Source organism: Cyprinus carpio, chromosome A14 (assembly GCF_018340385.1).
Source record: "Cyprinus carpio isolate SPL01 chromosome A14, ASM1834038v1, whole genome shotgun sequence".
In the NCBI taxonomy this organism is placed as follows: domain Eukaryota; kingdom Metazoa; phylum Chordata; class Actinopteri; order Cypriniformes; family Cyprinidae; genus Cyprinus; species Cyprinus carpio.
Window position 1 is genome coordinate 19,107,698 of NC_056585.1, and position 122,885 is coordinate 19,230,582.

The window sequence follows — 122,885 nt, forward strand, 5'->3', positions numbered from 1 at the left end:
AACTGTCATTAATGTTTTGGTTGACATAATTAAGAGGTTGTTGCATAGAAAATGTGTTTATAAACAGCAAAAAAAAAAACATTGTTTAGAGATCAATTAGCATTGAGCTAAAGGCAGAGCATACTTATTCATCATACTGTCACAGGTATGGATCACGGGTCAGAGTTCCTCCTCTCTCTTCCGAACCTCATCACCTCAACTCCCTTGGGAGACACTCTCCTCCATTCCTCTGTAATGAGATTGAGAACAAGGGCCAAGGGACACTCTCCCCAGTAATCCTGTATCATATGTTTGCCTGTACTCTGGAGCCAGGATATAAACACTTTTCTAGTCATGGCATAGAAAGGTGCGCAGATTTGAGGAAGTCCAAGAGAATATGATCAGATTAAGAATATGCAACATACAGTACAATATTATGTTATGCTAAATGCATAATTTTTTAAAATTGGTATGAATTTATAGCATTTTATGATCTACTACGAGGGTCTTGGGAAACAAGATATGGGGGGGGGGGTTCATCCAAAATGAGAATTCTGTCATCATTTTAGGCTTTTTGTTAATTGGATCCAAAACAGCCTTTTTCTCAATATAAATAATTTAAATAAAATTGGACCCGATTTACTTTAGAAAAAAAAATATATATATTTTGTGTTCTACATAAGAACGAAAGTCATTCAGGTTAGGAACGCCAGGAACGTCATTTTAAGCTGAACTATCCCTTATAGGGAAAATAGAAAGTATTTTAACATCAAAATATAAATTAAAAAATAATCAGACACTAACAAAAATACCTAAATCACTTTTAAGTAAAGAAAAAAAAGTGATTTATACAGTATATTATAGTCACTTAGAAACATACTGTACTTATCTATAATAAAGCTTAAAACAAGCCATCAAACCAGCAACGTAAAAGGGTCTTTTGCAGCTCTGTGCAACTGTGCAGCTCTGAGGAAATGCCTAATTAGGAAGTGCAAAACATTTCCAACACTCAGGAAAGCAAACAAAGCTGCCATAGAGATTTTCAAGAGAAGCAACACAAACACAGAGCTGATGATTAAAACATTCCAAACGATCCAAACGAGGGCCCCACTGGGCCCTCTATGAAAAATATACCGAAGTGAGATGTCAAACAGCTTCAAACAGGCAGGGACAACTGAGCTTTTAATGTCTGATTAATTTGTTTAGATGATGGAAACAGTGAGTTTTCGCAACAATTACGGCACTCTTGCTCAGCATCTTCTGGCCTCAGACAAACCAATCAAACACCTTCCGTTCCCTGACCTACTATGCTCTTAGTCCTACAGCTGACAGTAGTTTGTGCTTCTAAAGCAGACAGTTGGCAGGGGACCAAGATACAATTAAACGTAATTATTGTCAGCCTCTTTGCTCTTCGGTTTTTGTTAGTGACTTTATTACCAGGAGCACACAAGGAAGAACTCAGTTAGTGGCACTAATGACAGAAACAGGCCAAATGTGGAAGCATTCTACTTTTTGTTAACATCACTGCCCACAAAAAGAATCTGTCACAGTATTAGCTGTAAAAATGTGTTGCCCTGTCCTCATAGATGGTAAAATACCAACAAGCCATTATACAAGTAACAAAAAATTTCATCCACACCAAACCAATGACTTTGCGTTGCTACAAATGTTGTTTTCTTAATTATTATGTTTCCAGTTAAAATATGAAAACCTCCTTAAAACAAGACTGCATAAGAACATTGCATAAGATTTGTTTTAAAAGAATACATCTTGAATTATATTTATTTTATTACCCTGTTCCAAATCGATTTTAAGCGTAATTTTCACAAAATTATGCAGAAAAACATACTAACAGAAAACAGAGTTTCTCTGAAAAGATAAAAACAGAAAACAACAGAAAAACAATTTCCCGTTTTACAGGGATAGTTCACCCAAACATGAACATTCCTAAATGTCATCATTTACTCACCCCCATGTCATTTCAAACTGATTTTCTTTCTTCTGTGAAAAACAGAGATTTTTTGAAGAACTGTAATTTGAATCAGCTGATTCAAGCAGTCACGATCATCCTACAAAGTTATTGTGGTTTCATAAGACTTGGAACACAGTGCACAAGATGCATGATACTTAGGGTGTTTTTTCCTAAATCCTTAAAGTTTCAGCGTAATTGCGTTGAAAAAACACATAATTCTTCAAAACTTTCCCCTTTTGTGCTTCAAAAAACTAATGCAGGTTACAAACAGCGTGAGGTTGAGTAAATGATGACAGAATCCTAATTTTTCTGTTAACTACAAAGATAAAGATAATCAAGAAAATCAAGATAAAAATACAGATTAAGAGCAATGTGGTGATTGCTGCATTATGTAATCCTCTACACATTTTCCATCAGATCCATCTTTACAATGTGCTCTCCTTCGATTACTTCTCCCTTTTTCTTGTCTTCAGTTTTTATGTCCTTCATTGCTGACAAGCAGTCTGTGCTGGAAAACTTTGGTCTTCTGTTGCTATGATAGCATGATGTCACAAACTTGCATATTTCAATCATCCCTCTTGAACGTGCAAAGCCTCTGACGTTTAGAGCAATAAACAAACATCCTGCATGGCATATACTGTAGCTGCAACCTGCCTCACCATTCATCTAGAGACGGTGCACAGCATCCTAAGCAAGAAGACATAGAATATTTATAATCACATCTAAAACTGACCCCTCCAGATTTGGTTTCCTCAAAAATGTGATTCACTCCACAGAATATTAAACACATGGACTAGTATTACATTTGCAGCAGACCACAATCCCAGGACTCAGAGACAGTAAAGACAGTGATGTCTGCACTAATTCACACTATATTAATCATGTGCTGCCTCCTGGTACATTTGACACCTCCTCGGTATATGTGAAGGTGTCTTTTTGAAAGTCACGACGACTAATGGATTTGACAGCAGAACACATTGCATGTCACTGAAGTTAGGCTTTCTCTGCATAAGGTGAGACCTTGAAAAAAAGCTTTATTTAACTGGATCGGAAATGAATCTATGTTATACACATATCGATTACAGCAGGTTACTTTTTTCTCAAGACCTTAGAAGAAATGGAGTAGCAGAGACAAAGTAAGAATGAAACAGGAAGTTGGAGCTTTCTACAGTATGCTATAGATCTTCCGTGGATATTAGTGCTGTGCTAATTAAAGGGACATGCTCTCAAACCGCTCAAAATAAGCCTCATGGGAAATCAAGCGCTCTAACTTAGACTGAGAAAGTATTGGAGGGATTTGAGTGTTTACATGCCTGCAGTGATTTGTAGAATGCAACAATTACAGATGACCAAACTAACAAAGCAAAAGCTATGATGAAGGATGGATGATATATCTTCAACATACTGGATAAAGGCCAATACTGGAGATTTGTTTGTATTCACTTATCATTATCAGACAATATTAATTACATCTTGATCATTTAATACTAAGTTTCTTTTTGTTCTTTTTTGATTAAACTTAACTTTTCCAAAGTAAAGTTATCTGCTGTATACCGATTCTCTTTACTGTTAAGCATTTCTATTACAACAGTAATTATATTGGTCTGCTTCACTTCAGAGGAATACTCAGCCTGCATACAGTAATAACAGGATACATTTCGACCTATTTCCTGTCGACCATTTCAGCTTCAGAGATAATAACCAAAACAGCAAAATGATTTTCTCAGAAATACGGCTTGTAATAAATTGGTTACATAAAGTGATACATAACTCGTTGTTCTTACTGCATGTCTGGCAAAGAAATAGCACATCTTTCTCCACAAGACAGGAAAATCAATGTTTGCCCTTCAGAGCAAGATGAAATTCAAACAAATAATCTATCAATCTATCAATCTATCTTAGTTGTCTGAAAGGCTTATGAACCTTCAAACTTGAAAGCTTTTTGAACTTTTGTCTGTCTATCTAGTTAAAATCAGTGGCTTTTCTCAGAGAAAGAGACTGAGTGAATGAAGTGAAGTGACGTGTAGCCAAGTATGGTGACCCATACCCGGATTTGTGCTCTGCATTTAAGTGCACACACACACACCGTGAACACACACATGGAGAAGTGGGCAGTCAATGCTGTGGTGCCTGGGGTTTGGGGGTTCATTGCCTTGCTCAAGGTTTTCACTTCAAGTGGTATTGAAGGTGGAGAGAGCGCTGGTTATTCACCCCCCCCACCGACAATCCCTGCCGGACCTGAGACTCGTACCTGCAACCTTTGGGTTACAAGCCTGACTCTCTAACTATTTGGCCCCAACTGCCCCCTTACAATCTCTTCGATGATCTCTTCGACGAAGAGATTGTACTCATCTATTAGATTGTCCCTGACTGAATTCATTTAGAGAGTCAGTGAATGAAGTTGTTGAGCTGTTAGACATCCAGTCCTGATTAATCTTCCTGAATTCAGTCTTCAGCTTTAGGGCAGCTGTTTGCACTACGGTAGTCCTTCTTTGGGTCCAATCTGACTCAAGAAAAGCTAATATCATTAGGCCTACACCAGATAAAAAGCTAAACAGACGCTAGAGTTTCCTAGTAGTTTGTAACTAGTCTTTAACCATGTGAGCAATGTGAGCTATTTAAGTTGACTTACAGTATGAGCAGTTAGGTAACAGTTAGCTCCCACTGCATTATAGATGTTATGACATCTGTATGCCATATAGGGAGACCAACGAGCAACAAAAAGATCACCCCAGAAAGCAGTTTTGTAAGCCTACAGATGTAAAATGTCCCTCTTGATGAGAAGTGGTGATAAATATGTAAATCCTTTTGTTATTTTTTCCTGAGCATAATCACTATAGATTAAATTAATTTACACACAATTGTCAGGTCTCCTTTTTGCCCCCACTCCTGCACTGATTTTCATCTATAGAAAAAAGAAACATTGCTAAAAAAATGTCAACAGCACAACATCATCCATCAAACAATGAAAAGACATAAAAATGGAAACTAAAAGGGCCTGCAGGGTCGAGTTAAAAATATACCTAAAAAGTGAATTGCCTGAAGTGATTGAAAATGTTATGGACAATTACCTGCATGTCTGCACATTTCAGACAGCTGTTGACACATATTCAATAACTCTTGTATAATGTTACACATTGCATGCTAATATGTACCATTAGGAATTATTCACATTACATAATTATTCACACATATATATATATATATATATATATATATATATATATATATATATATATATATATATATATATATATACGCACAGTCAGGGTAAATGAATCTAGCATATTCAACTCTTGTTTATTTCTTGATCTTCATTAAGATTTCTGTTCATCGCCTGAACTGCTTTTTGTCTTTACCAGCCAGTCAGCAAAGTAATTTCCTAGCCTGACCAGATGACAGGCTCATAACACTCCTTCAAACCAGCCATGCAGACCAGCTAATCGCCTTAGGCTCGTTTATGCAGGTTTTTTTTTTTTTTTTTTTTTTCATCAAGGTAAATGACTCTAACATATTCAACTTTATTTCCTGATCTTCATTAAGATTTATGTTCATCGCCACTACTGCTTTTTGCCTATTCCTGATTCTCACAGCTTGGCCTTCCTCATCACTCTTTAAATACAACAATTCTATGTTCACTTCCTGAACTACAGTAATTTCAATTCCTGGCACATGTGAATGGAGAACTCTCTAATCATGATGAGCTCTGGGATTTATGGGATTGCAGGTGCATGTTGAATTAATCCTCGGAGCTGCTGGTACATGTCCAAGTGAATGTCTGTCCCCTCCTCACCTTTCCCGTCCCTTACTCACCTCTCAAGGGTGAGGCTTTATCAGCAGAAGCCAGATCCCTTACAATCAACCCACATATCCCTAGACCCCACTTCTTATGCCCCAATCTGCTGTTGAGTTATAGGGCACATCTTTCTGGCACCCTTTAAAGGGCAGTGCGACGTGGCGTAGAGGCGGGGCCTGAGCCGATAGCTGAAGACACACCCCATCTGTCACTGTCAGACCCCATTTTTACTTCTCCATCGCACCACTCTCCAGCTAGATGCCACTTTCATTTACATGCACCTGAGCTGGCATAAACCTGTCAACAAAAAGTCAACTAAAATTGCATCTTCAACTCCATTATCCACACTCAGATCGTCATGCAGTTATAATTGCACAAAAAGAAACACTCCCATGGTATTTCCCTAAATATAAAGAGCAGAAAGTCATTTTAAAAGAAAATGTATTATTCAGACAATCTAGACATTTAGATTACACAATTCGATAATGTATTAGACCCTTTCAGGGCTAAAATGCAAGTAATTGATACATTTTTCATCCTATTACTAGTGGAATAATGACTTCAGACTCCCAATCCTAGTAATGTATGAAAAAAGTACAGGCTCTGGAGATTATTATCTGTTTCCTAATTTAAATCCCTATTCACTCTGTAGGTTTATCATATTCTCATCATCACCATAGGACATCAGGGGTGTTGGGAATGGCATATGCATTTCCAAAACTGAGTAAAATATCCCCAATCAAGAGAGATTTATTCACAGAGATGCTCTGCAGTGGGTGTTGATTAACTTCTTGCCGTATTCTGTGAATAAAAAAAAAACTCTGTCAGTTGGCTGTGAGATCCTGTGTATCTTCTGTTACCTTGCTGAAGCGGAAACCAGGTTAATACACACTGTTCATATTGTGTTGACATCAGGGTGTAAAAAATGGGGGTTTCGGGTGTCTGGATCACTTAATTTAGGCTTGTACCCCTCCAAAGTTTGAAGGGTCTGAAAAGTCTTATGTTACATGAGTAATTATTTATGATTTAGTTCATTTTAGATATAGTTCTTTAATGTCATTTACAGATTTAAACATACTAATTATATTATTTCATGATTATCATATTTCAATGACAATCATATTTATTACTTACCATAGCAAAGGCAGAGTGTTTGTGAACTTTAACATCATCATCATCAGATGGAATACTGAAAAAATATGAACATTGTCATCATTTATTATTTTATGAAATATTTACAAATTAAAAATGCACCAGAAAAACCAAATTAAAATAGTTTACAAAAACCTGACCGCACTGAAACTGATGTACTCTTTCAATGCATCGCATAAGGAGAATAAACCAAGAGCCTTTCAAGCCACTGATTGGTATGCTAGAAGGATTGCAGGCTGTCTGGATTGCCAACATGTGACGACGATCCCCCCATGCAATGTCACAGATTATCCTAAATAAGCCCGTCTAAGCCCATCATACCTGGCCAACCCACAAAGCCAATCAGTGAGGGTCTGCGGCAGGTTTTCGCAGCTGGAAAAGTCGCCTATTTTGGAAGCACACATAGTCATCTCTATTTCTTTGAAGTCTGATATTCACCTCTCCAGAAAATGCATGCTTATGAAGATTACAACAAGCATAACTTCAGGATATAGTCATCACTGCGAAGATATGTCAATTTGCAAGCAGAGAAAATTGCATTAAAGGCTTTTCACGTACACAGAAAGACACCTACACTTGTTCACAGCCTCAGATTCGCTGAGACCTGCCTGCTAACCTGCTGATTTGGGAAAGAGACACTTAAATGAGTTAAATTCTCCAGGAAGTCAATTATGAGTTATGTAATGGAGAGGTCAGGTCTGTGCTGACCAGCCAATTTTAAATTAGATGTGGGGGAAAAGGAACATGCCAAGGAGAGAAGAACAGGAGGGGGAGAAAGGTCACTGTGGAGGATAACCACAATGGAAGAAGCGCTCCGGGCACAACGGCGACAATAGAAATGGAATCGCACCTCTATCAGACCTCATAGCCCATTCCAACCCTGAGTCACTGAGAGCCCCGTCAGACATTGAGACCTTGAAACCATTAGCACTGTAAAAGAGAATGCATTTTGAAGACCTCACACTCCGTCTAACAGTTATAGACTTTTTATGTGAAGCCACACATGACATATGTGGGATGATACATTGCTGACTTTCTCCTCACCATGTATTAACAAAACCAGTGGTATGGGTTCTTTAGGTGAACCTGTAAATTGTGACAGCAGGAGCCTTGTGAAAGCTTTACGACGCATTCGGGAGATAGCAGATATCCAACAATTTTAAGAAGTGTGAATTGTGTGAATTAGGCCTGAGGTGACATAGAAAAGCACTAAACAAATACATCCAATCGCAAGGTGGCACTTTGAAGTTCTACTTTGCATACTGAATATATCACTCCTGCCTGAAATTGAGTCATCTTCAAAAGAATAGTCAAATAATGCAGCTGCCATAGTTAGGGTACATAAGGATGGTAAATGTAAGAACGCATACATAATGGTGCAGCTCATATTGAACTATAACTTCCATTAAATTGTCAAGAACATTTATATGCTGTTCACACATCCCACAAATCAGAATTTAGGTTTAGGTTGGTTACAAAATCTTCATTGATATTATACAATGAATAACGATAAATCACATTACTTACTTTTTATTCTGCACCTTAAATCTTATTACGCTCAAGTATAAATGTCTAAGTAAATTTGCCCAGCCCTACAAAGTTCAGATTACTGGGTTAAAGCAATTTCAGTCATTTTAACCAGATCTGCAGTCAAATTTCAATCACAAGAACACAAATGTACATGCATCACTTAAAATTAATATGCCATTTGCCCTTATCCTAAACATTTATTATATGCTGAGTTTCCTTCTATCTGTAAAGGTTTATAGCATGGTTTTTATTAAACATCCATCTCAGGGATGGTTTCATCCTGCTTTCTAAGAAGCAAAAGAAGAAAGAGCAGTGCTGAAATATGGCTTATGATTGCATTTTTTCCCATTTGCTGTTCTGATGAGATTGAGAATGGCAGATCTACACAGCTCTTCTGCTCTTAATAAATCTAAGGAAAGAATAACACAAATACACAAAATCCACACGTCTCTCACTTCTCTCCTCCAATCACCAATCAAATTTCTAATCAAAAATTTCAATAAAGCTCTCAAGGGTATTTATTTACTCTTTAAAGGGTTGGAAGAAGTCTGAATTTAAGAACTGCTCCCTTTCAGTTCATGAGCTGGGAGTAGAAGTGGCCATATAATAAGGGATTCTGAATTGGAATTTGATGGGAATGACAGCTAAAGGATTTACTGAATTGAAATTCAAATGAATTCAGCAGTCACACAACCAAGACATTTTTAGTCAAGCACAACAGTGGGCACAACTAAGAAAAAACTTGATGGAAACTATCTTCCATCCTGCTTCATGTTGACTACATTTTGAAGACGTTGCAACTTTAAAGAGCATTCTGGAAAATGTAATTTTGTTCCATAATGGTGCAAAAAACTATTGTAGAAGATAACATATTGATAACTCTTTACAATAAGGTTAACTAAAATTAACAAACAAAGAACAATACATTTATTACAGTATTACAGTACACAGTTGTTCATTGTTAGTTCATGTTAATTCACAGTGCATTAACTAATGTTAACAGACACAACTTTTGATTTTAATAATGCATTAGTAAATGTTATAACTATAAATGCTGTAAAAGTATTTCTCGTTCTTAGTTCATGTTAACTAAAGTAGTTAACTAATGTCAACTAATGAACCTTATTGTAAAGTGCTACCAAAATATTTATTATAAGATTTAAAATTTAAAATCCTGTTTGGAATTGAATTGTAATTTCAATTCAATTCTAGATCCTCTTCATCATTTAAGCCCCCAGTTTCCCACATGCTGATATAGTGAAAGTTGTTTAAGAGATGTTCTGTCTGATCAAAGATCATTGCATGTGTGTGAAATTGTTTTGACCTTGATACAGTCTTGAGCTCAGATAAAAAAGTCTCTGTGTGTGTGTGTGTGTGTGTGTGTGTGTGTGTGTGTGTGTGTGTGTGTGTGTTTTTTTTTGTGTTTCAATGTGAGTTTGTATGCAGATTTTGACACTCAAACCCATTTAATATCAAACAAGCAGTCAAACTGTCAAACTCATTTCCCTTTTTGCCAAATGCGGTACTGTAAGTCAACGCTGTTTGACATCCAGAATGTTGTTTTGAGAATGCCTCTCCTCTACACCTACCTTCATACGCACAGATTCACATCACAATGAACTGCAGAGAAAACAAGCATCCTCACAGCACACTATAAATAATGCTTAGAATTCAAACAGAAATAGAATGTAAAAATGTTACAGTAAAACACTGTTTAGCTAATATAGTATATAATAGTTAATAAGAATATAATGTAAAGCATATTAGCTGTAACCTGACAATGATGTAAAAATATATTATATAACAATATTAATAATTTCACGCTCTCTCTCTCTCTCTCTCACTCTCTCTCACACACACACACACACACACACACATACACATGCACAAACACACAATACACACACACACACACACACACACACACACACACACACACACACACACACACACACACACACATACACACACACAGACATATGTAAGCATTGCTTTCTACAAAAGGACATTCCCAAAAGTAACATAACATCAAGAGTTACAACTATTGAAATAAATACTGGTATGTGAAAATCTGGCAATTACAGCTGCCAGCATTGTTAGTTATATTTTTAGACAGTATTTTCTTAATGTGTGATTTACAAAACACTTCTTTAGCACGTCATATTGTCAAAAAACAAAATAAAATTAATAAATAAATAAATATAAAAAAATCAATAAAACAGCAGTAGGCTATTGGGAAAATTCTATATGCTATTACATGTGGTGTCACATATAGAGCTCTAGTTTGGGGAACACAGAGTAAGAGTTAACAGCCTCATAAACCACAGAAAGCCCTCAGTCCTCAGGGTCAACTACTCTAGGATCCCATCTGGGGCCCACATCCTTCAGTGTCACACATCACTCCAGCAACTGTAAATCAATCAGTCAGTTACATCCAACCTCATCTACTCCGCACACGTCCATCACCTCAAAACCAGCACAGCTGTGGGTGAAATTCCACTCCTTGCTTTATGAACATCTGAGCAGGCTATGGTTACAGTTGCCATAGCAATACAGAGGGCAGGGAACAGCTAAAACGGTTGCAAAGACAGAAATCTGAAGCCATGCCTCAAATTATATACATTGCATGATTGCAGTATACAACACTCACTCATCAAACATTTCCACACATGCTAGCAAGGGTTAGTTCTAACACTCATGGTTTAAACATTTCCACACATGCTATCACAGAATTTACTAGTTGCCTACTACATGCACATATTTTTACCATATAGAGGAGAAACATTATTTTGCCAAAAGTTTTAAAATCTTTTGAAGATATCATTAATTAAATGTAACAAAAGTACATTTCTGCCCCAAACATGGAGATGATGTATGAATAAAAGCATTTAACTTACACTTTGTGATGGATCCCTCAGCTGTCCCATGCAAGTTTTCCTCTAGTTGAAGTGTTTTACTTGCCATCATCTTGAAACTGTCTCGCCCTTACCCATATTTATAATTGTCCAACACTGCACTTTCATTATTTACCCGAGGAACAATATCATCCTACCAGCATTGCAAGAGGTCTTAGTGTACTACATCTTGTAAAATTTTTAGTATGACAAAACACTATCACACACACAGAAGTAGGCCTATATTTTTGGGAACATATCGTTCATAATAATGGTTTTGAATATTTAAACCTCGTCTTGGGCAGTGTCTTTGTACAATCATTAACATGTGAAATTTACTAAACCACAGTAAAAATAATCTATTTAACCATCCTCAAACATTTTCCATTCCCATCCCACCAACAAGTATTCAATTATTAGTTAATAAAATAATTAATCATCATTAAAAATTATAAAGTGTACCCTCCCCTTGTGCACATCCACAACACACACACAACATTCACATTATCTATCTCCCACACCCTTCCTCTTATTGAAGTGTTTTACCTTGCCCTTAAATTTTCTCACATCACCCATACATATTCACCCAATACCCAAATCTATTGATAGAAAACCCAACACCTCAAACATAAGTGATTCAATACCTCACTCTGGAGAAAAAACAAAATCAGTTCATAAACATAAACTCATAATGAATGGTTTTAGGAATCATTGAAAATACACAAAAACAAATACTAAATATTAATAGTAATATTAAAAACTGAAACAAATTCAAAACAACAACAAAATTCTAAAATACGTTTTAGGAATCTTTGAAACTGTGGCAAATTCACTACAATATTCTAGTGTTTAAATACAAAATTCACTACAAACCATATCACTCTCTATAAAACACACAAAGGATTCCCAAATCCTATCTTATTAAAAATAAATGGGATCTTATATTTCAATTTATAATTTCTAAAAACTCTCTCTTTTAAACACACACAGATTTCCCAAATCCAAATCTTAAGTAATACACGGTAATTCAGAAAGTAATAAGTAACTTCAACTCACATTCAAATCAATACCATATCCATCAATTCAATTCCATTTAACATCCACCATATTCAACTCTGTCCATTTCAGATCCATCATTTGCATGTTGTATACATACCACCTTATAATACGCACATTCTGTCTAATTAAAAGGCTTAGCTCCATCTGCCCATTAAAAGGCTTAGAAAAACACACCCAATCCTGCTAAAATAACATCACATTCTGCTTATTGAATTTCAATTACAAACATACACGCAATATTCAAATTTATCAATTTCACTTTGCTGGTTTCCTGTTTTATTCAAATTTATTCCACAGTGTATTTATTATTTAACAGGTTGAGAGAGTAAAGTAGTACAAACAGAGACGCAAGACTGTTTTTGTGCATGTCGTTCTGTACCCTACCAAGAAACTACAGTCTATGCAAGTGAACTATATAACAGATTTTGAAATACATATACAAATAAATAAATGACAGGTAGTATATATGTTAGTTTCCCCCAAACAGAATCAATCAAATTTCTACAATAAAGTCCTGTTCCCATGGACTTTTTTGATCACTGCCAGTTTAAACACATGCAATGCACAACAACATTGCTCTTTAAATAAAAACTTCATTTCCTTCAACCTTAAAAAAATAAAAACAATAACATCACTCAAGAAATAACACCTCTCATAAAAAAAAAAAAAACCCATCAACAAAAACCATAAATTTTCCTGGCAGGGTTCTCCTGGAACAATTCACATTCATGAACATCTTGGATGACATTAGGGTGAGAACATTATCAGGAAATGTTGTGTGTTGGTGGTAAAACACAAACAATTTCACATTCAACTCCCGAAACAACACACAATCAGGGTCACTTCAACCTGTGGACATGAAAATCAACCCGCAAATGGACATTTCTACCAACCCGCGGCAACAGCGTTAAAGTAGCCCTGTTCCACAGGAAAACCACAGACTTGGCAACACTGGTTGGCATCTCATCAGCTGTCATGTTTATAAAAACAACAATAAAAAAATCATTCTGAATATGATCTATAATGATATTGATCTTCTGTGCCATTATCGTCATGGTTGTGGATACTTTTACAAAAATAAGGATTTTAAAACTATTGCTATCGTCCTTGGTGGGAACAGACCTTGTCTCTTCTTTAGCCAACAGACATATTAATAAATAAAACTGCTCCACAGGATTTTCTCCACAGGGCATTAGGTACCTAGAGGGTTTAATGGCAGTATCAAAAATTCTCTCTGAGATGAGCACAGTTTGCTCAGGTGAAGTGAGCAACGTGTCTCAAGAGGGAGTGCTTGTGGTGTGTTGAGGGATCTGGCAACGCTGTGACAGCTGTGGGAGTAAAGTGAGTGAAAGTGTGAAAGCGAGTCTTTGGAGATGTTTTCCACTTTTCTAGGATGTCCCAGTGGCTATCTCAACAGCCTGAAAGTGAAATGAAAGTGGAAAGTTTGAAACGCTTGGAAAGGGACAGAGAAACGCTGGAATTCTATGTGGATACTTTGACATGCCACTGTGAGTACAACATCTGCTAAAATGAAGGAGAAAAATGATTTCTGAATATTAATCACCTCAGAAACACAGTCTCCTGAGACAGATGCTGCTTAGTGTGTTATGTTAGACACATCAAATGTCATTTTGACAAGCAGAAGCTCTCGATGGCAGTTCTACATCAGTAAGTTACTGTACAGCACAGGTTCAAACTGAAACAAATAAAATGTAACATTTACACACATGTTTTCATATGTATATACAGCATCAGTAAAATTCAAAATGTTTATGTCAAAAGCATCATTTTTTTGCAGGTGCCACTTGATTAAATGTTTGATATTTTCATTTTTTTGCAGGTGCCACTGCCTGAATGCTTTTTTTTTTTTTTTATGCAGTGAAATTCAGACATATTAAGTGTGCCTGAATGCTTCTTAAATATCAAAGCCACCTTGAAGGTAAACCAGGTTTACGTTCCTTTCATTAATCTCTCTTCCCTCATAAATCTGCAGACAAAAACATGGCACATATAGTCAGTCTGGTGCAAAACCCAAATCAGCATAATGCTCAGCTCTGCATAGAATTCCTCCACACGCATCTATCCCCTCACACTCCTCCCCTTCTGTCTTCCCTTCCTCCTCCTCCGGGTAGTCAGGAGATCTTTTAACAAAACAAATCTGAATGCAGTGTCAAATTATTTCCACTTGACTCAGTGATGTATTAAGAGAGCACTGCAATTAGAAGCATTCTTTGATACTTCTCTCTCCAGTGATGCAGCAGACAAATGCATTACTATCCTTGCACCCTCTCTTCACCATTTCAGTCCAAGCATTTTGACGTGGGTGGGAGTGAAATCTCAGCTGCTTTAACTAAACCTAAAACTCCATAATGCCAAGAGTTGTGCGCTCCTGGGAGCCCCAGACATTTTGTGATGGAGGCGCACGGCAAAGGGCTTAATGAATTTCCAGCTAAGGTGGGAAGCAATTAACCTACATTAGTTTGAGGCGTGTTGCTAGCTGTCAAAGACTATGCAAGACTGTTTGCTTCTGCAGTCAACTTATACCAGAATGTGACACAGTTTGGGCCTCTGAACAGCAGCTTGTTTAAAAGTTCAACATTGTGGCTAGTGAAAGGAAAGAGTGTTAGCTATCATTTTTGTTATTTTGCAAGTGATGAAATGGAATATTGTATATCTGCATCGAACCAAACTGATTGTGTGGAAATAGCAGACAGAAAACTGGACCTTTTTTGGCTCATAATTATCATGACTTGACTGTGGAGGTTAGGCATTACTGTATTTTAGATATTAATGCATATGCTGTGTCCAAATCACTCATTTATTCACTCACTCATTCATTATATAGGAATGAAAACTTTAGACACTACTGAACATTATATGCACACTACTGTTCTTTTTTTTTTTTTTTTTTTAGAACCGTTTTACTGTATTTTTGATCAAATTAATGCAGACTTAGTGAGCACAAGAGACTTGACATGTGCAAAGATGGGCAAACCTAGCCAGGAGAAAGCTTAGCATTCAGTAAGTGTGTTTTCCAATGCAACCCGTTCTCAAATGGGAGGGGAAAAAATGGCCTTGAAAGGATTAGAAACCACCTTATTGAGGAAAGAAATCCCCACAGTCTAACCTGATTGTGCACTAAAGAGAGCAAGGGTGTACAGATGAAGCCTAACCTTTTTTACCTTGACAGATCAGTCTTTCTCACAAAGGCCTTCGTAAGAACAATAGCTTATGGCATCTGTAACAAACCATCTCTGCTCAGATAAGAACCAGAAGTCCATTCAGAATCAGACTCATTAAATAGTCAATGTACAGTTTAAAGTTTCCTAGAAGGAAGAAAATAAAAAGTGTCACAAATAAAGAAGTAATTTTGTAAGGACAGCTGTAGTCCATCTGAAAGACAATATATAACATTGTCTAAAGTCATAGCATAATCTTTTGTGAAGAACAGAATTCCCCCCCCAAAAAAAGACAAAAATACATATTACAGGTTTGGAATGACATGAGGGTAAATAAATGATGACAGAATACTGATAACTTAAAATGATGCAGGTCTGGAAGTTATTATCTTGTCTTGACAAGTAAAGGTCATATGTTTCCCCATGATAGCCCTCAGATTTCTGAAACTGAAGCAGAAAACCTAAGAATGATATTAAGCTATGTGAAAATCATTCATTAGGGGAAAAAAAGTCATGACCATGGACAGTTTTATCAGAAGTTCATTATCTGGCTTCATCTCAGCTCTAGCCTTCTTGTTATGACAGATTTATCATCTGGGGGAATTAGGATTCGAATGAATTTATGAAATCACTTATAATTCCCACATGTGCCTATTATGTTTTTCTACAGAAGCCCCTCTTCAACTTTTGTGCACCACTGTTCCTTCCCTCCATCAATAACAATCAGAGAAAAACAAATGAACTCTAAACCCCTCATTGCTCCTGACCAAGCAAGAATCCATAAACACAATGTTAACCATGCCACATTCTTCTGCATTAATTTCACACTTGATCTGTTAGGTAGTTTGTTTCTATGCATTTGGATTTATTTATGGAATCTGCATGTGATTTCTAAGACATGAGAATCACAAATTCAATCAATTAATATGAAGTTTTAATGAAGGAGCAGACTTCTCTGCTTTTTGTCCACACAGAATCACAGCAGCACTCCAAGTTTGGCTGCTATGTCACTCACTTCATTGTATTTCATTTGGACCCATTTACTCTTTCAGTATAGTGTGGTAAACCAATTTCTCATCCCGTTTTCATATATCAGCTGTTAGGGGACCTTATCTAAAATGATTTACAAGGCAAAAGGACACCATCACTTCTTGACAAACATGACAACATGACAGCTATTTTCCACAGTGGACCCTTACTCATACAAACCTAGATGATGCAACCGATAAAGAACAACAGCAGCATAAACACTGAGGGAAAGTCAACATCTCTTACAAGACAGGATGGCAGGAGGGTCTTTAATGGCATTCTCTGTAACCTTGAAAACACTGGCTGTTACATATGAGTATATGTTTTACCCTGGAGACATTGCTTAAAAAACACATGCTTAATGAAAAATGTATGTTTGCAAAGATCGATTTTATAACATTTTACACACAGTACCACACACCTGAGAAAAAACAAACAAACAAAGCTTCTGGAAGTGCAGGGAGAAAAAAAAAACATTGAGGCAATACGATGGATACTATTAACCAGAACATACTATTACCTCAAACGTAATAGTTAGACTATGACATCCTCACAGCCAGAAACTAAAGTTCAATCTAGTAATTACTTAAACACTTTGACACTTTGACAGTGTGGTGCATCCAAGCAAGTCAATGTGGCTCAAACTATGGAGTATTTTTACGGCAGGGAAAAAATGAGCTTGAAAGCCATTGATGCTTACATTTAAAACTTAAAAGTAAAGATGCCATGTTATTTTATCCAGAAAATACTAGATAATCTTGTTTATCTTAATTTATTATTATTTTTATTAACAATAATAATAGTCAATTTTATGTTACTGTAATATAATATTCATGTAGACATGGTTCCAGAAAAAGCAAAAATATAACTAAAATATTTATAAATACACTTTTAATTATAACCAAAATATTATTTTGAATTATTATATAAATATGTAGTATTGTATGTGTATGTTAAAATGTTGTTTAAAAAATGTTTTAAAAAAAACATTTTAATATTTAGAATGCCATATTTAGAAACATTCTACCCTGTGCATTATTTGTTTACAAAGCTTTAGAAGGAATTCACACATTTTATTTTATCTTAAAGATCAGTGTAAGTAAATGACTGAAATAAATGATAGAAATATAAAGTAAATTATCACAATTAGATTGACAATACTTCCTAGCTAAAATCTAATACCATGTAATAAATGGATATTCTTTTAAAGAAAAATGTCTTTGGATTTTTGGAAGCTGGCTGACAGGAATAAATATTAGCTGTATTATTATTATTATTATAGTTGAAGATTACGTTGAGCTGAACAGGAGGCAACAAAGAGATAAACCAGAGCAGAAAGACAAATAGGCTTGATTTATACTCGTCACTCTCCCACTTATACCCATAATCCATTGCTGTAAAAATGTACACATGCTGAGAACAAAGCAATTAGACAACTGTTCAAAGTTGCTCACACCTAGTGCTTGAAGTTTTGCCAGCAAGCTGCCAGAGAGCAGGCACACAGCGAGAGGAACAGCTACCGGTAAACAAGAGCACAGGTTTATCTTTATACATAAGCCACACAATTATTTCTTCAAACATTTTCAATCAAATATGACAATGGACACTGCTGAGCAAAGGGAAAGCAGGAGAGAATGTAAAGGGACTAAACAGGGTGACACGGCCAGAGATCACAGAATTGGCACGCTAACTTGGCCTAGTTATACTTGAAAGACGGCATTATCAGGTGTAGAAACACGCTCAAGAGTCTCAAAATGAGCCACAGGAATATTGAAAAGTGGAACATCTGTGAGGAAAAGACATTTAGTGTCTATAAACTTCTTATCTGTTAGCCATGGAAAAAGTCATTGGCTTTCTTTATGCCACTGTCAAGTGCAGCTCCTGCAAGCACGGAGATTGTGTCCTGCCATGTGGGAATGTGAACAAATGTGTACAAAATTCCAATGAATCATCAAGATGGAAATTCTTTTCATGTAGATATGAAAATAAGCTGAACATGTTCTGAGTGTTGGGAATTCTGTCTTAACTTTCTATAGATGGGCAGCCTGTTCTCTTTCTGACGTTCGCCACCCTGCAACCCAAAGCGACTCATTTCATCATTACAATGTGACCTTTAATCGTCATGTTGAGCTTGTCCAACTATTAATGTTAATGGCAAAGCTCTCAGCATTCATATACACCACAGCTGCTAGGCTCCATCAGAGTCCGACATGCAGGAAAGAGGCAAAGAGGTCAGAGACAGAAAGGTCAACATAAAGAAATTGAAGAGGACGTGTGACATTGTGACTGTCCAAGACCATATGTAATGTTATACACCTTATTTTTAACGAAAAATATGTGCTTCACTGTTTACCTTGCAAAGATTCCAATATCAGCCGCTTCCAATAATTTTAGCTGTACATATAATACAAATAGTAATAGTAGCTGTACAGATTCCAATGCAATTATGTGTCAGCTAAAGGGAAGAAATATCAGAGCATGAAATATGTGCAGCTTTGAATCATTATTTAAAATACAGAGACGTAAAAACACGACAAAGACCTGAAGTGACAAATGAAATGTGCCGAGATGCCTGCACAAGTGTTTATTAAGATAGACCAGATACTATGTGAAACCCCACTGTTCGAATTGAGGGGAGCTGAAGGGGTTGCTGTCTGATTTTGAGCAACTTAGCAGAACCGGACTGACAAAACAAGAACACTGGACAATTCCATTTGAAGTCTGCATACATGCTGGAATCAATAACAGTATGGGTGATTGTAAATATCGATATAATGCTACAACAGCAAATAATACGCAATCAATAACCACTGAATTGATAATAAACAGCACATGAAGACTAGAAAATAATTGTGATTATTCATGTATGCTGATTTTTATGTATAAAAGTCTCTGCCTGCCCATTCTTCTTTATACCCAACACCCTGTGATTGCATTTTATCCATCACGTTAAATGAAAAACACTATTTTATATAACATGTTTCATCCATTCAGATTAGGAATTAGCAGTGTACAACAACATTTTTACCCTCAAATTTTAGTGGTATTTAGAATTTCATTCCCACACTCATTCCAAAGCCCAATCTAACACCCTATTAAGTAACTACTGTAAGTTGGTTTGGATGTTTGAAATTAACTGACTTAATATGGTACTGATGAATTAAGCTCTGTCAACATTAATGTCCATGAAAGCGTTCCTCAATCAAGTAGCAGTAACTAATTCAAACAGAGCAAAGTGTATGTCTAATCACAAAGGAAAAAAGTTTCTACAGAAGTATGAAAATACATGTGTGAGAGCAGATAAAGGCCACATGGATTAGATTTAAAGAGGAGAGTGGCATCTTTATGCATGAGGGCTTGAGATATGAGCAGGCACATACTGGGAAGGTTCATGCTCTCTCAATAGCCTCACAAACCCCTCTGACATCCAAAACTGCATTCAGACTTATATGAACATTTTTCTTAAAGACCATAAAAGATTTGGATTTATGAAGAGTAGACTTTCTAATTTAATTATAATCATATGGATCTATATGAGCACTGAATCTTGACATCAAACTAGATTTGGCCGATTATTGATCTGAAGGTTTGATATGTAACAGCAGACAATTAACAATCGAAACTATTTAAAATGCAATGAAACTGCCATTCAGAAATAGTTGAAACAAGGACATACTAATAAAATACGAAGGGTATAAACTGTCTTATAGCATTTAAAAAACACAAACAGCAAACCTTTTAAATGAAGCAAATTGCTGGCTCTTTAGTGCGTCATTGTGGATCAGGAAGAGGGTCATCACAGATACTTGAGACTGTAATTGAGTCCTCTCTGGATGAAAAAAGACAATCAAGCTTAATGAGCACCATATTCAAATAGGAACATTCTCAAAATGAGGGAGTGATATGCATAGAGAACTAAATGAGTGAAGATGTAAAACACCCCTTAGCCATGTAAAAACGTGATTAGCTGTCTAAATATCTCTTTGCTGCATTTAGACTGTCACAGCTTTTGAGATTATTTTATGTTGTAGTTTTAAGTCGGTCTGTTCGCAGTCTAAAAGTGATACCTGCTGGTGGATTCAATGAGTTCTGCAGCACTATAATACAGTGAATCAAGAAGGCAACAGGACTCATGAAGCTGTGAAGGACAACAGAGACAGACAACGGGTACAAATGGGTGACTTAATGACTTGATTTGTGGCCAAGCCATAGCAGCCAATAGGGCAAAGATGTCACAGCAATTGATATTCGACTATATTTGGTTTCCACTTCTATGCCCTTTCATGGTGTTTGGTCCCAGCAGGGTGATGGATGGATCTCCAGCTCCATATGTCAGCAGTCCTATAGGCCTGTTTGTGTCAACATACAGCCATGTGAGCACCATACACAAGGGAAACCAGAAAGTCAGCTCAGCATAAAGGTGCTACAGCAGTATTGACACCTGCAGCCTTGACACCCCATAGCTGAGGAGTACAAACACAGTCCAAATATTTTCACCTAACCAGCCAATGTTGTTTTATTGTAAAAAAAAAATGGATAGATAGATAGATAGATAGATAGATAGATAGATAGATAGATAGATAGATAGATAGATAGAAAGATAGATAGATAGATAGATAGATGTTGGGATGTTCTGAGGCAATGAATTTCACGGTCATAACAAAAAAAGAAAAAAAGAAGAATTGCTTCTTTTTTCAACAAGCTTCACATCTCATACACACTCTTAAAAGCATCTAATAAATCATCCATAATAAACCATCCTCACAACAACAGAAGCACAGAGATAATTGCAGAGGTGAACGTTTTTATCTCACGTGTTTTCCCCTGAAAAGATTAAAAAGAGCGAGACCTTTATCTCCTTAGGAGACGGTGGTATCACCAGTGTCATCCACTGAGAAGATGAATGACTCCAGCTGAGGTAATTTGATGGTCAGGATCCACAAGTAATTTTTCATTCAGAATGAATTTTCTCATGTGGTGCCTTTTCATCTTGAGTTTACAAAGGCAAAACAGCCCCTTTCAAAAAATATTTTTCTTCAGCACCCTGCTGAATGGAATTTCCATGCTGGTCTGAAATGGTTTACACAGGTTTGGTGCTGGTCTGAATTATTTAGATGTAATTAAAATTTTATTTAATCAAATGTATTTATTTAATACTTTTTCTTAAAATATTTGGATATTTTAGAGGAAAAAACATTACACTGTTTAAATTTTAAATTGTTTTAAATATTGAAATGCATTAATTCGAGTAGGTATCATGAACATATTGTACATACTGTAGGCTACTCTCCAGTATCACATTAAGGTACATGGTATTTACCATTATAAGCCAGCTTTAAAATATTAATATGAAACCTAGCATATGTTATAAGCACATCTCTTGCTGTCATGTTTTTGGATCTCCTTCATTCCTTCAAGTACACACACACACACACACACACACACACACACACACTGTGCACTGAAGCAAAGCCTTAAAGTGGTTAGTCCTCCACACTGACAAAGAGAGAGAGAGAGAAAAAAATAACTAACATAAACAAAGCCAGAAACAAAAAACCTCCATCCCCCTTTCTGATCTCTTAGATCCTCCTCTTTCTGCTCCGCTTCTCAGTGGGCTCACAGCACGCCATCTCACTGCCTTCAAATGCGCTGCTGGCCCTTTAAATCCTCTCTATTATAATTCCTGGAGCGAGCAGCTGGCCATAAAAAAAGATCGAGAAAGAAAGGGAAAAGCACATAGACTCTTCAAAACACAAACCCAGACACACAGACATGCTTGCTCTCTCACCTATTCTCCCTGACATCTGAGGGTGGGGGGGCCACTGTGAAGGATTTTCCAGCCAGCAGAAGTGAACAGGGAGGAAGGCAGAAGAAGTTTCTTCACAGACAGGCTCGGATCACTCTGCAAGACAATGCATTCCTGTCGAGTTTTACCTGCTCCTCTTTGGATTTGGTAATTCTGTAGACTGAAAGTTCTTCAAACGGTCTAAGAGAGAGAGACTGAGCAAGAGAATGCTCCCTCAGGTCATAAGGATTTTATACATCTTGTCTTTTTTCTTTTTCCAAGGGGGCTTTATCAGGTAAGACAAGCAGTGGTTTTTCATAGCATGCATATATTTGTTGTGTGGTTCTTTGCACAGTGTATATTGTGAGAAATGCCATATTGATTTATTTTCTTTTCTTAAGAGTAATAGTTGGGAGAGATTTTGGGTCAAACATGCAAAAAAAAAAGCATTACTCTGCTTGGAACTAACTCTATGTTTTATCTGGAAACTTGAGTTGAAGCTTAAACTAGATGAGAAGAGTTTTATTTTTTATTTTTACAATTTCAAAATAATGACTGGTGAATTTAAACTTTCTCAACACAGAGAACAATCAGTCTATGAAAATGTGATTCAAGCAAATTTAAAAATTCTATGCAGCTTTTTTTTGAAAGGAGAGATGAAAGCTGCTGAAATAAGCTCTGAAAAGAGATGAAAAGCTGCTCCTCCTCTTTGTAAAAATTCAAGCAAATGTAATAAATTCTATATATAGCTTTTTTTATATATATATATATATATGAAAATATTATGTTGCTGAAATAAGCTCTTTGTAAATATATAAAAATATATATATATTGTATATATATTTCAAAATCATTTAATAGAAACAGACAAGTTTTTAATTGAATGCAGGAATCATAAAAAATTTAATTTTGATACCATTTTATATATATATAAATATATAATATATATATAATATATATATATATATATATATATATATATTGCCTGGAGTGCCTAAGAAACCACATAAACAATATCCAACAGCACAAAACTCATTAGCTCACAGAAAGCTATTTAAATCAAAATATAACTATAAAACAAACAAAAAAAAATTAAAAAGAATTTGAAAGATAGAGAATCTAAGTGCTATTTAAATCATACGATAGCTTTTTAAATAAAAAAAACATCCAACAATTTAAAGAAGCTACATACAGCAACTGTTAAAAAAGGAAAACGATTTTCTCCCTCCCTCTCTCTATCTGAATACAAAAAAGTGAAAAGTTTTGCAGCGAATGCACTCCCTGTTTCATGCCCCATTGCATCCAGGTGTGAACAGGCTGGAGTTCAATTTGCATAATCCCAAAGCCTGAGTCAGTCGACGAGCATCCACTCTGAGAGAGCAAGGGAACTCCATCGAGAATCAGAGTGAGGGATGAAGAGAAGATGGAGTGAAGTCATTCTAGATGAAATTACAGGAAAAGGGCTGGGAGTCATGATGATGTAACGAAAGGTACAACTAGTGAAGGTGTGAGAAAGGAGTGCATGAGTCAGCCAGGGACAGGGTGACTGGCAGAGGAACATGTTGTAGATGTTGCAGTATGTCACATGTTACATGTACACACGAGCACAGAAAGGCTTCAGGACCTGTGGTGTGACTTACAGGCGGGAGATGACATCCCTTAGCAATGGCACTCACCAGCTCAGTGTGTCAACCTGCAGACACTGTGTGGGCGATTCAGAGCGGACCGAACATGGAGGCAGAGATGAGCGCTGCTTGGGCAGAGCTGTCCGACTCTAAGTTGAGGGGGCGAGAATGGCTGTGAAAGGAGCCGTGCAGAGACCTGGGTAGAAATCCAGCAGGTGGCTGATTAGCAGGTAGACAGGTCACGAGCACAGCCGCAGATATCGGCAGGAACTTACAAAACATACTGGAAGGAAGAGTGACTCACAACAGCCTCAGCATGTCTGTGCAGTCTACAGGTCAGCTGTGTTGTGATTGAGTGAAGATGAATATGAGAATGTCACTATATGTTTTCACAGACATCTTTCTGTTTCGTAATGAAAGTTTTGAACAGAGTATAACCTCAGGGAAAACATAGGAAGAACATTACCTCGAGAAAAGAGACTAGCTTAGTTTGAAAGAGCAGCTGGCACTGTGTGAAATGAAGACAAAACACAAGGAATAAAAAGTAAAAAAAATAAGCAAAAAAAAAAAAAACAAAATAAAAAAACCAAACAGCTCAAACTTTGTATCTAAAAAATAACAAAAAAAAATAATGAAGCAGTATACAGTTTTCAGCGCTGGGCTATGCACAAATTTCAGGCATGAGAACACCATTTCCACCAATCAGGAGTGTGTGCCAAATTTGTCCCCAAAGTCACACCAGCACAGCTCTCAGCAGCAATACTAATGCAAAGGTCAGGGGCCACTGAGCAAAACGCTTGTTATATGTAGATTCTCTGCACACACCTATGGAATACTTGATTCTGATTGGCTGACTGAACCTGAAATATTTCTGAATAATGCCACAGCAATATTGTACTTCAAGTACTCCACAGTCTCTATATAATAAATATTTTCAAATGTAAACACATGATATAATATAATATAAGTAACAATTTAGTATAGGAACCAATTCTCACTATTAACTAGTTGCTTATTAGCATGCATATTACTAGCACAATGGCTATTTTTAGTACTTATAAAGCACATATGGCCATATTCTACATGCCTAATCCTACCCAATACCTAAACTTAACGACCATACTAAGAAATAATTAGCAGTCTGAGATGAAAGTCATAGTCAACAATTAATTAGTAGCGAGAATTGGACCTTAAAAATAAAGTGTGACCATAATATAATATAATATAATATAATATAATATAATATAATATAATATAATATAATATAATATAATATAATATAATATAATATAATATAATATACAAGTAGCTGATAATATATAATATAATGAATTATAATTAATATAATAGATATAGATATAGATTATATATACAGTATAGATAGATGCATAATGGCTTTATTGAAATTGGGATATATTTTTTCAGGATTCTTGATTCATGAATAAAAAGTTTAAAATAGAATAGTTATATAAAACAGAAATCTTTTGTAATAATGTAAAATATTTTTTAATAATTGTATTCTATTACAAAAAATATCACAAATTTTTGATCATTTTAGCCACCTTTTGGATTATTTAAAAAATCTGCTAATCAGGATTCAACAAGCAACTCTGATACAACATTGTTATTCACACATTTTGCTCCAACAAACCAGTGCTTGCACCTCAAATACACAAATATTTGTCTGTCTATCTCAGCAGCTCTGCTGTGAAAACAAAGAGAGCATACAACAGTATGCAGAGTGGTAGATGGCGGGGCAGATTTAACCCAGGGTTTGCAACAAAATTGTGGGATAGCAGCACAAGTTGTTCAGAGATTTGAGCATGAACATACAACAGAGAGGTGACAGACTGTTGTGCATCAGTGTGAATGACTGTTCCTGGCCAATTTCTTTTACCATTGAGGTGTGTAAAATGTGCGTGCCCTTGTTTTTTTTACAAAGAGTAAATTGTACTGCATGTGGGGCACACAAAAACTCTGAGAGGTCTAAAAGGATGAGGGATCTTGTTAAAAATTAAGCAGTGATAGAGAAACCATTACATTTGTTCAGAAATGTTCCCAAACATAAACTATTCCCTTATGTTTTTGGTACTTGACACTTAACCTGGCAAAAATGTCATTTTGAGCCTGAGCGCATAGCCAGTGGGCTATGGTGAAATGAATTTCTTTCCACTGCCAACTCCCATACAGCACCACAGCAAGAGAAGCACAACATGAAGTGTAACTAATGCGGTTGGGCCACAGCGCCTCATTTAAATGAAGGGCCTGTGGGATTCTCATCCTGCTCGTGGTCTGACATACCGAAGCCCTACTGGAGGTTGCTACATTGAGCTATTACTTTCAGCACAATTAAAAGCACATAAAGGAGTCTTTATGTTGTTACTAATTCAGAGACGGCAAAACAGGTTAGCGTCCAACGAATCTATACTCTACAGAAATTTGTATCGCACTGTTCCAAAATGGAATGAAAGGCAACTCATTACATAGGACCCTATATTCTATGGAAGCATCAGTACCACCACAGAACCTCAAACATGGATTCTTCATCACAGCAAGTCTCTACTCTGCACAAATAATGTATGGGAGAACTTTAATGTTAATATAGCTACATTTACATTACATTCACATTTTAATGTTATTATTCATATTTTTATTTATTAATTTTATATCACTAAGAAATATATCACTATTGTAAAAAGAGGATGGAACTGGTTGCAATGATACACTACAGTAGCAAAATGACAATAATTATGTCTTCATTTCTAACTATGCAAGAGAACTTCGGCAGAAAACTGCAGAGACAGTGACAACAGGTCACTGTGACAACAGGTTTATAAAGGCATTTCGTCACAAAGCCAAGAAAATGCTGTAATCATCTGCAAAACTGTTCAAAATTATGTGAAAAAGCATAACTACAGCACACTGCATTCCCAAATGCACATTAAACTCACAGTACATGGAGAAATGGGGATTACTACAACATTACTGTGATCCGAGCTGTTCTAAGATGCTAAAAACAATGGATCATGAGTTGCTCGCATATAAATGAACAATGCAACAGACTATAATGAAACATCAACCTTTAGCAATTTGATAAATGCATTAAGATTGACAGATGCTTTGCCAATGAAATGCAGCAAAACACAATGTTACAGATCTTTTATGTTGTTATGAGAAGCCTAAGTGTAGACTTAATGGGAAACACTGGAATATCATATCTACAAAGAAAATGGGCAAAACCTAGTGTCTTAGGAAGTAGCACCTCCAGCTAAACACCCTTTCATGCCTTCAAATTCTGCCTTTTCAGCTCACTATAGGTTTTGGAACAGGGCACTTGTCTTGCCACTTTGCATGCTGGTCACTTTGTCACATCCAATGATAGTACAACAAAATTGTTTGGCTGAAGCAAAAGATCTCATAACAGCTGGACAGCTTTGACTCATCTAATCCTGAGGGGAGATCTTTCAAAAAGATAATAGGAAGCAAACAGAGGTCTTGGCAGGAGGTGCTGTTTGTAATGAAAAAATAATACAATCGCATAGCCATTGGGAACGAATGAGCGCAATACCTGCAGATCAGGAAAATGAAGCATGCAAACAGCACATCCCCAGACTGTGCTACATGACACAAGGTCATTTACTTTAGGGATGGATAGTAAACACAAGTAACAACACCCACCAGGACACATCAGTCTCTCAGTCTCTCTCTTTATCTTTTGCTCCACTTTCCTGTTCACTAGCCTATGTCACGCATGGCTGCTGAAGCAGTTTTGGTAGGTGGGTGGGGGGAGATGGAAGTTGAAGTGGGGATTACAACTGTGCGCGTCAGATAACACAATGTCAGGGAGCGAGGCGGCACTTTTTTCGGCATGAAATGAGAACACAAGCAGGCTGGAGCCGTGTAATTCCACTCAACGCTGAATAAATTATTACCCTCTGTAAGGGCACCCCTTGACTCCGGCCCACTATTGTAGAAACAAATTAAATTCAATAGTGCTAATCAAAGCTTTTCAGTAAATGCCTGACTAACGCACTGACCTCCAGACGGGATCAGAAACTGGGCTGCGGCGACCCAGTGTTTGGTTTATTGATATTTCTGGTGTCGCGGTAGTTACGAGAGTGCAGATGCTAGCAGCTGGAGATTTGCTCCGCCGGTCAGTTGCCATGACAATTCTGGTTTATTGATCTATTTAGCTTATGGCCTTATCCATTAACCCTGTACGACAGATGATATTTTTCCTAATGGAAAAACTGAAGCAGCTGCAGTTTCTCAAAAGCATAGCAGCAGTGGTCAAGGAGGATGCAAACAGCCTAAGGTCACGCCACAGGATTCAGAAATACATTCAGAATCATTAGCATGACTGACTGACTGACTGTCTTGACAAGGGAAGTACAACAGGTCATGAGGATGGAGCCACTGAGTCTGGGTTAATGGTATTTAACGTAAAATACTATTGCTATATTTCTAAGACAAAAATAAATAAAGTTCTTTACACTAAAAACAAACAAATTTCAATACTGCTGACTGTATGGCATCAGTCTAATAAACAATAAAATACTCATGGTCCTTAATATACGTAGGAAGCTGTTTTATTCTTAAAACAATCAAATTTGTCGATTAACATTAGCCTACATAAAATACCAATTTTGTTGATTTAAGCAAATGGAATGCCACCCATGCTATTATGTATCATGAACATCAATATAGTATGCTATAGGAGTAACCGGAGCTAGTAGTCTCACTTTTGATTCCAGTGAAAATTTCATGGGTTGATTTATACTATAAAAAAGCACTGACATTTTTACCATTATTACATAGGAAAAACAAATAAAGTTTAAAGGAGTCATATGATGTGATTTCAATGTTTCCTTTCTCTTTGGAGTGTTACAAGCTCTTGGTGTATAACAAACATGAAGTTGCAAAGACCAAAAAGTCTCAAATCCAAAAAGATATTCTTTATAAAAGTTAAGACTCATCCACACACCCCCAATACAGCTCGTTCTAACATGCCCTCCACATCTCTACGTCACTATGTGGGAAGATTTGCATAACACCGCCAAGATGTTCACGCAAAGAAAGAAGGCATTCCTTCAAGCCTCCCTCCACTAACTCAATTCCACGGTCCGCTATGTCGTATAGACACTGTGTGTTTCACTTTGAAAGCGAAACTACTTTGTTTGGCCTTCCAAAAGAGGATGATATCCGCTTCGTCATGCCTGGAACTGATCCGTGCTGGTCGCTGAGGAAATACATCAACTACGCACTGTGGATCGCCGGATCAGCTTTCACCGTGGACGGAGTGGGGTCGTCACATGTGGTTGCCGCAAGCCCACTGGATGCTCCTTCTTAGAATCCGCCGGCCACGCTGTTCTCAAGCCTTCCCGCTTGTTGTGACTCAAGCCGGCCTCCGCTCAGCTCAAGGCCACGGTGTGTGATGCTGTTTTGTTGTTTTGTCAGCCCAATTACTTTGTTTGGCCTTCCAAAAGAGGACACGACTAGAAATCATGTTTATATCACGTTTTTAATGGGTTTTATTTTATGTCTCATCGCTCTGGCCAGACAGGGCATCACAATATGTTAAGGGATGTAACATTTCCGTCACACGCTTGAGGTATTCGGCCAATCACAATGCACTGGATAGCTGGCCAATCACAGCACACCTCGCTTTTCAGTCAACGCGTTTCAGAAGGCGGGGCATAGAGGAGAAACAATAATGTACAGTATGTGGAAAATAATGTGTTTTTTTAACCTTAAACCGCATAAAAAAAAAAATTAATTACACCAAATACACAAAATAATGTTCTCTTTAGCAGCATCATATGACCCCTTTAATGAACACATGTTGACCCCCTATAGTGCAGTAAGTTGTCACGATGTGACTTGCCATTAATCATCCTATTATAGGCTTTTCAGTACTATTTAAAGTAAAACAACAGAAATTTATGAAAATTAATTAACTAAATATATAAAACCTTAATTCATTCACATATAAACTGCTTAACTTAATATATTACATATACAACCTGTATACGATCCCTTCTGTTTGCCAGAGGTTAGCGCTTGAGCCAAAAGATGGAATTAGACTTGCATGACCATGCCGACTTTCTCTTTCTCTCTGTCTGCACAACCAGCTGCAAGCCCCAAGCTCCACTATCAGCTCATCGGGTCTTCCCACATCGCTTCCCCGTTTTCCCTTTCTTCTCTGTCTTTATTTTCACCCTCACCTTTTTGACAAGGTTTTTGGCAACCAATCTTCCTGGCCCAAGCCGGACTACATTAAAAACTGTTTGCACTGACTAATGGCACCAGTGCATGATTCCTGGAAGTCAGAGAGAAAATTTGCATGTGTACAATAGAACATTTCTGCCTGTGTAACTGTTGTGTTGTCAGTGAACCTTCTATATTGGAGACTACATTCCCTGCTTGAACACAGCATGAAAGAACACAGAGCTATTAGCAGTTAAATCAGTGCAGAGCAATTCAAGTCATGCAGCATGGTGACTTCATCTGAAAGACGTTCAAACGTTTTAGGGCACTTCACACTATAGCTTTTGGTGTGACCTGAGGCCATTTGTTTAAGTTGCAGTTGTTTAGTTTAGAGAATCGTTTGTGTTGGGTAATAGCTGATTAAAAACACAAATCAAATTATTAAAGTACACTAAGGAAAGAATATAAAGTTGCAATGAAACGGAACTAGCACAAGATTCAAATGTACCAGATTACCTTAAAAAAAAAAAAAGAAACAACTTTGTTTTATCCATTGGCTGTTGATTTGGATTCTGAATTGTGAGTATTGCAATTGCCATCTTGTGATGCTGATATAGCATGGTTTAAACCTAAAAGTGCAATGTTAAAAGAGACCAGTGGTGGAAAAGTTTGGAAAAAAGCCTTATAACAAGAGGAGAATAGCTACTTGCTGGTTTTACCCACTTTAGTAGATTTAACAAGAAAACAACACTTTAAGCATTGGAACAATCACAGAAATCGGAATCATTTTTAACGTAAATGAACAAGAAGTGAAGGAATTTTACTCTCTATAGTTGTTTTTAGTAAGAAGCAGTGCTGTCCTGCACATAGTCACTTAGACTTATACAGTAGATGAGCTTCTGGGAGTGAGGCCAAACTTAGTCTAGACTCTGGATCCCTTTACCCCCTTAAGCAAAGTATGGACTTCATCCACTAAGTGCCTCTAGGATTCTTGTGTATGACATACCACCCACACTGAGCGCTTCAGGGGAGAGCAACTGTACCTCTCTCTGTTTATAAAGATTAATCACAGCTCTTCCTGTATGAACCAGCTCCTTTGCTCCTTTGCAGTGGGTCAACAGTGCCTGAAAAAATCATTTGTTACTCTGCCGGTGTTCAGAGTAGTGAGGTGCATTGGAGAGTGCTCCAATTAAAGTGGTTATTTCAGGTGTGCCTGAGCAGTCTATCTAAAGTCCCATGTGCCTCACTCCATAAAGATGAGAGGAACATCCTGACCTCACTACGCTAGCATGAGAACCCTGATGGCTCATCCAGACCATTTGTTATCATTTATCACAGTACCTGCGTTCAGATCTATCTATCTATCTATCTATCTATCTATCTATCTATCTATCTATCTATCTATCTATCTATCTATCTATCTATCTACTGTATAAACAATTAAAGAATGTGTTAAATCTTTGACAACAAACTCATCATAATAAATGTCACATTTAGCTCTGTCATAATTTAGTGTGAAATAATAGCAAATGATGTTTCACTGTATGTCATTACCTCTCGTAAGCACCGTTCTTCAATTGAATGAGGACTGCAATGTGTCTGTGAATGGCCACTTGCTTTTTTCAATGTTTCTGTCTGAGTTCAGATGAGCTAAAAGAGAATTTATAGTAATGTGTTACCAGCAAAAATACTCAATAAAGTATCAAAAGCATTGACACTTTAAAAACGACAAAGCAACTGTTCAGAAATAAAAACAAAAATTATTACGGAAGTTCTAAGCGGCCATCCATTATAATTTTTTTTCTTTTTGTTTTTCTCGTTATAACGACTTAATTTTCTCGTTATCTCGACATAACGAAGTTCGTTTTCTCGTTACAACGACATGAAAGTTTTACTGTTGCTATAGTAACGAACTCAACTTTGACAGGCATCTGATGGACAGCCATGCAGGCGCGCTCTTACTGTAGCCTATATTTCAGCAAATTTTGCTTCGCCTAGGTAATAATAACGTCTACAAATACTGTATAAATAAAGGCTGATCAATCACTGTTGATTTTTTCCAGAGACAGTACAACGAACGTTTTGTTTTTGTAATTAACATGTTTAAATGGCAACACCGCACCATTAGAGCTGCTTGGATTAAACTCACTTTTAATTTTCCCTTTATATGAAATAAAATTATATATAATTTGTAATTTGTAGTAGTCATTATGTGGCAGATAATCATGTGTGTTATAAGCTTCTGTTTGAAAAGAGCGTTCATGTGTACGTGTAGTGTATGTGTGTGTGTGTGTAGAAAAAAAACCCATTACAACATTACAGAACAAAAACTGAAATTAAATTAGCCTATGGATTTTACATATACATCACATTTCTCATCAATATGGTTAACAATAAAGATTAGTAATAAGGAAAAAGAAGCACATCAGCCTACATCGTTAAATCCCGTCCTACTGTAGATAAACAGAACATACCCGCTTATGAACTACCTAATCATTAAATTAAAATTAAATTTAAATTAATCATGAGCCTAAAAGAAGCACAAATATAATATATAGGTGCAAACAGAATACAGTGATGTCAACCTTGGTTTTGATAAGCAGTTATTGATGAAACAGAATGCGTTGGTGAAACTCATGCATCTAGCAGGAACTTAATACACAAAATATTCATATTGATTCAAGCATTTAACATTTATGAATTAATTAAATGTCAGTAATAAACAAAACTGCACAAATTATAGCGATCACGAGGAAGGTCTGCGTACAGTAAAGTGGATAGTATACAACACCCCATCAGTTATATTCAGGTCTATAGTGCCACCTGCTGGCGCAGTTTTTTAAATTCTTAGAGAAAATTAAGTCGTTATAACGAGAAAACGAACTTCGTTATGTCGAGATAACGAGAAAATTAAGTCGTTTATAACGAGAAAACGAACTTCGTTATGTCGAGATAACGAGAAAATTAAGTCGTTATAACGATAAAACGACCTTCGTTATGTCGAGATAACGAGAAAATTAAGTCGTTATAACGAGAAAACAAAAAAGAAAAAGCATTGACACTTTAAAAACGACAAAGCAACTGTTATATTACAATACAGTATCAAAAGCATTGACACTTTAAAAACGACAAAGCAACTGTTCAGAAATAAAAACAAAAATTATTTTTGAAACATATGCTGAGAGGCCATAGCGCACCACAAGACCTCAAAGAGTTCCTTTCCCATAATCCCAGGAAGACTGGAAACCGTACACACAAACACAAGCCATTGTGGTCCTCACTCTCTTTCATGCGAAGCAGAAGCACACACTGACAGTGAGGGCAGGAACAGTTGGAGGCTCTAAAATGCAGTGAATGTCCTCTCCACATACTTTTCTGCCCAAATCAGCTCCAGATCCCTAGTACAGGCTAAACAGGCAGGTGGAGAGTTGTTGAAGCCATGTAAAGATAGAATGAGTCAGGACCACCTGAGGGAGAGCTAGTGAAAACAGGGAGGAGAGCTGTGAACTACCCAGCACATATGCAAGCACGCCACAGCCCCTGAGGCACACAGACAGGAGGGCCTCATTACTTGAGCAAGCTAGAGAGTGTAGCAGATAAATGTGTGAAACAACAAGAAGCAGATCTCAGAGTGAATGGATGGAGTACAGAGACTCGTTCAAGTCCGTGGAAATAATCCAGAACCTGATGAGAACTGACACGTCCATCCATATTCATACAGCACAGGCACTTAATGGACCACATTTATCATCCTGTGGTAGCATTCTGCAGGTCCTAATTAGACATTTACTGTACATATGTACACGTGTGAGATGTGCTGTTGGGTATAAGCAGGAAATAGCATTGTCTGTCATAGAGAAGGGAAGCAGAGAGTGACTCTGCGCTGCTGCTTAACTTCACTCATTAAACACTTCAGTTTCCTGGCCTTCATTTCTCTGTCACACCTGAATTCCAGCCCAATTTTTCTGAACTCTCATTTCATTAACCTGAATGGGAACAGAGAGAAAAACAAAAAAAATACAAACCTCATACCAAGGTAATCTTTCTTCTCTGTGGTGACATCTTTGCATTGGAGACAGTGGAGCAGATTTTCCATTTAAGTTTCAGAAAAAGGATGCATTTCAGATAAAATCGTCATTCCATTTTTTGAGATTCTTTCTCTTACACTGTAAAAAAAAAAATACAAGGTTGAAAAAACTTTAACATTTAAAGCAACTTCAGGAGATTTTTGAGTTTGTTTTTGTAGGAGATTTCTGAGTTTTCTCAACTTTTTGCTGTATAAACTGAATACAAGAAGATGAAAAAATGTCCTGGTGACCTTAAACTTTTAAGTTTTCTCAACTTTTGATTTTCTATAGTGTAGTACATACAGTACAAAGCACACACATTTTGTTTAAAACATACTTTTTTTAGAATTAAAACTTGTACTGTCAGGATATTTTAAAGTACTATTAATTAATTCAAATATTAGTACTATTTAGCATGGATGCATTGAATTCAAATTCAAAAGTGACGACTATCACACCGTTATGAGAGATTTTTGTTTCAATGCTGTTTTTCTGAACTTTCTATTTCCCAAAGAAATAATAATAAAAAAAATATAACAGTTTCTACAAAATATTAAGCAGCACAAGTCTTTTCAACACTGATAATAATAAGAAATGTTTCTTAAGCAAATCATCATATTAGAATGATTTCTACAGGATTGTGTGACAGACTGAAGACTGGAGTAATGACAGGAATTACATTTTAAAATATAATAAAATAAAGTTGTTTAAAATGGTAATATTTCTTAATATCACTATTTTTCTGTATTTTTGACTGAAATAAATACAGCCATGGTAAGCGCCAAGAGACTTTTTTCCTAAAGCATTTAATAAAAAAAAATCTTACTGACCCAAACATTTTGAACAGTAGTGTATTGTGTTTAAGAAGGGAAAGACTTGCTTGATTTTCCAAGATTGCAGGTGAGGTGAGAAAATCATAAACATACTTAAATCGCTTAATATTGAAAAGTATTAATAAATAATAAATGGCATTATGCAGCAAGGAAACCGAGTTAACATATGCTGGCCTTTACAGAAGGGTTAGATTTTTTTAAACTAGAACATCAGTTTCCACAAAAATGTGTAATGAACACTCTGAAAAAGGAAAGGTCTAAAACACTGAATGGCAGATTGATGATCCTGAAATGTCATCCGTGGTCCCTGATGAGAGAGACAGCCCTGTGGGACCCTCACGGGAGGGTGAATATGATAGGCTCCACTGCTTATTGCTCTGACAGTGCAGATCACGTCACAAAAAGACCCATCACAGCTCTCTGTCAGAGCGCTGGCACCATCAGACAAGTAATCAGAGAAGTTGGAGCGCTGTCTCATAGACTGACAACAGACATTCCCGACTGACCCCAGGTCTATCTCTGTCAGGGAATAAAAAGAAGGCTGAGAGGACAATAGTAGATATTGAGAAACTTTCTTTTACATTTAACTTTTTTAATGTTGCTGTATCTAAATGGCAATGTATTCATATCTTTGTTTGTTTGAATGTCTACAAATTAAGTGGGAAAAGCAGGTGGGCTCATTTGTTGTACATTTTTGTAAGATTAAGTAGCTATGCTCCAGTTTGATTACAATTAATGTAAATAACAGCCTTGGTGAATAAACAATCAGATGAGTGGTTTTCATAGAAATTATCTGCACAACAAAGCCTATTCTATTAATTGACACTATGGGGCTTTATGTAACCAAGCAACACTGATTACTTTTTTTTCACTACATACTGTACCGCCAATTATGTCAAATTTTTTCAAAAGGCAGTTGCTGGAAGATGAGTTGTGCATTCAGTTTCACATTCAAATATTTATGCAAATCATTCAATTAATTCCTTTTGTGATCAAAAAGAGAATATTAAAAGCTACAACAGAGACAAAAGCTAATAATTAGTCTGGGAAAAAATACTTACAGTATCAAGTTTCCCTGCAAATCAATATAAACTTTAAAAACAGCTCTTGTGTCTTAATTATGGCACACCAGAGCATTAAGCTGATAACTTGAGAAAGCTACAACTAAACCACAGTTTAAACAAATCGTGAATCTGGGGAGAACGGTGAGCTAGGGGCAAAGAGGACGATCAGATTAAAAAATGAGACCATCACGGCATTAAATGCATTTCTCAAGCTTTTCAGCAACAGAGAATAAATTTAGCATTGAAACATGATCTAATCTAATGGGTCTTCTGAGATATCAGAGACAGCCTCCCCCAAGGTTAAAGACTGCATTATGAATTAAAATGTGTAATCTGTGGGCTGTGAGGAGTTTCAGCTGAGCTCGACTTTTAATAAAGTTATGAGCTGAGTTTTGTACTTGCAATATACATTTCCACTGAGCTGCTTTTGCACCACATCATAGATCTAGTTTAGAACAATGAGTTTTCTACAGACACTAATAATGATGCAGGATTTGTAAGCAGCGAGGAATAAACCTTTTTGGGAAAGAGCTGTGAAGCATCGCTAATGATTTTAGAGCTTTCATGCTCACTCTAAAACCAGACTGATGAAAAAACTTCTACAGCTTGAAAAAAAATGCTAGCAATATACACTAAATTCACCAGGCAATACTATAGCCACCAGATATTTAGTGGTCTGATTTCTGCATGGTCTGTCTATTCTACCTTTTACTGCTTCTGGTAGTTCCTACTTGAATGTCAGCCTAGAAAAAAATTCACACTGAAGACTTGAAAGATATTCCCGTTGTGAGATTATCGCTGACAAATGTAGTTTATTCTAGAGGTTTTTTCACTTCCATGTTCACAAAGGGCAGCTTTGACCTGTATGTGTGGGCCGTGTCAGATTCCAAACATGTTTTTTCTACCGAGGCATCTGTCCAGTCACTGCTTAAGGGAAGTGGGTGATTGAGTCAACATACTACCACTACTGTATATCCCCCTGTGTCTCCATGGACACAGGAACATTACCACAGAAGGCACATAGATCACATCAGCCAAGACAAATGCACCTTGGAAAATTGCAGAACGAAAACCAAATCCTCTTCCTCTGATGATGCTGTTAATCAAAAGTAAAGCATGCACAGAAAAAGTACCTTTTGGAGAGGAAACCAAATGGAATAGCCAGATTGAAAGTGATATCATAAAAAAACCAACAAAACAAAAACCTAAAAAACAAAAAACTAAAAGATCAAAAAAACTAGAAATACAAAAACCTACAGGTTGTAAGACCTGTAAAAACTCCATCTCATATTATGCTAATAGACATAAAAATCTGGACAACCATCCATGAGTGTCTAATGACTATCATTTCCCATGCCTTTGGTAAAAAGTGGCCACTTTGAAAATTAATATGCTTTCTGATCACTGGCTCCCTAATGAAAAGCAATTAGCAGCATATGTTTGCAAGTCATGTGCAAAGTGTATGCTGGGACTAAATGAAACCAGAGTGGTAACTGTAATTATCATGCTTTATGAGATGAACTCCCATAATGGTTAGTACTGGTTTGGCTGGTGAACCAGCATAGCAATGCAAAGCCTGAAGAAACTCTGATGAAGCCTGTTGCTAATTAAAACAAGCATCTAAAACCCAACATCTTTTCAGGAGGTTTACAGCAGTGTTACCTTTGTTAAAGTAACTCTGTTTCAATGACAAACCATTTTAAAAATACTCAAATTCTTAAAGGGATTGTTCACCTAAAAATACAAATTCTACTGTATCTGCATTTACTCACCCTTGTATCATATTTTTAGGATATGGAGAAAGGATAACCTCAAAGTGTCCAGTGCTCTCTATAATAGACAGCCCTTTAAAAGGGCTTTAACACCTAATTCACTCAAAAATTAACAATCTGTCATCATTTACTGAACCTCATGTCATTCCAAATCTGCATGATTTTCTTCTATGAAAAACAAAGAATATATGTTTTGAAATGTGAATATCAGCTATTTCTTTAAGTAATAATATTCTGTAGTCTCAGTAGGTCCTGACAAAATCTGTATTTTTAGCATTTATCTCTGAATGAATATTATCTGAACATCTGTAATTGTGGTTTCAGAGCCCACGAGAGAAACCAGTACTTGCTGAGGGTCACATGCGGCACTGTACTTACTGTGAAGAACTTAAGGACTCAAATCATGTGTATCAGCAAGAGTCAGACCTCTTATGAAGCTTCAAATTCCAGCATGTTGCCCCAAGATCTATCTGATAATATTGCAGCTGACTGGGCTGAAATGTATCCAGATTTACTTTCCTTTGAAAAATTTCTCCCCTCACAATTAGCCAACATAAAAATATGAGAGCTGATACTAAGAACAGTGTACCAAAGATGTGAAAAGTTATCTTAATAGCAGAAAATATCTGCTATCAAATATCAAATAAAAACCAGCCGGAAAAATGTTTGAACCTTTGCTGTATTACAGTTTTATCAACAACACATTCTAATAAAGAAAGAAAGAAAGAAGGAAAGAAGGAAAGAAAGAAACAGGCAAAAACACATTCAAAAAAAGATGTATCTGCATTGCAAATCTAAATATGAGCTACACTGCCATTCAAAAGCTTGGGATCAGTAAGATTTTTTATGTTTTTTAATGGAGTCTCTTATGCTCATCAAGGCTGTATTTATTTGATCAAAAATACAGAAAAAAGGTAATATTGTGAAATACTATTGTAAATTCTAATATTGTTCTAATATTGTTTTCTTATGTAGCACTGAATTTTCTCCAGCCATTACTCCAGTCCTCAGTGTCACATAATCCTTCCAAAATCATTCCAATATGCTGATTTATTATTAGTGTTAAAGCTCTTGTGCTGCTTAATATTTTTTTGGAAACTGTGAGAATTTTTTAATTCTTTGATGAAAATAGTATATATTGTAAAGCAAAATTTCTATTTTTAATAAACACTGTTCTTTTTTACTTTTTACTGGACTGGAGTAATGATGCCGAAAATTCAGCATTGCTTCATAGGAATAAATTGTATTTTTAAGTATATTAAAATAGAAAACTGTTATTTTAAATTGTGATAATATTTCACAAAATGAAAAAAATTTTTCTGTCATTTTGATCAAATAGATGAGCATAAGAAACTTTTGAATGGCAGTGTAAATCATGACTTCAATAAACATGAAATTACAAGTCTCATTTAAAAAAAAAAAAAAAAACATAAATGTCTGTAATAGACATCTATCATATAATAGTCAAAAGAACCTTTAGATAGTTTTTGGTGTTTAAACTTGGATCACACAGAAATTTTCTGCTCAAAAACAGTGTCTGTGTAGGTTTTTTTTTTTTTCTTTTTTTTATTAGAAACATTAACAAAACAAAGGCAAAACTCTCACAGCTTTTTAAATTTGATTTTGAAGCGTAAAAAATATCAAATCCAGTATTGAGAAAAAAATGAAGAAAAAATATTAACTACTATACACATTAATTTCAGGATGGTGATAAAACAAGAGAAAATATCTGAGCTAGTGTTGAGCAAGGAATGAGTGTTAAATATTCTTGTCATTCCTCAGAAAACAACTCAATCATCACACAAAAGTACAGGCCCATTAAAAGTCACTCACATTAAAATCAACTAACCAACAAAAAAACCAATCAATAATTAAACAGCCCTCTTGTACCCCTGGGCCTCCAGTACACCATTAACGCTTACCCATTACCAATAACCACAAACCCCAAATGACCAACCAACAGACGACATACCCTTCACACGACAGACAAAAACCAAACACTCTTCTTCTTCTCAACATACAACAGAACGATAGATAAATTGTTTTGTTTTCTGTCTTGAAGTTTCTAGCTTCTCATTTCATCCCTACCACAGAGGATCTGTTTATAAGCTGGTGTCCTGGGAATCCCCTGAGTGACTCCCTCTCACTGTATCCCAGCATTTCCACACCTCAGGAACACTCCACTCACACTTTGATGAGTAGCTCTCATTACGTTATGCACAGTTACGTGACTGGATTGCTGCGTTGGTACAGTTCTGTCTTATGGGAATGGATCTGAGATACTGTGAAGTTAGCAATGGTATAAGGCAGATATTATAAATTCATGACGGCTGATGAAGGGGTCAGCCATCTCTCGAGGCTTACAGTAATAAAAAAAATGTTGTGGTCATCACCCATTTGAAGGCAACAGCCCAGCATGAAACAGTCTTAGATCTGCCTCCGTTAACATCCCGCCAGTTATTTCCCAGACTCCTCTGAAAAGTTCAGAGATTCTAATCTTTAATTGTACCACCTTCAAAACTTTTCTGCGTTGTCGTTGAAAAATTAGGCATGCTTTAATACATTATGCTGATGTATTCAACATCTGAAACCGTTTCTGATGACTAAGAACTCATGAGGGGTTCCACATAATCTTGACAAACATAAAAAGAAGAAATATTGAAAAACAGACAGTAACTATGTAAGATTCAACACACAGGCACTGTGCATCTCTATAATGAAGTGCAGTAAAACCTCCAGACAATTATAGTTTCACAGGGCAGCAGGATAATCATTGTAGTTAATTAATGACTTTTTAATTGAACGCTGTTGACAGACTGCTTTTGTGAAAGAGATGGCAGCTAATCACGTGACTGGCTAACTTTATCTTTTCAATGCATGTGAATAATTCTTTTTGTGACCTTAGTGAACTTTTCTGTTGACTGTCTGACAGATTTATTACACTCACATTCACGTTTTATCATTTTCTTTGAGCTAGTTGTGTTCAGCTAAATGTTAATTTCTGTCACAAATGGCAAGAAATAATTGCTAAAATAAGAAGTTGTATTAAAGGAGATCTGAGTTTCATGTGTCAATATTTCATGCAGACTAAAGAGATAACTGTCATAGGAATTTCTCTTTAAATGCTCTTCTCTACACGTAGCCCTGAATTTTTTTTCCAAGCTGTCAGAGGAAATCATATTTCAGACGAATCATTACAGTACATCCAAAGACAACTATAATTATACATAATACAAAAAAATAATTGAAACATTATGTTAGTTTTAAAATATAGATGAAATACTAATGCTAAATTATTTTAAAAAATAGTTTAAGTGTTTTTACTTGCATTGTCCAAAATGAGATGGGTAAAGATAAAAATGAAGGCAATTATATTTGAGGAAGTCTAACCAGAAATCAGAAGAAAGTATATAACATACGGCCATAAGAAATATGGCTAACCAAATTTGCCATGCATTATGTGTCATGCATGCCAAAAGGTAAGTTGAATGCTTGCAAATATAAATAAATGTAAACATATGTCAATGCAAAAATAAATGTAAAAATATATTTTTTTAAAATTAATAATTTATCAGTTTTCTTATGGCATCTCTCATCATTAAAGACAAATGTATATCTCATGATATAAGGTTAAATATTGGCTATAACCAATATAAAATATTGGCTATAATCTTTTTCCCCAAGGATGCCACTTTATATAATTAAAACCTTTCATTTTGCCATTATTACAGATGTAGAGCACATATACTATAATACCAGTTACACCCACAACAGCTTCCCAATGGATATTGTAATCATGTATACAGTCTTATCACTGGCCTGAAATGACAAGTTTGTGCATTTCAAATGCGGCTGCATAATCTCCTTGGATTGTTTGAAGTGGTGCTGAATACCAGACAACCAAAACAACAGAAACCATGGATTACACCCAGCACAAACACAAGCAATGGACCTTTGCCATGGCTTCTTTGCAATGACTGTGCTTTGTGTGCCTGAGCCACATATTATATAAACCATTTCACTGGGGATTAGAATGTAATCGGACTGTCTGTAATACATTGTGGTATTAAGAAGAACATTGATTGTTTAGGTGAGCCAGAGAAAGAGGGAGAACGACAGAGAATGAAAAACAAAACATATCTCTCCTATCCAAATAAAAGAAAAAAAGCAAGAAAGAGGAAACCAACTTGTAAAGAGCTCAATGGAATGAAGCTTCCAAAGTTCAGAAAGACTTGAATATGAACTTGGCACAGTTGGTGTAGCAGCCATGGGGCTGTGAGCTTTATAAATACAATCTGATGCTGATGGTCCTTGGATGCAAACGTGAGTCAGACACTCAAGGCTGAGAAACAAACTTGATTGCTGCCTCGCTCTCCTGCGACTCTTTAAAAATGCATGCTCCGTTCTAGCACAGTCTCGTCAAAAACCCTGCTGAAAAGCGAAGTGGGAATGTGAGCGAAAAGCTAGATTTTTAAGGCAGTTGTACCACATAAAAAAGTGGGGTTGATTCATTTAGCAGCCTTTCTCTTCTATTTCGGATAAACAAGATCTGAACTGGATGATGAGGAAGCCCTGGAGTCTGTGAGGCAAATTTAAACCCATATTGGACTTTTTCTCGCTCCAAGAGAGATTTGTATCTTCCAGGGGTTCGGGAAAGTACACAGACTCTGGTTACACTTTTTTTTTCAAACACTATGCAATCCAAGCAGAGACTCACATAGGAGCTTCAACTAAAATTCACTCCACATTTTCTGTGGTAAAAACAATGAGAAAGACTCACTGACCAGAAAGTTTAACATTGAGAAGAGACAGGGAGTCTGATTGCCCTTCTCTCTTCATGTGCTGGGGACTGGGGTTATGACTGATCTGCTTAAAACTGAATCAAAAGCAAGGAGAAAACACTTCTTCTGAAGTATCAAGAAGGAAAAAGATCCAGTCGAATCCAAGACTCCAGCCTCTGGGATCCACTTGCTCCGGACTGGCAGGTCTGTCAGGCACAGACTGAGTCCCGCTGGAACTGGAATCAAAGTCGTCTACCCTAACTGTGACATTCGCAGCATTTCAATTGAGCCATCAGTCTGTCAGACACAATTCCACCCCCTGCCTAGGGATTTAGTAGGTTCTGTTTTTCTTTGCCATGATCACTGTGACAGGCTTCAGTAAAAACACAGCATGAAGAACGTATGTTTAATGCATTATGCCTCTGTATTCCCTTATTAACAGATCAATATAGCAAGTAATGAACATAACAAATAAAATATTTGAACATTTATTTTCTAGTTCCACTAGCTAGGAAATGCATGCTGGTCTTTTCAACAAACCTTTTTAAACAGTTATTTTTAAAATATGCATTAAAATGGTTCATGACAGTCTTTATCATTATCACTGACTGTATCTGTTGTCCTTTTCCTCACCTTTCTCTTTCTGGCTTCTTTTCTATTCCCCTTCTTCTTTGCTTTTCTCTATCTCTGGCAGACTGGGCTCCTGTAAAGAGGAGATAAAGTCCTCCAGCAGGCCAGCCCCGAAACCAATGTCCCCATCTGACTTTCTGGACAAGCTGATGGGAAGAACCTCCGGCTATGACGCTCGCATCAGACCCAACTTCAAAGGTGTGACTGAAATAAAACAAACAGGATTTGTCTGGATATATACTGTACGACAAAACTTGTGAAACTGGTAGCAGCTTGACAGTAGTGGCAGCTGGAAACTTAAATGAGGTGACACTAGAAAGAACCCAGTGACCTGACTGTGTATTACTCCAAATACATTAAGGAAAACACGAATGCTCTTCTAAAGGTGTTCTGTTGTTATTATTAAAGAGATACTGTAGTTCACCCAAAAAGAAAAAAGTATTTATATAGTAATATTTATACACAATTATAGCAATATTTCGAATTAGCTATTATGATTTCACTTTTCAATTTAATTTGAAGTTTCAATATTTTTATGTGCTTTTGTCACAAAAAAGCACAAAAAAAACACACTTAATAATATACTTCAAATAAATTTCTAATTAGCTTAACATTATTAAAACTATTAATAAATCACATAATTCAAAAAACCTAACACCAACCTACCATATACTGTGCTTTTAATAATTTTCAGAGAGTGACAATTGCTCGTCACCATTGTCTTTTGTTATATGAACAATTGTCTTTTGTTATATGAAGAAGAAAAAATTAAACATTTTATATTAAAAAAATAAGATAAAACAAAAAATTTAATTATTATACACTTTTTTAAACCATAAAACAATATCCTTAAACCGTGAGAGAAAACTCCTTTTTTTGGGTAAAAAACCCCTCTCTCTCCCACTCTCAAAACTACCCCATACAAATGTCAAATATAATAAACAAAAGTAAGTGTTAGTCTAAACGTAAGAAACTTCTCCCTTCTATTCCAACAGGACCACCAGTAAATGTCACCTGTAATATTTTCATCAACAGCTTTGGATCCATTACAGAGACAACTATGGTATGTAATCACACTGGTTCAGTTTTGTTTAATAATGCTACTCAGACCTTCACCTAAAAATACAAAGCAAAACACACCCTCACCCAAAAATTCAAATCAGAATCCCTTCCAATTATATCTACTCATTGCATTCTATTCACCAACTATATTACTGAGTGGATTTTAGTCACTTTCTTGACTTCTCCTTGCCTTGAGGAGCTCATCACTTAGAAGTTTAGAGTCCAGTGGGTCAGTTGATGTGCTGATAATGAACTGTCCACCATGCAATTAAAACGAAAAATTGAGAGAACGGCCAGGATCTTGAAGGGGGAAAAATTAAAGGGTGATATACCCATCCACTAAAGCCTGTGCTTAGGACTAACTGTCTCTGTCAGCAGAATGTTTCAGTTGACCGATACAGATTGCCATTGTTAACGGTCTGTTAGTCAGTTAACCTGAAATTAGACAATTGGAAATGCAGGTCTTCCAACAGAAATTAATGTCAAGGGAGAACAAGTTATTTACTGGCATTTCAAGAGCATATAACAAAAAACAACATTAATAATAACAAAAAAAACAACACAAAAAAAGAATAACTAAAACGAAAAATGTACATTAATAATGAAACTGACCAAAGATTTCAGGACCTAACAGGGTTTTTTTCCCCTCTTTTCCTACAGGATTATAGGCTTAACGTCTTTTTACGCCAGCAGTGGAACGACCCTCGATTGGCCTACAGTGAATATCCTGATAATTCTCTAGACCTGGACCCTTCTATGCTGGACTCCATATGGAAACCTGACTTGTTCTTTGCTAATGAAAAAGGTGCAAACTTCCATGAAATCACAACAGACAACAAGCTGCTGAGGATCTTTCAGAATGGGAATGTGCTATACAGTATTAGGTAAGCAGTGAAGTCTCTCATAGATTTAAGAGAAAACAGAGGAATTTACAAGAATTAGTGCAAAAGTGCAATTTTTATTTTTGCATGAAAATTCTCCTTCAGGATTATATGTTAAAGACATGAGCCAAAGTGCCTGTTGGGGTTAAGTAATAACAAAATAATCCAAAGCTACAACAACAATTAATCAAAAAAACATACACATTACCTAAAAACAAACAAAAAAGGCCCTACAAACAACTAAAAACTCTTGACAATTAATGCCAAGCTTTTAAGATGCAAGAGGTCGAATGCGATGTCATGCCTAGTCAGTAAAGCCGGTTCTGTAATCAATTTAAATCTCCATCACCTGCTTTCAGATGGAGTAGCTTTACTTAGTTCACTTTACGCAAAATCTTTTAATCGCAAAGAATATAATAAAATAAAATAAAAAACAATATAATACTAAAATAAAAGAATAAAAAAAAAATCATTCTATGATTCTACAGAAGAAATCATCATTCTATGATTTCTTCTGCGGGGCTTATTTGTAGTTTCCATGAATGCAGAGCGCCCTCTGGCTTGCTCTTACTGGGGTGTGTAAGTGTAGATATTTTGGGGAAAAAATTATAATTTTATAAACCTAAAAAGGTCTCCACATCAGAGTGTGTAAGTGTAGATATTTTGGGGTTTGAATTTAGGGTGATCAAAGCACAAAAGAATCTGGCTCTTCAAAAAAGCACTGGTGGCTTTTGTCTTTCTCGGAGGCACTGCATTAAAGCAGGTAATTACTGTACACTATTTCCTCTATCCAAACTTTCTAATAGTGGCGACTCCTCCCACTCCTTAATGTGTCAGCAGCATGATAAATAATTGTAAAAGAAAAAAACTGTCAGGCAGTTCGTTTGCTATTACCAAAAAGGCATATGATACAAAAACAGATACAAAAATTCACTGCCTCATTTGGGATTCACTCTGCAATCACAAATCAAAGGGATGAAGTGTACAGCCATACAGATCTGAACTCACAGAGAGACAGCATAAATTGGGATTTTGAATATTGGTGCATTCTGAAATTATATTTCTGCCCTTATCATGTTGTTCCAAACCGATATGACTTTACTTCGATCATGTTTTTAAAATATTTTCCTTCTTTGGAACAAAAAAAATCAGGCATTTTCATCTTGGTTTTTAAAAAATCTTTTAAAACTGGGGTCAAACTTAAAAATGCAAAATCATCTTGGTTTTTAAAAAAACTATCCAATTCAAAGGATTTTTTTTTTCACTGCTTTGCTCATAAACAAACCATACAAAGCTTGAATGACTTCGAGAATACATGGAATGCATGACACCAAAGACATATTAATAACAATGTTCACAAAGCTTGATAGCCCTATTCTCATTCACCAAAGTCATATTAAAAAGCTTGGTCAGATATATGTTAAAAAAAGAGAGACATATGGGTGAGAAAATAATGACAATTTTCATTTTTGAGTCTTCCATGCAAACTCCTTTGATCTTTCTCTATCCTCCATTTAACACCTTTTTTCTGCCCTTTGTTGTTTCTCTCTGACTCTTCGCCACTTTCTGCTTTCCTGTTTTGCACTCTTTTAAGCTAACACTTATCCTGTCTTGTCCCATGGACTTGAAGAATTTCCCAATGGACATTCAAACCTGTACCATGCAGCTAGAAAGCTGTGAGTACTCTATTCTTCTCTTCTTCTCTCCCTCCCCCTCCTCACACTTTGCTGAATTCAGTTACACTGACACTGATATTTAATTTAAACACATACACCAATCACCAAAAAACCACAAACACACTATAAAACTAGACATTCGAATTTTGAAATTCCCTCAGATGCTGCAACAGTCGTGATATGACGTCATGCTCTGCAGCGTCTTTTTAAAAACTTAAATTTAACACTGAATGCAGCGAAATGCAAAAACATTGCTATAAGGACTTAATTTGGACAACTTTAAAGGCATTTTTTTAATCAATATTTAGATTTTTTGGCACCCTCAGATTCCAGATTTTAATCAATATTTAGATTTTTTGGCACCCTCAGATTCCAGATTTTAAAATAGTTGTATCTCTGCTAACTATTGCCCGATCCTAACAAATCATACATCAATGTATAGCTTATTTATTCAGCTTCCATGTGATGTATAAATTTAAATTTCAAAAAATTTACACTTATGACTGCTTTTGTGGTACCTGGTCACATATAAGATATTTTAAAATGTATTTTATTCCTGTGATGATTTTTTCCCCATTATTCCAGTCTTCAGTGCCACGTGATTCCTCAGAAATCATTCTAATATGCTGAATTGGTGTTTAGGTAACAGCTTGGCTGCTTAATATCTTTATGGAAACCACAATACATTTTCTTTAATGATAGTTTTTCAAACACCAACATTTATTTGAGAATTTGAACATTTCTAATATTATGTCTTTACTGTCACTTTTGGTCAATTTAATGTTTCCCTTCTGGAAAAAAAAATAAAAATAAAACACTCTTATAAATGTTAGTGTATAACTGCTACCATTAACAAATACTGTTAAGATCGTAATGACAATGCACTATTTGTCTATTTCCACTTGCAAACCCGGTAACCTTGAGCATTATGAGATCTGTAGAAAATAAATCAAAACAGTTTTCTATGTCTCACTGCACAAAAGAAGTAGAATCGCCGTATCAAAGTTGGCATCCTCATTTTAAAATTGTGCATAAAGTGTCCTTCTTTATTACCTTGGTAGAAGAAAGAGGGAGTCAAAGAATTAGACTATTCACCACCCCAGTGCCCTCAGAGCAGATAACATCTTAACTCCTGGAACCAATTTAAAGGATATCAATAATGAAACTTTCATTTTGTGTCCCCTTTATTATGTGACCCACCTCAGCTGCCCGAGAGGCTTTTAATTCCACCTCTTTAACACCCCTTTCTAACAACCAGAAGAGCCAAATGAGGAATCTGTGTAAACCAGAAATGCACTGCAGATGCAACTCAGCTTGACACCTGGATTTGCTTGTTGGATTATTTGATTTGAATCCCTGTTTATGTGTTATGACCACAGACAGCACCTGAAGTACATTCATTCAACATTTAGTGACTCATATGGTTTAAAAGATTTAGAGGGCGTACTACACACAGACAGCGTTGTTTTACTGTCCTTTCTGTGTCCTCTGTATGTCTACAGTATTAATTTATCGAGTGGAAAAATCCCTCCTTCGTGGCCGCAGTTAAAATTGCCCTCCTCTAAGGAGTAGGGTCAGACAGAAAGTGACATACACAGGAAGACAGGCAGGTTTACTGCCTAACAAAGCTGTTACAGAGGGCATAATCATTTCTGATTAGACAAGAGCACCTTTTTAGGACTTAGAAAGGACCCACTGAAAACTGTTTTGACAAGTGTTAGGACGCAGCCGAGGGGTGGGATCACCTTGTCTGGAAAGGACACATCCTGGTACAGAAATCTGATGTTGAAGGTAATTGGTATAGAATAGATTAAAGCAAAGGTGTGAATAGTAAAACAAAGGAGGAAAGCAAGTTTTAGGGATCTCGGTATGCAAAAGTGTTGTCAAGGGAACAATTATTTCAAGTAAAATGATGACAAAGACAAGAAAGTTAAGGAAAAGTGGGAACATGACAAATTAAACAAATGTAAGATTATTGTAAAAAGGCTATTGACCCTTTAGCATTAAGGCTTTTTAGGTATTGCTGACACAGATTTAGTGAACAGATGCTTTTGTGGAATATAAGGAACACACAAATCAAAAGGGCTACACACATCAATAACATATTTTTTGACCCAAAGTAACACTGTCTATATCTAAAATATACACTACCATTTAAAAGTCAGTAATGTGTTTTTTTAAGGAACCGATACTTTAAGTAGGCACTGAATTTATCAGTGACAGTGAAGATATTTTTAATATTACAAAATATTTCTATTTCAAATACATGCTGTTCTTTGAATTTTCTTTTCCTTAAAAAGATCCTGAAAAAATTGTATCACGGTTACACAGCACAGCTGTTTTCAGCATTACTAATAATAATAATAAAAAAAATAAAAAAAAAGTTTCTTGAGAATCATCAGCATATTAGAATGATTTCTGAAGAATCATGTGAAAAGCTACTGAAAAATCAGCCTTGACACCACAGAGATAAATTACATTTTAAAAATATATTAAAATAGAAAACAGTTATTTTAAATTGCAATTATATATCATAACATTACTCTTTTTACTGCATTTTTAATCAGATAAATGTAGCCTTGCTGATAAGAGCCTTCATTTTCATTTTCACTGCAACAAGTGAGTTCTAAAAGACTAACATTGTGGGAATAGTATTGCATATAATGCCTTTTTTATATATATTGACATTTGAAACAGTAGACAAAAACCCCTTCCTTATCTCAGAAAACATTCATATTCTTAGTACTAGTTAAATACAATGTTTGGAACCACACCAAACATTTCAAAGACACCATGACATTCAAGGACTTTCAGTCTTCATCCTTTTTTCATGGGTTTGTTGTTTTGAAGACGAATGGATATATTTGTCTTTGTAAATCCCTGAGGGTCTCAGACAGACATCAATATTATTCAGAATTGTCAAGTATTCTACACTGTTATTGCATGCCTCATTCATTTTTAATAGGCCCCTAACCTCACCGTGTAGATGTGTCCGTCTTTCACTCCGTCTCGAATTGCGCTCGCGGAAAGTGCTTGAGAAACAGTGGATGCCATATCATTCATGTTTTTTTCTCTCGCTAGTTTCAGCCCGGCGCAGTTGTCATTTTCACGTCTTGCATTTGCACCCATGGGCATGCTGGTCTGAAAACGAGGTGTGTTCAGACGCATTGCTATTTTGAGTGGACCCGTCTATACTAACGCTCTCTTTAAATAACAAAAAACTACTGCGCCATTGACTTTAGACCAGGTTTTTGTTGGTCAATGGCGCAGTAGTTTTTTTGTTATTTAAAGAGAGCGTTTAGTATAGGCGGGTCTACAGCACGCGTACACTCTGTTTATTACACACATAGGGACGCACAGCAGCACACAAACATGCCAAATTTTTAAAATAAAAGGACTGCAATGGGGTATGAGTGGTTATGAATGAATGAAAGAAACGCATTCGTCCGTGTTTCTCTCAAATCGCACTCGCGGAAAGCGCTTGAGAAACAGTCTCTTCCGCGGCTTGGTACGCTTTCAATGTTTTTTTTAGTCTCGAGCAAGATTTTAAGACATTCACATTACATGTGCTGCATGCGAAAGCTCTAAAATGCTGCCTTCGGAGGTAGCATTTCAGGGCATGAAGGCATCAAGGTATGTCCGAATACAAATTCTGCTTCACTTCCTGTCTCCGGAGGTACCTTCTTATGATCAAATTTTGAAGGCCTAGATGAATCCTTCGCTGCCTTTGATATCCCACAATCCTGTGTGTACCATTCCGTGATGGTTGGGATAAAAAATAAAGATGGCGTCTGAAAGTCATGTTCAGTGGTCAGTTTGTGTGTAAATGTATGTTTCTGATTAACTTTTTGCACTTTTGATGTTACTAGCGATAAATCATTATTATGATAATTAAATATTTTTTTAGTTATCATCAAAATTCGTTCTATTTTGTTGTAGATCATTAAACCGTTATGCTGCCTCAGAAGCCTGTCCAAAATCAGTTTCATGAGGTACCTTTGAGCAAAAGCGCTGCCTGCAAAGTCATTGCCTCATTAGGCAGCAAGGCAGCAAGTCAGTTGCCTAGACTTTCGGACACAGCCATGATTTAACTGATTTTTACGTAGAAAGAGCGATAGCGCACCGCATTAAAAGAAATTATCATTCATGTTTTCATAACCGAAGGCCAAATTCAAAAACGAAAAAAAAAAAACTCATCTTTGAGTTCATCTTTGAATTCATCTTTGAGAGCAAGGGGGCCCCCTGGTGTTTCGGGGGCCCTACGCAGCTTGCATATTTTGCGTATAGGGAGGATCGGCTCTGGTTGCCTGGCAGATGACCTTTTACACAGTGTACAAAGTATGGGATGAGAGAGGAAGCATGACAGGTCTAATTCACACTCTTTTGCACAGATGTGCATTTTTCTATCTCATTCACTCTTCTTTTTCACAGTTGGCTACACCATGAACGATCTGATCTTCGAGTGGCTTTCTGATAGCCCTGTGCAGGTGGCGGATGACTTGACTCTTCCTCAATTTTTACTAAAGGAGGAAAAAGATCTTGGCTACTGCACTAAGCACTACAACACAGGTACATTTTTCACAATGACCTTAGTTCAAGCACATCAAATGATATCTATAAAAAAAAAAAAACATTTATACTGTGGTATACAGAATTGATTTCAAGGACCGCTTATGAATTTTTAAAGGGGGGGGGGTACAATGCTGTTTCATGCATTCAGAGTTGTTTACACTGTTAAAGAGTTGGATTCTCATCCTAAGCATAGACAAAGTTTCAAAAAAACAATTTGGACGGATGACAGTATTTCTGTGGCAAAAATCTTACTTCCGGGTTCGTACATGTTTCTGAGACTGTTTTTCGATCATGGCTCTTCATGACGTAGACGAGGGTGGAACTTCTTATATGGGCATTTCACCCGGAAAAACACGCCCGCGCATGCATCGACCAGAGCGAGAGCGAGATCGCACCCATCGATGAGCTTCATCCAGCAGCAGCGCTGCACGGGACTTGCTCAGGAAGAATGTCTCCAAAGAAGTGTGTTTTTGGTTGTAAGGGAAAGATAACTTTGTTCAGCTTCCTAAAGAACCCAGCGTTATGTAGACAGTGGATACAGTCTGTTTTTCCGGGGCAGCATCGGATTTTCACAAGGGTGTTTGTTGACGAATGTTTTAAAAACAAGGCCCAGTTCGACGCTGGATTTGCACATCGTTTGATACTGAAAGATGGAGCGGTCCCAGCTATAAAAGATCACAGTCATGATTCAGAACTGCAGACGGTAAGTGAAACGGCATCAAATGTCTACTTTGTTGGCATTCGGTGCTCAAGTGCTCATCACTCTTTAGCTCCGCCCATGGCACGCCTCCAGGAGCTCGGCTTTTCTGGAGAGAATCGTAAAGCTGTATTTTTCTTTTATAAATATGATAAAACTAAAGACTTTTTGGAGATATGAAGGATGCAGTACTACTCTATAGGTACTCAGGATTAACATGAGATTGGGTGTCCATTATTGCATTTAATGGTGTCACCAATACATAAACCTGCAATATTATTTAAAGGGGACATATGATGTGATTTAAATATTTCCTTTCTCTTTGGAGTGTTACAAGCTCTTGGTGCATAAAGAAGATCTGTGAAGTTGCAAAGACTAAAGTCTCAAATCCAAAGAGATATTCTTTATAAAAGTTAACAGTCAACTACACCCCCCTAAAATGGCTCGTTCTACCACGCTCCCACATCTCTACGTCACTATGTGGGAAGATTTGCATAACACTGCCCAAATGAAAGAAGGCGTACCTTTTATTCTCTTTGTAGTATTGTTGTTGCCGCCACCGCCATGTCGTATAGACGCTGTGTGTTTCACTATGAAAGCGAAACTACTTATGTCTCCAGGCATATCCGCTTCGTCATGCCTGGAGCTGATCCGTGCTGGTCGCTGAGGAAATACATCAACTTTGCACTGTGGCTCGCTGAATCGTTTTCACCATGGACGAAGCGGAGTCCAGCCCGTGGTCGTCACATGTGGTTGCTGCAAGCCCAACTGACGCTCCTTCGTCGAATCCGCCAGCCGCGCCTTCGCTCACTCAAGGCCGCGGTGTGTGATGCTGTTTCGCTGAGAAAGCAAAACTACTTAGTTTGGACTTCCAAAAGAGGACACGACTAGAAATCATGTTTATATCATGTTTATTATTGGGTTTAATTTTTATGTCTCATCGCTCCGGCCAGACAAGGCATCACAATATGTTAAGGGGCGTAACATTTCCGTCACATGCTTGAGGTATTCAGCCAATCACAACGCACTGGATAGCTGGCCAATCACAGCACACCTCGCTTTTCAGAGCAATGAGCCTTGTAAAAATTAATGTGTTTCAGAAGGCGGGGCATAGAGGAGAAACAATAATGTACAATATGTGGAAAATAATGTGTTTTTTGAACCTTAAACCACATAAACACATTTCATTACACCAAATACACAAAATAATGTTATTTTTAGCAGCATCATATGACCCCCTTTAAATATACTCCATAAATAAGACCCAACCAGAGGTACTTAACCAGGTGTAAAAAAAAATGCATTAAAAGTTGCTATGCATAATTACTTACCTAATATGACACTCTTTGCGATCTCCTAGGTAAATTCACCTGCATTGAGGTGAAGTTTCACTTAGAGAGACAGATGGGCTACTATCTCATTCAGATGTACATCCCCAGTCTGCTGATTGTCATCCTGTCTTGGGTGTCTTTCTGGATCAACATGGATGCTGCCCCTGCTCGGGTAGGCTTGGGTATCACCACTGTGCTCACCATGACCACCCAGAGCTCCGGTTCACGAGCTTCTCTACCCAAGGTAAGATAACCAAAAATGACTCCACTCCTGTGAGGGAAAAAAAGAGAAACACTTCAGAAAGTGCAGCTATAAAATAATGAGTACATTAATGAGACAATCAATAAAAATAAGGAAAAACACACAAGAGCAGAGAGAGGTGGGAATAAGCTTGAAGTGCTATTAGTTAAATTAGCAGGAAAAGGATGAAAGCACAGTTGATTCCGTTTCAGAATTAATTCACTAAAAAACTTGTTTTATGAATTACATTCCAAACACAATACTGATTCCTCTTAACAATTCCAATTCCTTGACAGTTCCATAAACAGTTCTTATAACACTTAAAGAAGACATACTTGTTGATTTTTCAGAATCTCCACCTGGGCACGTTTTTGCAACAAATGTTAACAAAGTTAGATTTAAAAAACAACATTCCAACATTCTGTGATGTTCTTTTATATTTCGCGGCACTGTTTCTCGGGTTTTTGAACATGTACAATATGAATGGTCCCTTGTGAAGTGATGCACTTCTTTACCTCAGGAAAAAACCCGCCAATCTTATCAGACGCAGTCAACGTGCACGCAACCAAAGTATGCACAGAGCACGGCGATGATTTAGTGTGGATGAGTCAAGTGAAAAACTAAATTAACCATAAATTAATCATAAATTAAACATAAATTACAAAATAAATTAATTATTGTAAAATTTGACATACCCCATTTTAAACCAGATGTTTTCAGATGTTTTTTGCCTTTCTACCTGCTTATAAAAGTAAGAAATTTGAAACTCAAATAATGTCTGCTTCAGATGTTTTAGCACTAAAGACCAAGGGCTGTTTTCTTTAAAAAGGCATCAATTAATATCAAATAAAAATCCAAAGTAAACACTGCCTCATTATTTCTAACAATGCCTTTATTGATTAACTACTGATATTGGTTTGACCATGTGATTCCCAGGTGTCCTACGTGAAGGCCATTGACATCTGGATGGCCGTTTGTCTGTTGTTTGTGTTTGCTGCATTGCTGGAGTACGCAGCAGTCAACTTTGTCTCAAGGCAACACAAGGAGTTCATCAGGCTGCGCAAGAAGCAGCGAAGGCAGAGAATAGTAAGTGTGATCAAACACACACACACACACACACACACACACAAAAAAAAAAAAAATACAGGCTGTCCTGTAACCCTGGATCACAATTTGACTCACATCTCTTCTCATTGTGCTCAGCCACATATCCAAACACTGGCAACAGCCACACTAGGCTACAGCTGGCTGTCACATCTCATGTGGGGGAATTCAAATCAGCCTGTTTCCATAGTGAACAGTCCCCTGTGCTAAAACCCACAGTTTGTGCCACCTTGTAAAGCCTTGCCACAGCCAATTTCCAAAGGCCAACAACCTGCTTCCTGATCCGAGATCACAGACACTGACTGAAATTCTAAAGAGGCTTCTAAATGAAAAGCTTAGAAAATACCCTCAGGGCTTTGGAGAGTAAAATCACTCTGAACACATTTAATGTTAACAGATTTTTAAATGTAATTTCTATAAATCCTGAAAATTTGGACTATAATAAAGATCAAAGCCCAACAATCCCATTTAAAACTATATTGGCTAAAACAGCTAAGGCACTTTCTGGGCTTGTACGAGCCGTCCAAGCTCACAATGCTGGAGATTTACGAGTGTGTTTGTTGGATCTGTATCAATAATGAGAGAAAAATGAGAATAACTCCTATTAAGAATGAGCGAGTTCTCCTCCCCCTCCTGCCTTGGAGATCCATTACTCTTTGTCCTATTCTCTCCCGCCAAGAAAATCTCTGGTCTGAATGATCAATCTGGGTGGTATCGATGCATGGATCACTGGCTGAGAGAGCTGTTAGGCTGATGGACCAACTACTGGGCAGAATTAATCAATACAACAAATCCTTGGCTTTATACTTCCTTAATAACACCATAAACAAATAAGGCCACATGTTCCTGCTCAACAAAACACAAACAGATTGGTGCTGAGAAGATCGTGCCCAGTTTAGGGATGCACAAAACCACAGATTTTCGGAATTAACCAGTTGCAGGTTGCCTGAAAGACTAGTTCACTTATCAGATGTATAATTAGACTGGTTTCAGATTTATGCAATGCCTTTTTTTAGGGGGTGCTAATATATATATATATATATATATATCAAATAATTTTGTTCAAAAAATTATAAAATAATATATATATATATATTTAAAAAAAAATTGTCGTTATATTAGTAATTTTTATTAGTTTAGTTAGCTTTAGTAATTTTAGAACTCATTTCAAATAATTTTGTTTAAAAAAGTTTAAGAGTTCCATTTAATATTTTTTTTAATAATCTTTATTTCAATTATCAAGACAATTTGAATAATATAAGATTTATTAAAAAATAAAAACAATTCCTACTGCACAAACATAAAAACATCACAAAAAGAACTAAATGTTGCACAATATCTAAAGAGTCTCAAGATTTGTTTTTACGAGGTTAAAACTACTTTTATCTCGACACACTTCCGTTATTAGTTCTGTCAAATGATTAATCATGATTAATCGCATCCAAAATAAAAGTTTTTGTTTACATAATATATGTGTGTATACTGTGTATATTTATAATGTATATATAAATACACACACATACAGTATCTATTTTCAAAATATTTCAATGGATTTATATTTTATATAAAAAAAATAAATAAACATAAAAAAAAAAAAATATACATACATACATTTAATATATAAACATAACATATTGTTCTTAATTATATACATGCATGTGTGTGTATTTATATATACACAATAAATAAACAGTACACATACATATTTTATGTAAACAAAAATTTTAATTTTGGATGTGATTAATCACGATTAATCATTTGGCAGCATTATTTTATATATACAGTGCAGGTCAAAAGTTTGGAAACATTACTATTTTTAATGTTTTTGAAAGAAGTTTCTTCTGCTCATCAAGCCTGCATTTATTTGATCAAAAATACAGAAAAAAATGTAATATTGTGATATATTATTACAATTTAAAATAATTGTTTTTAAATTTATTATACTTTAAATTATCATTTATTTCTGTGATGCAAAGCTGAATTTTTAGGATCATTATTCACATGATCCTTTAGAAATCATTCTAATATGATGATTCATTATCAAAGTTGGAAACAGTTCTGCTGCTTATTATTTTTTCAGAACATGTGATACTTTTTTAGGATACTTTGATGAATAAAAAAAAAAAAAAAAAAAAAAAGAAGCTATGTTTTTAAAATATAAATATTTTGTAATAACAATATACACTACTGGTCAGTAATTTGGGGTCAGTAATTAATTTTTTTGCTTTTTTTAAATAAAATCAATACTTTTATTGAGCACAGGATGTGTTAAATTGATAAAAAGTGATAGTAAAGAAAATATATTATTAGAATATATATTATTAGAATTTTTTTTCTATTTTGAATAAATGCAGTTCTTTTTATCAAATATATTAGACAGCAGAACTGTTTCAAACACTCATAATAAATCAGAATATTAGAATGATTTCTAAATGATCATGTGATAGACTGGATGTTACATGTGACACTGAAGGCTGGAGTAATGATGCTGAAAATTCAGCTTTGCATCACAGGAAAAAATTTTACTTTTTTAATTATATATTTTTGATCAAATATTATTTTAAATAGTAATAATATTTTACAATTTTACTGTTTTTTTCTGTATTTTTGATCAAATAAATGCAGAAGAGCAGAAGAGACTTCTTTCAAAAACATTAAAAATAGTAATGTTTCCAAACTTTTGATCTGTACTGTATATATATATATATATATATATATATATATATATATATATATATATATATATATATATATATATATATATATATATAAAATTAATAAATTTAAAAATACAATTACAGAATCTACCAAAAAAAAAATCTAAATTAAGTTGATCTCAATAATCTGCTGATTAGAATATATGTGTCTTAAACAACAGCATGACCATTATCCACTTGTCTAAAAACTTTATCAAGTTTTTCTGAAGAGTCTGAAAGATAATGGCTGGATTTAGCTTGAGTGTGCACTTTATTGGAGTGTCCCTCAGAAACCCCCAAAGAAGTGTACACACACAATCAGTGTTGCCTAGCAACTTAGATGGTGCTGGAGAGCAGCGGCTTGATAGCTGTTGTACCTAAAATTCTTGTTGAAGTATTTACACAGTTGTCAACATTAATGAAAATGAGTCTGCTCAGCCTGTCTAGAAATGTTATGCACTATTTGATGCTTGAAAATGCACTGAACTGTGCAAGATACATAAGAATGACAGATTTGATGGATGGATGTTCTCTATTGATCCCCAGAAGTTAATTTAGAGAAAGAACGAGACAGATGTTCCAAAATGTTATATAACAGGAACATTTCACAATGCGCCACGCTCACTGCCATTCTTCCTCATGAAGGATCGAGCAATGCAGCCAGGAAGCTTCGACTCACTACAGAGAGTGAACAAGCTCCCTGGCAACAGCACCAGCAAATTCAACCAGCACTGCAACACCTGCGCCAGGGTAAAAATACCATCTGTGTCCCCATCTTATTTGCCCACGAGCAAACACTGAGTCCCATAAACCCAGAACCCCCTCTGTCCTACTGGCCCAGTTCACAGCTGATATAAACATACTTCTCAAGTGATCGCTTACAAATGTCGTCTATTCCTAAAAGTAATGCATCTCCTGTGATCACTTGTTATTGAATATAGAAATGAATGTTGATGCCAGGTGTAAAATGGGACATTATTGTCCACACACTTCCTTCATATACCCATTAAATGCAGACAGTGTTAACACAAAACAGCTTGGATTATATAGTTATTTAAGCAATTTACGCACATTTACTTTAAGCACATTTAAATTACAAATGCTTGTCCCATACTCCTGAGCAAATATGCTCATGCTGTAGCAAATAAAAAAAATTTTATGGGAAAAAAAAAAAAACCCTTCAGCTGTTGTTGCCAGAAATATATTGTAAAAACTACAGCAGAACCATTGTAGGTTTAATGGATTTAAGTTAAATTTATAGACTGTAGCCTATATTAATATACTATAATATATACTATGTACTATGATAATATACTATGATAATAAGAAATAACCTAACACCGTAATGTGCATAAATGATACAAAAATAATAAAAACTTCAAAGGAAAAGATAAGTGTTCCACAAAGAATTCTCAAATTGTCAATTTACAGATTTCACTGTAAATTCTGAGATGACTTGTTCTTTTTCTGAAAATGTAAATTTAACACTATTTAACTTGAAATTATTATTTAGATTTATACTTTTTTTTCACTGTACAGTGAGGGAACAATCAATTATTCAAATCAAACATTAACATTTTAACATACCATTACCACAAAAATTAACAACATTTTCTCAGTCTATATTTAGCAAATGCACCAGCTACAGTGTGAGTATTAAGTATAAGCTTATAGTAAATGCACCAATGAGTATTCCTTAAGTATCTCCTTCATTTTAAATTTAGTATAACTCCACCCAGGATATTGTGACTTGTTTCTTTCCTTTTAGACTTTCTGGAGATTCCTTCAGATTTTGTCGAGGTGAACTTCAAACACCCAGTGTGCAGGGTAGCCCTTAGCCCTCATACAAATGGGACACGTGAACTGGATTGTTTTTAGACTTGTTTTAAGAACTAAACTAAGGTAAGCATTGACCTAAACTGTGTTCACAGGTGACATTCACTCACTTTAGCTAGACTCAGACTCTGAGTCTGGATACGACCTGGCCATGATTAATAAGGTAAGCATTGACCTAAACTGTGTTCACAGGTGACATTCACTCACTTTAAAGGGTGTCTTTATCTAAAACCAAACACATCATTATTCCTAGGCACGTGATTGACTGGATTGTTTTTAGGTGCAAACAGAGAACTTAATGAAGAGCTAAACGAGAACTTAATCTTCTTATCCTCTTGAGGAAAGGGGTAATTTGTCATAGATTGACAGATAAACTGATCCAAATGACTAATTTATATGGCATTAGAGGCAAAGAACTAGGCCAAAGTGTTACATGTGAAAAAGTAAGGGGAATACTTACAAAATATATTTTTGTTGTTGTTGTTGTTTTGTTTGTTTGTTTTTTGTTTGTTTTTTGTTAAGGAAACAGGGAAAAAAATTGCAGGAATCATTCTTGTGCCCATCTTCACCAATTTTTTTTTTTTTCAACATGCAAGATGAAAATGAATATCTTCAGGTTGCTGTCAAATTAAAAAGAGTTCAATTGTAATAAAAAATAAAAATAAAATAAAATTATGTTGAGCTCTGTCTGCCCTTATGAAATGCCAGAACGCATCCCATTCTGTCACCCCTAGATGTACAACTGACTTCTAAAATAACATGGCAAGAGAGAAAGAGAGAAAAAGTCAGAATCCTTTCACTTTAATGACCCTTCCTCACAACACAAATAATTGTAAAAACAGACCATTTAATTCCAAGGATCAGAGTCATGGTGGACAATTGTGGCATAACTAAATCAAGATTAAAAAGAAAATAAACTTTTACATGAATTAAATCCTTACTTATACTTGTTTTCCCTTGAGAAAGCATCTAAATATTCTTTAAATAAAATACATTTACTTTTGAAGAAAAAAATATAAGATATTAAAAAAAAGGAATCAAAATTCTTCACTTTAGACATTTTCAGAAAAACAAAACTTAATGTAATTTTGCTTTGTAAGTAAATGTATCTTGATTTAATAATGTTTACACAGAAACAAGACAAAATACAGAGTAACAAAGTGACTTTTTCCAGTAATGACCTCTAAAATATTTCATAAAAAGGGTCTAAATGAAGCTGTACTCTTACATATGATTTCACTCTTACATATTCACTTGACATTTCACTTTTTACACACAGTATTTGCATTTAAGAATATATTGCACCCTAACAACTAAACCACTATGTACTTTCTAAAACAAGTAAAATATAGCCCACTAACAATTGCAATTTTTTAGTGCTTTAATTTGAAAGTGCCCTGTGGTTTCTGTGATGGACTGGCACTTTTTATTGTGCGGCGAGAGGAGGATTTATCAAATTTTCTTTGTTGCCTGCTTCTAAAAATGCTTTTCTTCTGTTAAAGGAGGAGGAGTTTGTTCGAGAGAGCCGTGGCTTTTACTTCCGTGGGTACGGACTCGGCCATTGCTTACAAGCAAAAGACGGGACAACTGTGGATGGGTCCAACGTATTCACCCCACCACCCCCAGTGCAAGTGCTATACGACGGAGAGGCCATCCGGAAGCGTTTTGTGGACCGAGCCAAGCGCATCGACACCATATCCAGAGCCGTGTTTCCTCTCAGCTTCCTCATATTCAACATCTTCTACTGGATCACCTACAAAGTGCTGCGACACGAGGACATCCACGCCAACCTGTAATCGCTCCTGGTTACACCACTTGCTCATCTTACTGCTTCTTTTCTTTTCTTATATCTCTTCATTTGAACCAAAACCGCCTGTCATACTCACACTAGAAGTGTATTTCAAAGGCATATTCACCCCAGAATTGCCGTTAGTGCTAAAACCATGTGCTCAGGTGTGACTTCTGGATTTCAAAAAGATTTTAAAGTGCCCACTCAGAGCGAAGGGGGTCTCATAGATGCAAATGCTGCTGTTGGGGACCTGGCTCTCCTCTCTTTCACATCTTCATTCGAGTGGATTGCACTAATAGCCAGTGCTATTGTCCTCACTTTGTAGGCTCCATTTGAGTTATTGGCTGAAAGATTCTCGGTTGGATAGAAAATATTGACTTGAATTTTACCACAAGGCGCATCCTTGAATGAATGTTTTTGAAAACCACAAAAAGTGTGTTTTTTACGTCTTAAAATGCCAAACTAATGGGCTGTGGATTGGGATTTATTATCCATGGGAACAGTTACAGGGGAATGGTGTACTGTTTTACTAAATAATGAGATTATAAATATATATGACTGTATAAAGTGTACAAATGCAGAGTTGTTCACAGACTGCAGACAGCACAAATGTGTATTTCTTTTTGTCTTTTGAATTTGAATAAATGGATATTCTACCAGGATGTCTGAGTTGTTTTGTACCGTGGTGCAAAATGTTACACAAAAGCACAAAAAAAGTATTAAATCTGGATTTATCTCAGGATTAGCGTATTATAAACTCTATTCAGAGTGATTCTTGTGTTGTTTTTCATTAACATTAATCATTCCATTTGGAAAATGTGGAAATCCAAATCATTCTATCATGTGTTAAATTGCTTAAACTAATGCCTGGAAGAAACAGATGATTTGTGACGCTCTGTCACTGTGCCAGCACTAGGCTTTAATTGTCAACAAACAGAGACATGTATCACGCATCACAGCCATTCTTTATTATTGCTAGCCCCAAATATGTCCCTCAGTCAAATATAAAAGCCGCCGTTTATTTTCCTGTCCGGAGAGCCGATGGAGGATGTGCAGAGATGCAGGGTGAAGGAGAAAAGCCTTCATGCTGAAGAAGGACGGATGAGGATTTTAATGGGAATCACAAGGTGTTTTTTATCAGCTAATGAGTTTGAAAAGGACTCTACGTTCTTTGCTAATGACAATGAATTAAGGCCATCAACCTCTGCGCACAGCCCTTTGTCTGAGGAGTAACTAATCTAGTCTTCTGTATGCTAGTTTCCCATGAGTGAGCAAGCGTATGTACAGACAAGCAAGTGGAAAAAGAAACAAAATGCTTTGTGCAGGAAATGATAAATGCAGATTAATGCCGCCCCATTTGTTAACAGATTGCCCTGGTTTCTAATACTTAACCAACAGAATGGCAATTATGCTCATTAAAGTCAGCATGAAATGGAAATTCAATCCTATTTCATGCACCTTATTCATCTATTTTCTAAATGCACCTTATTGGACTTATTATGAACGGTTCATCCATGTACGTTTCATTTTTATAACTTTTTTTGACTTGCTAATTTTAAACAAAATGACAAAACTCGATCTTCGGTTTAAATGACAGGCTTCTCTTTGGTGATGAATGTCGGATTTTCTAGTCATTTTGTCTACTTAAACCCTTACAATCAGATCTGCCAGAACAACCAGAACAAAGTTCTCATCCTACATAGTTTTCTCTTTCATTCACTCTCACTTTCGTTCAATCTGTACATCACAAAATGGGAGAAAAGATCTGTCGCTACATCATTCACAAACCAAACAAAACCTTAATCATATATCATCAAAATACAAAATAAATCAAACTCCTGTGCAAAACTCCTGTGCACATTCTGTCCAATCCAAATAAGGGTAAAATCATTAAATAAATACATTATATACTGTATATATAAACTGTTCAATTTTGTCATTTAGAAGAACTGAAATGTGCAATAATAAAATGCAACACAAAAACTTTTCTCAAATGTTAGATATCTAGCATTTAAATTGGCTAATTTCTAATTTTAATTATTAAAAATTTTAACAGATTCCATATATAAAGTATAAATGTTGTATGAACAGGATAATTCAAGAGTCTTGCCTGTCAGTAAATACAGTTGAATGTAAACATAGCCAGCGAGGTCATGCATATTGTGCAATTCTACTTGACTTTCATTTAAAAATGTGCAGAAATTCAATCGTCCTAACTAGTCCATCCAGCACTAAATGCAAAGATGTAGGAGTACTATCAAGCTGTAATGCACTGCTGTCAAGATTTCAGCCTCGGCTCATTTCAAATAAGTGAGTCTCATGATAAGAATGTTTTTTTTTTTAATTCAAATACAAATCAACACCTCACTCAAACGGCAGCTAGCCTTGGATAGTTTTAGGGTTCTCAATTTGAGCGAATGTGGTGGCTTGACATATTCGCTTAAGCCCTGCACACATGCTGACAGTTTAAGTAGATTTTTTTCCAAAAGGAAATCTGGGGGCAATTGGCAAATGTCAGAAAGATTGGCTATTGTATCTCACGATGTGCATTTTCCATGAGAGGCTTTTTGAGTTAACACAGTGGGATACTGCATTTACTGCCTCTGAGAAGGTCCACACAGACCATGAAGGATAGCACGACTGAGAAAGAAAGAAAGAAAGAAAGAAAGAAAGAAAGAAAGAAACCCTTCAGTTTTCTTCATTTCCTCCAGTAGTAACCTTTTTGTTACATGTTCTTTGGTTTGGTTTTTAGGGGGCAAACTGTGCCTTCGTAGGATTTAAGAAGATTTTCTAAATCTGCAGCCCATGACTGACAAACACAAAATAGGACTGTGATCTATCATACAATGACACTCCTCCTGCCCTCCCCTCGATCAGTGTATCTCCCCACAGTGCTGCCTTTATCACAGATACAGAAACTCTAATGGATTTCAATCACAGAGGAAATCACACAGACGCCTCCTGTGAGATTGTTCCGTGGCTCTTCCCCTCAATAAGCACCAAGGATTCATAAGCTAACATCATTATGCTATACATCCCCACAACATTTACTTCTACAAATGTGCGTATCTGATCTGTGCAGGTGTCCTGAGACTTCGGATAATGAGACCTCGGAAAATGTGTGTGCAAGAGAGGAAATGAGAGATAGACAAAAGAGAAAGAGAGACAGAAAAAGAGAGAGACATGCATTCAAGGACATCCCTGAGAGAAATCAATGAAACAATATTCTTCTACATTTATCGATTCGAAATATGCTGTTGTGAATGAAGTGTAGCCACAAATGAATGATACGATATTCTGTTTATCTCACTCTCTACCTTAAGAATTCGGTTCAAATTGCCACAAAGCACAAGCCAAACGCATTAGTCATATTCTCAGGAGAGCAACTGAGGTCTTTGCATTTATTGTTCATCTTCATGTAAGCAGTCAATAACATAGTGGGAAGTGGGCAGGGCTGTTGGTGTGATGAATGGGAAGACCAGATCTTATCCTGGGTCTGTCCTTGCACCAACCCAAGGGAATAATCAACATCTGAGTAGAATGCTAATAGAGCCTTGAGGAAAGTAATATTGTTGGAAGCACTCTCTCATTCACATTTTCAGCTAGATCGGATATTGGGGGGGGGGGGGGGGGGGGGTCAAGAAGTTATTGAATTTAAACAGCCACTAATCAAATAAGCAAATGTGAGCACTGAGCTTGTGAACCTTTAAACAGATGGTCAGATGTTCTTGCTTTTGTTGAAGCACAAGATTTGGATCTTTCTCCAATCAGCTGGATAACATGATCATCAGGTTTTACACAAACCAAACACAAAGGAATTCTGAATTCAAGAATTACATGTTAAGATAAGAATAAGAAAAGTTTGAAAAGACAAGAACTAGTTGTCCTATAAAAATATATTACTTAATGTGATAGACAACTTTGAAATGTATAGATACAATGCAATTAATTCACAAATTAGAAACAGGGTACAAAAGAACATTCAAGTGTTGAGATGTCCCAGTCTCTGTCCAATTATCAGCAAGTGAAGACTAGGCTACATCAAACCACTTTTAAAAAGTATTTTCAAACCAAAATCTTTAGAGAGATGCTAGACTACCAGTACTTTGAAAGAGCTGCAGAGTTAAGTAACAGGAAAGTTTGAAAAGGAACAATAGGCCTAGAGAAATACCAAAATGCTGTAGTTTAAAAAAATATGTATAAATATACTGAGACAATGAACAATGACCTCAAACAAATTCAACATAAAATCTTGTGTGGCAGATCAATATAATAAGCAACAATATAAAAAAATTTTGTACAAAACAATCATCAAAAAAACAATAACCACAAAAAAAAAAGCATTTCAACAAAAAAAACAACAATAAAATAACTAACTGTAAAAATTGTTACAATTATTCAAACGGCATTTTTAGTAACAACACATTTATGTTTAAATATAAAACAATGCAACATTTGCATTTAAAATAAAGTGTATTATTTGAAAGATTGCAAGGCACTGTATGAATACTTTTTGTATGTGTAAGAAGTGAATTGTTCTATGTGTCAAAATGAATTGAAATGTACCTTTCACATGTGGTCATGTCACTGGCTTTCTTTGCCTTTGTGTGCAGTGTGAAGTGATCCTATTTCTCTGATACTATTTCTTAAGATGTCCCCTGACAGCCTTATAAAGGCTCCTGTCAAGGTCTGTTTCTCAGTGAATGCCACATCTACATTAAAGCAGCAGGCTTTACAACATACAAAAAAAATAAACATAAAAAATATAACATATATTAAACAAACACAAAAAAGCAATAATAAAAATCACAACCCTCAAAGCTCTTTGCTGCAGCAATCATTTAAATAAACCAGCTACAATCCTCCTCTCACATTTACTATTTAAGCAAAGTCATGTCTTCAGGGAAAGAGACGTACCCATTACTGAGATGAAAACTAATTTTGGAGGCTAGCTAGGTATGCTTCAGGTCTTCTCCAAGATCAAGTACACAAAGAGGAAAGTATTTTTCTCCTGCCCAGCCACCCATCTGTCAGAGCCAACCCCAGGGTGGGTGCCTTAAAAGCCCCTGTAATTGAGGGGGCCTAGAGGTCAAGATGAGACAATATTTGATATAGAATATCGATTTTAAAAACACACACACACACACACACTGGGCCCTGTTAAAAATGAAAGGAGGAGGATGAAGAGGAGGAGGGATGGGGGAACAGACAATCGTACCACCCTCCCAGCTCTTCGCTGCAGAAACCCTTTCAGTCATTCAGCTATAGAATTACTCACATGATTGAGGTTGTGCTTTACATTACTTTCACTGAGTTTCATTAAGGCTCAGTAAGAATTAGAGGACAGCAGATAAGACAAGAATTGGAAAAAGACTGATGCCCAACCAGAAAATTTGCAAAAACGGCTATGATTACGCAATATCACACAAGTGCTGTTTTTCACAAATATACAATCACACAGCAAGTGGTGATGATATTCATAAAGAAAAAATTACTCACCCTCAGGCCACCAAAGATGAGTTTTTCATCAGAAGGGAGTCCAAGAAATGTAGCATTACATGACTTGCTCACCAATGGATCATGTGCAGTGAATGGGTGCCGTCAAAAGGAGAGAACAAACAGCTGATAAAAACATCACAAAAATCCACAAGTAATCAAAAATACATCATTTAATGTCTGCATGTTTGTAAGAAACAAATCAATCATTAAGAAGTTTTTAATTTCATTGGTCATCTGTCGAATATAAAGAAAACTGTTCTCTACTAAAATAACACGTAATATCTCCAGAACACACAAAAAAAAAAAATAAAATCACAAACACGCAAATATAAAACACAGAAAAGCAAATCAGTAACATGTAAATTTACCAGAAGTAGCATGAAAAATATTTAATGTCACATATCCGCACATATAAGCCATCTGAAAAAAAAAAAACAGATCATACATAAAATACTTCTTCACAGTGTGGCTCTAAGTGATCTGAGCTAGAAGGAAATGGTCAGAAAAAGTGAACAACTGCCTCTCTCTTCCTGTTCACCATTTCTCATACCTCTTAATGCCAATTTTCTCTCTAAATTCACTCTAACTTTTCTCACCGCCCGTGTTTATGGTTTTAAGTGGGGCTGCCTGAGGTGAGCTAACTCAGAATATGATAAGAAATCATATACTGGTTAGTGCAGCAATTTCTCTAATTGCTTCCCCTTGTGCATTGACTCTTTTCTATATCCAGTAAGAAAGCATGCATCTTCTGCCAGTCAGGTGTTTTACTCGACTTCAGGTTTGTATTACACAACAACATTTTCAATACAGCCGGAGGAACAGGCAAAATCTTTACCCAAACATGAAAAATCTGTTATTATTTACTCAATCTCGAGTAAAATCCAAAAAGGCAAAGCTCTTCTCAACAAAAGTAAAGAGAAGCGAAGAGAGGAGAGGAGAGGCAAAATCTTCAGCCAAACATGAAAAATGTAATTATTTACTCACTGTCATGTAATTTCCACAGAACACAAACAAAAAAGTTTTTACAGAATCCTCACATTTTAAAAAGAAGAGTGAAAAAAACAATTCAATGTGAGCACAGGCTGTTGAGCTCCAAAAAGGGCAAAAAAAAAAACCCAAACAAAAACAACAACAACAACAGCAGCAACATAACAGACCAATGACGTATGAAGTTATTGACTTCTAACTTGCGCCATACTGGAGTATTATCAGAGAATAATCTCTTAAACCACATGCTGTTTCTCCTATCACCTATCACAAAGTTTCAGAAGATGTACCATATGGACTACTTTTATTGTGCTTTAGTTTTGGTCCTTTTTAGGATATTTACACCTTTTAGTCACTATCAACTGCTGTTTTATGGAAAAACGGTTTTATTTTGAGGTGAAAAGTTCCTTTAATTCATCACTTTCCTCCACTCCTCCTTAGAAAGCCTCTCTTCATATGCATTCAGGGTAAACAGAGGATTTCTTCTCGTTGCTCTTTCTCCCCACCTGTCTTTCACACTTTAACACCTTGGAGACAGCTGGAAAAGGACAGCCTATTATCCATTCACCATCCTTACAAAGAATCAGTGCCACATCACAAGAGTGAGATGAGAAATAATGACTTTCTGTGGAGAGAGGGAGGTGGATGTTCCTGATTCACAGGCAGTCAGGTTATAGTGCAATAGCTTTACACTTTTTACCATTGGCGAAGTGAAGCCAGGACCCCCCTGTAACACAAACAGTACGGCACTACAAGCCGACATCACTAGCCGTCTGTCACCATGGCAACTGGCACACACACACTGCAAATTCCACTTCATATCTTAAAGGACTCACATTTTCTATCTACTAAAGGTTTAAAACTCTCTTATATACACATGTATGTGTCTATACAGTTTAAACCAAAAGACAACAGATGAACAGAAAAGTCACAATGAAAAGCTGATATCTATCAGCCATTCACACTAAACTTTCAGTGTCATGCGTATGAATTCAAGCACATGCTATGGATCAAAGATGTCTGGTGACCCACAATTTTGTAGAGCCAAAAGAAATTTGACCAATGGAGGATCTGAATGTCACTGATTGACCTTGTAGCTCTATAAAACTTTCAAGCTGCATGGTTTGCAGTGTTTGGTCAAGTACGTTTATTATTTATTTATTTATTTTGTTGTTTTATGACATCTCAGACCATTTCATTGAAAGAACAAGGTCGAATCTGTTTTAAAAGATAGGTCAACAAAACATCATATCATTTGACATCATATCCTGTTGCAGGGACTGAAGTGATGTCACATGTTCAAAGCCAAGTGTCACTTTGTCTTCACTGTCTACTAGAAAGCTAAAAATGAAGAGACACGTCTGTAGGAGAAATAACCTTTGTGCTGCCCCATTGGCTCCACAGAGAACAGGCTAGTGATAAATAAAAAGGTCACTTTCTCCATAGAAATTAAAACGGAGTAAGTCCTTCAGCTAAATATCACATTGGATTTCTCAGAATGTCACCTGCAGCATATTAATGACCATTTGTGATGCTTCTTAAGGTTAGGCTTATTTGTTACATTGTCTTTGCTTGCTACTTCAGTAACAGACAGACACTGTTTACTCATATTGTTGAGAAAATCTTACAGAACACTTCCCTCGCTTTTCAGCACATAATCAATACACAAGATCTAGGTAATAAGCAGAAACTAACAACAGGGGCAGTTCAGGGATTTAGACCACAGTTTGTGATGTACTGTTTTTATCACCTCAACAGAAATACATTTTAGAATCCTATCATGACTGGAAGTGCCCAACAATCATAAAATGTTTTTACTACATTTCACAACATTGCATTTTGGTTGCAGGTAGATAATGTCAAAAAATGATGTTTAAAAATGTTCTAGAAGACACATAAAGTGTCTTAAGTAGCCTCAAAATATCAATATATCATTTGTACAATAAAAACAAAACAAGACCAGACTGAATCATTTATAGAAAGCTTTATATGGGTTTTAAAGTAATGTACTATTTCCATTCCTTTAATAAAGCATCTCAGACACATAATGAAAACAGCAGGCCGCATTACAGTGATTGTGGAACATTATTTGTCTACTTTCTTACTGAAATACTGTGCAAATCCGTGCAGTAAGGGGTAATTTACGACAACTACCAAACATTTCACGTAAATACATATTATATATTATTTATACTTGAATTCTATTAAAAAAAAATAAAAAAAACTATAAAAAAAAGAACACTAGAAATATGCTGGTTATTCGGATTTACATGGGTGGGCATGTTCACGATCCAAAAATGTTATAAGGGGAAATATAACAACATTTCTGCAACATTTTGAAAATATGGATTTACTGTGCATGTACTGATTTTAAAATTCTGTCTGTCCCTGATGCAATGAAAAGCTATTTCATATTATAGTTTGATACCATGTTGTCTAAATTAATAAAAAACAAAACTACAATCAATTGTTTTAACATGCTACAAATGAATTTAGACATTAAATCATTATATTGTGCATGACAAATTTATGTTAATTTCTTTCAGCTTTGCTGAAGATTACATTTAACAGGGTTATTAAGGTTATGAATTAATAATTTTTAATGTTAAAGATTAACTTTAGGTAAGCACAGATGACGTCAAAGGTAATCTAAATGTAAAAATAGTGTAAATGTGCATTTCAAATAAGTGTTGACTGACACCAATAAAATTGTACTGAAACAATAACTGATATAGTACAATGCCATTTACTCTACTTCCCAAGTATTTGTTAAACTTTTCATAATTAAAAAAATAATAATTAATAATAATTAAAAAAAATGTAGCTGTGCATCTCATAAATTACTGAAACATAATGATTAGAACTAAGAAGGAAGAACATATGGAACATATGTCTGTATTACATAAACTAGAGACAGTTTTGAGTATCCATACAATCAGCATACCAACATTTGCATTTGTCACTTTATTTAACAAAAAATGTTGATATTCTAATGGGGGACAGAACAGCCCTTGTTGCCACGGTAACCATTGCCAACCAAGGACGGGGAAGTAATAAGTCTGTGGGAGTGGCAGGGGGGTGGGGGAGGGTGTTACCAATCCCAAAGTGAGGCAAATAGATGAGAGAGGGAATGTGATGCAGAGAGAGGAAAGGAATGGAAAGAAGGAGAGGAAAAAAATGTAACTGGGGCTCAAGTGAATTGAGCTCATGCACCATTTCTCCACCTCCACCCTCAACTCCCAGTGCTGTCATTATCACTATCAACAACATTTGTCTCTGCTGGGGCCTCCATCATAAAAATCACATCATCTCTCTTTATTACAACTGTGGTAGAGCAGCTCAGGCTTGTCTCATCACCCATGGCGGATGGCGTTTCAGTTCAGGGGCCAGCGACATGCTGTATCCAGAGTAAATACTGCTCGCCAAAAACATACTATGCACCATTACCAAACACTCACCAACCAAAACAACCTACAACTTTCCAAACAAACATTCCCTACAACCCACACAAATCTCTGCAATTAAACCGCTTGGAGTAAAAAAAAAAAAAAGAGCTCACATTTGTCTTTTCAGACACAGCTCTGTAATGTAAATAAATAAATACACTATATGGCAGTTATCTGTCAAGCATTCGGTCCAGCTCTCAGTATTAGATTTCCACTTTGCTAGTGTGTAGGTTTTGGTCAACAACAACCCAGAACAAATCCCATAACTGTTTCAGGTGAAACTTATTTAGATGGTTTCCCGCATTTTGACAGTAAATGTCTGAGCTGAGGAAAACTGTATCAGGCATAACACATAATGAAGCCAAATCTCTTAAGCTCAAAGTTGTGTTGACATTCGCTTCAAGAAGTAGGCAACTCCCTTGACAACTCTGCACAATATTGCTGCTCATAATTATTGGCGGAAGTGACATAAAACAAGAATTTGGTGGTCCCACACAGTCATCCCTTTAGGGTCACATTACGACCATATGCAAAACCCAAATGACTACCATGAATAATAAAAAACAATAATCAGAATAACATCACACAGAAACATCACCCAAAGGCAGTGCCTTATAGGTTTCATGAATTTGCACTAAAATAATTTCGACAAAGTCCTGCAGGAGCAATTTCGCACACGCCCTATTGATTTTTTTCAGAAAGGACGCAAACTAATTTTGATCCAATTCAGTAGTGGATCCCATGCTACTAGGTATGCTACTCATGCGTAACAAAAAGGAAATGGATTGTGTTGGCTTCATTTAGTGTAATGGGCAATCCGCAATGGAGTGCACTAGAAAAAAAACATCAGAATGCTGAAGCCTGGATTAGGCAATTTGATCTAACAAGTCAACTCAAACTTTCTAAACAACATATCACAGGCCATAGACTAATACAAACAATAAAAAGAATTATTAATTCGCAATAATCTAAGACAGTGGTCCCAACCCTGTTCCTGGAGGCACACCAACACTGCACATTTTGCATGCCTTCCTAATCAAACACACCTGAATCAGGTCATCTGCTCATTAGCAGAGACTCAAAGACCAGAAATGGGTGTGTCTGACAATGGAGACATGGAAAATATGCAGTGATGGGGTGCCTCCAGGAACAGGGACCAATAAACTGAAAGATTATTTAGTAGTAATTTAGAATAGACTAATTAGATCGGGGTGCCCAAACTGTGTCCTGCAGAGTTTAGCTCTAACCCTAATTAAACACACCTGAACCAGCTAATCAAGGTCTTTCTAGGCATACTAGAAACTTCCAGGCAGGTGTGTTGAGGCAAGTTGGAGCTAAACTCGCCCCTCCAGGACCGAGTTTGGACACCCCTGAATTAGATCTTATCTAATTGCAGTTTTCATTAAAGAGGTCTATCCTAAAATAAAATATATCTATAAAAAACATAGTATAAAAATGAAAGTGAGCAAAAGATTGGCAAAAGAAGTGAGAAGGGAGGTAGATTCCTAAATTTCTTGTAGGATTACACAACCACTCTTGCAAAACCACAGTTATAAGCAGTTCTGTCTAATTACTACAAGAGCAAAAGATCATTCAGTTTTTACAAAAAGTAGATTGTAAAAGGCCACACTATTATAGTACAGTAATCATGCCGTACAAGAAGGTCATTTCTGCTTACTCCATGATGCTTTGTTTGGAGGACTGCAAGCAGGATCATGTATTGATCACAATATTAAAATTGATTTTCTCAAAATATACTAAAGCTCTCTCACCTCAGTCTTGTAACTCCTCTGTGAAGGACTTGCTATGAGATCATTGTTAATAATGTTTGAGAGTAATAAAAAACAAACCATTATTGGAAACCATTTTCAAAGCAACCCAACACTAAGATTATAATTAAGACCATAATTTCTCAAGTTGCACATTTGACAGGCATCTTAATAAAGGAGAGGAGCACTAAGGAGGGGGGATGATGTTGCAACCACCTTCCAATTTTAGTTTGGTACAACCAGCTCCATCCAGACTAATGGCTTAGCAGGGAGTGAAATATTACACATTCACAAAGAACAGGTAAGGCCTGTGAAAAGGAAATTAGGGAATTTCCAGGGCTTTCAACCCTTAAATAAAATAAATAAAAATCAATTTCCTCCGCTAAAGTGAAGGCAAGCTGTTTTATCAAAAGATCCTGATAAATCGGATACAATAAAACCGTACTGGGGGCCTCCCACCAATTCCTCCCTGACTCCTTTCCATTTTTACCCGTTATTTCATAACATGTCTATACATAAGCCAGAGGTGACAACCTGTTCAATTAAATGGCACAGTGGCAAAATGGAATGTGATGGATAGGCATTTGTGCCCCAGGAAGAAATGAGTGGGCTGTGGACCTCCACAATCCATCCTTTGAAAAAAACACAGCTGAGGTGGAGATAGGCAGTTCCTTTTATGCAATAAAACAAACATAAAAAAAAAATTGGAGAATCTATCACTGCTGCGAACCCGGATCTTGCCACACTACTAAACCAGTTTTGTTACCAGACCCACTGACTGGTCCATTCATCAAGAAGTCCAAGAAAAATTGAACTCTGACATTTGGAGGCCTTCGCACCATTGCTTTGATAGAAACTACTGTGAGTGATAAATTATTTTTACCATACCTGCCCTCCTTGGAACAACATTTAGGTTGATATTACTGCTACTCCAACTCTTGACATTTGGAAAAAAGGTCAGACTTTGTTTCCCCAAAACAGTCAATTTTCAGACACAGACAGCAAGGAAATGCAGAATTACGTATTAAAGTAATGCCATATCATGGAGTGTGTGATAAATTGCCAAGTGGGTTTTTGCAAGAGATTTTTATTTTCCTACACCTATGGAAAAAGTAGATCTGATTACATTGAAACAATTCAAGTAAATTGATAGCTGGGAAATTAATTAGCAAATATGAAGTGTGTTCAGCAAACACTCTTACTGCTATTCCTGTTCAATGCACTCAACAAAAGCACATTAGTTATACCAGGAAGTGTAAAGCCTTCTACACACTGCACAATTTTAGCAATCCTATAATATCATTGCAAATCACACTGTGTGACATGAATCTAATAAACTTGGGTACAACATGTATCCAGACTGTACAATGATGACACGTAGTGACTCGCAGGCAACGACACAAGTTACTATTGAAGAAAAAAACCTCATTAGCATACAGTAGTGTTAAACAAAAAGAACATGGCGAAGCACGGTTTGGCAATTGTACTTTTTATGTTTGCTGAAAAAAGATGAACTTTGAAAGATGAAGTAAAAGGAGTTTGAGGTAAGCAGTTTTAAGTTTTAGTGCCATTTCATGTCCCATTTTTACTGTCAGTAAACATGGGTTGTAGAAGCAAACACACTGTGCAATGATCATGCTGAATTTCTGACACTGTCAGAAAATTATCTTAGACTATCTTTGGTGGCAAGACCGTGACAACGGCTGTCTTTGAAACTCACTCACTGTGCGACATAGGACCACCAATTAAGAGCAACGATCCCAGAAATCACCACGATTGTTTCACGATGCCAGTCTTTTGTCTGGGACAGCTGAAAATCGTGCTGTGTGTAGAAGGCTTAAATCTATCTTAAGACTTAATGTATCTGAGAGTGAATAGCATTCCAATCTATATTTCTACCCAAAATGCAATAGCCTAACTCAAAAAAACTTGGTGTTGTGACAAGGCGTAAGTTCATCAGTTCAACCAATTAGAAGAACTACGGGGGGATGCCACAATCATACATAATGCCCACCCTCAGTACCATGTCATGTCTGTCCAAGAATTTTGTTATCATGTTCATGGATGTTAAATGAGAGAACTAGCATCAACCAAACCAAAAAAATAGCATTACTAACATGGTGGGAAGGGTTGTAACACTTCATCTGGCCCCACATAGTAATTTGGGGGTGGTTAATAATAAATGTTTAGAACAAATAAATGTGTTTTCCACAATAAAATCGTACCTAAAATGTTTTCCATTAGCGTCACAACAACTCAACACAAAAGCACACATTGACATTTACACAGTTTAAAGACAACTAGTAGAAACCAAATGCATTACACTCCTTGGTCTTCTCGCGCATTTAAGTTTCTCCTTGTATGTACCATACAAAACACAATCAACATCAAATAAAGCGCCAAGAAATAAAGCCAACAAAATCATACATACGCTTATGATTGTTTTGACTGGAGCGTACGTGTGACGTCACAGATCGAGGAGCGTGCATGTTTGCGCCTGACTGATACACTGTGAACACGGAAGTGAAACAACTTATTGCCCAAGATTCAGTCATTCATCTGCACAAGCATGAGTGTCTCAAATATAGTGTTAATCGGGCTTACGTCTTTATTAGTCCCAGCTTCGGCGCTGGATAATGGGCTGGCGTTAACTCCCACCATGGGCTGGTTGCACTGGGAGAGATTCATGTGTAACACCGACTGTGATGCGGATCCGCAGAACTGCATTAGGTGAGCGCGTGACCTGGTGACTGTCAAAGTTTTACTAAACAAATCATAATGGAGATGTGCGATATTAGATATTAGTTCAGTTTTGGATGCTTATCATTGAAAAGTGTCATAGTAACACCATATTTTTGACAGAATTATTTTTATAATTTATGATCTGAATATGGTAATCATTCAGTATCATTCATGTTAGACTAACACGGTATGGAAAACAAAACAAAACAAAAAAGAGCAAAGAATACAGAATTAGTAGATAAATAGGTAGTTATGTACATGGATTTTTTTTTTATGAATAAGCAAAAAGTCATGTGACATAGTCACTCCAAACTCCAAAAAAAGTGTAAAAATAAAAAATAAACAATAAAATCAAATTATAGTTGCAAAAAAACCGATATTTTTGTGGATACAATGATAGAATTACATGGTGACTAAGAGAATGAGGAAGAAGAAAATGATATACCTGAATACTTATGTCACATGAGTGACTTCTAAAGCATGTGATGAAAGATCTCATCATAGAGATCTTCTCATCCTGCGCACAAAGGGCGAAGGGCAAGGGCGTTTATGGGTCTCATATAATACTGTTTAGAACAGATGCTGTTTTTCACACTTGCAAACTCAGAGAATCTGTCCCGTACAGTGGGCAGATGTTTGACCATGATGCCCTGTTCCTCATGCCCTTGTATGTCTTGGCAGAGAGGAGCTGTTCATGGAGATGGCAGATGTGATGGTGAAAGAAGGATGGAAGGATGCTGGATATGAGTTTGTGTGCATCGATGACTGCTGGCCCTCGCATGAGAGGGATGCTCAGGGGCGTCTGCAGGCTGACCCCAAGAGGTTTCCCAGTGGAATCAAAAAACTGGCAGATTATGTGGGTATCTGTTGGCTTCATGAAAGGCTAGAAGAGAATACATGCATTTGGCTCACATGCAGCATTGGCTAGAATTGAAAGGATACTTCTCCCAAACAATTCTGTCAAATCTACTAGCCCTCTTCTCACATTGAACACCTTATGATATTAAGTGGAAAATAAAATATTTAATGTATTCCTCACACAAAACTATAATGGATATCCTGCTAATAATTTGATAAATATTTTAAATGGTCATTAATTATTCTAATCATTTTTTATCAAAAATAATCTGATAAATATAAACAAACAAACAAAAAATCAATAAATCAATTATAAAGGAGTAATTTTATATCATAATCATTGTGTACTATTTTATATAATCACTGTGTTCAATACCAGAAAAAAAAAAAAACATTATTATGTACAGTACATGAAATTTTGATCCCTTTAACGAAAGTGTCTTCATGTCCACACAAAAATCATCACAAAACAAAACCAACACACACAAAATATACACACTTGTCATTTAGAAATATATCATAACTTTGGCTTCTCCAAATATCAATCTGCCAAAGTTTGGCTTCTCCAAATCTTTTTGTCAGTTATATATCGCCCCCTACTGTTGTCTTGCTGATATCACAATAAAACAACATTCTGTCCTAATGTAATATCACTTGTTATGAATATTAAAGCTTTATTGTATTCTAAGTCCATGCCAAAGGTCTGAAGCTGGGAATATATGCAGATGTTGGCACAAGAACATGTGCAGGCTACCCTGGGACTTTGGGCTACTATGACATTGATGCTAAAACCTTTGCAGACTGGGGTGTGGATCTGTTAAAATTCGACGGATGCTTCATGCCTGACTGGCATCAGCTGGGAGAAGGTAGGTCGATATGCAAGTCTGAGCAGTATGCTGATAAATTTCAAAGTTTTTTTAAGAAATGTTTTGCACTATTTTGTGGTTTCCCAGGTTATATGAACATGTCGAGAGCTCTAAACCAGACAGGCAGAAGTATTGTTTACTCGTGTGAATGGCCATTATATGAGTGGCAACACCAACAGGTGAGACACATGGAGATTTTTTAATTAAAGGTGCAGCAAGTAAATTTTCACTTTTGCATCATTACTATCTTAAAGGGATAGTTCATCTAAAAATTTAAATTTTGTCATTGTTTAATCAGACTTATGTTGTTCAAAACCTTTTCTTCTGCTGAACACAAAAGAAGATATTTTGTTTTTGTCATTTATTTAGTTTTTTTTTCTTCTCCTTTCTTTTCATTTCATTTTTTTTCCTTCCTGTTAATAATACTCAGCATCAAAACATTGACTCTTAAAGACAACAAATATATTTTGAAGAATGAAGAATAATCAAACATTTTCAGTTGCCATTGACCTGCATTGTAATTTGGTCAATACAATGGAAATCACTGGGAAATGCAATTGTTTAGTTACCAACATTCTTCAAAATATCTTCTTTTGTGTTCAGCAGAAGACAGAAAGTCATACAGGTTTGGAACGACAACAGAATGTTCAATTAAATAATTACATAAACTTCAATTTTAATTGAACTATACATAAAGAAAATAAAGTCTTCTTAAATATTCCATTGAGAAAAAAAACCTGAAATCTCAAAAAAAATTTTGTGTATCTTATATTTCAGCCTGACTATGAGGCAATTCGCAAGACCTATAACCACTGGCGTAACTATGGAGATATTTATGACCAGTGAACCAGTGTGAAGAGCATCCTGGACTGGACAGCTGATCATCAGAAGATCCTGGTCCCAGTTGCAGGACCAGGTGGATGGAATGACCCCGACATGGTATGAAGCGTCTCATCTGATTATTTTACTCTGAAATCACAAGTTCACACTGGGTAATTTAAAATAAGCTTAATGTGAAACAGTTTTTATTATAAAATTAATTTCTGGTTATGACACATCAAGCTGATCATAGGGAACTTCGGCCTGAGTCACGATCAGCAACAGACTCAGATGGCCTTGTGGGCTATCATGGCTGCCCCACTTCTGATGTCCAACGACCTGCGAAACATTTGTCCCAAAGCCAAAGAACTGCTGCAGAACAAACAGATCATTGCCATCAACCAGGACCCTCTGGGCAAGCAGGGCCATCTTACATTAAAAGTAAAGTATCTTAGCCCAGCTTAGTTCCAAATGACAGTCTTAACCTATCCTTTGTTTCATTTCGGTATCTGTCAGCGAGCTGAAATACATTTATCTTGTTCACAGGGTGACAGTTTTGAGGTGTGGGAATGACCCTTGTCAGGCAACAGGCTGGAGGACACTGGTGGTCCACGCAGATTTATCATTTCCGTAGCAACGCTGCCTAGTTGGCAGCTCTGCGACCCAAAGTGCAACGTAACACAGATCCTACCTGTGTACCGGGAAATGGGTGTCCAGAATCTCTTTTCAGAGGTGACAGTCCAAGTCAATCCCACAGGCACAACACTTCTCACTGTCAGCCCTATCAAAAGCAGTCCTCATGACACCCTGTGACATGACTCGGAAAGCAAAACTTTCCAAAGAAATGGGAAATTTATTATTGCACTAATGCAATCGAGTTAAACTTCCTGATGTTTTTTCCCTTTTGAATACTGCTGTAGAATCCATTTTTAAAAGTGCACACTAAGGAATCAAAATTCAGTTGTAGTAATGTATCATTTTACTGTGCATAAAACATTCACAAAGGACTTTAACTCTAAGAAATGTTAAGTTTATACTTTACACACCTGTATTACCTATGTTTTCAGTTCTCTAAAGATGTACTGCACTACAAAACCTTATCACATTCATCCATAATCTGTTCCACTTCACAGAGAAGACTTACAGTGTGTTTTAAGGTTTCAGTGCCAAATAACTTCTTATTTTAACATACATAAAGACCTTCAGGGATTTTACAGTCATTTGGCAGCTCTTGTTCTGTATTGGATATAATTGATCTGAAATCAATTAAAGCGTTTCTGTAAGTTTCAGTGCTACTTTTTGCATTACTATAAAGTGATGGGCACTTTAAGTTCAATATATCAATCAATATGCTGGTGAAGCTTTATTTCATATATCTCTTTAGTCTTTTTCTCCTGTTCTTACAAACACTGGTCAGATTGGCATAAACCACAAAGTGACCATCAAGATTTTCTGTACCAATAAATGTCAAATTATAATAAATTATGTATTGTGTTGGAAATGGCATGTTAATTGTGATACAAAATCGCACAGTACAAAACATGTAATCATGACATTTATAAAAATAACAAAAAAAAATTATTAATAGCCCAACAACAAAGTCATAAACATAACAAATATGAATTCCCCATGACATATATTATACAAAAGATAACACCTTTTTACACACACACAAAAAAAAAAACAAACACAAAAAAACACAAACACACACTGATACATCCACCAAAAAAAAAAAAAACAAAAAAAAAAAAAACATTAAATTAAAAAAAAAAATACATTGTGATAGCGCCACCCAATGTACAGGTTCAATCTAATTCACGTGACTTGTATTCACATTACTTCATTTTCATCATTCTCAGTGGGTTCATTCTTGTCATCCACACATTGAATATGAATTGCAGCATCTTGCAGCTTTTACGATTATTAATTTTGCATCATTTTATGTATTTTGTGAGTTATTGACATGTGAGGGCATGAATATGGTGTTCACTAATATCAACCCTTTGACAAGGTCAATTCACTGAATTTATTGGTAGCAACACAGATCACATCCAAACTATACACATTTTATATATCATCTTGTAAGTTTAATGGTGCTATAACAATTGAGAAACCATCTGTAATGGTCATATCAAAGGAGTCAAGCAGGCTTTGGAATAAATTATTTGAATTAACCACATTCAGCCTTCTCAAACAGTATATCAAAGGTGCATACTGGTCAGTTGCATGCAGTGTATGTGAGTATTAACAGATTGCAAGAAACTGTTAAAAGTAGCCCTGCATGAGCGACAGTATGAAAATGAGCAGGAAGCAAAAGGGGAACTGAGTAACAAGAGTCCTTTGGCTGGGTGGAGTTTTGTCCACTGTTGATCACATTCACAGTCCAGTTTAATAGCCTGCACTCAGTCTGACTGGTTTCATCCCGGTGCCAGATCACGGTGGGAAAAAAAAAACAGAGCACAATAAAGATTTCTCTTAAAAGCTCTTTCAAAAAATAAAAAAAATTACAAAATAACCATTACCTATAACAAAGAATAATGCTGCTTAAAAAAAGATACAAAGTGACAAAATAAATAACCAAAGCAAACAATTTCAGTTAATTAACAGATAGCAACATGCTATATAGAGATTTTAACAATGTAACAGAGAGAGACACTCTATAATAGTGCCTTAAAATGTCTTAATTTATCCATTTAAGCTCTTGTCTCTGGTCTGTACAAATGTTGCTTTGCAGCATCTGCTGTGTTGCCAATTTTACTGTTTAGCCATGCTGCCTTATGGTCATACAAGTAAATCAATGTGCCTACATTTTTTATTTTATTTTATTATATTTTGCAATACTATTTACAGGAACATCACAAAATACACAACAATATAACAAAAAAAACAAAATGTACAAAAATAAAAATACAAAAATAAAAAAAGCATAACTAAAAACACTTACTACAGTCATCATAAAAAATTTAATACATTTTATAAAAAACTCAACAAAACTATACTGAATTAGATGGAACCAGAATAAACATCCATACAAAACAAGCTAAAAAAAAGTGACAAATAATTGGCAAACAATTTAAAACAATTTACCTTATAGAATAGGAGATTATATGCATTAATATGAAATGAGCATACAGTGAAACTATTTGCACATGAAAACAGTCCACTCCACTGGTTAGCCTACTTCACACTTACATTTTACTGTCTTACTCAATAATGTCAATGCATTTTGCAAAAACGGATCCGCAGACAATACCACAGCAGTTTGAAGACAGTATTGTAGGGTTGATAGTATTATTAATGAGGGTCATTTGCATATGAAGAGTTCGTTTACGGAAACAGATAACTCCGTTTTTAAGTTTTCAAAAATCAAGAGTTTTTTCATTGTGCATTCCAATTAATCTCAGTCAACCTGCAGTTGGGTTATTTTGGTTAGATTCAAAAATAACTAAAAAATACAGCTTACTTACACTGCCAAAAACATGATTTTTGAAAATCTGTTTTTGCAAATAAACTCTTCATATATAGAGTGCATTTATAGTTCTTCATGTAGCAGATTCTTTTATCCAAAGTGACTGTGAAAAAATAAGTGATCATGAAAAGTACAAAAAGATTGTTTTCATTTTAGAGACACGTGCTGCATTCTTTCAGCCAGTGTTCCAGTGTTTTAGCAAAGTAACCTAACATAGAAGATACAGAGGGAAAGTTTAGGAATCTGACATTAAAAAAATCATATTTATCAATAATTATTCTAATAATTTTAGGTAATTGTTCCTCTTTAATGTATATAATGATTATATTCCTATTTTAGCACTGTATCATCATATAAACATTTAAACAAATGTCCATACTCCTACACACCTTTGTGGACATCATGTTTGTAAGACTAAATGCACGACAAGATACAATCAGAAAAAAAAGTGCTTTGCATTTGTACATCACACAATGAAAAGAGTCCATTTTGGTGGATCTCAGTGAAGTAATGCAAATTAGAATTCCACTAAATAACATTTACTGTAATATTAATCATCATCTGTGGCATTTAGTAGGCTAAGTCCTGTTAAATACTAAAGTTTAAATTATTATTATAGATTTTCTTTTGTTAAACCTCTTCAGTATGGTACAGTTGAAAACAACAAGCACAATATTGCTTTAAATACTGCAATATATATTTGCACTCTTGCATTTGAGTTTAAATTAGCCAAGAGAATAAGCAAAATATGTAGCACTGGTATAGAACCACAGAGGTGTAGATAAATTGTGGTCTAATGTGGCAGACTATCTTTTGCCCAGTTCCCTCCCTCCAAACATGAGTGATACTCACATACTTATCATTCAGGAACCTTACAGAAAAAGCACAATCTAGAACTTTCCTGCATCACATATTTCATGCTTAAAACAGTCACACACATACATTATGTGTACTCTGCATGAGTTATTTCACATTTTACTAAGTAACATATGAAGTTATGGTCTTCATTAAGGCAGTATTGGGTAAATCAACAAACTGTTATTGGTTATATTACTGCATAATATCTTCATTAAGGCAGTATTGGGTAAATCAACAAACTGTTATTGGTTATATTTGTGCAACATCTGCCTGAAGAAAAACAAAAACCCTGATGTGAAACAGAGACAAGCTTAACAGTATTTATCTGACTCGTACTGCTTACTGATGCCGATATGAACTGTGTTTCCCCTTCCTCTGCATCACAGAGCAACATTGATGCAACTTCCCTGTGTCAGGTCTTATAAGTCAATGCCCTTTGAATAAGCTGTCGAGCTTTCATGGTATACAAGGCTGATAAAACAAGTACATGTGCACTGCAGTCCTGAAATGTCAAACCAACACCAAACCCACACAACTATCATCCAGAGTGCATTTAATACAGCACTGGGTGTGCAATAATGTTCATATTTGTCACAGTTTTCACCTCAAAGTTTTTGTGACAAGCTTTTGAAGGTGTTAAAAGGCAGTGTTGGTGACAGAAGAAGAAACCAGGAAATGCTTGCATGGTGTTTAAAATAAGCAGTTCAGTTTCTCTACCACAGAACACAGACGACTCAGCATTTAACAAGAGAAACTTAGTGCGGAGGCACTGAAAGTAATGAGGAACAGATCTAACTGAGATGTTGTTTTAAAGGACACTGAGATACAGGTAAATTTAGCAAATGCTTCTCTGAAGTAAATTTTAATCAGAATACAAGAAAGGTATTTGTATATTAAGAAGATATAAAACCAGGCAGCCTAGTAAGCTAATCTTTACAGCTTCATGTAAATGTCTGAAATTACATTAGGTTAGAGATTGTAGAGCAAACCTAAAAGCTGTATTCATTTACAATGTTCATGAACAAGTTCATTAAATGATTAACAAATTCCTTTTTCCTCAACACATTCTTTCTCATCCGTTTACTGGATCCAGTGAGGCCATTATGATGTTATTTAATGTTGAGATGTTTTTCTGAAAAGAGTGTGAGGTTTTGTTTTTTATTGTCTACATATGAAGAGTTCATTTACAAAAAAAAAAAAAAAAAAAAACAGATAACCAGATAAAAATCATGTTTTTTTTTTTCATTGTGCATTCCAATTAATCTCAATCAAACTGCAGACTGGGGCTTACTAACACAATAAAAAAAAACATAACAAAAACCTTTTGACACAATATCAATGCTGAATAAAAACACTTTTTTGCAAGTAAACTCCTTTTGACACAATATCAATGCTGAATAAACATACTGTTCCTAGGACCTCTTGATGTTGCATTAAAGGGGTCATATGATGTTGTGTATTTGGTGTAATGAAATGTATTTATGCGGTATAAGATTAAAAAAAACATTATTTTCCACATACTGTACATCAGGGAGCCTCAAATCTGGCCCACGAGATCCACTTTCCTGCAGAGTTTAGCTCTAACCCTAATCAAACACACCCAGGCATGCTAATCAAGGTCTTCAGGATCATTAGAAAATCTGAGGTAGGTGAGTTTGTTCAGGGTTGGAGCTAAACTCTGCAGTATATTGGCCCTCCAGGGCAAGATTTGAAGAACCCTGATGTACATTATTGTTTCTCCTATATACCCCACCTTTCTGAAACGCGTCGTTTTCTACAAAGCTTATCGCTCTGAAAAGCGAGGTGTTCTCTGATTGGCCAGCTATCCAGTGCTTTGTGATTGGCCGAACGCCTCAAGCGTTTGACGGAAATGTTACCAGTGTTGCCAACTTAGCAATTTTGTTGTTAGATTTAGCAACTTTTCAGACCACCCTAGCAACTTTTTTTTTTTTTTTTTTTTCAAAAAGCACCTAGTAACAAATTTAACTATTTTTAAAAAGTTTTTGGCAACTTTTGTAAAGTGACTCAAATGATAAAAAGGCACATATTTTCATCTAAATTACACAAAAAGAACCATTGAACAGCTAGCCAACAAAGCAGGACATAAACCTGGATAGAGCTGGAGAAAGATGCCTAACAGTACAAACATCAAATGTGCATTAAGTTTCTAGTTCCGATTGGTCAATAATAAATTCACATTTATGATATAGCATGTTATTAGCTTGTATAATTGTTGTTCAGTTAGGAAGACTGTAAGAAAAAATGTGAAAAAACTGAAAAGGAACTAGTCATTTTCTGCCAGGATGTTATCCATTAAGTTGTAACCTTAAAACACAAAATACAATGTGAAATTTCCTTCATATTAACAGTACATTGTGTCCTATTTTTACAGACTTTTGTGTAGCACACTAACTAAATACTGTAAACTGTATTTACTGTAAAACTGAAAAAAATCCAATCATAATTTAAAATATTTTATGCTTATAATATTTTTATGAACAAATAACATTTAATTTTTTTATTTTTTATTTTTTTGCTGAGATTTGAGTAATCTCGTTGTGTATTCTACGTTAAAACGCTGTTTTGTGTCATGGTTATGCAATGACACCATCACACAACGTCATTTAGCAACTTTTAGTAACAAATCGATCTGCCTTTAGCAAATTCCCCTGACGCCCCTTGCCATACGGTGATGAGTGTCCCGGTCAGAACACTGGCGCTACAAGACAAAAACAATAAAACTCATTACAAACGAGCCATTTGTTGCATCCAATGGGGACATAATTATGAATTATTAAGACTTGTACTGTGTTTTACGCGTTGCGTTGCATCGTGCCGCGTTAACATAAAACCATGTATGCATTTGTGATCAGAGAAACTACTAACAAGCGCTACTCTACACTAGCTCAATTCCAGTCCTCGCGCCCCCCAGCTCTGCATATTTTGCATGTCTTTCTTTGTTGACACCTGATTCAGATAATCAACACATTAGAAGTTGAGCTCTGTGCATGAGCTGTGCTCCAATTGACATGGTCCCTACACAGTCAGTGCATTCCAAACGGGATATATCACCCTCCAAAGGGGACTTCAGAGTGAAAAAAATCATGGCTGCCATATTGAAAGGTTGTTTCAAACCGAAGTGCTCAAAACTGGCCCTTCGGAATGAAGGATTTTGAAGGGTACAACTGGTGGACACTTTGGGATCCCATGATCCTTTGCACAGATTGTTTGCATGATGACGGCGCCTATGTGTGGGTACGTGATGATGACACAGAAGGGCCCTTTAAAGAAACAGTTGTTTGGTCCCCTACACCATTCAACCCTAAGAACCTACTAATAAAAAAAAAAAACCCTTTAAAGGATTAGGGCATAGGGATTAGCCCTTCTGAATGGAACGCAGGGTGGGTTCATTGCTCCCTACTCCCTGAGCAGGGGAAATCTGTTGAAGTTTACCTCACTTTGGAACATTCATTCACGGATTTGTGCTGCACAACGTCTTCACACACGGACAAGTGTGAAATCATATACCTCTGTAAATAAATACAATTTAAATTCACGTCTCACACACTTCAATGGACTTTGAATAGAACACATATGTTCACTTCAAACTGGATTCATGGCGGAATATCCTGTGATGTCCACTTCGCAGGGCACTTACGTTTGAATAGAACAAATGTTTGAAACCATAAGAGAAACATACAAAAAGTGCAGAGCAGGGGGGCGTGAGGACTGGAATTGAGAACCGCTACTCAAAACTTGTGTTTGAATCATCAGTGGCAAATCCTTTACATATGTAAGCGTACTTACAGACTGTGAGTCAGAACATCCGGCACTGTAGTCTTCTCTCCCAGGGTCTCCTGACAGTCCTCCATAAAATGCGTTGCTCATGTCTGTATATTTGGGTTGAACTGTTCTGGAACAGTGTTGTAAATACAACTTAACCACTAATTGAAGCCTCTTTTGGAAGGCCAAACAAAGTATTTTCGCTTTCACAATAAAACAGCATCTCCACAACATGGTGCCGGCGGCAACAGCGAGAATCAAAGGTTACACCTTCTTTCTTTGCGTGAACATTCTTGGCGGTGTTATGCAAATCTTCCCACATAGTGATGTAGATATGTGGGGGCATGTTTAAATGAGGCATTTTAGGAGGGCGTGCACGAGTCTTAAATTTTATAAAGAATATCTCTTTGGGTTTGAGACTTTAGTCTTTGCAACTTTACAGATCTTCTTTATGCACCAAGAGCTTGTAGCACTCCAAAGAGAAAGGAAAACTTGAAATCGCATCATAAGACACAGGCCTATAGACAATAAGGATGTAAACGTACATTTTAAAAATAAATACAGAGAAGAAAGATATGCAAAAAAATGATAAGCAATGAAAAGGAATAATCATCATAGACAATCATGGCTTAGACCAGAGCAGGAAGAAGTGTTCAAAGGAAACAGATGATCTACAGGCGGAAATATTGGCAACAAAGGATGTCATTGACACTGACAGGAGGGCCCATGCAAACCATTCCTAATCCGACACAACCACCAGGATCCATCTTCAGCATTAGACCAGAACAGTCCTTTTGGAAAACTAGAACGTAGCATTAGATATTAACATTTGGATATAGAGAGGTTTGACTGCAGGGACATAAAAACATTTCCCTTCAGCATTCTTTATAGACATGAAGAGGAAACCCACATTTAACAAACCAATATAGCCAATATAGAGTTACCAATATAGCATTACCCAATACTCAGATTAACTAACAAAATTAACAAGGAGACATGAAACCCATATTTAAAGAAACAAGTATAGGGTTACCCATCACTCAAAGTTGACTAACAAAATTAAACATGGAGACATGAAACATGTTAAACATAAGAGTTTGTCTTTTTTCCCACCCAAGTACACATCAGATATAAAAGAACATGCCAGACAACATTCTGGAGGAGATTTTTATAAAACGGTCCCAGCAGAAAAAGAAGACCTCACCTTTAAACTTCAAAGAAAGGCTGTTTGTACTCACTCAGGATAAGATATCCTACTACGACTATGATGCCGAAAAAGGGGTATGTATGAATTTGACATCATTTTCTGAGTGTTTGGAAAATAATACTGATTTGATTTTGATGTAGGCATTCATTACAGTCAACATGAATTGGAAATTCAATCTGTTTTCTAAATGCATCTTATGGATTTTGTTGTAAAAAATTAGTCCGTCATGTGTTCCTTTTTTTCCCAGCTTGTAATTTTTTATCAAAATGTCAGAATTCAATCTTCTAGTGAAATGACAGATCACATTTCAGATCTGCTTCTCTCTGAATAAAACCCGATAGATAGAATAAAGTTCTCGTCTTACTTTTTTTCCTTTTTTTCTGAAATTCCACCTTAATCAGATGTACATCACAATAACATCATTACTTTAATATTTTTAAACCACTGTTACAAGTTCCAATATTTTGTGCTTTTGATCTTTTTAATAACATAATTCTCCTACTGAGTGTTTAGAAGAGGAAAGGCCTGAAAGGTTATGTGGACACTGAAAAGATCAAATGTGTGGAGATTGTTTTACCAGAAGACAGCGCACCTCCAGACCGACTCTATCCATTTCAGGTGGGTCTCAGCAAAGAATAAGACATAAAAAAATCATACTTGTCACCAACTTCAATGGGAACACAACACTGATTTTTTTTTAACATTACTAAACAATTAATAATGCATTCTTGGTGTACAGTATTTACAGTAATCTTGTTACTTCCAATTCCCTCATTAATATATTGTACATCACCATGTCTTAGTTTTCAAGTTGAGCTAAAGTGATGTTTAAGTGAAGTCTGTGTCGCTGTATCTAAACTTAAAGTTCCAGCATTAGCTGACTAGTAAGTATAGGCTAACAAGATCAATCAGGCTAGTAGAAATATGTCTCATTGGGCTGATAGAGTGTAAAAAGAAACTGCTCAGGCTTTCAACCATGATAAGAGGCTGAGAGTAATGGAGCAGAAGTGAAACCTTTCCTCTTCAAAGTCTAAAATCAAAGGAACAACAAAACTCAACAGGTGCTGACACTGTAAAACTGTCAGGCATATAAAAGCTCTGTACATAGCTTTAGCAACCTAAATTAAAAAAATGTGAGTTTTCTATCCTCAGACCACTGACAAAAAGAAACGGCGACAGGAAATGAACGTGTCAAACAGCAAAATTTTGTGGAACTCATAAAATCAAGAGATAAACTCATAAAAACATCATAAAAATAAAATTAAATTCAATGAAAAAAACATAACATTAAATGAAAATACAAAAAAAAAATTAAAAACCTTAAAAATGTAAACTTAGTGCAATAAACTGTCCAGTAAATGAAACTTCAAAAGAAAGAGGAAACATTTGGCAATAGTAGATTATTTTGAAATGCAACAGTTGATTCATCTATCAGCTGAAGTCGTATATAACTTTGTATTGTGATGCTTTTTTCTTCTCTGTCTCACAGATAATCTATGATGAAGGTCCTCTTTATGTATTTGCTAAGTCAGATCAAATTCGAAAGCATTGGATAAATGAGTTAAAAAAGGGTCAGTATGTGTTTACGTCATTATCACAAACTCCATTCAAATTAGCAAGCCACCTTTATGTGGGCTAACATTATAGAAAAGATAAGAAGAAAAGTATGAATGCTTCCCATAACACACCAAACAAGTCCTATGCAAAACCATGTGTTGATTCAATGTAAATGACTTCCAATGTACCTGTCTTAGTGGTGCGATTCAACAAGGACCTCGTGCAGAAGTATCACCCGTGCTTCTGGGAGGATGGCATATGGAAGTGTTGCCAGCAGGAGATGAAGCAGGCAATGGGCTGCAGGGTGCTGGAGACCAAAAATGGAGGTCTGTTAATGTTATATTAAAGTGTTGAAAATAGGTTCCGTTTGTTTCCGTTCTCACAGGTTGATTTTTCTGAAATGTCGTACTCTCATGCCGTTTCCTGCAATAATTGTTTGACAATACTGAATATACAGAACAACGCAAAACTTCTCAGCATGACCACTGTCTGATTCAAAATGAATAACTCTTACATCTGGTTATTCTTAGTGAATATCGGTGTGTTTATGACAAAATGCAAATTTCCAAACGCATGAATCTAGTGAGCCGAATTGACTCTTATGAGTTGCTTCTTTTTATCGACTCCAAAAATTTACACTACAATCTGCGTAGTCCAATTCCTGAACGGTGTGTTTATGACAAAAAACAAAAAAAGGTCTGTATCGGTGTGTTTATGACAAAATGCAGCTAAAGATGCACTTTATGTGTTCTATAAGTAGGCCTAGTATTATGTAAAAAGTATGTTACAAAAAAAAACAAACAACAACAATTTACCCCCCACCCCAAAAAAACAAACAAACAAACAACAACAATAATCTTGATTTACTCACCCTCATGTCCTTACAAACCTGTATGACTTGTGATGTATGTCTTGTGTTTTGTGTTGTGTTTTTGTTCGTCTTTCTTTCTTGTGTGTGTGTGAAATGATGTTTATCTGAAAGTGTAACAATGCAAACAGGTTTTCTGTAAGGGGTAGGTTTAGGGTTGGGTTAGAGCAGTGGTTCCCAATCCTGGTCCTGGAGAACCCCCAACACTGCACATTTTAGACATCTCCCTATTCAAACACACCTGATTCAACTCATCTGCTCATTAGTGAAGACTCCAAGACAGGGTTCCTCAAATCTTGCCCTGGAGGGCCAATGCACTGCAGTGTTTAGCTCCAACCCTGATCAACCTCACCTACCTGTGATTTTCTAATGATCCTCAAGACATTAGTTAGCATGCTCAGGTGTGTTTGATTAGGGTTACAGATAAACGCTGCAGGAAAGAGGATCTCATGGGCCAGATCTGAGGATCCCTGCTCCAAGACCTCAAATGCGTGTGTCAGATAAGACAGACACCAAAAACGTGCAGTGTTTGGGGTTCTCCAGGACCAGGATTGGGAACCACTGGGTTAGAGGATAGAAAATATCGTTTGGCCAGTATAAAAGTAATATAAGTCTATGGAAAGTCCCCACAATTCACAAAAACAAATGTGTATGTGTGTGTGTGTGTTCTTCCGAAGAAATAAGGTCATAGAGGTTTAGAATGACATAAGGGTGAGTATGACAGATTTTTTTATTTTGGGGTGTAATATCCTTTTAAGTCCAGTTATTGGGTTGCATTTATGCCTTTTAAATGGGTCATGAACTGAGAAACATTTTGACATATAAGAGGTCATTGTGCTATAAAAACATCCTGTTAGTTTCAGAACTAAAAACTTTCTTGTTAGTCTAAATATGGCTTATACTAAAGCCAGTCTGCAAAAAAACAACAGCTTGTGGAATGTACCACTCTATGACAGAATAGTGTGGCTAAACACTGCCTCCGGAAAAGAAGATCAACTCCTGCTTCTACATCGCTGAAGCGAACACAGATCTACGCAGAAACCAAATGATAAAGATGCTCCGAAGACAACAAGATGCTGTGCAGTGCCAAATTGTGGAAAAACAGTCTTTGCATTGCCTTCCTTCTGATGCCAACATTAAAACAGTGGATGAACTTTATTTTTAATGAAGTTCCAGACCACATCAGTAAGAACTTGGCCCTTTGTTCATTTCAATTATAATTTTACCTTGGATTCATTTACAAACAAGGCACAATTGGACACAGGATTTTCAGGAAGACTGAAATTAAAAGAGGATGCTGTGCTGACTATATTGGAAATTGTCGCATATAAAGTAATGTCGCAACACACAAGTGTGAGTAACTGTTTTTATTACAAGGTAACTACTGCTTTGTCTGTTAAGCAGATCATTTAATATGAGCATTTATGCATTTTAAACCTAAATCACAACAGCTTCCTTCTATGAATGATTTAGGCTGTCAAACATGCATAACTATTAGCCAGTCATAGCAGTGGGTGTTTACTTCCGAGTCTACAATCTGCCACAATTCAAACAGAGGGTTTTGATGAGGGGTGTTACAAACAGGACATAAAATATCCTATTACTTCTAAATTACGTTTTCTTTTTTTTTTAATGCAAAAATCTTCATAACATTACAAGTGGACCTCAGAGAACAGTATAAAAAAAACAAAAACAAAGGCAGTTCATGACCTCTTTAAGAAAGTCTGTCTAAATGTACCTTTTGAATTGTCGTATTATCCTAAATTTGCAATGGAATTGTATTTCTTTCAAATATATATTCTCTAAATGTGCTGAAAGAATCATTAATGGGACAACATTAATGATTCTTTACGATTTCCATCCCTATTCAACAAGTCACCATTGTTTATTTAAACACTTAAGTATGGTGCAATATTTAATAGCTAATGGTACTCACTGGTACTCATTTGTATTTCTTCAAAATATGTCACTATCTTTTACACTTCTTCAAAGGGTTTCTCAAAAGGGGTTCGAAGAATCGTGATTCCAGGAAGCCTCTCCCACCAACACCAGAGGAGGTCTGTTACCAATCTGTCCAATCACTGACAATGTATTCATCACACACCATCAGATTTACTCTTGAGAACTGATCTATGTTACTTCCTTAGGAAAAGCCGCCCAGGCCCCTGCCCCCCCAGCCACCCATGCTCACCCCGGACTTCAGTGTGGGCATGACTGTTGTAGCTGAATATGAATATGCACCTATGACTGCCCATGACTTGGAGCTGAGAAAGGATGAGGAGTACACACTCTTAGAAATCAATGATCCCAATTGGTTTAAAGCTAGAGATACATATGGGTAAGAGACGATAAATAAGCAAATGAATAATAAACATTAAAAAAACAAATACACACAACAAATAAATAACATATAAGTGCTAGTGGAGAATGTATTTGATAAATACAAAGACTCCTGTTAAATTATTTGCATATCTGGGGAAACTTTTACAGGCTGTGGGCGAAAGGTAGTTAGGTGGAACTAGCTGTGCAATCAGGGCTGTGTTCTTTTAGATATGAAAAGCATTACTGACATCCTACACTGTTTACAGAAATGAAGGCTATATCCCAAGTAACTACATCGCTCAGGCCTTAAATGGATTGGAGAAATATGAGTAAGTATACATTCAAGAACATAGACAGCTTCAGTCCATCTATGCTAGTTTGAAAAGGTAAACACTTTTAAACCTTATAAACATGGACCAACCACATTTTAACAGATTTTCTGTCTCCTAGTTGGTACTGCAAGAACATCAACCGCAGCCAGGCAGAGAATTTACTTAAAACAGAGGTAAGTATTGAGCTGTGGTGGCAATCAAAAATGTGGTTGATTTATCCTCAAAAACAAAAAATCTGTATATAAACTATGATTATTAAAAATACGTCTATTATATATATATATGATTTTTAAAAGGTGACGCTGCCAAGCTGAATTCATTCTATATATTTGTTTAATTATTTATATTCTGAAATGTTGTCTTTAAAAAAATAGAATAAAGATGGAGGTTTTTTGGTGAGAGACTCTGGCAAATTCACTGGAAAATACACTGTCTCTGTGTTCACCAAGGCTGGTGGGTAAGTTCGATCAAGCTACACATTTGTTTCACAGTTAACTTATCAAAATGAAAGTGGAAAGCTGACCCTACAGAAGAGAGATGTAAATTTCTCTATGCAAAACTCCTATCATAGGTCAGGTTTCCCACTGTGTTAATTGTCATGGGACTGCTGTTCATCTCTCAAGTATTTTGTAAGACTCATTAAGGATTTGACTTGATTTCCAAGTAACTGTGAGAATTTCATTTCATGTCTCTCTCCAGGGAGACTGCTGGCAGCTGCAGACACTACAACATATGCATCACCGCAGATGGCCAGTTCTATTTAGCAGAGAAGCACAACTTCAGCAGTATCCCAGAACTTATTAATTACCATCAGCATAATGCAGCAGGTAAATCTAACTTTAACTACTTGCATGCAAATACGCAATGACAAATGATCAGTGTAAAAAGTATTTAATCAAAGCAAATATGTTTCAGGTCTGGTGAGCAGACTAAAATACATTGTGTCAGATCGGGCTCGGAATGCTCCCTGCACGGCTGGTCTGGGTTATGGTGAGGTTATATTTGTTAGAGCATGGCACTAGCAACGTCTAAGTCATGGGTTTGATTCCTAGGCAATGCATGAACTGATAAAATGCATAGCTTGAATGCAATGTAAGTTGTTTTGTGATAAATGCATCTGCCAAGTGCATAAATGTAAAAATGTAAATACTTGGCTGTATGGTTCTGACAGTTCTCACTATTGGTTTTATTAAAACTGTGATCTAAAATTGCCCTCTCCTCCTACTTTTCATTCCAGGAAGTTGGGAGATCGATCCTCGTCAGCTTACATTTATCAGAGAACTTGGCAATGGTCAGTTTGGAGTGGTAAAGTATGGGAAATGGCAAGGCCGTCATGACGTGGCCATCAAAATGGTTAAAGAGGGCTCAATGTCAGAGGATGACTTCATTGAAGAAGCCAAGGTCATGATGTAAGTTTACACTGTTGTTTAACAAAAGTATGGTGTTAGTAAGATTTTTTTTTTCAGGAAAGAGTTCACATAAATACTGATCTTTTCAACTTTCTATTCATCAAAATATCCTGAAAGAAATGGTTTCTGCAAAATTCAGTGGCACAACTGTTTTCAACACTGATAATAAGGAGGATGTTTCTTGGGCACCACATTATTAGAATGATTACTATTAGAATGACTTCTGAAGGATCATGTGACATTAAAGACTTTAGTAATGCCTTGACACCACAGGAATAAATTCCATTTTAAATTATATTAAAAAGTTATATTAAATTGTAGTAATAATTCACAATATTACTCAGTTTTACTGTATTTTTGATCTGTTTCAATCATGTTTATGTCTATAATCTATCATTTTCTGCTGTATAACACTAGGAAACTGTGTCACGGGAACCTGGTGCAGCTCTATGGCGTCTGCACAAAACAAAGGCCCATCTACATAGTCACAGAATATCTCGCCAATGGATGTCTGCTGAATTACTTACGGGATGTTCTGCAGCACCCATCAAGTATTCTGCTCCTTGAGATGTGTAAAGATGTCAGCGAGGGCATGTCCTACTTAGAGGCCAATCAGTATATCCACAGAGACCTGGTTTGTGTGACACAATAATGTTCCTTTCCACCTGGAAGACCTATTTTACTATTAAAATGTCTAAAATGTTTTTTTTTTTCCTCATAGGCTGCCAGGAACTGTTTAGTAGACTCAAATGGAACTATTAAAGTGACTGATTTTGGATTGTCCAGGTAATTTTATGCATTGCATGGACCAGGACACTATTTGAGTGAAATTCTCCATACTGACTTTATATAAAAATTACTGCTTTTCTTACAGGTATGTTCTGGATGATGAATACACCAGCTCCGTAGGTTCAAAGTTTCCAGTGCGCTGGTCGCCTCCTGAAGTCCTCCTTTACTGCAAGTTCAGCAGCAAGTCAGATATCTGGGCATTTGGTGCGTCACCACTGCATTTCCAGCAGAACTTCACCTTCTACCAAAATCATGGTTTAATTTTCTCTTATATTAATTGTCTGACAGGTGTTTTAATGTGGGAGGTGTACACTTTGGGCAGAATGCCATACGATCGGTGGAACAACACAGAGATAGTAGAGAAAATTACTGCAGGTCATCGGCTTTACCGCCCACAATTGGCCAATGACAAAGTTTATGCCATTATGAACATTTGTTGGCATGAGGTACACAGTTTATACTAAGTGAAAACATTTTGTGGATCAAAACAAAAATCTCTCTCTCTCTCTCTCTCTCTCTCTCTTTGTAGAGACCAGATGAGCGGCCCACATTCAGCGATCTTGTCATGACCATTAAGGCTCTCTCTCTCTCTCTCTCTCTCTCTTTGCTTTTCAATATGCAATAAAATACTCTCTCTCTCTCTCTCTCTCTCTCTCTTTGTAGAGACCAGATGAGCGGCCCACATTCAGCGATCTTGTCATGACCATTAAGGATTTGCTTTTCAATATGCAATAAAATACACATAACTACTGAGCACCCTTGGACATTAAGGATTCAGTCCATCATATGCAATCATGTGTATGGAATAGCAAGAATCATCATTTTTGTCAGTCTTGAATAACCTCCTTAATTTCTTTAATCTAAGGAACCCAGTAATGTGAATTCAGAGTAAGACACTTCTTGGATGAATTAGTATGAGTTCAAAATGTTACAAGAAAAAAAAGGAGATTGGAATGTGATTTCTCATGTAACGTTGCAGTCTTTCCTTACATTTTACTCAAAGCTTTGGCATATTATGAAATTCCTAAGTTTCATATCTAAATCAAAAGCTACTCTTTAATATTTTTTTACAATTATTAATAATAACCAGCAGCAACAACAATGCAAATAAAAATTCATGACTGTAATGTACAAGTACATATAAATAATGACTGTATTGATTTTTATTGATTTGGCTGTGTATGTATATAAATAAGTCAACTTTAGTAAAACAAAGTACGATCTAGAAGAATTCTTCCAGTCTTGATGTGTAAATATATATTTTTTTCACCTTCTCTTCTGTGGTTGAAATCTGATGGCTATTTAATGAAAGACTACACTTTGTCTTTTTCATCTGGCTGTTTATTGAATAAAATAAGAACAGTTTCCAATATTCCTCTGCTGCCACTGATTTTTGTCACACTATTTAAATGCTATTTGAAATTACATGCATTTGTCACCATTAATGTCAATAAACACTTGTTTGATGAACAGTCAGTACCGCCGCAGTTTGCGTAGGGCACCAACTCACGGGGGGCACCATCCCAGTTGCTCAATAAATAAATACATAAAAATGCATTATATAAAAACAATGAGGCAATAATGATTTGATAATAATTATATGATTTCATCGAATAACACTGTTGAAATACATAATGTAGGCTTATACAAAATAAACAATTTACTGTATGTACATGTTATTACAAATGCCTGCAAAGGGAGCCAACAGCCTGGTAATTGCTGCTGCTACACTTGGGACAATCAAAGCCTTGTTTAATAGGTAATTTGCCAAATATATAATTCAAATATCCACTTAATCTTTAATTTTTGGCCACCTTTTTGCTATATATAGATGACACATATAATTTCTTCAACAAAAAACGTGGACATCACAACCCTTACAAAATGAACCATGGTTTTATCGTAGTAAAATTGCTTAATTTTCTTTTGCGCGATTTCAGAATGCTAGAGACTATAAAATCATTCAGACAACTATATTAATAAAGTCATAGCCATAGAAAACTGACTGAGCTAGTTCTATTTTGACCCTTATAGTAGGTGTTTTTTTTTTGTTGTTTGTTTTGTTTTTTTACTTCCATAATATTTGAAGGAGGAGGCACAACAATACAATCCTGCTTAGTGCACCCATTTGGCCAACAGCGGCCCTGTGAACAGTGCCACCCTGCGTCTCAATGTGCCTACGCACTTAAACTATTTACTCTTTTGGTGAAGAAAAAGTACACACTTTTGAGTGTGTAGTAGAAGAGTAGGCAAGCTTTTGGGACACACTATCACGTCTTAAAGGACCTCTCTGTCGCACCTGTTTAACAAGCATAATTTGGATTAAAAAATTATCTATTTAAAAAAAAAAAAGTCTAAAATTGTCTCTTGGCCTGGTCCAAACTAACCTTGACACATATTTCCATGTTACACAAATGCATTTATTAAAATTTTATCATAAAAATACAAACTGCAGATTTTAGACAGTGATTTTAGACTTGATTAAACACTTTTATGTTTACATACCTGAGGGGTTTCGAATGAAGACATCTGACACAAAATGACACAGTTTATACAATTTCACCCAATTCCGTTCAGATAAATATTCCCCAAAATGTCCAGACAATATTTGAAGTTAATCAAGAATATCTGGCAACCCGCGTTACAGTCACTTCACCAGGAAGTTTATTCACACAAGACTAAAACGCCACCGAAGTACGACTCGAATGCAAGGTTAGTCAATTTAACAATGATTCATATTTCTAGCGTTTCAAGTGTAGTCTTAAATGTTAATATAAATAAGTGTCGAAACATGAAACATCCCTGCCTGCTAGCACAAAATACATAAAAGTTTAGTGAGACAATCAAAAACTACTTAAATCATTCTAAAAAGTAGCTTTACTTGTTTGGAAATGCTGTGATTGTGCATTTCCCGTAGTCATAAATGCATAGGGAAGATAGACAAACAGTATACATTGAAATATAGTGTTTTATTGTTTTGAAGAACTGGCGATGTGAAAAGCAGGCGTGAATCACATGACATCTGACTCGCTTCCTTTTCTAGTCTGTGGCTGTAATTGTGCTGCCTACATAGACATCATGTTGAGGCATTGTAAGCTTACGCAGCTGTGCTTACAATACCCCAAAATGCTGTCTAATCATTAATCACACTAAGTTCTTAAACAAAACCACTACTCAAAATAATAAAAAAAAAAAACCTCTAACTGTATTTAGATGGATGCTGCAAACCGCTCAGACTTCTACATTGGTTTGGCACTCGCTGTAAGCTCGACAATCTTCATCGGTGGCAGCTTCATACTGAAAAAGAAAGGCCTCCTACGACTGGCCAAAAAGGGCTCTACTAGAGCAGGTGGGTCAAGAAAATTTTTTGAGTTACCTATCATTGCACAATATGTTATTAGGCAGTATTTTAATTGCATTGTTTTTTTTTTTTATGGCTATGACGTTGCCACTGAATTTCTCTTGTGCTGTCTAATCAGGTCTGTTATCTTCATTATTCAGGTCAAGGTGGATATACATACCTTAAAGAATGGCTGTGGTGGGCTGGGCTTATATTAAGTATGACCTTATCATTTTATGTATTTATTTGTCATTAGCAGGGTAGCCGAATTACAAGGCATAACCAGAATATCGACATTAATCAAATATGCGTGTTTACATGAATTATTTTTTTTGCCAATCATGCATATAAATGTCAGTATGGACACTATTATCACAATCTTTTGTCTTGTCATGTATTTTCATTTTCAGTGGGAATAGGTGAAGCAGCAAATTTTGCAGCTTATGCATTTGCTCCTGCCACATTAGTAACACCTCTGGGAGCATTGAGCGTTTTGGTCAGGTAAATTGGCTCAAAACAACACTTTAAAGTTTTGTGTTTTTTAGTTGATCAAAAATACAGTAAAATTGTGAAACGTGACCATGGATCACAAAACCAGTCATAAGAGCCAGTTTTTTTAAATTGAGATTTATATTGATGTGTGGTTTGTTAGGATATCAAAATATTGAGAAAATCGCCTCTAAATTTATCCAAAAGAAGTTCTTAGCAATGTATATTACTAATCAAAAATTAAGTTTTGTTATTATTTATAGTAGAAAATTTACAAAATATCTTCATGGAACATGATCTTTACTTAATTTCCTAATGATTTTTGCCATTCAAAAAAATCGAATCGATAATTTTGACCCATACAATGTATTGCTACTAATATACCCGTGCTACTTATGACTGGTTTTGTGGTCCAGGGTCACAAATATTATTACAATTCAAAATGAATGTTTCCTATTTTTAATATTTTTTTTAAAATGTAATTTATTCCTTTGATGGAAAAGCACAATTTTCAACAGCCATGACTCCAGTCTCAATGTCACGTGATCCTTTAGAAATCATTCAAATATGATGATTTGGTGCTTAAGAAATATGTCTTATTATTATCAATGTTGAAGTGTGACATTTTTGTGGAAAATCTCATATTTTTCAGGATTTAAGTAGAAAGTTAAAAATAACAGCATTTATTTGAAATCGAAATCTTTTGTAACGTTATAAATGTCTTTACTGTCACTTTTGATCAAATAAATAAATTCTTCGTCTAACATTTCTTTTGTCATTAGTGCTGTGCTTTCATCATACTTCCTAAGTGAGCGGCTGAATATCCACGGAAAAATTGGCTGTTTGCTGTGCATCTTCGGCTCCACAGTTATGGTGCTCCACGCTCCGCAAGAGGAAGAGGTTGCTTCTTTGACTGCAATGGCAGAGAAACTCAAAGATCCAGGTATTCTTCTCTCTAATTTTCAAACAGCATTCTGAGAGTTCTGTGCTGTTTTCATTAGAGTTGTCTCTCTTGCATGTATCACAGGATTCATCGCTTTTGCTGTCTGCATTGTTGTCAGCAGCCTGGCCCTGATCTTCTTTGTCGCACCTCACTACGGTCAGAAGAATGTGCTAGTGTACATCCTCATCTGCTCTGTGATTGGTTCGTTGTCTGTGTCCTGTGTGAAAGGCCTCGGCATTGGGATCAAAGAACTGTTCGCTGGAACGGCCGTTCTGAAAGAACCGCTTTTCTGGGCCCTTCTCATATGCCTTGTGATCTGCATCAGCATCCAGATAAGCTACCTTAATAAGGCCCTTGACATCTTCAACACTTCTTTAGTTACACCTATTTATTATGTCTTCTTCACCACATCCGTCATGGCTTGTTCAGCCATCTTGTTTAAAGAGTGGCTTCAAATGTCAGCCGACGGGGCTGCTGGGACTGTTAGTGGCTTTCTTACCATCATTGTTGGCATTTTTCTTCTTCATGTGTTCAAGGACATCAACTTCAGCTTGGACTCTATACCTTTATATCTGCACCATGTACCTCAAGACAGAATGTGGAACCAACCATACATTGCTTTGCCAACCAATGAGAGAACTACTATGATCGATGAAAGCAATCCGACTAAAAAAAGAAATGCAAAGAGCTTTTTTCCTGAGAGTTCAGACAAAAGGAGCAATGGTACATGTATTACTTAGCATAATATCAGCAACAATGCTTAATGCTTATGTGAGTGACTATTAAAACACAGATGTAGGCTACTGTACAGGCATACATTGCAAACCATTAATACTGTGAGAGTACTTTAATTTGCTTTTCTTTTTTTTTACTGTACAAGGTACTTGTCTTACATATTTTCTTTCTATAATATTTCTGTTTCCATCTTGCAATTTTAACGATGATGTGCATAGTCATTTTTTTTAAATACAAAAATCCTGAAGTAGCAACATAGTGTTAAAAAATCTGCTGTACAACATCTTATTAAATGTTACATTATTTATTCCATGATCAAACCAGCCTTGTTTAGGATATACATAGAATTTTATTCATATCAAGCACCTTTTTAATGCCTCATCCTTTCAATAAAAGCATGATTTTGTTTAATACAATGCGCTTTACTAGAATACCTGTACAATACTTCTTAATAGTTTGCGGTCGTACATTTTCTTTTATATTTTGAAATAATTATTTTATACTGTCTAAATCTGTTTTTATATATTATCAAAAATACTGTCGAAATTGTAATATTGTGAAATATTATTACAAATTAGAATAACTGTATTCTATTTTAATATATTTTAAATGCAGTTTATTCCTGTGATGGCAGGTGATTTTCAACAGAGATCTTCCTGACCCCAAATTCTTCAACAGTAGTGTAAATGTCCTATACTAGTGTTAGGGAATACACATCTTCATATTTAGAAAACCTCCTCTTTTTTTTTTTTTTAAATCAACAGCTACATTTCTCAGGTGGTGCATTGATTTTTATTATATAAATTATGAAGTGCCCGGTAATCTGTTTTTATAAATAGGACACTGAAACCTCTGAGATGTCTAATAGTATTTAACTTGACCTCTGCTTTCTCATTTTTATACATAATTTGAATAACTGCAGGAGGTATTTTATCTTTTTATTTCAAGTCCACATTTCAACACACACTGAATAAGCCACAGATCTTGAAGATTTCCCAGTAAGACAATGCAGTGCAGACTTGCTATGTAGGTTGAAGAGAAAGCGAAAGCAGAGCCTCCTCCTAAATTCCAGATCAGATCCGTACAAAGGGACCTTTCAGTTGATGTTTCCTTGATTTCATACCAAAGTCTTAGCACTGGGAAACGTCAATATTTACAGTGACGATAAACAGGCTATGAAACTGGGACATGCATCCATTGAATATATGGCCTTTACAATAATAAAAAGAGCAAAATTAGGCACTTCTTAATTAAGAAATCTAACAAAACATACCCACAGCTGTTACCTCACAGTTCTCACGGTACTCAATAAGTGGCTGAATGATGCAGTCTTGTCAATGGCTGTCGTTCTACTAGTCTGTCATGGTCTCAGAAAAGGTTCCTCTACTCCTCTGAGTTTGTTCTAGTCTGTTGAGAATGAATTGACTTGTATCGATAAATCGTTCCACACAGTTCACAAAACACACCTCTGTCCTGGAGTCGAGCAAACACCCAGACCTACAAATAAACCCACCCTGCAAAGAAAAACACACTATGAGCTCCAAAGAAACCCATAACTGATGACCTTGATGCATCTCATGATATTCAGCTCTTTTAACAAGTAATTAATATAACAATAAACACACTATTGTTTAAAAGATTGATGTCAGTAACATTTTTTTTTAATTATTCTGCAAGGCGGTAAAGACTTATAATGTTACTCTATTTCAAATAAATGCTCTTCTTATGAACTTCAAAGAATCCTAATAAAATCAGTTTCCACACACACACACACACGTACACACACACAGTCTGGTCAGCTATCCTTGTAGGGACTCTCCATAGGCGTAATGATTTGTATACTGTACAAACCGTATTTTCTATTGCCTTACACCTAGATCTAACTGTTACCCGTCACAGGAAACTTTCTGCATGTTTACTTTCCCAAAATTGTGTATGATTTAGAAGCTTTTGTACCCATGGGGACCTCAATTTAGGTCCCCACCTCCACACTAGTACCCATAAACCTGTACACACTCACACACAAAACCTCAGTAATATAAAGAAAAATGTACACAAAACCGTGCACACACACACACTTACCCAACAAACTTCTGTCATCTGATGAACCAGCTGCTGAAACCTCTGCTTCTGAGACTCGATCTCGATAAACTGCTGCAGCTGGGGGTCTGTCGTGACTCCTTGATTATCCATTGGGGAAAACAATGGCAAATGCTGCAAATAATCGCTTAATGGTGATATTTGATCACTGTGTACACTGTTCGAGCGCTACGCTGACCTTCACGTGTCTCGATAGCCAGGAAACAGTAGAACGGAGCGCCAATGAGAAAGCGAGAAATCTAGAGGAAACGGATGTGACTTAAGGTTGCAGGCGGAAGTTGTAGAATCCATAGCACGACAAGGGTGTCAAAGAGCAGTGGGGTTGGTGAGCAGAAAATCTTTCTTTTCCTTGTCTTGTTTTTTTATTATGGTCAGTTAAAAATTGCGACTTTATCTTAATTTAGCACTTGCATGTATGTCTGTGAAGTATCAATGTATGTATAAACCAAACAGACAGAGTGCGATAGAGATGAATGTCAAGCAAGGTCTTACAGAAAGCTGCTAGCCTAGCCACGTAAAGCTAAGTTACATATAAATGAGTTTTGTCTGCACTCTCTGTCTCTTTATGCTAAGAAAGGGTAGGTATTTGATTGATATATTTGTAAGTAATCATATTCATTCATATCTTTCATCTTTGCCAGATCATGTACAGTGGTCAGTTGCATAAGCCACCATGTTAAGACCATGTCTTAAGAACTAACATTAGTTTGACCAACTAGCAGTTTGCCAAGGGGTAATCAGTCTTACTTTTCGAATGCAATTAAGACTAATCTGCTTCATAACTGACAAAAAAAAAAAAAAGTTATGACCAGTCTTGAAGAAAAAAAAAAAATTAGATGATTAACTTTTTAAGACTAGTCTTAACAGTTTATGCAACCGGCCCCAGGTTATGCTTGAGTCGTGTTTATCAAAATAATATTGAATTTATCAGTTCCGTTATATTAGTCTATACAGTTCCCACGTAGTAAATTGTATAGACGTTTTTAATATGTAACATTTGATATATTTTTCAGTATTGTATTCTAAGCCTGGTTTTGTTCCTGTACAACAGCTGTTTATGTTGTTCAAATTTACAATGTATTCAAATTAAATGATTTAATTATTGAATGGATACAATAGGAAATTCAACAATACAAATCATTACATTGTTTGGATTAATACTGAATAGGAAAATTACATTTATGGTTGTAATTATAATTTATTTAAAAAAAAAATTGTCATTGTATTTATAATTTATAATAAAAAAAGTAATTTATTCCTGTGAGTCTATGCAGCTGTTTTTAACATTGTTCAAATGTAGAATTTATTTAAATATATTGATTCAGTTATAGACAGTGAAATGTTACTGTTAATGTTGCTGTCTAGGAAGTGTATGCTTTTTTTATTTTAAACATTACTAAAGTGAACCTTGAATTGAATTTCTCTTAAATCAGCTTTCTTGGCACAATGGGTCGTCACTTCGGAGATTTGGCCAAGATAAGGCATGTGATCACCTACAGTATTTCTCCCTTTGAGCAGAGGGCTTTCCCAAACTACTTTTCTAAGGGAATCCCAAATGTTTGGAGACGATTCAAAACATCTGTATTCAAGGTTGCACCACGTAAGTCATCTTTTCTCCAGAATTGATTATTTTTTTAAATATATCATCAATAGTATTTCAGCTATAAATCAAAACGAACATTGTGTGTGACTAAACGTCTCTATAAACCTGTATCTCTGTTTACAGCCATGGTTCTGATGTACCTGACCTACACATGGGGCAATCATGTTCATGAACAGACCAAAAGAAAGAACCCTGCAGACTATGAGAATGACCAGTGAAATCGCTCAGCTGAGGATGCATCCATGTGTAACTTCTTGTTTCTGTTCAATAAAGAAAATATTTATGTGAAAAATGGATTTCTGACTAGTTGCCAATGAATCACTTCATCATGCCTCTTTCAGTGTGAATGATCAATGTCAGTACAGACAATCTGACAAATGTATCCATTTACCCTCCCTCTACTATTCATGGACATTTTTATTACTTGGTAGAGGTTTTTACAAAACCCTAAATGTTGTCATTGGCACAAGGAACCACAATCTGCAAATAAATAAATTCAAATGTATGGTTATGTATTTATTTATTTATTTATTGGGATATGCCCAATAAAGTGTTAACAGAACACACAATGCCCTGATTGTTCAAATGTTTGAGGTCGATAAGATTTTTTTTGTTTGTTTGTTTCTGAAGGATGTCACTAATGCTGCATTTATTTCTTCAAAAATTAACAATAGTAATATTGTGAAATATTATTGTCATTTAAAATAGCTTTTTTTTTATTTGGTTTTACGTAAATTATTACTACGATAGCAATGTTGAATTTCAGAAGCCATTACATCGCTTTTCAGTCACATGATTCTTTAGAAATCATTCTAATATGCTGATTTGCTGCTCAAGAAGGTTTTTTTTTTTTTAAATAAATATTATCAGTGTTAAAAGCAGATTTCAGGCTTCTTTGATGAATAGAAATTTCAAAAGAACAACATTTTTAACATTTCAAATGTCCTTACTGTTATATTTGATACATTTAATGCGTCATTGCATTAGTATAAAAATTATTTTATTTAGAAATAATGTTACTGACCCCAAAAATTCTGAACTCCATGACTACCGCAAACAAAACTAATTTCCATTCCTTCCAGTGTATTAATATAATATAACGCCTCCTCTGTCAGGCTGAAACGCGCATGCTCAGTTTAGCTAAGAGTATAGTAGCTTTCATTCTGACTTCAGTTAACATCTACATATTTCGTTATAAACACTAGCGCATGAATACGAAGATGGGCAGCATATATACACCTAACGAGTTTGTAACACAACACCTCTAATTAACCACACGTTGTTTGTGACATGTTTACAATGTACTGCAAAAGGATTTCGCTACAGGTATATATGTGATTTTTTTTTTTTTTTTTTACTAAATATTGCCCATTATCAAATAAAGCAGACTGTTGTCTGTTTCAACATCGCTAGGCGCAAAGTGAGTTCAAAGTAAGTCCAGCACCCTGGATATTGTGGATGGGATTGACAGTGAAGGACTTTAATAAGCATGGGTTACTCTGATGACTATTGTCCAAATTTGCTTCTGGGATTTACACACTATTGTGTCAATTCACAATGACTAAGCACAGGCTTTCACGTCCCTCCCATTAGTTCAACTACTGCGTTGGCCAGGGTGTGGGCTTCCTGCTTATGGAGATATTAAGCCCTCTGGCTCGACTGCGAGCGTCTTTTCTTACTCTTGGACGTTCGCTGTCATCATCTCATATACTCTTCGGTCGCAGCATGGCCTCTGAATCTGTAACGCGCTTTGATTTTCTGGTGATTGGCGGAGGATCCGGAGGGCTGGCCGGCGCGCGGCGGGCGGCTGAACTCGGTGCCACTGCAGCCGTGATCGAAAGTCACAAACTCGGAGGTACCTGCGTGAGTAAAGACCGCCCTGCTCCTGCAACACCACATTTCCCTTAGAGCCACGTAGATGTGTTCTTTAGACGAGTTATTTACAGTAATTGGTCGCTGCATTAGTCACATGAACAGAGGTGCTTTGGGAAGCCTCCAGATCCAGCGCTTTATGGAGGGGTGTTTTTGTGTGTAATGGTTTGCACCAGCACATATGCGTGTTTGTCTGGTGATATTATTGACTTGGTTTATTAAACAACAACTCTATCTTCTACAGGTGAACGTTGGTTGTGTTCCTAAAAAGGTATTTGTTTTCCCCATTATCCGTACACTAAATCAATAAATTGAATAATTTCATAATTTCAGTAAAACAATCAAACAATAACAAACATAAATATAAATTTCTGCATGCTTCCAGGTAATGTGGAACACATCCACCCATGCAGAGTACCTCCATGATCATGAAGACTATGGATTTGAGGGAGCAAAAGCACATTTCAACTGGCAGTAAGTAAGATTATTGTGGGATGTTTGGTTTTATTTTTGTGTATATGTGGGGGTATGGGGTTATGGCAAGCCATGACAACATTAAATATTCTAAAATTGGAAGAAAAAAAAAATTAGCATTGATAACATTTATTTTTTGTGTTACTATTCTCTGTTTTTTAATTACTAGTATATTTACTTGTATAACTACTACAATTACTATTTAATGTAATAGTGACAAGTATATTTGTTCAATATCTCTGCTGTTGCTGTTGTTGGTTCATTAGATACTAGTATTGATTCTGACAGTAACTAGTACTTGTCAATAACCATGGTTTGAAATTAATTTTAATAACTCAACAGTCAATTCGGCTGCTAAAAAAGTTATCAGCTATTTAGAATTATAAGCCAAACCAAAAATATCAGTAATAAACCAGATCAAAATCACTGCTTTGATTTACATTTATTATTAAATCTGATTCTAAATCATTAAAAGGTTTCCAGTTTTACTACAGCCAATCACTGTTTATTAATTCCATGAAAAATAAAATAGAAATAAAAAAATGAATTCTCCCCAATTCTCTTAAAAACAGCATTTCTTTATTTCGCAGTGTAGCTCACGTCAAAATCTTAATAGTTTATTGATTAACATTAAGATTAGTGGGCTGGCTGCATAAGGCTCCATTCACACCCACAACACTTTGTATTGTTATTGTTGGAGGCTCATAATTTATGAATCATAACCAGACAAATTGGCTAGAGAATTTATATGTGTTACTTGTCACGGTGGGTTTTCACCCACATTTGGTGAGTTAGCTGGTTTTAATTTCAAATTATGTTTATAACATACCAGTAAACATTATGTTATTACTAAAACAGTATTTGCCATTGAATTTTATGGGAATTCACACATATCAACTGTTCACTACTAACTAGTATGCATTTCAAATACCTTTTCTATGTTACTTATTTCAAGTACCTGTTCTACTGGTAATTAGTTAATAGTAATTAAAAAATAAGTACTTATTCTGTTTTTACTAGTAATTAGTTCATAGTATTTAAAAATAAGTACTAGTAACACCAGTAAAGATAATGGTTTTTAAGGGATACATGTAATGACAGCTTGCCATAGAGAATTTTTTTTTTTTTTTTTCAGTAAGAAGATGTGGTAATTCTTTTCACAGTAAGGACTTTTTTACTCTTGTGACAGTTGAGGATAGTCATGTTCCCACACGCTCTGATTCATTACAGCTTTCAGTATATATAATACCACCACTTCTTTGTATATAATATCAGTAGAGCTTTAAGTGGACGTTTCTGTCAAACACAAAGGCATGAGGTGGAGTAGTTTATTGTAGTAGTAGGTGAGCTATGCTGTAGAGAGTTCAGCTATCAGGATTTCAGTGATATGACAAAGCTAAATTAATAGAACAAAGGTCACTCTATGGGTATGTGTATTTTCAGACTCATTAAACGCAAAAGGGATGCTTATGTTAGTCGCCTGAACCAGATTTACCGGAACAACCTTGACAAGGTAGGCTGCAAGAAGCTACATTTAAGTCAGCAAATTAAAATCTTTGATTTTTTTTAAAACCAAAATGCATTGAGCATGGTTTTTAGTGGTCATATCATGAAGAATCACATTTTCTTGATCTTTACAGTACTACTACTACATTGTACTATGAAAGTTTTATATAGAAATATTAAAAGCATGTTAAGAAAAATAAAATAAAAATCATATTTAATTGTCAGAACGGGGTGGAAATTTTAGCCCCTTAAGCATATTCCTAACTGACTATATACTATGTGGATCTCGAGGGAGAAATTAAAGGGATAGTTCACCCAAAAATGAAAATTCTGTCATTAATTACTCACCCTCATATTGTTCCAAGCATAAGACCTTCAAATTAAGATATTTTTGATGAAATCCGAGAGCATTCTGACCCTCCATAGACAGCAATGCAACTGAAACGTTTTGTGGCCCAGAAACGTAGTAAGGACATTGCTGAAATAGTCCATGTGACATCAGTAAACAATACTGCTGTGGTACTCTCATGAATAGAGGCAGAGAATTACCTGGAAGAGAAGAAATCGCTGGATAAAGTAGTTATTTTTGTTTTCTTTGTGCACAAAACGTATTCTCGTAGCTTCATAATATTTTGGTTGAACCACTGATGTCACATGGACAATTTTAATGATGACCTTACTACTTTTCTGGGCCATAAAATGTTTCAGTTGCATTACTGTCTATGGAGGGTCAGAAAGCTCTTGGATTTCAGCAAAAATATCCTAATTTGTGGTCCAAAGATGAACGAAGGTCTTAAGGGTTTGGAACAACATGAGGGTGAGCGATAACTGTCAGAATTTTCAACTATCCCTTTAAGTAGCATAATGAAAATGCATGATATGACCTCTTTAAACCTTTAGAATTGGTATTGAAGTGCAGATTAAAAAGTTTTTGTGGTTGTACACAGGCCAAAATTGAGTCCATTCATGGATATGCAAGGTTCACAGATGATCCTGAACCTACTGTTGAAGTTAATGGAAAAAAATACACAGCTCCTCATATCTTAATCGCCACTGGTGGCCACCCGTCCACTGTCAGTGAAAATGATGTTCCAGGTGATCTTATGTTTGTTCATTAAAAATGTACCTTATTCTTCTTTACTTATCAATGCATCCTTATTATGTGCACTTGCCATTAATGTGATTTTTGTACTTGTTAACGTTTGTTAATTTCAATGTTATTGCAGGAGCCAGTTTAGGCATTACCAGTGATGGATTCTTTGAACTTGAGTCTTGCCCTAAGTAAGTGATTAATTGCTGATTTCTACTTATATTATTGTTTTCTTATCTTATCCTAAAATAACCGACTACTGTATCCATCAAGCGTAGTGTGATAGTTGGGGCAGGATATATTGCTGTGGAGATGGCTGGTATCCTTTCCACTCTAGGGTCCAAAACGTCCATCATCATAAGACAAGGAGGGGTAAGAGCCCCGCTTAGTCACCTGGCTAAATGCTACTGTCATGCATATCCCACAGTAAGCAATGACTGTGTTCTTTCTTTTCAAGTACTGAGGAACTTTGATGCCTTGATAAGCTCAAATTGCACGAAAGAATTGCAAAATCATGGTATTGACTTACGGAAAAATGCTCAGGTAACTAGTAACTAGTGTGTATTATTAGGAAAGGTATTATGTAGCTGGTCTATCTTTCCAGTCTAATGTATCGGTTTGTTTGGCAGATTTTCAGTTACAATCCCCCCAAAATATTTCTAAATATTCTGATATTGTTCACAGGTGAGGTCAGTGCAGAAGACTGACAAAGGCCTTTCTGTTACGCTGGTGACAAAAGACCCTGACGACAAAGATGCACAGGAGAAGTGCGACACCATCCATGAGGTGGACTGTCTGCTCTGGGCTATTGGCAGGGAACCCAACACCGCTGGCCTCAATCTCAGTTCAATAGTAAAACTTAATTAAATTCTGATTAATCTTAATATTTTTTATTATAATTATTAGTATTAGAATATTGTTAGTAATAATAATAAATACCTAAGAAGCTTAAAGGTTTGTTACAGGATTATAAAAAAAACTATTAAAAAAATAAAAATCAAAATGTAAATACAAAAACAATGGCAAAATTTTAATTCCCAAATAAAGAAAATTTTTCAAAAATTTTTTTTTTTATTTTTACAGTAGTGTACTTACAATTGAAGCTTATGGGGGATGGAACTATAAATATTATATGTAAAACATATATCATTTTATATATACAAATTTTTAATCAAAATGTCATAAAATCAATCTTCCAGTGAATGATCAGACTTGTGATGTATGCTAAACTTCTCCAATCATTTAGTTAGTTTAAACTCCGTCCCTGTCTTGCAATCAGCCTCAAGCTCTCATTCATTTCAACCTTAATCCAATCAGTGACAGACTGATAGAACCAAGTCCCTGCCCTACAGTTTTTTCTTTCATCAATAGTCTTTCCTGTGCAAATTTCTGTGGACAATAATTATTTTGTTAATGCTCAACTAGCAGTTCATGCAGCTAGAACGGTAGAGACATACACAACTTAAAAAAAATAATTATGCTTTAACAAAAATACAAGCTGTACATTTCTGCTTTTAAACCCTCAGGAATGCATTGTCACATTGTGTACACACCATTTTTGCTTTTTACAAACTGAGGGATCATTGAAACATAAAACAGAATATTCTTATAAACTTCAAAAGAAAAAAAAACAATATATCATAAACCACATAAACAACACAAAAATTATTGATAAAGTAAGAATAACAGTTGGATGTATCAGTTTGTGATAAAGTAAGACTAACAGTTGGATGTATTGTTATTCAGGGTGTGAAGCTTGATGAAAGGGAGCATATCGTGGTGGATGAGTTCCAGAACACCACTCGTGCAGGTGTCTATGCAGTTGGGGATGTTTGTGGGAGAGCTCTTCTTACACCTGGTATGGTTTCAGGATCACATCATTATGGAGTATTTGCTCCTACATGCATTAAAATCTTCTGGGTGTTTTGTTTTAATACATAAAATAAAACAGCTAATTTTTACACACTGTACTCTGTTTCCGCATAGTATTCAATAAGCACACTCAGAAACCAATTAAGTAAGATTTACTTAAAACAATTCATTAAGCTTAAAAGATCATGATGCATGTTGTGCAATTCAGTCTTCCTAGGATTCAATTGGTTTATGTAAATAACACCTTTCACATTGTGTTTAAAACAACAGACCCTACATAAATGAGAAAGTTGATTTTGTGCATTTTTTGTTACTCTAGCGACATCAGCTGGTCAGAGTAGATTGGACATGCTTACCATTCATCACACTTTGGGAATGTTAAGTTTAATATTCTTTTTTTTCTGATAAGCTGTTGTTGCTTCCTGTTTTTGTTTGTATGGACAGTTGCTATTGCTGCTGGCAGAAAGCTTGCTCACCGGCTGTTTGAGGGCAAAGCAGACTCCAAAATCGATTATAATAATATCCCTACTGTTGTGTTCAGCCACCCCCCTATTGGCACAGTGGGACTAACTGAAGGTGAGCTGATGTGCAAATAATGCTTCCTTACAGTATTTTTAAGATCAGACTCCATATGTAGCATTATTATTTTAGTATCCTTTTATATAACATTATGTATTAATCTTTTAGTTTGTAATTTTTATTGTTTTTTTAGTACTTTAATTTTTTACTATTTCTATATCTATCTTTTAACTTTTTGTTGTTTTCTGTATTGATTTGTTTCAGCTTTAGTTTTAGTAATTTATTACTTCAACATCAGCATTATTGCAGTTAGTAGCCATCTATCTACCTACCTATCGCTCTCTAGATCTCTCACACTCTTCCTCATATTTACTACATATTCCAAAAATAATAAGTTCTCATGTTAAAGCAATAAGGGCCAGATTTACAAACCCTTGGCCTAGATACTCTTTTGCTCTTCCCCAAATACTATTGATTTTCCTAAAAATAATAATTATCATGTTAAAGCAATAAGAGTTGCAGATTTACAAAAACTTTTTGGTTTTAAAAAATCTAGATGTCAGGATTTATTAAAACAGTTCAATTGTTTTTGCATTTGATGTTATTGAAATGTGCAGATGTAGGAGTTTCCCTGTTTAGATGCAAAAAAATAGCTATTGGAAGAGAGTATTTACCTGAGATCACAGTGATTGACAAAGCATTAATATTATTTAGCAAAATTATTTAGACACCTAAAATTTCTGCAAAAAAAAAAAATTATATATATGCTTTTGTAGGATATATTCCCTATATATATTTAAAAATTTATGGGAGGGTAGAGTATTTAATTTTGAAAAAATGGTGATTGACTAGGTTTTGCTGCATGGTCATATATAGTAACCCATTTTGAACCTGTGTTGTTAGTATAGTAGATTCCACACACCTGATTATCATCAGCTCTGCTTCTTTTCAGCTGTGCTAATTTGTGCTGATCTTGGTAGATTGCATTGGTTATTATGGATTTGATCTGGCTGCATCTATATTCTTTAATTTGTGAATTGTCATTATATCACCATTAAAACTTATAACTCCAACCAGCGCTTTTATTGGATTGTGGACACTAATTTGCCTTGTTTAGTAAATCTGGCCCTAAGTCTCCATATAGCATATAATGTGTGTTCAATATACTGACAGAGTGGCACCCTAACTAATGGGTTGAACTACCCTTACAAAATATATATATTAAAAAATATCATGTTTTGCAGATGAAGCAATCAAGACCTGGGGAAAGGACAATGTAAAGGTTTATACCACTTCTTTCACCCCCATGTATTATGCCATCACCACTCGAAAGAGTCAGTGCATAATGAAGTTGGTGTGTGCTGGCAAAAATGAAAAGGTGAGGTCATAATCAGTAAAACAATAAAAAATATCAAGAAAAAACCAAAAACATACTTAATTAATAAATAAAACTATTTAAACATTATGGCATTACACTAAGTCATAAATCACTTTTCTTTTTAGGTGGTTGGTCTCCATATGCAGGGTTTTGGCTGTGATGAGATGCTTCAGGGTTTTGCTGTGGCCGTTAACATGGGAGCTACTAAAGAAGACTTTGACAGAACCATTGCCATCCACCCGACGTCCTCAGAGGAGCTAGTAACACTGCGCTAATCAAGTGTTCATATCCCAACACGAAAGAATTGTTCCAATCTAAACAAAAAATTTCTTTGACTATTCTCCCAACATTAATATTTTGTAATGACAAGAAGCATATATTTGGTTTGTTATATATCTGGGGTCATGTATTATCGCCAGTGATTAAGAAAGACACATTACAACCGTTCATCAAGCTGTGTCTCTTGTACATTGCATTGTTGTACCCCATCACTCCGATTTTTGATGGGTATTATTCTTTGATTGGAACAGGGTCAGATGAAGGCTTGAAGCTAAAAGTGAAATTAAATCTGTTTATAGTCAAACACTGTTGGCTTTACCTTTACATTTTTGGAAAGTTGGATTCAGAGAGTTGGTTTCAGTAGTAGAGGGTAGTAAATAGGGCTTACTCAATATATGTAAAATAAAATTGTGGATATGCACAGTTCAGCACTTGGGCATAGACCCTGAATACATTTACAAAACAAATTTGTGTATTTGTGTGGTTAATTGATCTTTTCTTAATATATGTATTGACATTGTCAATATACTTTTAATAAACCTGTATATAACCTACAATAAAACTTATATTGACAATTTGTCAATTCTTCAAAAGCTTAAAGTGTGTTGCATTTACAAGAGGCATTAAGGGCTAGTGAAGTTATATAAAGCAACTGTTCAGAATTACATTTGACACTTACTATGATTAAAAACTTCTAGTGTTGGTATTAGCAAATAATATTTTCTTAACATTTACTCAGCTGCTTCAATTATATAGAGGAATTTCAGAGTTACTCTTATAATTTGCATTGTCCTTCCTCTGTGGGGTTTTAAATAAAAAAAGATTGAGGTTTTATATGAATATGTTTGGCTGTTGGCTAAGATTGGTCTCTAAACAGCTTTTTATGAGATGTGGTGGTGATTCAAAAGCTGTATTAATCAGCTGATATTTTGAGAGGCATTAGCAGACGATGATGTCCATTTGGAGTACATTTCATCTGCAATAAATTTCTCATTCACATAGCCATAATATAATGCATTGAAAAGCTCATACATTAACCTACCTGGTTGTGTTCTTGTCATGTTACTTTTACAAACCGTATACACTACCAGCCAAAAGTTTGGGATTAGTAAGACAATGTTTTTGAATGAAGTCTCATACCCAACATGCCTGCAAATTAAACATAATAACATGAAAGAATTCAGCTTAAAATAACTTTATAGATTTTAAAATGTTTTATTCAAAGCGTGGATGCAACACCAGCATCCATTATTCCAGTTTTCGGAGTCACAATCCTGCAGAAATCATTCTAATACAGTGGTTTTCAATCATGGTCCTGGGGACCCACCGCTCCACATATTTTGTATGGCTTCCTTAACATACACACCTGGGATCGCCAACTCATAAGTGAAGGCTCCATGAACTCAGCTGAGCGTGTCAGATAAAGGAAACATACAAAATGTGAAAACCACTGTTCTATTACACTGATTTGGTGATTTCAGAATAGTCAGTCAAAGTTTACATGAAATATAGTGCAAATCACAATACACTTAAGAATCCCTCTCAGCCTACACGTTGCATATTTCTGATTAAATGCATCAAGTGGCTCATTACATAGTACCCAAAACCTGAAAGCATTAGAAAAGATCAAAGACATTTTGAAACAATGGTTGGCATCAAGAATTGGAGACAAAAAGGACCAGACAGAAAATGTTTATGAAAAGGTCTTTTTCTTTTAATGGTTAAAAGGCTTATATGGCCACTGCTGAATCAAATTAAATATACTTAAAACAGTTTTATAATAGGAACGGTGTAATACCATTAAAACAGAAATTGTTGCATTTAAAAAACAAAGGAGGTCATGAAGTGAAACAATGAGCTGCTTAATTTCATTACCCCTGAGTTTCATCTCAAACGATGGACAGGCAATAAACCTAAAACAGATCATACAGAAGCCTACATGGTTTTTACAAAGCTTGACATGCGTAAACATGACCACTTCAACCTAAACAAAGAACACAACGCGTGTCTGCTGGTACTGGTAATGGCACAGAACATTTCTCATTTAAACCCAATACCAAACAATTCGTTTTTAAAAGTCCAGTGTCCAAATAGTTTGCGTAAAAAAAAAGAAGCGAAGTACAGCTTAAAGAGTCACATTAGTGCTTCTAATATCCACCATAGGCACCTCTCCCATATCCTCCACCACCGCCGCCGCCTCCGCGTGGGTAGGGCCCACTGCTCCTGCCGGAATAGTAGCCCGTTTTCACAGCACCATAACCTGAAGGCTGCTGTCCATAACCCTCGCCGAAATCACTGTAGCCATTCCCGTTGCCGTATCCACCGCCCATCTGGTCGCTATAGCCTCCTCCGTAGCTACTTTGGCTTTCGTAGTTACCATCGTTACCGTATCCGCCGTTCTGATAGCCGTAGTCACCATAGTAACCTCCTCTTCCGCCGCCATAACCGCTTCCCCGGCCCATTCCTCGGCCTCCCCTGCCGCCGCGACCGCCGGCAGATTGCATCTCTTGCTTGGTGAGCGCCTTCTTAACCTCCACCTTGTGTCCGCTGATCATGTGGAACTTCATCACGACGGCTTTATCGGCAGAGTCGTTGTCTTCGAAGTAAACAAAACCGAAACCTCGCTTTTTCCCCGTGTCTTTGTCGGTGATGACCTGCGCTTTCTCGATGGCACCGAACTGGGAGAAATACTCTTGGAGATGTTCGTCCTCAATGTCGTCTTTCAGTCCACCGACAAATATTTTCTTGACTTTGGCCAGTGCCTCTGGTTTACCGGCATCCTCCCGGGCCACCGCTCGCTTCAGATCCACGTTGTTGCCGTCAACGACATGAGGCCTAGCAGCCATGGCGGCGTCCGCTTCCTCGACGCTCGAGTACGTTACAAAGCCGAAGCACCGGGAGCGCTGCAGCGGCTGGTTCATCACCACCACGCAGTCGGTCAGCTGTCCATATTGTTCAAAATGTGCCCGCAAGCCTTCGTCGGTTGTTTGGACGTTCAGGCCGCCAACAAACAGTTTACAAAGCTGGTTAGTCATTTTCTTACAATGGACGTACTTACTGAGAACACGCGGAACGGAAGAAAGAAGTCAATGCGTATGCGTTTCCTTTTGTGCGCGTCAACACATACGTAGTGGATTCTGATTGGATACAAAGTAAAGCACTTAAATCAAACCTATCCGTAATTAGCTGGACGCACTGTAGACTGGAACTAGAACCAAAGCTCATTTGTGAATCCATTCGTTTTGGGTTTAAAAGCGTATTTTTGTAGTTTACACATTAATGTGTAATATGTGAACTTGTCAGCAAGTACATTTATGTAGCAGGGTATATCAGGGAATTTAAAAAGTGAGATTATTTTTAAGACATTTCTATTGTAAAAAAATAAATAAAACTTTTGTTATACTTAGTATTGTAGTGTTTATTTTGATGCAAATAATCTTTGAGTGCAATTTATCTAAAATATATATTTTAAATCTCAGTAACTGTCCAGTGGTAAATTTCCAAAAACTAAGAAATCGGGCGAAACACACTATAACTATGAACTTTTAACCCCCCTTACAAAGTATTAAAACACTGGACTACAGCCATTTTACAAGCTTACGGCCTGTTTACCATATTATAATGGCAGTTCATAAGCATCTTGGTGAGCAAAACTACTCTACACAAAGCACAGATATGTTTTAGTGATTCTAAAAAGTAGATTTTTATTAGAAAAAATTGTATATTTTCATGGAATAGCCTGGAAGCACTTTGAACAAATTCAAATTAACTTTAGGCCTGTATGGGCCTCAACTAGGTCTTTATGTCTTACCCTGATCACTTTTTGGCACAATTAAAAATTATAAATATATATGTGCTGTTTTGACATGTACGAAAGTAGGTAAACTAGGCTGAGGGACAGAACAACTTTATCATACAATTAAGTGTTATATGTTTGTGTTTGTACACCTGTTACATGAAGGTATACTCCTTAATCCAATTAAAGTACACTTTGTTAAAATTGAAAGGATACCACCATTTTAAAACAAGCTAGCCAATTAATAAAATGATTATGGTGGGAGTTGTGAGAGTATTGGGGATTACGGAGGAGTTTCCTGGGAGAGAAAAAAAAAACAGCAGGACACCTGCAGTAAGATCATTGGTTTAGGATTATTTAAAAGTGTAAGTTTTAAGTGAAATTTATCAGATGTTTGGCTTTGTTGTTGTCACCAATATGGTCTGATTTTTATATCTGCAAGTGATTTTTTCCACAAAAAAAGAAAACATTCTTCACAGCAAGAGCAGTAAAATAATCATACAGGAAATACAGAATGTTATATAGTCTTAAATTAATCCAAACCACTATTCAAGCTTAAGTATATATGGTATATATAAAGGGAAGAGATCAGACATAAGATCACATACCAGCCAACACGTGAGATTGGCACTGCTATTGCTTGTAAATTACACTTGTGAAAGTTTGACATTCAGAAACTTTTCCAAATCAGTAAAGTGTGTAACATGTTGCAGTTATTCTTTATAGTGCAAATACATACATATAAAAACACAAAAGGCTTTTTGTGATAGTGTTTATTCTAAAATGCATACCAACATTAGAGTGCCTGCATCATCACAATGCATAAATACTCATTACTGTGTATCTGCTGTAGAAAGAGCTGTTTGCATGTTATACATGTCTAATTTAAATGTGATTCTTCAAATCTATTGGACGTGACAAATCCATCTCTAATTAATCTCTCACACACACACACAAAAGAATCATTTTAACAAACTTTTTTTTATTAAAATGTATACAGATATTTATAAAAAGATAAAAAAAGAAAAAAGACAAAATTCTGTCGTCATCATTTCTCCAGTCCATTATTAAAATCATAATTACTCTGTGTATTGTGTAGATAACCAAACTCCATGGCCACAGTTGATGTGGGCAGAGTCCAGCATCCAAGGTTGCCTAAGAAGGAAGACAGGAAGAAAAGAACACATTAGTCATGCAAGATAAAACAAAAAAAAAAAAATCCTTTAATGGCAAATCAAGTCAAGGCCCTAATAAGCCGCGGTGTTACAAACCCAAATTCCATCGCACCAGTTCATGTAAAGTCCACTTGACTTATGGATGGAGACCAATTAAAGACAACTTAAGGAATAAATATAATCCATTTATGAAAAATTGCAATACTTGACCAACACGTAGTGAAGACAGGTTGATTACATACCTAGATCGCAGGATGATATCCTAATGAGATATTTCAGTCCTATCACAATCGCACCCAGGTACTGAACAGGTTCCCTGTACAAACAAACTGCTACAGCTATTTTGAAGTACTGGAATAACTGAAAGAACACCTATATTTGGGAATCAAGAGTAAATATAAACCATAAACACTATATAAATATATATATACTTATAAACAACTGAAAGTGGGGCATTGTTAGGTTAATGTCAAGTAGTAATGCAACTACATATATATGCTTAAATCTCAGGTGTGGTGGAATACTCTTAGTTAAAGTCTTATCAGCCAAAACGCCGTCTGAAAGGATAATTAAACTGTGAAACTTTTATTTAAAAAAGTAACATACAATTGCATATCAATGTTTAACAATACTGGATTGATCTGAAGACATAATATACAATACACAAGAGAATGTTGGAAGTAATGATGCTCATACAGCGTTGAACTGAACTTGATGAGTGGGTTTCTGCGCTGGTTTACAAAATTAAAGAAATGTCGTATACAAAAAAATAAAAAAATTATAAAAACCTATCCAAAAACACGATAAACTATTTACAAAAAACTCGTGAAAACATTTTACAGACGAACACAAACTCAAAACTGCATGCGTTAATCCCCCCATGACAATAGGCAACAGTTTATATAGAAAACAGGTCTACTGAGAATGCATTTGACAACAAATCGCCAGTGTTGAACAAAACTGAATTTTAAAACGAATGGGTTACGAACAAATCGCATCTTAAAAAAAAAAAAAAGAAAAAAAAAAAAGAAGAGCCAGGGCCAACTTTGCTGTATGCCCTATAACGTGGGAAATTAATGATATATAATATAGTAGAACGTGTCCTAAAACTAAAGCTGGTCGAGCAAGTCAGGTTTCTGGGAAGAGATCTTCTTCCTACCTGTGAAGAATTGAGGTCTTTAAGGTATGCTTTCACAGTGTCCGCCATCTCTTGCATGGCCGGGTGAATGAGCCCAACGTGGAAACCGAGAGAATCTAGGGGGACAGCTTTCCGAGACTTTCCCAACCCGCTTTAGTAGCCTCCGTAGCCACCCCTGCCGTAACCAGAACCGCCGCCACGGGAGTAAGGGGCTCCGCTTCTGCCGGCGTACGTGTTTCCACCCTTCATGGGCCCGTAGCCGGAGGACTGCTGGCCGTATCCGCTGCCAAAGTCACTGTAACCGTTACCACCGCCATAGCCTCCCATCTGTTCGCCGTAGCCTCCTCCGTATCCACCCCCGTATCCTCCTCCATAGCCTCCGCTTCCATAGCCGCCGCCGTAGCCGCCATCACTGCCGCCGTAGCCTCCACCATAGCCACCCCCGTAGCCGCCGTAGCCTCCTCTCCCGCCGCCGAAGCCATTTTGATTCCGCCCCATACCTCTTCCTCCTCCTCTCCCCCTGCCGCCCCGAGCTCCGCCGGCGGCCTGGATCTCTTGTTTCGTGAGCGCTTTCTTCACCTCCACTTTGTGTCCGTTGATCATGTGGAACTTGAGCACGACGGCTTTGTCGGCCGAGTCGTTATCTTCGAAGTGGACAAAGCCGAACCCACGCTTCTTGCCGGTGTCTTTGTCTGTGATAACTTCGGATTTCTCGATCATGCCGAACTGAGAGAAATAATCGGTGAGGGTGTTCTCCTCGATGTCCTCTTTTAAGCCCCCGACGAATATCTTCTTGACCTTGGCGAGAGCTTCGGGCTTTCCAGCGTCTTCCCGAGCCACGGCTCTCTTCAGCTCTACGGTTTTACCGTCTACCACATGTGGCCTGGCGGCCATTGCGGCATCAGCCTCCTCTGCGGAGGAGTAGGTTACGAAGCCGAAACAACGAGACCGCTGAAGTTGATCGTTTTGGACAACCACGCAGTCCGTTAGTGACCCGTACTGTTCAAAATGAGCGCGGAGGCCATCGTTAGTTGTTTGGACGTTCAGGCCGCCAACGAAAAGTTTGCAAAGCTGCTCCATTCCTGACATATCGTGCCGCTAGACCGCCGTAACGACTCAACTGTTAAGAAAAGGGCCTTTTTTAAAACGACTGTCGTCATGACGCAGTATTCCCTCCTGCAGTAAGACACGCCCCTTCGCTGGAAAAGGCGGTCTTTGTGGATTTGTTTAAAAAAAAAAAAATCACATAATATCACTGATTTTTACATAGCATTTTTAAAAACCACCGTTTCTAACATATAAAATGTTAAATAAAAAAATTGCGATTTGTCAAATTAAAACATAATGTTAAAATAAACTTAATTTTAAAATTCATTCTTACAATGCAGTATCTAAAATTTGTTTAATCATCTGTAATTTATGTAAAAGCACAAAATGTGAAAGTCACTAAGAATGCTAAAGTTTTTTATTCATAGGTCTGAAACTGACATTTTAAAAACCCATAGGCTATGATTTTTTCTCTGCAGTGTTTTAGAACTAGAACCTAATTTGCCCCACATTCAACATTCACATCTGAGAAAACGAATACAGATATCTGGAACTAACAGTTAGATGCAATAAAAATATGAAACAGATAGCATGTAAAAGACAGGGAGATATGCTATGAATTCACATTTGGCAGTTTCTAGGGCACTTGTGTCACTCTTCGTAGCATTTTGGTGTACTGAATAATTATAAATAATAACTGAATAACACTGTTATCACCCATATCATCATAAATAGTTGATGATGGCAGCTTTATTTGTCTAAACATTATGTATGGATGGTTCTATTGATTATAGTGGTAACATGAAATAGTTAAACAAACTATATTTTAATGTATTTATTTAGATTATTTATATTCACTCATGTAGGCTATCCTATATGCACACACACACAAATATAGCCTATATTTTTTTCTAGTCAGTGTGAGGCCGGTGGAAAAGTGTGACATCACAGCAAAACTTGTTTGCTAACTAAAGCTGAATTTTATTTGACAATTGGCCGAGTTTCATTGAGAGGGCAGATGCATGACCTATCCACTCAGCATGAGCAATAGGAACTTATAGACGAGATCTGCATAACAGATGAAAAGTCTGGAGCCAGCACTTTACAGATATTTGGTGACACTTAATGTTGATGGGTGGAGATTGCGTCTTTGTATGAGAGTGTTCTCACCTTTTAATATGCAAAACACATCCATCGTCTAAGTGTGAGATGAGGTTTCAAGCTGTTATAGCTGCATATTTTGAATTAACCTAAAGACTTTAGATATGCAATATGACTAACTATACATATGTAAGGAAACTTTTGCATACTAAGGTAGACAATCCTTACTTTTGGCCATATCCAAATGACACATGAAGTATGAGGATGTGATTCATGTGTTCTGTTTACACCTGGTATTTAACATTTTCAGATCTGCTCAGTGCTTGTGATCAGGTCAACCAAGAGAGATGTTAATACCAAGTGTAAATAGGGCCATGTTGCCTGTCAACTCAGTGTATTTAGAAACTGAAAGCCAAGAAATTTGGAACCGTTGACAACCTCCCCAGGAACCCTATGAATGTTGAGTGATGTGTTACCACTTCCTGAAGTTAGGCTGATTTATACTTCTGCGTCGGACCTACGCCGTAGCCTACGCATAGAACACACCCTACGCCGTAGCCAACGCCGTGACCTGACGTGCACCTCTCCAAAAATCTAACAGCGCGTCAATTCTACGCGGACCGCAAAGCACTGTGATTGGTCTGCTAGAACCCCTTCCTCTGTATGTACTTGAGTTTGGTGTGTGTTTATAATGTGCACTTTAATATATTTTAATGATACACCTTCTTATATAAATAAAACAAAGCAAAGAACAAGTGTCTTATCATTTATTATACTACATGCATTATACATCAGTAGTTGTCCGCGATAAACAATGTTGATCACAAGTCCTTGTGAAGATTGAAAGAATGCCATCTTCTCTTGTTCCGTGTTGTCTCCTTTTGTCGTTTTAAATACTGATTTAATATTTTATATTTGTCGCCGTCATGGCTATAATAATGCTTCTCCAAGGAGCCGCTTCTTCTTCAGCTTTTGTCGTGGTACTGCGGGTTACACCAGCAACAGGCCCGTGGACACTGCACACTAGTGGTTTGCACGTGTACTGCACGTCAACATGGACAACGACGCAGAGAAGTAAAAAATTAAAACTTACAAATAACCCAAAACTTAAAATGAAGAACAGACCAAAAGTCATTATTCACTGAAGACTGTCTACACTTCCTGAAGTTAAAAACATGTTTCCAGTGCACTAATGTCATTCCAAATACTTCATTCCTATATTCTGTTTCATAACCATTGTTTATTACAATGTCATTCATACCAAGGGCAGGACTTTAAATAGACCCTCACAAATAATAAAATGCAATTTTGCAAAACCACTAAAATATTATGAATGAAACTTATACTTTTATTCAGCAAGGAAGGACTCATTAAATTGATCAGTATACTGTTACATAGTAACAGTTAAACATTTATAATCTTACAAAATATTTTTTTCCCTAATAAATATTTTTTTCCCTTTTGAATTTATCAGATAATCTTGATAAAAAAAAAAAAGAGCACGAGGGTTTCCATAAAAAATATTAAATAGCACTGCTGTGACTTCTTTTGAAAAGAAAATAATGTTGCTTTTGTACGGTATTGTATTTGTTGTATCCCATCCAATCAT

General features: G+C 36.1%; 9 protein-coding genes across 13 annotated transcripts; 6 read left to right on the forward strand and 3 right to left on the reverse strand.

Annotated features, from left to right (window-relative positions):
• The first annotated feature begins 22,187 nt into the window (after window positions 1–22,187).
• On the forward strand, window positions 22,188–61,901 carry glra4a (glycine receptor, alpha 4a). Its single transcript, XM_042770139.1, has 9 exons — window positions 22,188–22,670; window positions 43,419–43,552; window positions 44,350–44,417; window positions 45,077–45,300; window positions 46,891–46,973; window positions 51,405–51,542; window positions 53,603–53,817; window positions 54,751–54,900; window positions 60,953–61,901. Exons 1-9 carry the CDS (start codon window positions 22,603–22,605, stop codon window positions 61,244–61,246), a joined length of 1,374 nt encoding a protein of 457 aa, XP_042626073.1. The 5' UTR covers window positions 22,188–22,602; the 3' UTR covers window positions 61,247–61,901.
• A 13,501-nt stretch (window positions 61,902–75,402) lies between these two features.
• gla (galactosidase, alpha) lies at window positions 75,403–79,726 on the forward strand. Its single transcript, XM_042770140.1, is given in 8 exon segments — window positions 75,403–75,670; window positions 76,364–76,516; window positions 76,519–76,542; window positions 77,230–77,406; window positions 77,494–77,585; window positions 78,184–78,345; window positions 78,469–78,666; window positions 78,772–79,726. Coding segments are annotated over 7 exon segments (1,020 nt in total). The 5' UTR covers window positions 75,403–75,670; window positions 76,364–76,416; the 3' UTR covers window positions 79,039–79,726.
• Window positions 79,727–87,431: 7,705 nt separating this feature from the next.
• On the forward strand, window positions 87,432–96,191 carry btk (Bruton agammaglobulinemia tyrosine kinase). 2 transcript variants are annotated; one of them, XM_042770142.1, is made up of 18 exons: window positions 87,432–87,616; window positions 88,056–88,160; window positions 89,032–89,113; window positions 89,297–89,425; window positions 91,960–92,024; window positions 92,115–92,305; window positions 92,556–92,618; window positions 92,740–92,794; window positions 92,996–93,078; window positions 93,321–93,448; window positions 93,537–93,611; window positions 93,859–94,030; window positions 94,448–94,664; window positions 94,752–94,816; window positions 94,905–95,023; window positions 95,108–95,265; window positions 95,349–95,396; window positions 95,531–96,191. In XM_042770142.1, exons 1-18 carry the CDS (start codon window positions 87,476–87,478, stop codon window positions 95,552–95,554), a joined length of 1,920 nt encoding a protein of 639 aa, XP_042626076.1. In that variant the 5' UTR covers window positions 87,432–87,475; the 3' UTR covers window positions 95,555–96,191. The 2 variants fall into 2 exon arrangements, with proteins under 2 accessions (XP_042626076.1, XP_042626075.1); XM_042770141.1 differs by lacking the exon at window positions 95,349–95,396 and having other exon boundaries at window positions 95,483–96,191.
• A 1,205-nt stretch (window positions 96,192–97,396) lies between these two features.
• Window positions 97,397–100,737, forward strand: zgc:101583 (uncharacterized protein LOC494104 homolog). Of its 2 annotated transcripts, none has more exons than XM_019102100.2 (6): window positions 97,397–97,531; window positions 98,033–98,168; window positions 98,321–98,377; window positions 98,570–98,660; window positions 99,431–99,591; window positions 99,676–100,737. In XM_019102100.2, exons 2-6 carry the CDS (start codon window positions 98,033–98,035, stop codon window positions 100,329–100,331), a joined length of 1,101 nt encoding a protein of 366 aa, XP_018957645.2. In that variant the 5' UTR covers window positions 97,397–97,531; the 3' UTR covers window positions 100,332–100,737. The 2 variants fall into 2 exon arrangements, with proteins under 2 accessions (XP_018957645.2, XP_042626077.1); XM_042770143.1 differs by lacking the exon at window positions 97,397–97,531 and adding an exon at window positions 97,832–97,953 and having other exon boundaries at window positions 98,030–98,168.
• An 870-nt stretch (window positions 100,738–101,607) lies between these two features.
• timm8a (translocase of inner mitochondrial membrane 8 homolog A (yeast)) lies at window positions 101,608–102,519 on the reverse strand. Its single transcript, XM_019102122.2, has 2 exons — window positions 102,409–102,519; window positions 101,608–101,840 (listed from the first exon to the last, which is right to left on the reverse strand). The coding sequence occupies exons 1-2, from the start codon at window positions 102,517–102,519 to the stop codon at window positions 101,679–101,681; spliced, it is 273 nt and encodes a 90-aa protein (XP_018957667.2). The 3' UTR covers window positions 101,608–101,678.
• A 122-nt stretch (window positions 102,520–102,641) lies between these two features.
• On the forward strand, window positions 102,642–104,534 carry LOC109056753 (cytochrome b-c1 complex subunit 8). 2 transcript variants are annotated; one of them, XM_019073944.2, is made up of 3 exons: window positions 102,642–102,751; window positions 103,860–104,026; window positions 104,153–104,534. In XM_019073944.2, exons 2-3 carry the CDS (start codon window positions 103,873–103,875, stop codon window positions 104,245–104,247), a joined length of 249 nt encoding a protein of 82 aa, XP_018929489.1. In that variant the 5' UTR covers window positions 102,642–102,751; window positions 103,860–103,872; the 3' UTR covers window positions 104,248–104,534. The 2 variants fall into 2 exon arrangements, with proteins under 2 accessions (XP_018929489.1, XP_018929496.1); XM_019073951.2 differs by having other exon boundaries at window positions 102,692–102,747.
• Window positions 104,535–105,618: 1,084 nt separating this feature from the next.
• On the forward strand, window positions 105,619–113,612 carry gsr (glutathione reductase). Its single transcript, XM_042770144.1, has 13 exons — window positions 105,619–105,892; window positions 106,146–106,172; window positions 106,287–106,375; window positions 107,819–107,888; window positions 108,829–108,976; window positions 109,108–109,163; window positions 109,245–109,343; window positions 109,428–109,514; window positions 109,656–109,823; window positions 110,718–110,829; window positions 111,288–111,419; window positions 112,607–112,740; window positions 112,866–113,612. Exons 1-13 carry the CDS (start codon window positions 105,662–105,664, stop codon window positions 113,013–113,015), a joined length of 1,503 nt encoding a protein of 500 aa, XP_042626078.1. The 5' UTR covers window positions 105,619–105,661; the 3' UTR covers window positions 113,016–113,612.
• Window positions 113,613–114,218: 606 nt separating this feature from the next.
• On the reverse strand, window positions 114,219–116,112 carry hnrnpa0l (heterogeneous nuclear ribonucleoprotein A0, like). Its single transcript, XM_042770147.1, has one exon. The coding sequence runs from the start codon at window positions 116,052–116,054 to the stop codon at window positions 115,167–115,169; it is 888 nt and encodes a 295-aa protein (XP_042626081.1). The 5' UTR covers window positions 116,055–116,112; the 3' UTR covers window positions 114,219–115,166.
• A 1,461-nt stretch (window positions 116,113–117,573) lies between these two features.
• Window positions 117,574–120,294, reverse strand: hnrnpa0b (heterogeneous nuclear ribonucleoprotein A0b). Of its 2 annotated transcripts, XM_042770146.1 has the most exons (3): window positions 119,150–120,294; window positions 118,233–118,306; window positions 117,574–117,970 (listed from the first exon to the last, which is right to left on the reverse strand). In XM_042770146.1, the coding sequence occupies exon 1, from the start codon at window positions 120,215–120,217 to the stop codon at window positions 119,282–119,284; it is 936 nt and encodes a 311-aa protein (XP_042626080.1). In that variant the 5' UTR covers window positions 120,218–120,294; the 3' UTR covers window positions 117,574–117,970; window positions 118,233–118,306; window positions 119,150–119,281. The 2 variants fall into 2 exon arrangements, with proteins under 2 accessions (XP_042626080.1, XP_042626079.1); XM_042770145.1 differs by lacking the exon at window positions 118,233–118,306.
• Window positions 120,295–122,885: the final 2,591 nt, after the last annotated feature.

What these genes read in the sequence shown, in the direction of transcription:
- glra4a (XM_042770139.1), top strand. Translation starts at nt 22,603, where the DNA reads ATGCTCCCTCAGGTCATAAGGATTTTATACATCTTGTCTTTTTTCTTT. An exon ending in CACTAAGCACTACAACACAG is followed by an intron (nt 51,543 to 53,602) that starts GTACATTTTTCA and finishes GCGATCTCCTAG; the next exon opens with GTAAATTCACCTGCATTGAG. An exon ending in CACGAGCTTCTCTACCCAAG is followed by an intron (nt 53,818 to 54,750) that starts GTAAGATAACCA and finishes TGTGATTCCCAG; the next exon opens with GTGTCCTACGTGAAGGCCAT.
- btk (XM_042770142.1), top strand. Translation starts at nt 87,476, where the DNA reads ATGCCAGACAACATTCTGGAGGAGATTTTTATAAAACGGTCCCAGCAG. An exon ending in ACCGACTCTATCCATTTCAG is followed by an intron (nt 88,161 to 89,031) that starts GTGGGTCTCAGC and finishes TCTGTCTCACAG; the next exon opens with ATAATCTATGATGAAGGTCC. An exon ending in GAAGAAGCCAAGGTCATGAT is followed by an intron (nt 94,031 to 94,447) that starts GTAAGTTTACAC and finishes GTATAACACTAG; the next exon opens with GAAACTGTGTCACGGGAACC.
- zgc:101583 (XM_019102100.2), top strand. Translation starts at nt 98,033, where the DNA reads ATGGATGCTGCAAACCGCTCAGACTTCTACATTGGTTTGGCACTCGCT. An exon ending in AAAGGGCTCTACTAGAGCAG is followed by an intron (nt 98,169 to 98,320) that starts GTGGGTCAAGAA and finishes TTCATTATTCAG; the next exon opens with GTCAAGGTGGATATACATAC. An exon ending in GTGGGCTGGGCTTATATTAA is followed by an intron (nt 98,378 to 98,569) that starts GTATGACCTTAT and finishes TTTCATTTTCAG; the next exon opens with TGGGAATAGGTGAAGCAGCA.
- timm8a (XM_019102122.2), bottom strand. Translation starts at nt 102,519, where the DNA reads ATGGATAATCAAGGAGTCACGACAGACCCCCAGCTGCAGCAGTTTATC. An exon ending in AGATGACAGAAGTTTGTTGG is followed by an intron (nt 101,841 to 102,408) that starts GTAAGTGTGTGT and finishes TTTTCTTTGCAG; the next exon opens with GGTGGGTTTATTTGTAGGTC.
- LOC109056753 (XM_019073944.2), top strand. Translation starts at nt 103,873, where the DNA reads ATGGGTCGTCACTTCGGAGATTTGGCCAAGATAAGGCATGTGATCACC. An exon ending in TGTATTCAAGGTTGCACCAC is followed by an intron (nt 104,027 to 104,152) that starts GTAAGTCATCTT and finishes CTCTGTTTACAG; the next exon opens with CCATGGTTCTGATGTACCTG.
- gsr (XM_042770144.1), top strand. Translation starts at nt 105,662, where the DNA reads ATGGAGATATTAAGCCCTCTGGCTCGACTGCGAGCGTCTTTTCTTACT. An exon ending in CAGTGAAAATGATGTTCCAG is followed by an intron (nt 108,977 to 109,107) that starts GTGATCTTATGT and finishes ATGTTATTGCAG; the next exon opens with GAGCCAGTTTAGGCATTACC. An exon ending in GTGCTGGCAAAAATGAAAAG is followed by an intron (nt 112,741 to 112,865) that starts GTGAGGTCATAA and finishes TTTTCTTTTTAG; the next exon opens with GTGGTTGGTCTCCATATGCA.
- hnrnpa0l (XM_042770147.1), bottom strand. Translation starts at nt 116,054, where the DNA reads ATGACTAACCAGCTTTGTAAACTGTTTGTTGGCGGCCTGAACGTCCAA.
- hnrnpa0b (XM_042770145.1), bottom strand. Translation starts at nt 120,217, where the DNA reads ATGTCAGGAATGGAGCAGCTTTGCAAACTTTTCGTTGGCGGCCTGAAC.